General features: G+C 42.2%; 3 protein-coding genes and 1 long non-coding RNA gene across 29 annotated transcripts; 2 read left to right on the top strand and 2 right to left on the bottom strand.

Moving 5' to 3' along the window:
• Positions 1 to 20,965: 20,965 nt before the first annotated feature.
• Atl3 (atlastin GTPase 3) lies at positions 20,966 to 67,358 on the bottom strand. Of its 5 annotated transcripts, none has more exon segments than NR_199604.1 (14): positions 20,966 to 26,616; positions 27,358 to 27,789; positions 28,758 to 28,968; positions 29,092 to 29,163; positions 30,006 to 30,062; positions 30,599 to 30,726; positions 38,240 to 38,378; positions 39,668 to 39,760; positions 40,038 to 40,094; positions 41,664 to 41,714; positions 42,914 to 43,018; positions 49,128 to 49,271; positions 49,477 to 49,691; positions 67,062 to 67,358. NR_199604.1 is itself a non-coding variant. In NM_001044241.2 (13 exon segments), coding segments are annotated over 13 exon segments (1,611 nt in total). In that variant the 5' UTR covers positions 67,093 to 67,358; the 3' UTR covers positions 20,966 to 26,529.
• On the top strand, positions 67,279 to 73,115 carry LOC102551693 (uncharacterized). 17 transcript variants are annotated; one of them, XR_015652872.1, is made up of 5 exons: positions 67,279 to 67,464; positions 67,971 to 68,027; positions 68,136 to 68,360; positions 68,916 to 69,145; positions 69,226 to 73,115. It is a non-coding gene; the product is annotated as an uncharacterized LOC102551693 (long non-coding RNA). The 17 variants fall into 17 exon arrangements; XR_015652890.1 differs by having other exon boundaries at positions 68,839 to 69,145; XR_015652873.1 differs by having other exon boundaries at positions 67,279 to 67,563.
• Positions 73,116 to 79,126: 6,011 nt separating this feature from the next.
• Positions 79,127 to 135,645, top strand: Rtn3 (reticulon 3). 5 transcript variants are annotated; one of them, XM_087599664.1, is made up of 9 exons: positions 79,188 to 79,472; positions 93,001 to 93,057; positions 103,887 to 105,995; positions 126,412 to 126,619; positions 129,108 to 129,246; positions 129,545 to 129,614; positions 130,706 to 130,752; positions 131,969 to 132,027; positions 133,698 to 135,639. In XM_087599664.1, the coding sequence occupies exons 1-9, from the start codon at positions 79,328 to 79,330 to the stop codon at positions 133,741 to 133,743; spliced, it is 2,880 nt and encodes a 959-aa protein (XP_087455790.1). In that variant the 5' UTR covers positions 79,188 to 79,327; the 3' UTR covers positions 133,744 to 135,639. The 5 variants fall into 5 exon arrangements, with proteins under 5 accessions (NP_543185.2, NP_001009953.2, XP_087455790.1 ...); NM_080909.3 differs by lacking the exon at positions 93,001 to 93,057 and having other exon boundaries at positions 79,127 to 79,472; positions 133,698 to 135,645; XM_087599717.1 differs by lacking the exon at positions 103,887 to 105,995.
• On the bottom strand, positions 135,632 to 143,763 carry Zfta (zinc finger translocation associated). 2 transcript variants are annotated; one of them, NM_001401804.1, is made up of 5 exons: positions 143,462 to 143,763; positions 140,978 to 141,475; positions 139,890 to 140,279; positions 139,068 to 139,622; positions 135,632 to 138,884 (listed from the first exon to the last, which is right to left on the bottom strand). In NM_001401804.1, exons 1-5 carry the CDS (start codon positions 143,598 to 143,600, stop codon positions 138,430 to 138,432), a joined length of 2,037 nt encoding a protein of 678 aa, NP_001388733.1. In that variant the 5' UTR covers positions 143,601 to 143,763; the 3' UTR covers positions 135,632 to 138,429. The 2 variants fall into 2 exon arrangements, with proteins under 2 accessions (NP_001388733.1, NP_001388734.1); NM_001401805.1 differs by lacking the exons at positions 139,068 to 139,622; positions 139,890 to 140,279.
• Positions 143,764 to 144,179: the final 416 nt, after the last annotated feature.

Genomic DNA, 144,179 nt, shown 5'->3' with positions numbered 1-144,179 from the left:
TCTCTACTTTGACCTCTTTCCTCACCCACATGTTAAATACAAGCTGCGTGGTCTCAGCTCTGATATGATGTCACGTCACCTCTCACATGCTAGACAGCTGGAGCACTGATGGCAGATTTTGCTGTGAGCTTAACTATTGTCATGTAAGACCATTGGGGTCTGGGAACACAAGTGGATGTATCATGGTTTCTGCGGCTCCTGCCTGCCTGTCACCTCCTCAATTATGGTAAAAGCTATGGTTTAAAGGCCATTGGACTTCCAACATTTACAAGTTCATTAGAATAGAAGCTGCCAGAATGAGAACTCACGTAAGTACCTGTTATACCAGGATGCTTTCAGTGGAAAGCTCCTGCAGGGTTTGTTCTCACCTGTTCCTGTGGACCCCAAGCTGGATCACGCTGAATTGTTACCATCACTGCAGACCTGTCTGCCTTTGAGGAACTACCGTGCAGCCTAAGGGAAGGGTGGCTTGATTTCAAATAAACTTTTTAGAATTTTGTAAAAAAAAAAAAAAAAAAAAATCTGCAAAAACATTGAAATATTTCTGTATGGAAATTTGTAAAGATGGAACAAATTAATCACAAAATTATGTATATAAAAAATAAATAAATAAATAAATAAATAAATAAATAAATAAATAAATAAATAAATAAAAGAACCCAATAAAATAGCTAAACAAATATGCCAACACTTCATCGGTGTTAGTGAGATTTTTTGGCTTTTTTCCCATTATTTGTCACTTTTTTTTTTACATTCATTATCCCCCTCCTGGTCCACCCTCAAATTATTCCTCATCTCATTCCTCCTACCCCATCTCCAAAAGGATGTCTTCACCCCACCAGGCCTGCCTACTCCCTGAGGTCTCAAGTCTCTCAAGAGTTAGGCCATCTTCTCTCATTGAGGCCAGACCAGGCAGTCCTCTGCTGCATATGAGTAGGGAGCCTTAGACCAGCTCATGTATGCTGCCTGGTTGCTGGCTCAATGTCTGAGAGAACCCCAGGTTAGTTGAGACTGCTGGTCTTCCTATGGGATCACCCTCCTCCTCAACTTCTTCCAACCTTTCCCTAATTCAACCACAGGAGTCCCAGACTTCAGTCCATTGGCTGGGTGTAAGTAGCTGCATCTGTCTCAGTCAACTGCTTGTTTGGCCTCTTGGAGGGTAGCCATGCTAGCCTTCTGTCTGTAAGCACACCATAGCATCAGCAATAGTTGTCAGGCTTTGGAGCCTCCCCTTGAGATGGATTCCAAGTTGGGAGGGTCGCTGTACCTCCTTTCACTCAGTCTCTTCTCCATTTTTGTCCCTGCAGTACTTTTAACCATTTAATAATTCTGGGTCAGAGTTTTTAACTGTCAGATGGTGACACCATCCCTCCACTTGATGCCCTGTCTTTTTTCTGGTGGTGGACTCTACAAGTCCCCCTCCCATTGGGCATTTCATCTAAGGTCCCTCCCCTTAAATCCTAAAAGTGTCCCATCACCTCCCACCTCCAAGGTTGCCTGTTTCCATTCATTGTACTGGCTCTTGGGGCTCCAGTCCTGTCCTTCCCCCAAATACCTGATCATGTTCCCATTTTCTCCTGACCTGTCTCCCACCCTGGTCCCTCCCTGCCTCTACCCACCATGATTGCTTTCTTCTCCCTCCTTAGTGGGATTGAAGCGTCCTCACTTGGATGCTTTGGCTAGTTAACCTTGAGTTCTGTGGATTGCATCCTGGGTATTTTGTACTTTTTTGGCTAATACCCACTTATTAGTGAGTACATACCATGCATGTCCTTTTGAGTCCAAATTGCCTCACTCAGGATATTTTCTAGTTTCATCCATTTACCTGCAAAACTCATGATGTCCTCATTCTTAATAGCCGAATAGTATTCCACTGTATAAATGAACCATATTTTCTGTACCCATTCTTCTGTTGTGGAACATCTGGGTTGTTTCCAGCTTCTGGCTATCACAAATAAGGCCGCTATGAACAGAGTGGAGCATGTACACCTGTGGCATGGTGGGGCATCTTTTGAGTATATGCCCAAGAGTGGTATAGCTGGGTCTTCTGGTAGATTTATTTCCAGTTTTCTGAGGAACCTCCAGATTGATTTCCAGAGGGGTTGTACCAGTTTGCAATGCCACCAGGAGTGGAGGAGTGTTCCTCTTCACATTCTCACCAATATGTGTATTGACCTTAGCCAATCTGATTGGTGTAATGTGGAATCTCTCAGTAGTTTTGATTTACATTTCCCTGATCACTAAGGAGTTTGAACATTTCTTTAAGTGCTTCTCAGCTATACCTCTTTTGTGAACTGTTTGGATCTATATCCTATTTTTGATTGCGTTGTTTGGTTTTTTTGGAGGTTAGCTTCTTGAGTTCTTTTATGTTTTGGATATTAGCCCTCTATCAGATGTGGGGGTAGTGTAGTTTTTTTCCCAATCTGCAGGTGACTGATTTGTGCTATTGACCATGTCCTTTGCCTTACAGAAGCTTTTCAGTTTTATGAGGTCCCATTTATCAATTCTTCATATTAGAGCCTAAACCAGTAGAGTTCTGTTTAGGAAATCCCTCCACCCCATGTCAATAAATTCAAGGCTCTTTCCCACTTTCTCTTCTATTATATTCAGTGTATTTAGTTTTATGTTGATGTCTTTGATTCACTTGGACTTGAACTTTGTGCAAGGTGACAAATATGAATCTATTTTCATTTTTCTACACACTGCCAGTTAGACCAGCGCCATTTATTGAAGATGCTTTCTTTTTTCCATTGTACATTTTTGGATTCTTTATCAAAGACTAAGTGTCCACAAGTGTGTAGTTTTATTTTTGGATCTTCGATTATATTCCACTGATCAACCCGTCTGTCTCTATAACAATACCATACAGTTTTTATCACTATTGCTCTGTAGTATAGCTTGAGATCAGGAATGGTGATTCCCCCAGAAGTTATTGTAAATAATTGTTTTCACTATCCTGAATTTTTGTTTTTCCATATGAAATTGAGAAATGCTTTTTCTATATCTTTGAAGAATTATGTTGGAATTTTGATGGGAATTGCACTGAATCTGTAGTTTGCATTTGGCCATTTTTACTACATTAACCCTAGCACTACATGAGCATGGGAGATCTCTCCATTTGTTGGTCTTTGATTTCTTGCTTGAGAGATTTGAAGTTCTTGTCAAACAGATCTTTCACTGTTTGGTTAGAGTTACCCCAAAACATTTTATATTATTTGTGACTATTGTGAAGGGTGTTGTTTCCCTATTTTCTTTCTCAGCCCATTTATCATTTGTATTAAAAAAGCTACTGATTTGTTTGAGTTAATTTTATATCCAGCCACTTTGCTGAAGTTGTTTATCAGCTGGAGAGGTTCTCTGGTAGAATTTTTGGGATTGCTTATATAAACTATCATATAATCTGCAAATGGTGACACCTTGACTACTTCTTTGCCAATTTGATCTCCTTTTGTTGTCTTATTGCTCAAGCTAGAACTTCAAGTACTGTATTGAATAGATAAGGGAGAGAGACATTCTTGTCCCTGATTTTAGTGGGATTGCTTCAAGTATCTCTCCATTTAATTTGATATTGGCTCTTGGTTTGCTATATATTGCTTTTATTATGTTTAGGTATGACCCTTGAATTCCTGATCTCTCTAATACTTTTAACATGAAGGAGCATTGTATTTTGTCAAATGCTTTTTCAGTATCTAAAGATATGATCATGTTATTTTTTCCTTTGAGTTTATTACATTAATATATTTTTGAATATTGAACCAAACTTTTCATCCCTGGGATGAAGCCTGCTTGATCATGGTGAATGATGGTTTTGATATGTTCTGGATTCCGTTTGGTAGAATTTTATTGAACATTTGTATTGATATTCATAAACAAAATTAGTCTGAAGTTCTCTTTCTTTGTTGGGTCTTTGTGTGGTTTAGGTATCTGAGTGATTGTGGCTTCATAGAATGAACTAGGTAATGTTCCTTCTGTTTCTATTTTATGGAATAGTTTGAGGAGTGTTAGTATTAGCTCTTCCTTGAAAGTCTGGTAGAATTCTGCTTAAAGCCATCTGACCCTGGGCTTTTTTTGGTTGGAAGGTTTTTAATGACTTCTATTTCCTTAGGGGATATGAACCTGTTTAGTTTACCTGCTCTTGATTTAACTTTGGTACGTGGTATCTGTCTAGAAATCATCCATTTCATCTAGATTTTCGAGTTTAGGATAGGCTTTTATAGTAGGATCTGATGATTTTATTGATAATTTTTTTATTAACTTGAGTATTTCTTATTTACATTTCGATTGTTATTCCCTTTCCCGGTTTCCGGGCCAACATCCCCCTAACCCCTCCCACTCCCCTTCTATATGGGTGTTCCCCTCCCCATCCTCCCCCCATTACCGCCCTCCACCCAACAATCACGTTCACTGGGGGTTCAGTCTTCGCAGGACCAAGGGCTTCCCCTTACACTGGTCCTCTTACTAGGCTATTCATTGCTACCTATAGAGTCCAGGGTCAGTCCATGTAGAGTCTTTGGGTAGTGGCTTAGTCCCTGGAAGCTCTGGTTGCTTGGCATTGTTGTTCATATGGGGTCTCAAGCCCCTTCAAGCTCTTCCAGTCCTTTCTCTGATTCCTTCAACGGGAGTCCTGTTCTCAGTTCAGTGGTTTGCTGCTGGCATTCACCTATGTATTTGCTGTATTCTGGCTGTGTCTCTCATGAGAGATCTACATCCGGTTCCTGTCGGCCTGCACTTCTTTGCTTCATCCATCTTGTCTAATTGGGTGGATGTATATGTATGGGCCACGTGTGGGGCAGGCTCTGAATGGGTGTTCCTTCTGTGTCTGTTTTAATCTTTGCCTCCCTATTCCCTGCCAAGGGTATTCTTGTTCCCCTTTTAAAGAAGGAGTGAAGCATTCACATTTTGATCATCCTTCTTGAGTTTCATGTGTTCTAGGCATCTAGGGTAATTCAAGCATTTGGGCTAATAGCCACTTATCAATGAGTGCATACCATGTGTGTTTTTCTGTGATTGGGTTACCTCACTCAGGATGATATTTTTCAGTTCCCTCCATTTGCCTACGAATTTCATAAAGTCATTGTTTTTGATAGCTGAGTAATATTCCATTGTGTAGATGTACCATATTTTCTGTATCCATTCCTCTGCTGAAGAGCATCTGGGTTCTTTCCAGCTTCTGGCTATTATAAATAAGGCTGCAATGAACATAGTGGAGCACGTGTCTTTTTTATATGTTGGGGCATCTTTTGAGTATATGCCCAAGAGAGGTATAGCTGGGTCCTCAGGCAGTTCAATGTCCAATTTTCTGAGGAGCCTCCAGACTGATTTCCAGAATGGCTGTACCAGTCTGCAATCCCACCAACAATGGAGGAGTGTTCCTCTTTCTCCACATCCTCTCCAGCATCTGCTGTCACCTGAGTTTTTGATCTTAGCCATTCTCACTGGTGTGAGGTGAAATCTCAGGGTTGTTTTGATTTGCATTTCCCTTATGACTAAAGATGTTGAACATTTCTTTAGGTGTTTCTCAGCCATTCGGCATTCCTCAGCTGTGAATTCTTTGTTTAGCTCTGACCCCCATTTTTTAATAGGGTTATTTGTCTCCCTGCAGTCTAACTTCTTGAGTTCTTTGTATATTTTGGATATAAGCTGTCTCGCCCACCTCGGCCAGCAAGGAAGACGCAACACGGTCGGATTCTTCTCAACAGCCTTTATTGCAGGACCACTTCATTGTTGACATGGGGACCACGAGCAGCAAAGGCGCTCGCCTTATATACACAACAGGCTGTGGTCTTATGCTAAATATCTTCCAGGGCTTGGCAGAGCGCGAATCTCCCCACTATCACCCCAGGTACTTGTCCTCCAGAGATTGGCTCAGCATAAACCACTTCATTAGCATAGTACCGCCCGCGGCCAGACTGAGCCAGGTGCAAAACTCACGCATGTGGAGTACTCTTGTTCACCACAGGAGGGCGAGGGATCACCTCATTATCCTACGGCCGCCCTAGCAAGGGGACAAGTCTGCCCATGCAGGATAAGTTGTTTACATTCAGACAGAGCTGGATGTCAGCGCCATCTTTGCTTTACCGCGCCGCTCCCTACAATAAGCCCTCTATCTGTTGTAGGATTAGTAAAGATCTTTTCCCAATCTGTTGGTTGCCGTTTTGTCCTAACCACAGTGTCCTTTGCCTTACAGAAGCTTTGCAGTTTTATGAGATCCCATTTGTCAATTCTTGATCTTAGAGCATAAGCCATTGGTGTTTTGTTCAGGAATATTTCTCCAGTGTCCATGTGTTCAAGATGCTTCCCACTTTTTCTTCTATTAGTTTGAGGGTATCTGGTTTGATGTGGAGGTCCTTGATCCACTTGGACTTAAGCTTTGTACAGGGTGATAGCATGGATCGATCTGCATTCTTCTACATGTTGCCCTCCAGTTGAACCAGCACCATTTGCTGAAAATGCTATCTTTTTTCCATTGGATGGTTTTGGCTCCTTTGTCAAAAATCAAGTGACCATAGGTGTGTGGGTTCATTTCTGGGTCTTCAATTCTATTCCATTGGTCTATCTGTCTGTCTCTGTACCAATACCATGCAGTTTTTATCACTATTGCTCTGTAATACTGCTTGAGTTCAGGGATAGTGATTCCCCCTGAAGTCCTTTTATTGTTGAGGATAGCTTTAGCTATCCTGGGTTTTTTGTTATTCCAGATGAATTTGCAAATTGTTCTGTCTAACTCTCTGAAGAATTGGATTGGTATTTTGATGGGGATTGCATTGAATCTGTAGATCGCTTTTGGTAAAATGGCCATTTTTACTATATTAATCCTGCCAATCCATGAGCATGGGAGATCTTTCCATCTTCTGAGGTCTTCTTCAATTTCTTTCCTCAGTGTCTTGAAGTTCTTATTGTACAGATCTTTTACTTGCTTGGTTAAAGTCACACCGAGGTACTTTATATTATTTGGGTCTATTATGAAGGGTGTCGTTTCCCTAATTTCTTTCTCGGCTTGTTTCTCTTTTGTATAGAGGAAGGCAACTGATTTATTTGAGTTAATTTTATACCCAGCCACTTTGCTGAAGTTGTTTATCAGCTTTAGTAGTTCTCTGGTGGAACTTTTGGGATCACTTAAATATACTATCATGTCATCTGCAAATAGTGATATTTTGACCTCTTCTTTTCCGATCTGTATCCCTTTGATCTCCTTTTGTTGTCTGATTGCTCTGGCTAGAACTTCAAGAACTATATTGAATAAGTAGGGAGAGAGTGGGCAGCCTTGTCTAGTCCCTGATTTTAGTGGGATTGGTTCAAGTTTCTCTCCATTTAGTTTAATGTTAGCAACTGGTTTGCTGTATATGGCTTTTACTATGTTTAGGTATGGGCCTTGAATTCCTATTCTTTCCAGGACTTTTATCATGAAGGGGTGTTGAATTTTGTCAAATGCTTTCTCAGCATCTAATGAAATGATCATGTGGTTCTGTTCTTTCAGTTTGTTTATATAATGGATCACGTTGATGGTTTTCCGTATATTAAACCATCCCTGCATGCCTGGGATGAAGCCTACTTGATCATGGTGGATGATTGTTTTGATGTGCTCTTGAATTCGGTTTGCCAGAATTTTATTGAGTATTTTTGCGTCGATATTCATAAGGGAAATTGGTCTGAAGTTCTCTTTCTTTGTTGTGTCTTTGTGTGGTTTAGGTGTAAGAGTAATTGTGGCTTCGTAGAAGGAATTCGGTAGGGCTCCATCTGTTTCAATTTTGTGGAATAGTTTGGATAATATTGGTATGAGGTCTTCTATGAAGGTTTGATAGAATTCTGCACTAAACCCGTCTGGACCTGGACTCTTTTTGGTTGGGAGACCTTTAATGACTGCTTCTATTTCCTTAGGAGTTATGGGGTTGTTTAACTGGTTTATCTGTTCCTGATTTAACTTCGATACCTGGTATCTGTCTAGGAAATTGTCCATTTCCTGAAGATTTTCAAATTTTGTTGAATATAGGTTTTTATAGTAAGATCTGATGATTTTTTTAATTTCCTCTGAATCTGTAGTTATGTCTCCCTTTTCATTTCTGATTTTGTTAATTTGGACGCACTCTCTGTGTCCTCTCCTTAGTCTGCCTAAGGGTTTATCTATCTTGTTGATTTTCTCAAAGAACCAACTTTTGGTTCTGTTGATTCTTTCTATGGTCCTTTTTGTTTCTACTTGGTTGATTTCAGCTCTGAGTTTGATTATTTCCTGCCTTCTGCTCCTCCTGGGTGTATTTGCTTCTTTTTGTTCTAGAGCTTTTAGGTGTGCTGTCAAGCTGCTGACATATGCTCTTTCCTGTTTCTTTCTGCAGGCACTCAGCGCTATGAGTTTTCCTCTTAGCACAGCTTTCATTGTGTCCCATAAGTTTGGGTATGTTGTATCTTCATTTTCATTAAATTCTAAAAAGTTTTTAATTTCTTTCTTTATTTCTTCCTTGACCAGGTTATCATTGAGTAGAGCATTGTTCAATTTCCAAGTATATGTGGGCATTCTTCCTTGATTGGTATTGAAGACCAGTTGTAGGCCATGATGGTCCGATAGCACGCATGGGATTATTTCTATCTTTCTGTACCTGTTGAGGCCCGTTTTTTGACCAATTATATGGTCAATTTTGGAGAAAGTACCATGAGGAGCTGAGAAGAAGGTATATCCTTTTGCTTTAGGATAGAATGTTCTATAAATATCTGTTAAGTCCATTTGGCTCATGACTTCTCTTAGTCTGTCGACATCACTGTTTAATTTCTGTTTCCATGATCTGTCCATTGATGAGAGTGGGGTGTTGAAATCTCCCACTATTATTGTGTGAGGTGCAATGTGTGTTTTGAGCTTTAGTAAGGTTTCTTTTACATATGTAGGTGCCCTTGTATTTGGGGCATAGATATTTAGGATTGAGAGTTCATCTTGGTGGATTTTTCCTTTGATGAATATGAAGTGTCCTTCCTTATCTTTTTTGATGACTTTTAGTTGGAAATTGATTTTATTTGATATTAGAATGGCTACTCCAGCTTGCTTCTTCTGACCATTTGCTTGGAAAGTTGTTTTCCAGCCTTTCACTCTGAGGTAGTGTCTGTCTTTGTCTCTGAGGTGTGTTTCCTGTAGGCAGCAGAATGCAGGGTCCTCGTTGCATATCCAGTTTGTTAATCTATGTCTTTTTATTGGGGAGTTGAGGCCATTGATATTGAGAGATATTAAGGAATAGTGATTATTGTTTCCCTTTATATTCATATTTGGATGTGAGGTTATGTTTGTGTGCTTTCATTCTCTTTGTTTTGTTGCCAAGACGATTAGTTTCTTGCTTCTTCTAGGGTATAGCTTGCCTCCTTATGTTGGGCTTTACCATTTATTATCCTTTGTAGTGCTGGATTTGTAGAAAGATATTGTGTAAATTTGGTTTTGTCATGGAATATCTTGGTTTCTCCATCAATGTTAATTGAGAGTTTTGCTGGATACAGTAACCTGGGCTGGCATTTGTGTTCTCTTAGGGTCTGTATGACATCAGTCCAGGATCTTCTGGCCTTCATAGTTTCTGGCGAGAAGTCTGGTGTGATTCTGATAGGTCTCCCTTTATATGTTACTTGACCTTTTTCCCTTACTGCTTTTAATATTCTTTCTTTATTTTGTGCGTTTGGTGTTTTGACAATTATGTGATGGGAGGTGTTTCTTTTCTGGTCCAATCTATTTGGAGTTCTGTAGGCTTCTTGTATGCCTATGGGTATCTCTTTTTTTAGGTTAGGGAAGTTTTCTTCTATGATTTTGTTGAAGATACTTACTGGTCCTTTGAGCTGGGAGTCTTCACTCTCTTCTATACTTATTATCCTTAGGTTTGATCTTCTCATTGAGTCCTGGATTTCCTGTATGTTTTGGACCAGTAGCTTTTTCCGCTTTACATTATCTTTGACAGTTGAGTCAATGATTTCTATGGAATCTTCTGCTCCTGAGATTCTCTCTTCCATCTCTTGTATTCTGTTGGTGAAGTTTGTATCTACAGCTCCTTGTCTCTTCTTTTGGTTTTCTATATCCAGGGTTGTTTCCATGTGTTCTTTCTTGATTGCTTCTATTTCCATTTTTAATTCCTTCAACTGTTTGATTGTGTTTTCCTGGAATTCTTTCAGGGATTTTTGCGATTCCTCTCTGTAGGCTTCTACTTGTTTATTAATGTTTTCCTGTGTTTCCCTAAGTGTGTTCATGTCTTTCTTGAAGTCCTCCAGCATCATGATCAAATATGATTTTGAAACTAGATCTTACTTTTCTGGTGTGTTTGGATATTCCATGTTTGTTTTGGTGGGAGAATTGGGCTCCGATGATGCCATGTAGTCTTGGTTTCTGTTGCTTGGGTTCCTGCGCTTGCCTCTCACCATCAGATTATCTCTAGTGTTACTTTGTTCTATTTCTGACAGTGGCTAGACTATCCTATAAGCCTGTGTGTCAGGAGTGCTGTAGACCTGTTTTCCTCTCTTTCAGTCAGTTATGGGGACAGAGTGTTCTGCTTTCGGGCGTGTAGTTTTTCCTCTCTACAGGTCTTCAGCTGTTCCTGTGGGCCTGTGTCTTGAGTTCACCAGGCAGCTTTCTTGCAGCAGAAAATTTGGTCTTACCTGTGGTCCTGAGGCTCAAGTTCGCTCGTGGGGTGCTGCCCAGGGGCTCTCTGCAGCGGCAGCAACCAGGAAGACCTGTGCCGCCCCTTCCGGGAGCTTAGTGCACCAGGGTTCCAGATGGTCTTTGGCTTTTTCCTCTGGCATCCGAGATGTGTGTGCAGGGAGCAGTCTCTTCTGGTTTCCCAGGCTTGTCTGCCTCTCTGAAGGTTTAGCTCTCCCTCCCACAGGATTTGGGTGCAGAGAACTGTTTATCCGGTCTGTTTCTTTCAGGTTCCGGCGGTGTCTCAGGCAGGTGTCCTGCCGCTCCTGGGCCCTCCCCCACGGGAGCCCAGAGGCCTTATACAGTTTCCTCTTGGGCCAGGGATGTGGGCAGGGGTGAGCAGTGTTGGTGGTCTCTTCCGCTCTGCAGCCTCAGGAGTGCCCACCTGACCAGGCGGTTGGGTCTCTCTCTCACCGGGTCTGGGAGCAGAGAGCTGCTGCGGGCCGGGATCCGCGGGTGTGGGACTTCTGGTAAACACAGAACGTGCCCGGTCCTAGAGAAATTCTGCTTCCTTGTGTCCCAAGCTCACCAGGCAGCTTTCTTGCAGCAGAAAATTTGGTCTTACCTGTGGTCCCGAGGCTCAGGTTCGCTCCTGGGGTGCTGCCCAGGGGCTCTCTGCAGCGGCAGCCTCAGTTGAGAATTTTTGTTTAGATCTGTACCCCATTTTTTTTTAACTTGAGTATTTCTTATATACATTTCGAGTGTTATTCCCTTTCCCGGTTTCCGGGCAAACATCCCCCCCTCCCCTTTCTTATGGGTGTTCCCCTCCCCATCCTCCCCACATTGCCGCCCTCCCCCCAACAGTCTAGTTCACTGGGGGTTCAGTCTTAGCAGGACCCAGGGCTTCCCCTTCCACTGGTGCTCTTACTAGGATATTCATTGCTACCTATGAGGTCAGAGTCCAGGGTCAGTCCATGTATAGTCTTTAGGTAGTGGCTTAGTCCCTGGAAGCTCTGGTTGCTTGGCATTGTTGTACATATGGGGTCTCGAGCCCCTTCAAGCTCTTCCAGTTCTTTCTCTGATTCCTTCAACGGGGGTCCTATTCTCAATTCAGTGGTTTGCTGCTGACATTCGCTTCTGTGTTTGCTGTATTCTGGCTGTGTCTCTCAGGAGCGATCTACATCCGGCTCCTGTCGGTCTGCACTTCTTTGCTTCATCCATCTTGTCTAATTGGATGGCTGTATATGTATGGGCCACATGTGGGGCAGGCTCTGAATGGGTGTTCCTTCTGTGTCTGTTTTAATCTTTGCCTCTCTATTCCCTGCCAAGGGTATTCTTGTTCCCCTTTTAAAGAAGGAGTGAAGCATTCACATTTTGATCATCCGTCTTGAGTTTCATTTATTCTAGGCATCTAGGGTAATTCAAGCATTTGGGCTAATAGCCACTTATCAATGAGTGCATACCATGTGTGTTTTTCTGTGATTGGGTTACCTCACTCAGGATGATATTTTCCAGTTCCAACCATTTGCCTACGAATTTCATAAAGTCATTGTTTTTGATAGCTGAGTAATATTCCATTGTGTAGATGTACCACAGTTTTGTATCCATTCCTCTGTTGAAGGGCATCTGGGTTCTTTCCAGCTTCTGGCTATTATAAATAAGGCTGCGATGAACATAGTGGAGCACGTGTCTCTTTTATATGTTGGGGCATCTTTTGGGTATATGCCCAAGAGAGGTATAGCTGGGTCCTCAGGCAGTTCAATGTCCAATTTTCTGAGGAGCCTCCAGACTGATTTCCAGAATGGCTGCACCAGTCTGCAATCCCACCAACAATGGAGGAGTGTTCCTCTTTCTCCACATCCTCGCCAGCATCTGCTGTCACCTGAGTTTTCAATCTTAGCCAATCGCACTGGTGTGAGGTGAAATCTCAGGGTTGTTTTGATTTGCATTTCCCTTATGACTAAAGATGTTGAACATTTCTTTAGGTGTTTCTCAGCCATTCGGCATTCCTCAGCTGTGAATTCTTTGTTTAGCTCTGACCCCCATTTTTTAATAGGGTTATTTGTCTCCCTGCAGTCTAACTTCTTGAGTTCTTTGTATATTTTGGATATAAGGCCTCTATCTGTTGTAGGATTGGTAAAGATCTTTTCCCAATCTGTTGGTTGCCGTTTTGTCCTAACCACAGTGTCCTTTGCCTTACAGAAGCTTTGCAGTTTTATGAGATCCCATTTGTCGATTCTTGATCTTAGAGCATAAGCCATTGGTGTTTTGTTCAGGAAATTTTTTCCAGTGCCCATGTGTTCCAGATGCTTCCCTAGTTTTTCTTCTATTAGTTTGAGTGTATCTGGTTTGATGTGGAGGTCCTTGATCCACTTGGACTTAAGCTTTCTACACGGTGATAAGCATGGATCGATCTGCATTCTTCTACATGTTGCCCTCCAGTTGAACCAGCACCATTTGCTGAAAATGCTATCTTTTTTCCATTTGATGGTTTTGGCTCCTTTGTCAAAAATCAAGTGACCATAGGTGTGTGGGTTCATTTCTGGGTCTTCAATTCTGTTCCATTGGTCTATCTGTCTGTCTCTGTACCAATACCATGCAGTTTTTATCACTATTGCTCTGTAATACTGCTTGAGTTCAGGGATAGTGATTCCCCCTGAAGTCCTTTTATTGTTGAGGATAGCTTTAGCTATCCTGGGTTTTTTGTTATTCCAGATGAATTTGCAAATTGTTCTGTCTAACTCTTTGAAGAATTGGATTGGTATTTTGATGGGGATTGCATTGAATCTGTAGCTTGCTTTTGGTAAAATGGCCATTTTTACTATATTAATCCTGCCAATCCATGAGCATGGGAGATCTTTCCATCTTCTGAGGTCTTCTTCAATTTCTTTCCTCAGTGTCTTGAAGTTCTTATTGTACAGATCTTTTACTTGCTTGGTTAAAGTCACACCGAGGTACTTTATATTATTTGGGTCTATTATGAAGGGTGTCGTTTCCCTAATTTCTTTCTCGGCTTGTTTCTCTTTTGTATAGAGGAAGGCAACTGATTTATTTGAGTTAATTTTATACCCAGCCACTTTGCTGAAGTTGTTTATCAGCTTTAGTAGTTCTCTGGTGGAACTTTTGGGATCACTTAAATATACTATCATGTCATCTGCAAATAGTGATATTTTGACCTCTTCTTTTCCGATCTGTATCCCTTTGATCTCCTTTTGTTGTCTGATTGCTCTGGCTAGAACTTCAAGAACTATATTGAATAAGTAGGGAGAGAGTGGGCAGCCTTGTCTAGTCCCTGATTTTAGTGGGATTGGTTCAAGTTTCTCTCCATTTAGTTTAATGTTAGCAACTGGTTTGCTGTATATGGCTTTTACTATGTTTAGGTATGGGCCTTGAATTCCTATTCTTTCCAGGACTTTTATCATGAAGGGGTGTTGAATTTTGTCAAATGCTTTCTCAGCATCTAATGAAATGATCATGTGGTTCTGTTCTTTCAGTTTGTTTATATAATGGATCACGTTGATGGTTTTCCGTATATTAAACCATCCCTGCATGCCTGGGATGAAGCCTACTTGATCATGGTGGATGATTGTTTTGATGTGCTCTTGAATTCGGTTTGCCAGAATTTTATTGAGTATTTTTGCGTCGATATTCATAAGGGAAATTGGTCTGAAGTTCTCTTTCTTTGTTGTGTCTTTGTGTGGTTTAGGTGTAAGAGTAATTGTGGCTTCGTAGAAGGAATTCGGTAGGGCTCCATCTGTTTCAATTTTGTGGAATAGTTTGGATAATATTGGTATGAGGTCTTCTATGAAGGTTTGATAGAATTCTGCACTAAACCCGTCTGGACCTGGACTCTTTTTGGTTGGGAGACCTTTAATGACTGCTTCTATTTCCTTAGGAGTTATGGGGTTGTTTAACTGGTTTATCTGTTCCTGATTTAACTTCGATACCTGGTATCTGTCTAGGAAATTGTCCATTTCCTGAAGATTTTCAAATTTTGTTGAATATAGGTTTTTATAGTAAGATCTGATGATTTTTTTAATTTCCTCTGAATCTGTAGTTATGTCTCCCTTTTCATTTCTGATTTTGTTAATTTGGACGCACTCTCTGTGTCCTCTCGTTAGTCTGGCTAAGGGTTTATCTATCTTGTTGATTTTCTCAAAGAACCAACTTTTGGTTCTGTTGATTCTTTCTATGGTCCTTTTTGTTTCTACTTGGTTGATTTCAGCTCTGAGTTTGATTATTTCCTGCCTTCTGCTCCTCCTGGGTGTATTTGCTTCTTTTTGTTCTAGAGCTTTTAGGTGTGCTGTCAAGCTGCTGACATATGCTCTTTCCTGTTTTTTTTTTTTGTTTTGTTTTGTTTTTTGTTTTTTGTTTTTTTTTCTGCAGGCACTCAGAGCTATGAGTTTTCCTCTTAGCACAGCTTTCATTGTGTCCCATAAGTTTGGGTATGTTGTATCTTCATTTTCATTAAATTCTAAAAAGTTTTTAATTTCTTTCTTTATTTCTTCCTTGACCAGGTTATCATTGAGTAGAGCATTGTTCAATTTCCACATATATGTGGGCATTCTTCCCTTATTGTTATTGAAGACCAGTTTTAGGCCGTGGTGGTCCGATAGCACGCATGGGATTATTTCTATCTTTCTGTACCTGTTGAGGCCCGTTTTTTGACCAATTATATGGTCAATTTTGGAGAAAGTACCATGAGGAGCTGAGAAGAAGGTATATCCTTTTGCTTTAGGATAGAATGTTCTATAAATATCTGTTAAGTCCATTTGGCTCATGACTTCTCTTAGTCTGTCTACGTCTGTGTTTAATTTCTGTTTCCATGATCTGTCCATTGATGAGAGTGGGGTGTTGAAATCTCCTACTATTATTGTGTGAGGTGCAATGTGTGTTTTGAGCTTTAGTAAGGTTTCTTTTATGTATGTAGGTGCCCTTGTATTTGGGGCATAGATATTTAAGATTGAGAGTTCATCTTGGTGGATTTTTCCTTTGATGAATATGAAGTGTCCTTCCTTATCTTTTTTGATGACTTTTAGTTGGAAATTGATTTTATTTGATATTAGAATGGCTACTCCAGCTTGCTTCTTCTGACCATTTGCTTGGAAAGTTGTTTTCCATCCTTTCACTCTGAGGTAGTGTCTGTCTTTGTCTCTGAGGTATGTTTCCTGTAGGCAGCAGAATGCAGGGTCCTCATTGCGTATCCAGTTTGTTAATCTGTGGTTTTTTTTTTTTTTTTGGCTCTTTTTTTCGGATCTGGGGACCGAACCCAGGGCCTTGCGCTTCCTAGGCAAGCGCTGTACCACTGAGCTAAATCCCCAACCCAATCTATGTCTTTTTATTGGGGAGTTGAGTCCATTGATGTTGAGAGATATTAAGGAATAGTGACTATTGCTTCCTGTTATATTCATATTTGGATATGAGGTTATTTTTGTGTGCTTTTCTTCTCTTTGTTTTGTTGCCAAGACGATTAGTTTCTTGCTTCTTCTAGGGTATAGCTTGCCTCCTTATGTTGGGCTTTACCATTTATTATCCTTTGTAGTGCTGGATTTGTAGAAAGATATTGTGTAAATTTGGTTTTGTCATGGAATATCTTGGTTTCTCCATCTATGTTAGTTGAGAGTTTTGCAGGATACAGTAACCTGGGCTGGCATTTGTGTTCTCTTAGGGTCTGTATGACATCTGTCCAGGATCTTCTGGCCTTCATAGTTTCTGGCGAAAAGTCTGGTGTGATTCTGATAGGTCTGCCTTTATATGTTACTTGACCTTTTTCCCTTACTGCTTTTAATATTCTTTATTTTGTGTGTTTGGTGTTTTGACTATTATGTGACGGGAGGTGTTTCTTTTCTGGTCCAATCTATTTGGAGTTCTGTAGGCTTCTTGTATGCCTATGGGTATCTCTTTTTTTAGGTTAGGGAAGTTTTCTTCTATGATTTTGTTGAAGATATTTACTGGTCCTTTGAGCTGAGAGTCTTCACTCTCTTCTACACCTATTATCCTTAGGTTTGATCTTCTCATTGAGTCCTGGATTTCCTGTATGTTTTGGACCAGTAGCTTTTTCTGCTTTACATTATCTTTGACAGTTGAGTCGATGATTTCTATGGAATCTTCTGCTCCTGAGATTCTCTCTTCCATCTCTTGTATTCTGTTGGTGAAGTTTGTATCTACAGCTCCTTGTCTCTTCTTTTGGTTTTCTATATCCAGGGTTGTTTCCATGTGTTCTTTCTTGATTGCTTCTATTTCCATTTTTAATTCCTTCAACTGTTTGATTGTGTTTTCCTGGAATTCTTTCAGGGATTTTTGCGATTCCTCTCTGTAGGCTTCTACTTGTTTATTAATGTTTTCCTGTGTTTCTCTAAGGGAGTTCTACACGTCTTTCTTGAAGTCCTCCAGCATCATGATCAAATATGATTTTGAAACTAGATCTTGCTTTTCTGGTGTGTTTGGATATTCCGTGTTTGTTTTGGTGGGAGAATTGGGCTCCGATGATGCCATGTAGTCTTGGTTTCTGTTGCTTGGGTTCCTGCACTTGCCTCTCGCCATCAGACTATCTCTAGTGTTACTTTGTTCTGCTATTTCTGACAGTGGCTAGACTGTCTTATAAGCCTGTGTGTCAGGAGTGCTGTAGCCCTGTTTTCCTGTTTTCTTTCAGCCAGTTATGGGGACAGAGTGTTCTGCTTTCGGGCGTGTAGTTTTTCCTCTCTACAGGTCCTCAGCTGTTCCTGTGGACCTGTGTCCTGAGTTCACCCGGCAGGTCTCCTGCAGCAGAAAAGTTGGTCTTACCTGTGGTCCCAAGGCTCAAGTTTGCTCGTGGGCGCTGCCCACGAGCTCTCTGTGGTGGCAGCAACCAGGAAGATCTGCGCCGCCCTTTCTGGGAGCCTCCGTGCACCAGGGTTCCAGATGGCGTTTGGTGTTTTCCTCTGGCGTCAGAGATGTGTGCAGAGTGCAGTCTCCTTTGGTTTCCCAGGCATGTCTGCCTCTCTGAAGGTCCAGTTCTCCCTCCCACGGGACTTGGGTGCAGAGAACCGTCCATCTGGTAGGTCCCTTCAGGTTCCCGCAGTGTCTCAGACGCAAAGGTCCTGCTGCTCCTGGACCCTCCCCCATGGGAACCCAGAGGCCGTACACAGCCTCCTCTTGGCCCAGGGACATGGGCAGGGGCGGGCAGTGCCGGCGGTGTCCTCCGCTCCGCAGCCTCAGGAGCGCCCACCTGACCAGGTGGTGAGGTCTCTCCCCCACCGGGCCTGCGAGCAGAGAGCCGCTGCGGGCCGGGATCTGCGGGCCTGGGACCCCCGGCAAACACAGGAAGCGCCCGGTCCCAGAGGAGCCCCGAGTCCGTGTGTCCCGAGCCCACCAGGCAGGTCCCCTGAAGCAGAAAAATCGGTCCCACCCGTGGTCCCGAGGCCCAAGTTCGCCCTCGGGGCGGTGCCCACGAGCTCTCTGCTGCGGCAGCAACCAGGAAGCTTAGTGAGTTTTTTTAATCCTTCCCCGGGTCTATTTCCCCTATGTCCTTTCTTTTGTCTCTCTCTATAAAGGCAGCAGAGACTGTAGGGGAAAGTTTCTTTCCTTGTCTTTGGCTGAATCTCAGCTGTTTTAAGCTTTCTGAGCAATTCCTAAAAAAAAAAAAAAAAGTTGAGGCCATGGAAAGACTTACATGAGGGGTACTGGGAGGAGAGAAAGAGCTGATATTGGGTTGTAAAGTGAATATTTTCTTAAAAGTTGAGGCCCATTCACCCCTCCAAATTCATCTGATTTCTAGAGCTTTCTCCTTATGTCTGAGGCCAACTACACAACAGAGGTAATATTAGCAGTTTGCTGGTTTTCAAAGCCATTTAAGTCTATGGGAGTAAATACCCAATATGCCTCACAGAACCATGACACAAACCCAGCGGGCAATTGTTTAAGTCCTTGAGTAACCTAACTTGGATAAGCTACAAGGTTTTCTGGCTGCTGAATCCTCCCTGTGTTATTTGGAGAGAAAGTGCCCAATACCCTTTTACCCTGGGAAAGGTTGGTAAAGGCTTCCCTGAAGGAAAGGGAAAATTCTGCAATCTTCCAGTTATACAAGTCGCTGGTAAGGAAGGGAGCATAAAGCCTGAACATGGGAGGAGTTGGACCTTCATCATCCCCACACAAATATGTGCACCGGGGGTGACTGCCCCTTTCCACTGGGGCAACCAGCTGCTCGGAGTGGGTAGTGAACTATTTCCTCCTCCCTGTGTGCACTCGGCTTAGATGTCAAAGTTTCCCATAAACCCTGCAACAACGAGAGGCTAGGCTTCTCTCCACTGCCACACAGAGAATAGGACCAGGATCTGCAAGCAGGAGTCAATCAACTCAACAAGGCAGAAGGAAGAGCTCTGGAGTGAGAGATGGAGGAAGGTCAATTTCCTTGGGAGAGCTGAGAGATCCAAGCAGCTTTGGGTCTCTCTTGGGAACCTGACTGAGCCAAAAGGATAGGAGGCCAACAAAATGACATAGTTCTTAAGCCAAGGAGTAGGGTCTTGTACCAGAGAAAGTCATTGGTTATTACAGGGAAACTGGTAGTTCACTACTCGAGTGCTGCAAGAGCTGCTATAGTAACAGCAGCAGCCAGCAGTGGCCACAGTCTCCCACAGGATGGGGCGCTCAGTGCAGGTGGGTACACACTGCCCCCAACCATGTATCTGCTACCTTGAGGACAGCAGTAGCTGCGATCTCAGGATACTTCACTCCCAGTTCAATTTTCGATTTTATCTAACCATCAGAACAGACAAACACACAAGGAGACACAGAGTCACACCGAGACAAATAACAAACACAAAAAGGAGCACACAGATTTATAGGTGATGTCTCACATTTCACTTGGGTCCCAGACAGCATCTATGATGGCTTCTGATCTCCCCTCTTGTGTCCTAACCAAATGACATCTCCTACAAACCATACTTACCTCCCAAAGTGTTCAGACCAGATGGCGTACCTTTTTTCTTTTGGGTAGCAGTGTCAGGATGCCTCCAGAGCACTCAGAGTTCTCTGCAGCTGGTATATTCTTCACTGCTCTTGGAATCCTGATGCCCCAAAGTGCCAGGATTCAGTCTCTGGAGATCTTGCTGGGGGCCTCCAAAATGAATGAGAAGCCCACCAGAGAAGACCACTCATACAAAGTTTATAGCCAATTTGTTGGCTACTCATGGCAAGTCAGGAGGCAGAAGGGCCTTTTCCCTGCCATGCTCAGTCTCTTTGTAAGCAAGGCCTGCATGCCTGGAGACCTCTGGCCAGGAGGTTCCTAGATTACTCAGATGGCTGGGCCTAACCCCTTCAGGCCTTCGAGCTGCAGCACACCCACCCCCATAACTCCCAGGAGCCCCATCTAGTAGGCCTCAACCTAAGGAGCTCCACCAGCTAGGCCCTGTCCCTGAGGAGCTCCAAAGGCTACGGCTTGCCCCTAGAGTTCTCTAAAGGCCCTACATCCATTCCCAGTCCCTTGAGGTGTAAAGTGGCCAGGCCCCATCTCCTAGATGGCCCTAAAGGCAGTTCCCAGCCCCGAGGCTGAATGGCCAGGCCTAGGAAATAAAATATATGTTTGACCCAAGATCAGGTCACATAACTCCTCTACTCCCAGGCCACCCTGGAAAGCCTGCATCCCACCCATAAGAATCCCTAAATAAACCATGTATTCTGCTCAATTCTCTGCTGCCTCTCCAGAGCATAAGTAGCCACCCTCTTGCCCCCCACCCCTAATAAACCTCTGTGAGGTTTATTGTATTGTGACTTTGCTGTAATCCTTGGCTCCAAAATGTCAGGAAATCTTTCCCATCCAAGTTGTAACATTTATCCAGTCAAAAATCATTATTCCAGTTGGTAGGAACTACTCACATATTTGGGACCCAAGCATTTAGAGCAAGGGGTTTTTAAAGGTAAAACCCACATCTACTTCCCTCAGCAGTTACACAGGAATGTCTTGCACAAGCAGACAGTATAACAGAAGCCAAGATAAGCAGTTAGCTGGTGGACAGTACACAAATAGGCAGTTTAACAGAAGCTAAGTTAGAGTATCTTGACCTCAGGTTCCAAGAGTTGGATTATTTTCCACAGATTCTCCATCAAGATCAAAATCTAGCTAAACCTACAAACAGCCTCAGCAATAACATAAGATGGAGGACCTCTGCCCTGTCTCACCGTTATAACTACTCTTCTATTGTTTCCATCTCCAGCACTACATGAATTGGATGTGGCACAACTTGATCCTATAATCCCAGACAAGATAGGTAGAAGCGGAATCAAGTATTAATCAGATAAATAGTGTAAGGGCAAACTGAGCAACTGTTGACCTTCATCGACCTATGCAGATCTGCCCGAGACCTAGGATTTGAGGATGTTAAGGAGTAAGGACTACAATTTAATGTCGAAAATTTTACTTCAGTTTCAGTGCATTATATATACAAATGCAACAAAGAAAGCAATGAGCCAAAGAAAGTCGAGTCCAAAAAAATGTAAATAAATGCCAATAAACACATAATAAATATCAACAGAGCATCCCTTTCCCAGAACAGACCAACTTAAAAACCGTCTCTCAAGACAGAACAATTGTAACACAATTGCCTAGCGAGCTCTGTTGATTATTATATCTGGAAAAGCAGAAAGCAGCCATATCCAGATTCAGAGCACACTGAGGACAGCACTCATCATGTCCTTTCACCAAACTGGGTTCTACAGCTATCTTCCTACATCCAAAAAGTAACATGTCTTATAAGTCGATTGCAATTTTTGTCAGAGGCACAAAATCATGTTTGTAAACAATCAAGGGAACAAATGCACTTGTAGTAAATGGCTCTCTGCATTTTTTACTGGAGACTCTTTCACAGTTCCCCAAGGCATTGTTCACCATGTACCATAACCATGTTCTGACAAGGAAAGAGAAGAGAAAAGCAGGGGGGGGGGGGGGCACATGGTGTAGTGGCAAACTCCTCCAATCCCAGTGCTGCTCTAGGCAGAGGCTGGTGATTGCTGTGAGTTTAAAGCCAGCCTGAACTCTATCCTGAGGCCAGCCAATAGTGAGTGGCAAGGCTGCATAGTGAGACTTTTAAAAAACAAAACAACCACCACAAAGCTTTCTCAGGATTGGAGAAACTCAGTGCCACTTCCCCATTGCCTCCCCGGTCACCTGTGGAGAGGAAATATTTCAGCACACTCTCCCTATCCTCCCCACTGTGTGAGACTACAGTTGGAAGACACAACAGCCTTACTAGCTCACTGCTAACCAGGTTCAATGTCACTGTGGAGGGAAAAGTGAGCTGCCTTGCCATTGTCCCATCTCTGACCAGGTCACTAACTTCCCTGACCAAGCCGCACTCTGTTCTATAGGTCCTTCCACAAGAACAGTAACAACAAACACAAGTGGTGTGGTGGTGTGATCTTTAATCCATTAAATGTACAACCCAAAAGTGAAACATCATCGATTCCCATTGTGCTTTTAAAAAATTATAGTTTTAAAGCCATTCAAAGGCAAACGACCTATCAGAAAGTATAACAAGTCATTTTTAAGATAAAATTGAGAACAACTGTGTATATTCAACATTTAACTCTTGTAAGGCTTACATTCATAACAATTTTCATCACTTTTGAACTATAAGGTTTAGGCATCAATGTGACTGCCCCTTTGTCAGAACACTGCACTTCAGCTCTAGCTCATGAAATTCTTTCCCATAAGGCTTTCTGGTCCCTGCTGTGGGGTACATAGGTGACGACTTCATAGTTACGATCCCATCCTTTTTGTTCATTAGGTATTAACATGTTAGGGTTTTGTGTGTGTAAAAGATTTCAGGATTTGCAGAGACAAGTTGATCTCTGTGAGCTTAAGGCCAGCCTGGTCTATATAGTGAGTTCTAGAACAGACAGGTTCACACACTGAGACTCTTTCTCAAACAAAACAACAAAAGATGTAGGGATTCAAGTCACAGTACCCAGTTGGGCTTTTTCAGGGTGTGGGACAGGACACTATCAACATTTTTAAAAATCCCAATTACCTGTTAGTGTGTGAAGGCAGACATTAAGAGAAGGCACTATGACAGCTTTAAAAAGCTTGGACAAGCGTCTGAATCAGGATACCCTGATGGTTCTAAACACAGTAAAGTCTGGGGGAGCAGATCTGGCAGCAGAAGTGCACTTCCTGTCTAGGTACTCCCATTCTGTGGATCAGTTCATTCTTGACCATTCATCCCCACCCCCACCCACCCACCACCTATTGATGTTTATAAATGGTGATCCCAGGGCCACAGCAGAAAAGCACTTCAGCAATCCCTAGCTACAAGACAGAGTCTCATTTTCTTTTCATACACCCTAGATTAGTCTAAAGCATGAAAAGGTGGATGAGAACCAGTGTCCAAGTACAACTCCTGATGAAAACAACTGTAGCCACTATAACAGGCCACTCAGACAGGATTACTTTGCACTTTGCTAAATGAGGCTTCCTTATGGCCTCACTTCTGACCCCCTCCCCACAAAAAATCAAATCATACTCAATTACATTCCAAAAAACCTACACAAACAAAATAGGTCTTTTTGATACTTCTATGGTACTTTTGGGGGGAGGAAATTTCTTTCCTTGCTTGGGCTTATATTAACATACTGAATTTTTGTCTTATTCACATATCCCAGGTACCAACCACTATGTGTGAACTACTGAAGAAACTACAAGGAAAATAGTGCTTATCTGTCTTGATGAGAGAGGAAGTGAATCAAGAATAACCAATCAGAGGCTTGACGCAGGATACAGGAGTTATCAAACATAAAACCTCTGGCTGGGGCTGCACAGAAAGAGAGAAAGGAGTAGAGGGAGGGAAGAAGGACAGAAATAAGCCACATACATCTATGAGACATATTTTTGGTACTCTTCAAAAGGGATGCTCAAATTTTATCGCAAGTAAATGATGAGAGATTTCTCAGTGAAACAAAGTTTTGACTTTATCCATTTGATGACAAGAGGCAAACCTGGTGGACAGAACGAGCACACACACAGCCCTGAGGGAGTGCCTGGCACACACACAGCCTGGCACACACAGCCCTATGATTATGTCCCCTGTACCCCAAAGCAAGAAAAAAACATCCCCAGCAACAATTAGCTTTTCCTACAGTAAGTTATTCTTAATGTTCTGAAATCTCCATTATGATTATATAAATGTGCTCCACATGGTGACAGGAGTGCACAAAGTAACTTTGCCTGCACAGAACACCTACAGGGACACTGCCTGACTCCCTCACATCCCTGAGCCACAAGGAAAAGGCTGGAGTTGTTAACAGACTCTTTCAACCAGTTATGAATCTCCTCAGAACTATTTCGAGCCAGTAATAAAAAGGCATTTTGTGTTGAAAACTGTGATAGAAAAACAACAATTTAAAGTTAGAAAACAGGCCAAAGAGAACTCCTAATAACCCTCAAAGAAAACTTTATAAACATGTCCCAGGAGCAGAGTTAGTTAATTAATGGAATACTCACTTTAAACACACACACGCGCACGCGCGCAGGTGTAATACTGAAGCATTGACAAAGTTTCCCTGCATCATCTGCCTCACCATTAAGAGTAGAAGCAGAGGTGGGTGTGGGGACACACACCTACAAGCTCAGCACTTGGGGAATCGGAGGCAGCAGAACCTAAATGCAAAGCCAGTCTAAATGACAAAGTAAGCTGAAGGCCAACCTAGACTATATAACAAAACCCTGTCCCCAAAACCCTGTCTGACTTTATCTCAGTATCAGGAGTAACTCAATACAAGCTTTCAGATAGGAGACATCACCTGAAAACTCTGCACTACACCAGGAGAGAGCTTCCAGGCCCTTACAGTCAGCCATCAATCATGAGCAGTGAATAGTTTTAAAACAAGCTGCAATTGTTCCCAAATGTCAGAACAACAGGAAAAATTACCAACATTTGTAGGATAAGATGGTATGAAAATATTTAAAATGCTTAGTATTAATTCAGGATTCATTACACGTTTGACTGGAAAACTGTTACTAAACATAAAGCTGTGATAAAACTAAGTGCAAGACTTCCTTTTCTCCTACCTTCCATTCATACCCCACATACATAAAATTTACACTAGGTTTTTCCAAAACTCTGTATCTCCTTCCCAAAACAAAATTCGAATTATCTCAAAAATTGAGGGTTCTATACCTTCAGGTATGTTTTAAGAAGGTTTAAGTCCACAATAATTCACTATTACAGGTCGAAGAAAAAAGCAATAGACAAAACTTTATCACATAATCAAGGGAGATGTAAAAAAATAAATTTTAGAATCTGAGCAATTGTCCTTCCTAAGCCAATTATTTTAAAACTGCTAGTCTAACCAAAAGAAGAATCAAGAGGGAATGTTTGTTTTCTGTTTTTTGTTTTTTTGTTTTTTTTTTTAAGACAGTTTCTCTGTGTAGCCCTGGCCATCCTGGAATTTACTCTGTAGACCAAGCTGGCCTCAAACTCACAGAGATGATCTACCTGCCTCTGCCTCCCAAGTGCTGGGACTAAACATATGTGCTAACCCACCCAGCTAAAGAGGTATTTTAAATAGTTTGGCTAGACTAAATATACATACTTCTTCAGTGGAGGGGAAAAAAAGGAAAGTTTACTAAATAAAATTAACAGTCTAGCTTTGATATCATGAACATTAGATAGTATACAAAATAAAAAAGTTTGGGCCCAGGCACAATGGTACACAGAGGCACAAGTATCTCTATGAGTTCAAGGCTAGTCTGGTCTATGCCAGGGCAACACCATCACACACACACACACACACACACACACACACACACACACACACATAGCAGTTTGAGTAAAGACTTTAGATCAGATCATTTGGTATTAGCACTAGATAAAATGAAAGTGATCATTAATTAAAAGGAGTAATATTTGATAATGCCTTTTCTCTGTTGAAAATGACTATTTTTATGACTGACATAAATGTACAGTGAATCTCACCAAGACATAAATTCAAGATGACTTATCAGAGGTCACAAGGTTCATTCAAACTACAATTTTACCATGCAGTCTCTAGCTCATTCCTTTTATTATGAATCACTGCCTTTTTAAGGATAGTTGCCTCTTTTCTAGAAAGAAGCTATAGAAATAAAATAAAAATAAAAAAGCAAGTTCAACAAAACTGCCAGCTTTCTCGGTATAAACCTTACAATCTGAAACAGTATTAAGTGATTTAACTTCTTTCATGCTGCATAGCAAAGAGAATTCATACAAATAAGGCTTTGAAGCAAGGATGGGACCACAAGTCTGTACTGTATTCAACTACTTGAGAAGTTAGGGAGGGAGGAGGACGATGGAAAGCTCACAACCACCTGGGAGCAGAGTAATTTCAAGATCTGAGTCGCACAGGCAAGCGGCTGAGGGCAGCTGCAGGCTAGGCCATTGCTTAGCACACTCAGGCAATGGTTCAGTCACCAGTACTAGGGAAAAGGTTTACGTGTAATAAGTGTCACTTCAGTGGGCTTTCATTCTCAGCCTTTTTCAAGTTGTGTAAACTTTTTTAAAAGACAAATCTCCAAAGGTACAAAAGAACTAAAATCCAAAATCCAGAAGAGAACTTGATCCAACAAAACCACATTTCATGAGGTTGTCCTCCATTCCTCAGCCTCCATGGCTGCAGAGGGATGTACTGGTCTTAAAAGGCACTGTGTGGCACGTCAAAGACTTAAAAGCTGCGTTTGTTTTCCTTTTCGCCCCCACCCACCCCTTAAAGTGCAAAAAGCAGAGAATAGAGAAAAGAGTAGCCTTGAGCCTGTAACAGCAAGAAAAAGCACTGCTTCCAAGACAAGTGCAAGTGGAAACTATAGCCAAGGTCAGCTCATTTACTACAGTGCCCTGTCTCAGATCTGCCATTCCCCTGGAACTGAACCCGTGATGGCATTAGCAGAAATCCAGACGCTGACTGGGCTCTTGCTGGATCTTCCCATTAAGATGCTATTGAGATTTTTTATCAGCAGGTGGTCTCCCAGCGATGGCATCTCTTACGGCAGCCTGAGTAGAATTACCAATGTGAGAAGAAGCCTGCAAAAATCCATTTAGTCCATATATTAGTTAATGAATTAAAACAGGGCATGAAAAACCTAAGTCCTAGGAGATAACTTCCAAATATCTTTCCCCATCAGCAGCATGCTGAAAAGGCAGCGGAACTGAGACGACCATGGTGAAAGGAAACCATGATGCCAAGGCTGACTCCTAAGTGTCAGAAAAGCATCTGTTGTTCTGCTGTGGAGGTGAAGGCTTGCTCCCCTGGCTACATACCATTCACCTGACTAACCTATTTATGTCACAGAAAAAGAAACTAGTCCTAAAAACATACAAAATGACCAGTTGTAGTGGTACATACCTACAGACTCAGTCCCGGAGGCCAAGGTAGAAAGATTATGAATGTATTACACAGTAAGCCCTAGGCCAGCCTAGATTACAAAAAGACCCTGTCTCAAAAAATAAAATATGAAAACTGGAGCTCATCCACGTCTAGCAGATAGTATGTACTCATACCCACATCATCTGTAGCACTTAAAAGCTATTTGGAGACAGCAGAATCAGGAGTTCCAGAGTTCAAGTTCATCCTCTTCTACAAAAAGACCCCTTTTTGCATTAAGGGGCCATTTTCAGGCATTAAACAAAACATCAGGATTAAATATCAATATCCTAAAAATGAATAAAATGTAAGGCCCATCAGAAAATGGGCTTATCCCCTTTTTCATTATGAAATTCTTGTTACTACAGAAGCACAATCACCACAGACCCTCAGTCTCTTACCTGCTCTAACACATACGCTGCACCAGAGTCAATAGCTCCACCCAGCTCAAGATACTGCCCGGAGTATCTGATGTACCCCCAGGTAAGGAGTGCTATCAACAGCAGTCCAACCATACAGTTGAACAGCTGAGCCACAACCTCAAGCCCGATGAAGCCGGTTAAGCCCGAGGCTATGTACAACACAGCTATGCCTGTGAACAGAACTGCAGGGGTTCGGAAGGTGCTGAAGACGTTCTTGCTACCATTGTGTTTGCAGAAGTTCTCATACAGTTCTGTGATTTCCTCCTCTAGCTCCTGCTGGTAACGGAAGCTAAAATCCTTCCCACCCATCTTTTTGGTCTTCTTAAAGTGGTCCAGAGCAAGTTGTTTGAATTCTTGGTGCTTTTCTTCTAAAATGTCTGGAGACAAATAAGGTTTCTCTCCCCCACAAATCTAAAAATGACAAGAACACACGCTGAAAATTCTTGTACATGCCAAATAAAATAAGTAAAAAGACACAGTAAAGATTAGAATGCTCTTAAGAGTTTAGAAAAAAAGCTTAGAAATTAACTTCAGAAAATATTCAAGGGAGACTAAGGATATAACCTACATGTTAAAGTATTTGCCTTACATGCACAGAGGCCTCGGTTTAATCCTACTACCATATAAATCAGTATGGTGACACAGATCTGTAGTCCTGACCCTCCACAAGCAGTTACAGAAGGATCAGAAAAGTCAAGATCATCCTCAGCTACCTGAAGAGCTTGAGGCCACCTAAGCTACACGAGATTCTGCTTAAATGACAAGTCAGAAAAGCCAGAAAAGACAAACATCCAAGGTCAAAGCCAGACATTGTATAAAAATACAAAAATCAATTAGAAGCTTGGTTAGAAATGGTTAATAACCAGACCCTGGGAGGCTGGAGAGATGGCTTACTAGCTAAGAACACTTGTTGTTCTCACAGGACCAGAGTTCAGTTCCCCACACCCACATCATGAAGCTCAAAACCTCCTGTACTAAGGCTCCAAGAGGTCGATGTGTGACTCTGGTACATTCAGGCACCTACAGGTACAGAGATATACACAGAAACTCTTAAGAGATATGGCAGCACACATTTGTAATCTGGGACTCAGGAGACTGAGACAAAAAAAATTGCTATGAATTTGCAACCAACTTGGACTCCATCTTGAGAAAAATAAAAACAACTAGAAGATCCCAATTACATAGAAAGGCTCTGTTTCAAAAGAAAAGAAAAATTAAAATGTAATAATCCGAACATCCCAATTACTAGGGTGACCTGGAAGACAGCTTCTGTCTCATCATCTTAAGAGGCGACAGCTCAGAAGTTAATGGAGGGCTTCCAGCTTTTATAGACAAGCAGGCTGAATCTCTAACACACACGTTAGGCCATTCGCAATCACCTGGAGCTTTAGCTTCACAGGCTCCCATGCCTCTTCTGGCCTCCATGAACACCATGTCTATGTGGCATGCACACACAAGGACTCATGGGTGAAAACAAACTGTTAAAGCACATTCCTGTGGAGCAGCATTAGTGAGGTGCAGGCTGTGCAGTCAGACACCCTCCACTGGCACAAGGATCCTCAGGCCAGCCGGTTACATAGACCTCTGTCTCTAACAAACAAAAAGGCTACACTGAGGGGATCCAGGCTGGGCCTCTGGAGTCAGTAGCCGTGCAGTAGCCGTGCAGTAGCCGTGCGTAGGGAGTGCCGCCTCAGAACAGGGCTGCCCACGTACCTCCTCCATGCTGCTGTAGTAAATGTCTTTGGCAGAGGCTGCGGCTGCCAGGTTGTTGGCTTCAGCAGTGGCCTTTTAAGAAAGAAAGTGTGGAATACTTCTCGTAACATGTTCCCAGAAACAAGCAAAAATAGCTCTTCCTATTCCCATTTTTCCTTATAGGCCTGTTATTTTTTTATATTTCCATATAATTCAACTTATAAAATACATACTTTCACCAATTTTTGTGCCAAAACATCTATTCTGACACTTAAGAATCTTTACCATAAACCAAAGCTCTAAAGCTCAAGAGAATATAATCTCCTTAACTTTAAACCTGGCTGATGGCTGATGCTGCTCTGGGCTGGAGATGAAGCTCAGCGCACAGCGCTTACCTAGCAACAGGGGTGAGGCACCTGGGCTCCATCCCAGTGCCTCAAAGAAAAAAAAAAAGGAGGAAGGGGAGGAAGGTAGAAGGTAGAGAAGAAAGAGAAGATATAGAAGGCGGAGGAGGAGAGGAAGAGGAGGAGGGGGAGGACATTTTTCATTATACTACAAGTCACAAGGTCCAACAATTTTGTGAAAATATTTTGCTACTAAAAAAATCAGTATTTAGCAAGAAATATCCACATATTCAGCATATGAAAGTGAAAAGCTGTTTTAAACAAATGAGCGGAGAACCCTTTTCAACTCAATCAAACAAAGCAGAGCTTCCCACTGTGCCCTGAAGAGCAGCCCCGACTGCACTGACTGCTCTATAGAGAGCACAGACACAGCAGAGGTACATACACTTGCTGTAAAGAACACTCTTAATGCTCAAAGAAAGGCGATTAAACGAGAGTGGCCTTGCTCTCTTCTTCAGGACTCAATTGTATCTATTTGGGTCAATTCTATCAACTGAAAAATGTCACTTAGAATACCAAAAACTTCATTACCTGAAGCATGGATTTCGGGTGAGGCAGATCTTCTCCTTGGTAAATTTTAATATATGCCTTAAAATATAAAGATAGAAACTATCACAAAAATATGTAATTCTAAATATTTGCTCATATTTAAAATAGTGAGACCACACAAATGCATTTTCCTAAAATCCTAGATCAACAATCAAGAATTAGCAGAAGCACGACACACCTCTGAGTGCATGTTAGCATTTTGAGTTATCTATATTCTCAAGCACACATGCCTGCCAAAGTCAGGATTCCACTCAGTCCCCCATGCACAATGGTCTCACAACCTGTGGATAGAGATCATCCACCTGGAGACAGTTTTGTCCCATGTGTGCATCTCCTACTCACAGCAACCTCCTAACCAGCTTCTGTCCACATCATCTTCCTTGAAGACACAGGAATGACTAATCCAAGAGAGGGCAAAGAACATCATTTGGTTCTTATGCCCATACTGCCACCCAGTGGCCCACTTCTGTAAGGACACTAACATCGTAAAATACCTCTGACCATCTCCCCCAGAAAATTACTAATATTAAAATCAACTTTACACAAAGCAAATTAGAACTAAAATTCATATTTACCTTAAAATATTCCAAGAGTCCCCGGCAGGTGACTTTTGAACCATTGATCTCCTTCTCCATTAACTTAGATGGGTTTAGTACATATGGTATTAGAGTCTGTAGCTGCTCTTTGAATTCACTAGCAATATCTATACAGGGTCATAAAGAAAGACACAAGAAGCCAAAATGAGCACAAAAACCTCCTAGAGAAAGGGAGTTATGGCTATGCTTGCTATCTTCTGGCTGTGACCAGGCTGCTGATAGACTTCTGTCCTAATGCACTTACATTTGTAACCTTCCTTCTTGTCCAGTTCAGAGCAGAATATCCAGAATAGCCTCATCTTGGTTTCAATTCTGGGATATTTCATTTATTCTCTTGCTTTTTAAGAAATTACATGGTTTAGCTTGGTTTGGCTTTCGGGACAGAATCCTGACTACCTACCCAGGGCTGGTTTCAAATTTGCAATCCTCTTGCTTTTGCCTCCCAAGTCAGTATCGCTTTTTACAGAATTAAAAGAGTGTATTCAAAAACAAAATTACATCTTCGCTTGCCCCCTGTTTTTGCTGCACCCATACACTATCTCTTAAAATAAACAGGAAGTCACCATTTATTTGCCTTGTCTTTGCTAAGATTTTGTCTTAAAAGAGAAAGCTCTTGCCTGGCACTATGATTCACACCCACAATCCCAGCAGGGGGTCCTGACAAAGGATCAAGAAGCTCAAGGTCAGCCTGGACTACACAGTGAATTTGAGACTAACCTGGGATGCCCATTCATTCTATCTCTAAAAAAAATAAAACAAGATAATAAAACTTGAAGAAGTAGTAGCATTTGTACCTTCTGCTACTTGCTAAGTATCTTCTCAGTGGCTCCCAGGCCACCCTAAGATAAAAAGACCATTATGACAGGAAAGTGATGTACTCATTGCTGTTTGCATAAGGTTCTCAAAGCAAAATCAGGGGACTCATCGATAGAAACATTCTTTCTTCAAAGTATGAATAAACAAATCCAACTATGAAGATGCAGGAGAATTAAATTACCAGCAATAAGATTTATACAAATTTTCTAATGTCTTTATGAGTTTCCAACTGCCAAATGAAAATAAAATTTTGCCAATGTCAAGACAGAAAAGATCTTCAGCACTCCATAAATCTAATTATAATATAAAAATGAACCTATTAAATTTTAAGAAATAAAAAGGTAGGACACATTGTTAACCTCACACTTGAGTTTGGAGATGGCTCGGCAGTTAGGAGCACTGGCTGCTCTTCCCAGAGAGAGGTAGACTCCCAGAACCTACACGGTGACACATGACAGTCTGTAACTAGTGCTAGAGGCTCTGAGCCCTCTTCCGGCCTCAGCAGGCTATACCCATTCAGTGCATAGACGCATGTGCAGACAAACCCACACACATAAAATAAAAATAAACGCTAAAAAATTCTATCTTAAATCTTTCTATACTGGATCTTTTATACTGAAAGTATAAAGCGGTAGAAACTATACTGTTCTACAGTATGCTTATGTATATTAAACTATAGAACCCTACACAAAATAGAATTTCATTCAATACCTTTTAATCCTTTGGGAATTTTTTTAAAAATGTGTACATTTGTGCATGTGCACACATGTGCATGTGTATGTGTGCCACAGAGTGTGTGTGGAAGTGAGAGGACAGCTTGTGGTAGTCACTCTATTTCTACTATGTGAGTCTAAAGGAACTGAACCCTGGTCAATAGGCTTAGTGAGCCACTGGTTTTTTGAAACAGGGTTTCTCTGTGCAGCTCTGGCTGTCCTGGAACTTCTTTGTAGACCGGGATGCCCTCTAACTCACAGAGCTCTACCTGTCTCTGCCCCCTGAGTACTGGAAAGGTGTGAGCTGCTGCAGCCATACCACTTAGCTTCCAGCCTTCTTTTTAAGGATGAAAATATAGTATCTATTTTTTTAAAAAGATTTATTATGTATATAGTATTCTACCTGCATGTATGCCTGCAGGTCAGAGGAGGGCATCAAATCTCATCACAGATGGTTGTGAGCCACCATGTGGTTGCTGGGATTTGAACTCAGGACCTCTGGAAGAGCAGTCAGTGCTCTTAACCTCTGAGCCATCTCTCCAGCCCATATTATCTATTTTTAAACATTTTTATGGTTTCAACTTTCATGACACTGAAGTACTATTTAAAAAACACAGGGACCAAGTAGGATGCAGATGCTAAGATTTACAGATCTCAGACTACTCATGTCTCTACTAAGGCTATTCCAAAAATAACAGCTTTTAAATCATAAAAGAACTGTCTCCTGACAGTTGAGCCCAGTTTCTCAGGACATAAAAGAAGACTAAGCCCTGGCATTTGGTTAAAGGGAACACTTAAATAGCTGCTTTCCGCAATCCCCTACTCCTGTGAAGTTTTCTTTATGCTGATGGAACAGCATCCTGCTTCTGAGGAAACAGGTAAAAGTCTCAAAAAGCAGTTGATCGTCTATCTGCAAGAAATAGGAGCTCAGCTTCTGTCTGAGCAGAGACTGCACTGAAATCACCAAGTCTGGCAGGGGGAGCCGTTCCTTATCTGCTGAGCCAGCCCACAACAGTCCTACCTACAACTACACCCCCAATAAAGTCAATCACATGTGCTATGTGCCAGATATGGTGACACACACCTACAACACAAGGACTTGAGCGGCTGAGGCCAACCCAGGCTACCTAAAGAGTTAGAGGCCAGCTTGAACTCTGTGTATCAAGACCCTGTGTCTCCAAAATTTTTAAAAACCTGTGTGGCTCTCAAACTAGTCCTATCAAATATTTACATGTCTTCTATGTTTTTCAACATAGAATTTATTCTTCACTGAAACTCAATAAAGCCATGCCTGAAGGCACAAGCTGAAAATCCCAGAATTTGAGAGGCTGAGGCAGAAGGACTGAGTTCAAGGTCAGTATGGGCTGTTATAATGAGTTATAGGCCATTCTAGGACACAGCAAGACATGGGCTCCAAAAAGAAGCAGGTACAATATGCCTCAGTGGCTAAAAGAGGCTTGGCTATGCAGATCTACTGACCTGGACCCCACTAAAGTATAAAAGAGAATCACCTCCACAAACCTGTCCTCTGACCTTGACTAACAAGGAGCAGCAGTCCATAAACAATAATAAAATAAATAAAGCCTTCAACCTTAAAAGCTTCTCTAAAACTATAAAAATATCCATCTATAAATCTAAAAGTAGAGTCATGTATCACTTACCAACAGGGATAGTCTAAGAACTGTGTCATCAGGTAAGTTCCTCACTGTGCTACTGTGAGTACTTACACTGTGAGTGTGTAAGTACAATCTACACAGGGCGGACTATGACACATATGGGCTCTATTATCTCTGAGACCATTTGCGCAAAAGTCATCGTTGAGTGAAAAGTTATACAGTACCTAACTATACTATAGTTCCTTAGACATACATAAATTTTGAAATTGAGGTAAAAAGAAAAATTATACTTTTAAGTATTTTCATTTTTACAAGTACTTGGAAACTAGGCACAGTGATACTAATCTGTAATCCTGGCACTGGAATGAACAAAACAGGAGAAGAGCAGGTTCAAGGGTAGGCTGTAGTAGATAGCTAGTTTGAGGCTAGCAAAGAGCTACTATTCAAGCAAGACTGTATCTCAAACAATACATTATGACTTAAATTTTTGCATCAGATTCATTCATCAAATTATTTTCAAATTTATTTTTTATTCGACATTTAATAATTTACCCCTGACTTCTCTGTATATACATACACATACATCCAAATATCTACCTAATTCTTTTTTCTTTTTAAGATTTATTTATTTGGGGGCTGGAGAGATGGCTCGGAGGTTAAGAGCTGAGCCATCTCTCCAGCCCCTACCTAATTCTTTTTAGTAATTACTTTCTTTAATTTTTGAGACAAGGACTCCCTATATAGCCCAATCTAGCCTAAAGTTTGATACTCCTTCCTCTGCCTTCCTAGTGCTGGAACCACAGGTGTGCACTACCACACACACCTGGCTAAAGACTGAACTTTAATCCTCATAAGTACACATTTGGTTTGAAGTTATCCCTTATTATAATATATAATATTACATCATGTATATATAATTGTGTATTATATAAATAAATATATGTATAATAAAATAGGTATATAATACATAATATTAAATATACATATATACATATGTATAAATATACATATATAAATATACATATATAAAATACATAAAATATATAAAAACACAATTTTTACTCATTTATTTGGGCAGTTCCTTGGGATAAACTCTTAAAACAGAATACTAGATCCAAGAACAAAGCACTTAAAAATTAAATTTAGTCAGATAGTTGTGGCACACGCCTCTAATCCCAACATTCAGGAGGCAGAGGTATGTGGATCTCTGTGAGTTTGACACTGGCATGGTCTACAGAATGAGTTCTAGGACAGCCAGGGTTATCCAGGGAAATGCTGTCTTGAAAAACCAAAAGTCAAAGCCAAAACAAAACAATACAAAAAACAACAAACCGATAACATACTAATAATATATTTGTGTTTTTCTGATTGTTATAAAGGTTTACATATTTTCAATACATACACCTACAGGTCACAGTCACACAACCTTTAAAAACTACCTGCTTTCTACATAAAAATGCTAAAATGAACTGAGTTTCAAAATAGATGGCTTTGAAATATCAAAATGCCTTAAGACAGGAAAAAATTGACATTTTTCCTGTGCATACACCTGGTAACCTGAGTTCCCCATGAGACAAGGGCATGACATGAAAAGTCACTGACCTATCTGTCCCCCTCAGCTCACCTACTGGACACTATGAACGTGTCCACAATTCCAGCATTTAGAAAGTGAAAACAGGACAACTGTTCCAAATTCAAAGCCAGCCTGGTCTACATATCAACTCCCAGGTAAGCAAGGGCTAAACAGCAAGACCTTAACTCAAAACAAGCAAAAACTCAACAGTCTGGATTTGGTAAAAATACAACTGAAATGAAGTGTCATAACCCTGGAAGAACACTACCAGCCGGGCACAGCAATGAATACCTTAACCCTAGCAGTCAGGACGGAGAGGCAGGAAGAGAAGTTCAAAGTTACCCTTGGATATCAAGTGAGTTTGAGGCTAGCCTGAGCTATAGAGATCCTACCACTCCAAAAACAAAAAAAACAAAAAACAAAAAAAGGAAAAAAAATATATATCATATGATATATATATATATATATATCATATGATATATATATCATTACACACTACACACACACACACACACACACACACACACAATGCACACGCACACACACGGATGCGAACACATGAATGCACTTAACTTTAACTTTTTCTCCCTACTTAACTCTAAAAAATTCTCTCCCAGTTTTTTAGGTTACAGGTTCTAGCTCCATTGTTTACCTAAACAGATATCTCTACCAAAACCAGGCCTCACTCTTGACTCTCTCAATCACTGAGCAACAAGATCTCACAGTATCCCCTTTAGGAAAGCTGCCAATCACACAAGTGTCAAACAGATGGTAAAGGTTATGCCTTTCAAATTCAGTGCTTCAAAGACTTAGACCAGCTAGTCTGTAAATCGTTTTAAAAGATTTCTTAATGGGGTGGGGGCGGAGTAAGCGGCTCACTTAAGAGCACTGCTCTTCCAAAAAATCCCAGTTTGATTTCCAGCACCTACATGATGGCTCAAAACTATCTATAACTCTAATTCTAGAAGATCAGACACCCTCTTTCTGGCCTCTGCACATACATATGGTACATATAAGATGGCAAACCCCATACGCATTAAATAAAAAAATAAATCTTTGGGGGGAAAAAAAAAAGAGAAAATGGCTCCGCAGACAGGCATACCTGTCACTGCAGAGGACCCAGGTTGAGTTCCCAGCATCTACATGAGGCTCATGACAATAAATAACGCCAGTTCCAGGGCACCCAGCACACTTTTCTGAGCTCAGCATACACAGGACACACACGCGTGCTATATTACATACAAGCAGGCAAGACACTCACACACATAGAATAAACCTAAAGAACGGCTGAGGGCTGGAGAGATGGCTCAGCGGTTAAGAGCACCCGACTACTCTTCCAGAGGTCCTAAGTTCAATTCCCAGCAACCACATGGTGGCTCACAACCATCTGTAAAGAGATCCAATGCCCTCTTCTGGTGTGTCTGAAGACAGCTACAGTGTACTTACATATAATAAATGAATAAATCTTAAAAAAAAAAAGAACGGCTGAGTTTCCATTTCAGTTTATGTGTATGTATGTGGCAGCATGCACACAAGTGCATTATGTTCATGACAGTACCCAGGAAGGCCAGAAGAGGGCATCATATTCCCTGAAACTACAGTACAAATATTTGTGAACCATTTAATGTGGGTGCTGGGAATAGAACCCAAGAGCACTCTTAACTATTGAGTTATCTCTGTAGCCTCATGTCTGTACATATTGACTTAAACAAATATTATTTATTCTTCTTAGAGCAACTAAATCAAAAAGAATGAAAATTATATATTTCATATTTACTGAGGCTATTCTTAAAGGGCAAGTTGTCCTGGTAACTCAACATGAACATACTCTATAAAGACTTCCTCCAAACAACAATGAACTTCTATTTCCACGGTGCAGACTTTAAGGCACCAGTACCCAGTTGTGCACCTCTGCCCCACTGCTTTTAGCTAAGTACTTTGAGTGAGTTGCTTAACTTTCCTCATTTTTGCCAGCTTCCTGATATAGAGATAAATAAAATGATGTAACTTCATGGAATTACTGTGAGCTTAGTATTAAAGCATTTTGCACAACACTGGGAACCCAACTGGACTGCAATGCTGACAACAACTATTATCGGTGTTTTAGGGAAAATTAAGAGATTCAGATCAGCCTATCAACAAACTGTTTAACAAGTATAAACTGGGGCTGGAGAGATGGCTCAGCGGTTAAGAGCACCCGATTACTCTTCCAGAGGTCCTGAGTTCAATTCCCAGCAACCACATGGTGGCTCACAACCATCTGTAAAGAGATCCGAAGCCCTCTTCTAGTGTATCTGAAGACAGCTACAGTGTACTTATATATAATAAATGAATAAATCTTTAATAAAAAAAAAACAAGTATAAACTGTGGGACAGCCATCAGGTGACTCAGGGCCTCCAGGAATAAGGAACAAAAATAAGATAATGGTACCCAAGCATCCCAACTCTGATTCTCTAACCTACCATTGACGCAGAACTTCCTGACATTAGCCTATGACCCAGCATCTCGTTTTGGTAAAAACACAAAGGAGTCGAGCATAAATAGTGCTTGGTTGTGCATCATGGTACTTTTCCTGAGAAGATATTTTTACTCGAAAAATATTGGATGTCTTAGATTCCAGTCTTCCTTCATTTAGCATTTTGATCTCTTATAAAGCAGAAACTACATTCTTAGGAAGAGCCCTGAAGAACAGTACTTCATTTTCAGTTAGTGAACTGGCAAAGTACTTCTGATGGTCAGAGTAAGGCAGGAGGGAAATCTGAACTATACTAACACTGTTCTTTCTATGAGACCACATTTATTCTCATGGCATCCATTTGATTCATCATCACTGACTCTTACTGCTCATTATGGAATTCCAAAGATCAAATCACATGTACAACAGCAACGTCTGTAACACACCTTTCAATTTCCCATCAAAGTCAGGGCTTGTGGCCACCTGGAGCCCTGGATGTGGTAAGAGAAAACAGGTGACATCCGAGAAACATGAGTGAATATGATTTCGAACGTTCTGAATTTCTTCATGTTGATGTTCCTTCACCTGCCAAGGAAAATCAAATTTACAAGCCAAAGACAATTTGGTATTCTTCACTAGCATCAGGACAAAGGAAAGAAGACTTCCTGAGTGATAGATCACAGTGACCAATGGGAAGAGCCACAGCCCCAAGAAGTAGTAAGTGTACATGTGCATGAGGCTCTCATAGCTAACAGAGAGTAGAGACTAAAGACTTGGTTTTCAAAGGTATTGCACAACACAAGGTATTGCACAACACATAAGGAGAACAGAAAGCTTGTAGGCCAGAAGGATCCAATAAGTTAGCAGTGACTGACAAAGGTCTCCTGTGCTTTGGTTTTAGGAACAGGCTAGGCTTGTTTATATATATATGCCAAGGCAAATAATATTGAGTAAGGGGTTGAGGATTTAGCTCAGTGGTAGAGCGCTTGCCTAACAAGCGCAAGGCCCTGCGTTTGGTCCCCAGCTCCGAAAAAAAAGAAAAAATAATAATATTGAGTAAGAACAGAATTACAATCCTAAATATAGTCTAAAGGCACATATAGAACCTGATTCAAAATAACTGGAAATTACAATTACAAAGGCCTTTTGCTCAGAGTTTCTCTCCACAGTGTCTATATATTATATAGAAGAACCAGGGGGTTCTTCAATTTTACCATGAAAAAACTTATACTAGGGCCAGAAAGACTGCCATCTTTCTGCTAAGCAGGTAAAGGTACTTGCCCATCAAGTCTGCCAACCTGAGTGCAATCCCTGAGACCCACATGGAAAAGAATTGTTCCCTGACCATCACATGAGTACTGAAGCACTCTTCTCTCTTTCTCTATCACACACACAAATAAATACATGTAATTTTTAAAATTTTAAACAAAAAATTATCCTAGTTTATACTAATATTTATAAAATTTAAGAGTATCATTTTCTTTTTTTAAAAAAATTTATTGGGGCTGGGGATTTAGCTCAGTGGTAGAGCGCTTACCTAGGAAGCGCAAGGCCCTGGGTTTGGTCCCCAGCTCCGGAAAAAAAAAAAAAAAAGAACCAAAAAAAAAATTTATTTATTATATATAAGCACACTGTCACTGTCTTCAGACACACTAGAAGAGGGCATCAGATCTCATTACAGATGGTTGTGAGCCACCATGGGGTTGCTGGGATTTGAACTCAGAACCTTTGGAAGATCAGTCAGTGCTCTTAACCGCTGAGCCACCTCTCCGGCACCCCAGAGTATCGTTTTCAATGATATTTTTTAAAGACAATATTCAAAAGGAAATGGGAAAGTTACTAACTTTAGAAAACCATTCAGATTTCCTACTTACCTGTAAACGCTTATCCAAAAACGACATTCCTCCTTGCAGTCCATAGTTATATTCATAAGGAAAACTCCAGTCTCGAACCAAAAACATTAATGTCTGTTGTGACAGAGCAGAACAGAATTACAACACTGTATAAGTGCATATTCAAGATGAATTACAGTTATTACCACAATATTTTCTGCTAATTTTTTCAAAGGGGGCAGAGGCATGCTGAAAGGGACCAGCCTGAGCAATCTAGCAAGACTGTCTCAAAAAAAAGAAAATATCCCTATAGCTTACAGGTTATAATAAAAACAGGCAGCTCTGGGTTGTGAGCTGTAATTGCTAAACTGCAAACTAAACAAAGGTATGAATGACATTCACAGTGCTTTACCTGGAAAGGTTTCTGGAAAATTTCATCCATTGCCAGACGGCCATATTCTGTGAAGAGCTTTAAAAAAGAGAAGTTAATGACTTGTAGGACAACTTTATTTAAAATAATTTTAAGGTATTCTTTTGCAAAATATTTGGGATCTAGCAAGATGGTTAACAGCATGTTCTTCCAAAGGACCAGGGTTCAATTCCTAGCACCCACATGGAGGTTCACAAATTCCATCCAACACCAGGCATATTTATACATTCGGAAGAAATATTCATGCACAAAAAAATAAATCTAAAAAAAGTAAATATTCATTTGGCTGGGCCTAGTTACCTTTAATCGCCATGAGCATTTTTAGTCACTATGAGCACTCAGACCAGTATGCAGGGACATTTCCATTTGTGTTATCTCCCACAGCAAAAGTCCTGGCACTATGTAAGTAGCTACCCAATTCAAACGACTGAGCACCTTCACTAAGATTAGGACTCCCACACATACTGCCTGCTTCTTCATGAAGCCACACTAAGTGTAATAAAATAAAGTTTAATTATCAAATTCATAGGATAAGGGGGACATGAAATAATATGGCAGTACAAATAACTTGTCAAAAATACCACAGAAGAAAAGAAATAGATGGCAAGTGTCCAGTTCTGGCTTTTTCTGCCCTGTTAACAAATGGGAGGAAACAGAGATCCAAGAAGTAAAATATTCTCTCAACAGAATCCTTAAACAACTGAGAAATGAAAACCTGAGTTCCTCCAAAGAGGGGTGAGGAAGTGGGACTACCAATTGAAGCAATGTTTGGAAATCGCCCCAGGTCTCTCCCCTCTACCAAAGAAATGAATGCAAGAGTAGTGTGTGTGCAGTCTTAATCAAAACGAAAAGACCAAGCAAACCATTCAGTAGGTAAAAGCCCGAGAACCCAACCCAAATCCAATCCCCAAAACCTTGGCTGGCTCAGGACTCACAGAGACCCTGTCCACCTCCAGCTGTTTGCTTTTATTTCTTTTTTTATGTGTATATCTGTGCTGTGTTGCTGTTGTTTGTGTAATGTGTATGTCGTATGTACATGTAAATGCACATGTTGGTGTATATATACACATGTCTATGTGAGACCAGAGGTTATGTCAGGTTTCTTCTATACTTTTCTTTTTTTTTCTTCTATACTTTTCAACCTTTGTTTATGAGACAGTGTCTCACTAAACCTAAGCTAACCAGTTTCCTAGACTACTAGCCATTAAGCTCCAGATAACCTATTTCTACCTCTCCATCATTGGGGTTAGCAGACTACCACACTGAAACTCACTAGGTAGACCAGCCTGGCCTCAAACGTACAAAGATCCATCTGCCTCTACCTCTTGAGTGCTGTGATAAAAGGCACGCACCACTACACCTGGTTGTTCACTTTACATGAGCTCTGGGGACTCAAACTCAGGTCTCCATGCTTGCCTACCAGGCACTTCAATGACCAAGCCTCTCTTCCTAGCCCCACCCAGCCACAGCCTTTTCATCCTATCCCTCCTATTCTCTGTCTTCTTCCTGTACTCAGACACACCCCCTTCGTGTCTAGATTCCACATAGGCTAGAAAATACATGATATTTTATCATTTACTCACTATTCCCAGTACCATTTCATGTTACCTGTAGCTGCTGAAGATCATCTTCCTGAATATTCTGGGACAAATTGTAAATCTAGAAAACAAAATCAAGATTGTTAACACTCAGGCTTGCTTCAAACAAGTTCCAAATAAGCTTAGAACACTGGATGACACTTTGTACAATGAAAATTTATATTTTAGCAATATATATGTATGCAATATATATCCTCCGTGAAGGCATATATATATATGCCTCATACACATATATATATACACATACATACACACATATATACATAAACATATGTATATAAATATACATACATACTTATACAATACAGAGCAAGCAGTATTATCTGTCTTTTAGAAAAAAATAAAATATAAGGCTAAAATTACAAAATTCCTTATTTATAATTTAAAATAGTTTTTAAGAGGTTTGAGATTTTCTGACATATTATGTATATAATTATATAAGTAGAAAAAATAATTATTTTTGTGCTTCTAAGAGCTTAAGTTATGCATATAGTTTGTACTGGTTAAATTTTATTGACAACTTGACACAACCCTGAAGTCACTTGGGAAATCAGAAACCTCAACTGAATAATTCAATTAGATTGTCCTATGCCTGAAACTAAAAGACATTTTTTCTTTCAAGATTATTTAATTTATTTATGTGTAAGGGTAGGTACTTGGGCACAGGTATGTGTACCACATGCAGGCTTCCTGCCATGGATCCCCTAGAACTGTAGTTACAGACAGATGTGAGCTGTCATGCAGGTGCTGGGAATTAACAATTCCAGGTCCTCTAGAGGAGCAGACAGTGCTCTTAACCACTGAGCCAAGAAGAGAGTTTCTTGATTGGTGACTAATATGGAAGGCTCTAGACCACTGTAAGTGGCACTATTCCTAGGCAGGTAGGCCTGAAATAAATAACTATACACAAATTATATATAATATATAAACTACGTATGTATAGTTCTTTGTACTGTCATATTATTTCATATCCTCCTTGTCCTGTGAGTTTGATATTAAGTTTTATTTTATTATACTTAGTGTGGCTTCACGAAGAAGTAGGCAAGTGTATATAAGAGTCCTAATCCTACAACCACAAAAATTGCAGTAACAGAAAATAACTGACAGGCTACAGAGCTCACTGTAAAATAATTGCCTTGCATTTTCAAAATCCTAGGCTGAATCCCCAGAAGGGTGAGAGAGAGGAATTGGGGAAGAGAGAAAAAAAGGGAAGGGAGGAAGGGGGAAATAGACAAAGGAAAGTAACAGAGGGGATCTTACCTGAACAGAACTAGTCATAGTGCTTAGAGCAAAAATGGTAGCACAATCTTTCACAGTTGACTGGCTGTCAAAGGCCCCCTGGGTATCCATCAGAACAACTGCAACCTTAAAAAAAGAGATAGAGAAATAAAGAAAGAAAATCAAATGTTAAAATGAAGAGGAGAAGGCAAAGAGTAAATTAAAAGTACACTGTAACCATTTGGGCTTTTCTATGTCACCCCCGTTCCCATATAATGCCACAGAGGCCTGTTTATGAATTAATGCCTAGGCCTTAAACTAGGCTTGTTCCCCAACTAGCTCATAACTCAATTAACCCATTTACACTATTTTATGTCTGCCATGTGGCTGGTTATCTCTCCTCAGGTTCATACGTCTGACTTCCTTCAAGTCTGGGTAGTAAATCTCCTGCACAACTCCTTCCCAAAATTCTTCTACATCAGATGTCCCACCTCCTATTCTATCTTGCCTTTCTATAGGCTATTCATCTCTTTACTGACAGGTGATACCTACATACAATGCACAAGAGTTTATTCCTACAGTACACAGTAATCCTGTAATCCCAGCACTTGAGAAGCTGAGGCAAGAGGACAGTCGTATGTTCAAGATCAGCCTGGCATACATAAGGAATAGTCTAGCATAGGCTATAGAATGAGACCTTGACTCAAAAAAATCAAAAAGAAAAATTGAAAGTAACATTTACATGAGCTGCTCAACGCTGCTTATAGGTTCTATCAGGAAAGCAATTAGGTGCTGCTTTGGTAAGAGTACTTCACTAGGGAGTATCTGCTCTGACCTAGTGAGATGTTACAGCACATGAGCACATGCAACAATATGAAGAAGGATGAAATTATCCCACCAGAGGGAAACATCAATGTTACAGCCAGCCACTTATCTCACTATCCACCAGGCATTTCATTTTTAATATTTTAATTACATTCTGAAATATTTATTTATTGAGAATATAAACTGGAATAGTCACTATGGAGAGCAGTGGCTTAAAAATTAATAAAAATAGAATTCCCGTATGATCCCACTATTCCACCATATGCATAGCAAAGGACTCCATATGCTACTACAGGGATGTATGTTCCTCTGTGTTCACTGCTTCTCTATTTACAATAAGAATGAACTCACCCTAGGTTTATTAAATGTGGTAAATGTAAACAAAAAAAATTTCATTCAGCCATGAAGAAAAATAAAATTCCCAAGAAAGTGGATGGGAATGAAAAGTAGTTTATTAACCAGGGTGACCCAAACTCAGAGACACAAACATCCATGTTTTCTAATTTTTCATATATGCATCATTTATGCGGGTGAAATGTAGAGGCCAAAACCTAGAAAGGGGCCCACAAGAGAGGGAAAGGGAAGCTTTTTCTTTCTTCTATTTTTCATTAATTTATTTATTCACTTTATATCCTGATCTCAGCCCTCTCCTGTCCTCTCCGTCCTTCCCCCAGGTAGCCCTTCCCCCTATCACCCATCCCTGGGAAGCTCTAAGAGAGGTGGGAGTAGTAGAACGCATGTGATCTTAAAGTGGAAGGGGGAATACTGGGAACTGAAAATACTTAAATGGGAATGGGGACAAAACGGAGGAGGTGAGGGAAAGGGTCAACTAAAACTAAGTACGTATGAAAAATCACAAGGAAACCTGCTACTTTGTAGGCTAATTTACAAAGATAAGTCAGGAACTTCAGTGGTTAAGAGCACTTGCTATTCCTCCAGAGGACCTAGGTTCAATTCCCAGAACCCACAAGGCAGCTTATATGTAACTGCAGCTCCAGAGGATCCAATGCCCTCTTCTGACCTGCACAGATATCAGTTATATTTACAGATACCATATCTGGTACAGACATATACGTAGGCAAAACTCCAATACACATAGAATAAAAATTTTTTTAAACTTTGGATTTGATTTGAATAGACATTACTCCAAAGAAGTCTAAATGGCTCTTAAGTACCTGGAAAAAAATGTTCAATACAATACTATTAGTCACTAGTAAAATACAAATTAAAATCAAAACCACAATGACTTACCACTTCCTACCTACTAAACTGGCCATTAAATACACACACACACACACACACACACACACACACACACACACACACACACACACAAAATGGAGTTGGAGAGGAGATGGCTCAGTCAGTAAAAGGCTTACCTCACAGCATGAAGACTTGAGTTTGGATCCCCATAACCCATGTGAAAATCCTAGACTTCATGGTGTACATGTGTAATACCAACTCTGGAAAGGCAGAGGCAGGAGAACCTGTGCAGCTCACTGGCCAACATCCTAGCCTAATTGGAAAATTCCAGGCCAATGAGACACTGTCTCAAGAGAGATAAAAACCATTCCTAAGGATGACACCAAAGGATAAGACTCTCCTCTGACCTCAAGCTTCTACACAAACACATATGCACCAACACAAAAATATACACAGACACACACACTCATTCCCTCCACCCCAAGATGTCTCAAAACAGGGAATGGGGGCCATTGAGAGGTGTATACAAGCCATCAAATAAGTTAATACACATAGAAAGAACAAATAAGTATATTGGACTCTGGAGGCTAAGGTATCACATTGAAGACCAGCTTTGATTTAAAAATATAACCTTACTCAAAAGAAAAAGGAAATAAAGTAAAAGAAACAATAGTATCAAGAGCTAGAAACTAGAACCTCTTGCATCACCAGCTTCAAACAGTTTCTGAGACTGTGATATTTGGAATTGGGACTTCTCAGAGGGAATGAAAATGTTGTTGGGTTGTTGTTGGGTCGTTAAGAAGTTAAGCCCAAAGAAGAAACAAGAAGAAATTAGATAGCCTTATAGTGAAGATCAAACTTGTCCCAAGGAACTCAACACCCATAATGAGCAGGAAGTGGTATAGTGATGTCTCCCATTTCAGAACCCAGACTTTATTCAGGGATCTCTTTCCTTTCCTCTCTGCCCCTTTTTCTCTCTTATTTAGGGTTAAGAGGTTGAAAGGGTGGAAGAGTGAAGGGTAGAAGAAAGAAGAAAGTAGAGAAATAACTATACACTCATATACACAAAATAATTTAAAAAAAGACATCCAAAAATTATTAAAAAACAGTACCTGCCATAAACATCTATGTACACGTTTTTCTAGGGTTGAAGCGCTCTTGTATATGTTTACTTTTCATGTCTGTGACAGATACCTGAGATACACAACTTAAGGGAGGAAAATTTTATTTCAGTCACAGCTGCAGAAATTTTCATCTTTAGCTGTTTACTGCTGAGGGCTGGAGGCCAACCTGTACATGACAGAAATGATGATAATGCAGGGCTGACTGTCATGGTGGGAAGCTCAGGGTGGAGCAAATTAGCTCACTTTGCAGTTGACTGGAAGCTGGAGACAGACAGGAGGGGCTAAGGCAAGCCTTTGTCTCAGAGTCAAGTCAGTATGAACTCCCCAGTGGGTCACCATTGATGGGATGAACAACCTCACAGTAAGTCTTCAACAAAAGAACTTCTTGGGGAAAATGTTAAATGTGTTTCTGTATCACACGGCAATGCTGACTAATTTAATTTTTTTAAACTTACTTCTTTTTGTGTGTATGGGTGTTCAGCCTGCAAGTTATTTCTGTGTATCATGTGCATGCAGTCCTACAGAGGCCAGAGCAAGGCATCAGACCCCCTGAACTGGGTCTATGGATGGCTGTTAGCCCAATATATGGATGCAGGGAATCAACTCTTTTTACTACTGAGCCATCTCAGCAGCCCCTGTGACTATCTTTAGAGAAAAAAAAAAAAAAAGCCCAAGATGCCTAATACCTTCTAAAGATAGCTCTTCCAACCTGTATGCTAGAACATGAGGCAAATCAGAGCCAAAGTAGTCCCATATCCACACACCTGGGCTCAAAGGAAAGCACATTCCCATAATATTTCTGTTTTTCAAAGAACCGAAACTCCAAAATTATCACTACATGAGTATTTTGTGTGTACGAGTGTTTTAGAGGACCCAAGTCCCAAAAGAGCAACAACAAACGCTCTTGAGACACTGACCTAATTCTCCAGATCTGAGTTTTTGTTTATTTTGAGGGAAGAGGTTAGTTTAGACAGGATCTCAAGCTAATCTGAAACTCATGTCTCAGCTTCTCAAGTACTAAGATCACAGGCATGTACAGGCAGCATTATTTATAACACAAAAAAGATATAAGCAGTCCAAATATTCACAACAGATGTATTTTTTAGAAAGTATAGTATTCTTATACAATGGAATATTGTTGTCATGGAAGGGCGTAAAGAAATAATGAATGCTTTAAGAGAATTAGGCTGGGGGTTGGGGATTTAGCTCAGTGGTAGAGCACTTGCCTAGCAAGCACAAGGCCCTGGGTTCGGTCCCCAGCTCCGAAAAAAAGAAAAAGAAAAAAAAGAGAGAGAATTAGGCTGAATAAAGGAGGCCAGACCCAAAAAATACATATCATTTCACTTACATAATATAAACAGCCGGCTCCATGGGGAGATGTAATTGAGAGGCAGGACATTTGCCTACCATACACATAACACTAGGTTCACTCCCCAATACAAAAAAAGACAAGAAGGCAGAGAAAGGGAGACGATGACCGGAAGGAAGGGAGAGAAAGGAAGGTGAAGTGCAAGCACACCTAGTTCTCCAACCAGGCTGCACCTCCTGCCAGCTCAGTCAATAGTGAATCAGTAGAGACTGGAGCTGGAAGAAGACGGAAATGGGAAGGGACTGCTAACACTAAAGGCCTCTTCTGAGGAAATGAAATGTTTTAGTCAGGTGGTGATGATACCTGTTCAGCTTTATGTTTAGACTAAAAACACTTCATCGGCATGATACCCAATTAAACAAAAGCTCACAATCACATGTGTCTACTAACTAGAAAAATGAGACTAAAGAGGAAACAACAGGACTTACTGGAAGTCCTCTGAAGAGCAGAAGCTATGTGTGTACTCAAAACTGATGGAAATGGTCTCATGTCACAGACAAACGCAGTAAACTTCCAAACCACTTTTTTGTTGTCATCTTTGAAACAGGGTCCCACACTTTATAGGGCATGCTGGCCTCAAATGTGTGCCAATCTTCCTGCCCCAGCCTCTTGAATGTGGGAATTACAGGCAGAAGTCACCATGCCAAGTGCTTTTATGTACACTTTGAGAAGCCCAGGCCGGCCTCCAAGTTGTGACCTAAGACGTATGAATAGCACATACAGCTCTAACAGTTGCTTTCTTTCATTTGACAACACTTTTGTTTAACATCAGAGTGGTTCTTTCATAAACGGAATTCAAGGATGGAAGGAAGGTTTGAGTGAGTAGTCAGTTTTACAAAGCAAACATTTCTATTACAAAATGTATACTGATACCTCCCAGCATCAAGTTTTCTACTTAGTAAAGGATTTAAATGAGTACACTGCAGGATTTACTATCAAATAACTCAACAGGAAAAAAGCAATTACGTTAGGAGCTAGGAGTTATCATGACTTAGAAGGATCCAATTTATTATTTGATTGGAGTAACACTGCATATGTTAAAGTTCTCGTCTAGAATCAAGCAACGTAGTATGCACCCATGTGTGGGGAATAAGGAAACCTTGTGAAGGAAAAAGTGGGACAGAGAGCTAGGCACCATAGGCTATAAGAGTCCTGATCTGTTTCACGTGGCATAGATCTAAGATTGCTCTCAGAACACCAGTGAAACAGCAAAGAACTGAGGCCAGAGCATAGCTGCTTCCCCTGTCTTCATGGAAGTCCTAACAGGTGTGGATACTCCCCCCCACTCCTTCAGAGTACCCTCATCAAGCAAGGCTTTCACTAGAAGACAGTGATGATGTGGTGAGACACGATTGGCTCACACACTGTATATAAGCTAATGTACTGGGTAATACACTCAGATCTGCACCCTGATGCTGCTCTCCAGAGTCGGAATTCCCAGGATTCGTCACGTGACTCCATCTCCTCTCCCCACACTTATGATCTCAGAACACAGGCAGCTGAAGGAGGGTTCTCAGAATTCAAGGTCAGCCTGGGGGTACCTACTAAGTTCCAGACCAGCCTGGCAAACTTACTTAAAAAAAAAAACAAAACAAAAACAAAAAACCACACCTATCTCAAGAAAACAAAATAAATACAAGTTTTCATTTGGTTATTCTGTTATAATGTCTACTCTCTCTCTTTCTTTCTCTCTCTCTCTCTTTCTTTCTTTCTTTCTTTCTTTCAACATCCTTACCTCTTTCCCACATGGCTTCTTCACAGTGAAAACTTCACTCCAAATCTGAATCCCAGTAGTTTCTGGGTCAGAGCCTCCGCGCCATGAAAATCCTGTCAGTGGTTCTTCTGGGTCACCCAACCAATTTGAATGACCATGTTCCTTCTATAGGAAAAATAAGATGTTCTGTTACATCCTTGGTTTCATTTTCAGAAGTACTGGGGATAAACTACAGGGCCTCACACATGCCAGGCAAACACTTGACCACTATACTACATACCCCAACCCTCACCAAATCTTATGCAATTTTAGACATCAAGGATAGCTCATGAGCTTATTTTTCTCACTTTCTACTTTGAAATTAACTTACCTGAGAATATAAGTATCGCAGCATAAAGTCCAGAATGAAGGATTTGCCCTTTCGAAAAGCACCAGCCACTGATACTACCACTACATCAAGATCTCGGATATGGTCTTGGAGGAGGACGCTGGCCAAGGCTCTCTCTTCTAGCTCAAAGGAGTGCTGCTCTTTATGAACCAAAACGACCTGCACTGGACCAGGTTTTCCATTCTCCATGGCATCACCTATGCTCATTTATAGACCAGAAAAAAATTTAAAAATTAAGAAAAAAATTAAGTTACACACACACCTGAAAGAGAAAAGCTTTCCAAAGACATATATGGAATAACTGTAAAAGAAGGAGTACCACTAGAACTTCATCAACACAAAAAATATTTGTCAATTAAAAAAATCCCAGAGGCCTACAAAATGGCTCACTGGGTAAAGGTTACCTGCTGCCTGAGTTTAATCTCTAGGACCCCCATTCTGAAAGGAGAGAACCAATGCCGGAAGTGTTCTCTGATCACCACACACAGAATGTATAAGCTGATGTGCTAGGACATCAACACACACACACACACACACACACACACACACACACACACACACACACAAATAGATACAATTGTTTTTAAAAAATGAAAAGGTCTAGGCTGGAGAAATGGCTCAGTGGTTAAAAGCACTGACTGCTCTTCCAGAGGTCCTGAGTTCAATTCCCAGCAACCACATGGTGGCTCACAACCATCTGTAATGGGATCTGATGCCCTCTTCTGGTGTCTGAAGACAGCGACAGTGTACCCACATACATGAAATAAATACATACTTTAAAAAAAAAAAAAGAGGCTGGTTCTCTTAAAAAAAAAAAAATTTAAAGGTCCCAGTAAGAGCAGAAAGCAGAAAGTGCAGAGACTTAGAACTGGTCAGGGTGCTGGTTGGGGGCTGAGAATAAAGAGCTGTTCAATGTTCAGTTTCCCCTGCCAAGACTCACAGATCATCATGGAAGACAAGGTTAAAAAGAAGGTTAAGGGGTTGGGGATTTGGCTCAGTGGCAGAGCGCTTGCCTAGGAAGTGCAAGGCCCTGGGTTCGGTCCCCAGCTCCGAAAAAAAAAAAAAAAAAAGAACCAAAAAAAAAGAAAAAAAAAAAAGAAGGTTAAGAGTTGGACGAAGGGCAAAAGCACATGGAACTGTCTCCTCAGAGCATGGTATCCCTGCTGCACTCCTGAGCTTATAGCAGTTACAATCACCAGCACAACAACTAGACAAGATTGGGTTTGTCAATACCCTGTCATAGGAGAAAAAGCCCATGAAGGGATACACCCATTGAAGACCAGCAAACAGATAATGGTAGCTAAGGGGCTCATGGAGACAAACCTCTCTGAGTTATATCTATAGCCAAGTAATGCTTACTGGGAGACAGAGAGATATTTTCTTCAGTGATAAGGAGTCTCATACTCCTATAAACATGCTTTACCCAGGACTATGTAAATAACCCTAATAAAACTCAGTGGATCAAAAAATAATAATAAAAGCAGTAAAGTAGAAGAGGAACTAAGTGGGAAGAAAAAAGTAATCAATGGGAGAAGGAGGGGAACAGGAGAGGGTAATAGAAGTACATTATGCATGGGGCTAGTGAGATGGATCAGCAGGTAAAAGCATTTGTCCTGCAAGCCTGAATGAAGACCAGAATTCAGTCTCCAGAACTCACATAAAGAAGCCAGATGCAGTAGAATTAATTCTAGGGAGTTCAAGGCCAGCTAGCAGCAGAAACAATACCTGGCCAAACAGGAAAATGGGAAATTGTTGAGGTTTGGTCTTTTGCTATGTATTGTAATACTAAATATTGGCACCCAAGGCCTGGATGCCCGCCCTACCCAGGATGCCTTAGACCCAAGTGATGCTATAGAATCTTGCCCCCCAAGTTATCCCTGATCAGTGAATAAAGATGCCTACAGCCTATGGCTGTGCAGAATTGAGATAGGCAGGAGTTGGGGGGGGGGGGGCAGTCCCAGGCTTGGGATCTGAGGAGAACCATGAGCAGAGGGAGGAGGAGAGAAAGAAGATGCTAAATTAACTGAGTCATAAAAGCATGGCCATGAAGGCTGGCCAACTGAAGTTTAGAGCAGCCCAGATGGAACATGGTAAATTTTAATTTGCAGATATTAGTGGGGAAATAGATTCTAATAGCTTAGAGGGTAGATATTTGCCCAGCTATAATGCTGATTAAGGCTTATTATAACAATAAAAGTAGTTGCCCTTTATCCAGGAACTGAATGATCAAAGGCAGGGTAGAAGCCCCCTCCATTGAGATTAAATAATTTCTATAACAAGAACTCATTCTCTAACAGAGAGGACAGACTTTGAAAATTGTCCTATGGTTTCCACATGTAATATATTAACACATATTCATTAGACATAATAATTGGTTTCCTGATGGCATTTTCATACATATATAATGTATTTATAAAGAAAAATTTGAGACAGTCTCACTATGTAATCCTAGAACTCAACTATACAATCCTTAAATTCAGGGATCTGTCTGCTTTTGCCTCCTGACTTCTGGGATTAAAGGTGTATGCTACCACAAATTTACTTTTTAAAAATTATTTGTTATTATTGTATGTGCATGTATGTGGAGGTTGGAGACAATTTTTGGATGAGTCAAAAATACCACTTAAAAGAAATATAATGAGCTCTAAGACAGCCTGGAACACAAAATGAGACTGTCTTAAAACAAACAAACAAACAAGCAAACACACAACAGGGGCTGGAGACATGGCTCAGCTATTAAAGCCCTTGTTGCTCTTTTAGAGGGGTCCTAGCACCCACAGGGCATCTCACAACAATCTGTAACTCCAGTCCAGGGGACCCAACACTCTGTTCTGTGACCTCTGAGTGGCAGACGTGCCTGTAGAGAACACACAAACACGCAAACAAAACACTCATACACATACGATAATTTTTTTTTAAAAAAATAAAGCTAAAAAAAAAAACAGGCTGAGGAGATGGCTTAGAAGTTAAAAATGCTTAAGAACTCAGACCCCCAGAACCCACGATGGTTATGGCAGCCTGCTTGTAATTCTAACCTCACAAGGTTGGCTCCCCAGAGCAAGCTGGCTAACTAAACTGGCTATATCTGTGAGCTCTGGGTTTGAGTAAAAGACCCTGGGTCAACAAAGGTAGAATAAATCAACAAAAGGCCCTGATGTCAATCTTGGGCCTCCAAGTATACCTACACATGTGTGCACACATGCGTACACACACATACAGGAAAGGGAATTTTAAAAAAAGAATCTGGAGTCTATTATGTACCTGAAGTTGGCCTAAAACTCAAGATTCTCCTGCCTCTGCCTCCCAAGTGCTGTGATTACAAGCATGTGCCACTATCTATCTATCTATCTTAGATTAACTGTTGCCACAGCAGCAAATAAACCCAAGACCCAAAGTTCTTCAGTCTCTCATACAAAAGAACTGAGAAAACCTGGGCTGGGATGTAGCTCAGTAGTACAGTCATTGCCCAGTGCATGCATGCAAGTCCCTGGGTTCCATTCCTATAACTTAAAAAAAAAAAAAAAGAAAAATCTGGGAAGTTTATCCTTTTTCATGATTTACTTATTTATGTATATGAGTACACTGTTGCTGTCTTCAGAGACAACAGAGGAGGGCATCAGATCCCATTACAGATGGTTGTGAGCCACCATGTGGTTGCTGGGAATTGAACTCAGGACTTCTGGAAGAACAGTCAATGCTTTTAACCACTGAGCCATCTCTCCAGCTCCCCAGTTTATTCCTTAAGGAAAACCCAGTGTTATGTAATGTACAGAACTCAAAGAAGTTTACAAAACAAAATTCAACTGTGGCTGAGAAGAAATTCTTGTGTCTGTAGAGACTGCTGACTGATTAGAACTGTAGTAATGTGGAGAGGTTGGCTCATCACCTTATCTGGACTAGCTTTAGCTCCCAGATTCCTTGTGTGATGATTTGCATAGGTATAACCCTCATAAATTCATGTGTGGCCTTAGTGGAGAAAGTGGATCACTGTGGGGTGGTTTGGTGGTCTCTTATGCTCAAGCTACACCCAGTGTGGTGGTATAGTGCTGCCTGTGTGAATCAAGATGTAGAACTCTCAGCTGCTCCAGCACCCTATGTGCCTGCACACTGCCATGCTTCCCGCCATGGTAATGGACTAAACCTCTGAAATGGTAAGCCAGCCCCTATTAAATGTTTTCCTTTATAAGAGTTACTGTGCTGATAGTATCTCTTCATAGCAACGGAAACCCTAAGATACCTTGTATTAGCATTCTAAGCTTTGCCCCACAGTTACCTGGTACAGTCAGGTATGCCTGACATTATAAAAGGGGCTGCTTGCTACCCCCACCCATACCTCTTGTTCTCTTGCTCCTCTCTTGCTCTTGCCTTCCTGCCCCACTCTCTCTCCCTTCCCTTCCCCCCTCTCTCCAAGTGCTCATGGCAGGCCTCTACTTCTCTACTCTTTCTCTCTGCCTTTCCCTGCCTCTACTACCCTCTTAACTCCCCTTCCCATGCCCTGAATAAACTCTATTCTATACTATACCATCTGTGGCTGTTCCCTCGGGGAAGGGATGCCTCAGCAAGGGCCCTCAGTGGCACCCCTTCCCCTACACCTATACCTACACCAAACATATCCCCTTCTCTCTTTATCTTTTTATAAACACATCACCTTGACCATCTCTCTGTTAACTAATATCCAGTTACTAACAGATAAAAAGTCTTTTGGAATCTATTAACTTAGTAGACCACTAGCTTTCACCAACCTAAAAGCTAAAGAATGTTGTCATCAGCCAGCATTTGAGGCCTCAAAAAAGCTTCCCCTATCTTCTTGTACTATTTCTCTGCTATACCCACCAATGTATTTTAAACTTGCCTTGATTTTTTACATTATGTAAAACTACAAAACTTCATTCCTAAGATTTAGCGTAGTCTAAATTTATATTCCCAGATCATGGACATTCAAATATGGCTCCAGAACAAACTATCTCTTATTCCCTTTTAAGTTGAAAGCTCAGTTTTTGTATTGACACACCAGTACTCTCTGATTTCTCCTTGTTATGTAGCAGGGTTGGGTTTTTTGTGTGTATGTGTGTGTTTCTCTTGGGGAGGAGGCAGTCACACAAAGTAATGGGTTTCATTATGGCATTCGTATACATATGCAACCAAACAACTGCCACCTTGAGATGTTCAGCTGTTGGCCTCTTAGAAAATGATTATCCCAGGTAGGCTTGTTGACTGTTTACACTGCTTTGTGGCAGTTTGAGGACCCTACCCTTAGTATCCAGCCACTACCTACCACTACTGCTGGCTAGTTTTGTGACACACACTAGACAGTCATCAGAGAGGAAGGCACTTGAATTGAGAAAATGTCTCCCTAAGATCAGGCTGTAGACATCCTTTAGGGCATTTTCTTAATTAGTGAGTCAAGGGTGAATTATGGGTAGAGATACCACTAGTTGGTAGTCCTGAGTTCTGTAAGAAACCAGGCTGAGCAAGGTTCTATAAGAAAGCGTGGGGAATAAGCCAACAAGCAGTACTCCTCCTGCATCAGCTCTGCCTCCAACTGCCTGGCTTGAGTTCCTGTCCTGACTTCCTTTGCTGCTGAACTGTAACACGGAGGCTTAAGCTAACTAAACCCTTTCCTCCCATGTTGCTTTGGTCATAGTGTTATATCACAGCAATAGTAACCCTGAGACAACCTACTGTATGCAACAATACCTTATTTGCACTGACATTCTAGGTAAAGGCTTTCCATGTGACCCATTGAGAGAAGCAGCCCTCACACCCCTGTAAGAAATCCTTCACCTGTGCCCTGCAGGGAAGCTCAATAAACTTACCCAGTGTACTCTGACAGAATTACACCTTGGTTTATGGTTGGGCCCTTAGGAGAAGTAAACAGAGTTATGGGATGGAATTTTAACAACAATGCATCATTACTGTCTAATTCATCCCCCTCCTCTATGTAAGGTTTTAGCAGGATTTATAACTGCCCAAAAGAAATACATTTCCAGACCAACTTTGTGATCATATGACACATGAAAATTTTGACCAGTGGAGTAACTGGAAAAAAAAATACAAGCAATTTCCAGATTTTCCCCTTTTCAACAGGATAGATGCAGAGATGGAAGTGAGTCAGTGAGGACCAGGCACAGGAGGGCAACACCCTAGAACACCAGCACAAGACAATCAGGGCATAAGTGCCCCACCAATTCACTTTTATGGGAAAGAAAGGTTTGTATTTTGTTTAACTCAGTAACATAGCAACTTTCAAATACAACCAAATCAAGTAACCAATACAAGAGTCTCTCAGGATTTTTATTACTAAGTTTATACACTAGACCATTCAATTCCAGCTATTTTTCTATTTCAGCATAAATGAATGAGAATGACACACAGCAAACATGGGTGATATGCAGTATTACACAGTCAAAGGCTAGGATCCTAAAGATGCTGGTGGCACTATCAGCCAAAAGGCATGAAAGATAAGACTGTACAGATTATAGGCAAGACAGAATGATCCAAAGACAAAAAGATATGCAATATACACAATGAACTGCATGGCAAGAAAAGTGGACACTGCTGAGGACATAGAGAATGAAAAGGAAGTTGTTGCTCATGTATACCTCTCTTGGTTCCTGCAATACATTAGACAAGAGTAAAGAAAAACAGGCTATATTAGTGTGAGAGCTGGGGTGACCCTACGTGTCCCTTCATTGGAAATATAAGCAGTCATTAACATCCTCTAGGCTAAAAAGGACCATGTTCACAGTGTCTCTTTGATTTGGGTCACAAAAACAGAAAAAAGAAAAAAAAACATTTTGAAATGTACACATCACCAGCAAATCAATTTATATACATTGAGCACCCTACTTTTTACCATACCATCACCATCTTGCTTCCTAAAGACAACAGGGTTTTAATAACTGATTTCCAAAAAAAACTTCATTTTAATTCCTCCCACTGTAGATAAAGGGCCTTTGCTGATTTATCTTGAATTCTACAATCATTAAGATTCCTTAATTAGAACAACTGGAACGGGGGCTATCCCAAAAACTGTTGCCTGTGTGTGGGATATGTTCTACTAGCTAAACTGTTTTGTCTGGCCTAAGTGGGAAAGGAAGTACCTAGCCTCGAAGAGACTTAAAGTACCAGGGTGAGGGGAATGCCTAAGGGGGGGCCCCTACCCAATCAGAGGAGTAGGGGGAAGGTGGATGGGGGAAAGAATGTGGGAAGGGGTGTCTGGGAGGGAAGCAGTGAGCAGAATGTGAAGTGAATAATTAAAAAAGTAAAATATAATATAATTTAGAAAAAGATTCCGTAAAATAAAATATGAAAACTTAAAGAGTCCTGTTCTTACCAGCATTCCCTTTCCCTTCTCAATCTAGCACAGTCACTATCTCTGTTGCTCCTTTAACTACATCACTACCTCATCCCTTGAGGCTTAACTCTTAGACTTCTTTACATATTAAGTATATTATAGCCAGGCAATGGTGGTGCATGCTTTTAATCCCAGCACTAAGGAGGCAAAGGCATTCAGATCTCTGAGTTCAAGGCCAGCCTGGACTACAGAACAAGTTCCAGGACAGCTAGAACTGTCCTGAGAAACCCTGTCTCAAAAAAACTAAAATATAAATACCATGAAGACGCCACATTAAAAGCTATCAAAATTATAAGGTATAGGGATACAGTTCAGTGGCAGAGGCCTGCCTATGTATAAAGCCCTGTGTTCTACCCCTGGCTATACAAAAATACAAAATAAAACAATTTATGGACTGAAAGCTCAAAGCTAAGTTTCCATCCTGTAAGTACTTTCACTATTCCCCATCCTATCCTAACTGTTCTTGTCCTACTTATAAAATGCATTCTCACTGGTACTTCTACGGGGAGAAAGCCAGGGCTCAAGTCTTAACTCCACAATTTCAAGTAGATGACCTATGCAACTACTTATTCCCAAGGTCTGAAATGCTTCTTGCTCTTGACCTAGACTTCAATATTCAACTACCCTTGTCTGGATCACCCACCCTACCCTCTGAGTACTTAGTTTTAATTTTCATCCTATTGTGTGTCTCTATGTGACTGTGTGTATGCTTGCACTGGTGTATAGTTACATATACAGACAGCAGAGGAAAACTTACAGGAATTGGTGCACTCTTTCTACCATGTAGGTCCTAAGGGTTGAACACAGGATGACAGGCTTAGCAGTAAGTACTGGAAGCTATCTGACCTGCCCTCTAAAATAGTATAATAAAATGAATTAAGAAAATAGGCTCTAGAATCAGAACAAAGCCTGAATTTTGGCTTTCTCTACTCCAAAACATAAGTTCCATAAGGGCAGGAATTTTTTGTCTTTTGTTCAATGTTATGACCTCCCCAGAACAATGCCCAACAATGCCCACAAACAACAGACAACAAAAATTGTGACATAACCAAAGCCTATGACTTTGTCTCAGTGTAACTCTAGGAAACATAACCACTTCAGCCTCCATTTATAAATCTAATACCCAGCTGCAAGAAGGAGGAAGAGTAAGAACAAGTTGATTCAAACCCAAACTATGCTACATTATCTGCTCAAGTCTAGAATGGCCTATATACTGAGAAGCTGTCTCAAAAACAAAACAAATCTAAAGGCTAAAGAATAGCATCTGACATATTAGGTGTTCAATAAACAGTTTCCCTACCCATATTCCTGTTTCCACTGAGATCTATACATACTATTACTCCATTCATTACAATATTATCAGACCATAATAATCAGGTAGGAATGGTCGCACATGCCTGCAATCCCTCATGCAAAAGAGAATCAAGCACTTTAGGCCAGCTTCAGAAACACAGGGAGACAAAAGATACTCCGGACTATATGAGACTCTATCCCCCTCCCAAACAAACAACCCTCACAAAAAAATTTAGCAATCAGACTAGGAGTTATAACCTGCTAATCCTAGAACTAGTGAGGATTGAAAGTTTGAGGCAAACCTAGGCTACACAGAGACCCTGTCTCTCCCTCCTCTCTTGCAGGGGGTTGGGGGGAGGGCAACATAAAACCTCTATTCAGGATAAATCTTAGCATGCCCTTTGGCATCTCCCTGAAGTTCTTTTCTTTCCTCACCCTCGGTGGCTGATTTACACCAATGCTCCTCTTGAATCTCCTACAGTTCCTACTGTTCCTGAGCTTTTTAGGAGAAACAGAGGGTCTCAAGATCAAAATGTAGCCAAGGCTGACCTTGAACTCCCAATCTCTACTACTACTTCCCAAGTGCTAGGGTTACAGACCTGGCCACTCTGGCCAGCTTCAATAAGCTCTCTATTTTATAATATTAAGCCTATGCTCATTTTTTACCATTTTTCTTTCTTTTTCTACCCTGTATTTTAATACTTTAACTCCCCACCTCTCTAACCTCAGAAATGACATGTTCAAAGGCCTAACTAAGTACAGTCACTAAATGTTCCACTCATACTAGCAGGAGGGTTATGTGCAAACACACTGACCTGAAGAGTCAGGAGACAAGTCTTTATTCCAGTTCTACCACTCAGCCTGTGTGATCTGACTGGTTCACCTCCAGTCTCCTTTCAAAATGCCCCAGTGGTGACATTTTTACAAGTCTACACTTAGTATTTCAAAATGGTTCCTCTCAATTACTCCATCTCTCCCAAGTCCTCTGCATTCTCCCAGCCTTATCTCCCTATAGGCAATATATTACCAAGTCTTGTCATCATTTCTCACTTCCATAACTGAAGTGTCTGCCTTAGCAAAGGTTATTTGGGGGTATTTTTATTTGAGCTTTTTGTTTTTAGACAAGGTCTTGCCCAGGATCACCTCAAACTCTCAATCTTCTTGCGTCAGCCTCCAGAGTCGCTGGCATTACAGTGCTGGGATTAAAGGCAAAAGTCATCACTGTAATGAGGCAGTGTGCGGGGAAGAAAACCCTCCATGACAATACTAGAGTTCTGGCCCTGGTTCTGCACTGAATAAACCACTGAATAAATCAACATTTCCATTTGTGCTACAAAGCCAGGCAGAAACTATCTGTTTAGCTCTAAAATCTAACTGCTACATTTTTCTGTCATGTTTTTGGTTTGGGGTTGTTTTCAGGGACAGGGTCCCACATTGTAGGTCAGGCTAGCCTAGAACTCAGGGCAATCCTCCTTACTTGGCCTCCCAGATATCTGCTGGGATTACAGGCATGAGCCACCACATCTGGCTTATCTCTCAAAATTCTTGATTCATTTAATCTCAAGAATAATAGTCTCCTTTCCCTTTAAAGAAGCAGTTATTTTCCAAAGTACCCACCTGCACACTGAGACAGGAGGGAGATAGATGCTACAATAGATTATAAGCACTTACACAAATGTGAGCAACAGATGTGAGACATGAAAATATGCAAAACTCTGGCCTATCAAGAGTAACATCCATATCCATGTACATAAACTTAAGCCTTTGCTTCAAGAAAATAGAAATGCAGTTATCTGTATTGTCTGATTACTTACTGCTGAAAATTGCTCTTGATAACTCTGTCAACATCTTAGCATGTTGAAAATCATTAGTAATGAAAAAGTAATCTTCAAAAGTAGTCTAACAGCTTATGAGGACATTACAACCTTTTGCCTGATTACTTATGAACTGCTGACTTACCTTTACTTTTGGCACAATGTATCTAATCCACATTAACCAAGAGGTTTAATAGACCAATTCAAACAATCTCCCTAATAAACTACATTCCATATAGTTTCCACACTAAAATGACAATCACTGGCACTGAATAAAAAATGAAGTTAAAAGACTAACAGGTAAATTAGAAAATTGTTAGATGGATATTACAGCACTGATTCCTACATTACAGGCCTTAAAAACAAAGCCAGAAATTATGCTTCTCAACTTCAATCCCAGCAGTTGGAAAGCAGAAGGGTGGGATTTCTGTGGCCAGCCTGTTCTACACAGCAAGTTCCACATAGTAAAATCCTGTCTTAAAATAGGATAGAGGGAGCTGGGAAGCCTAGGAATGTAGCTCAACATTGTAGCACATGCTTAGGATAAACTAGGTCCTGGATTTAATACCTAAACCAACAAAAACCATCTGGCACAGGATCCTAATAGAGGACAACTTTGACCCCAGGTGAAGCTCTGTGAGTTCAAGGCCAGAGGTACACAACAGAGAAACCTTGTCTCCCTTGCCAAAGAGGAAAGAAAAAAAAGTTTGGCATAGGTTAAAAAGCACAGCATAGGTTGGCTAGTAATCATGGTTAGCCTTTTCAATCTTATAAAAGAATACATAAAACCTATTCTATTTCAAGTTCAACCATAAGAACATTATTAGGAGGACTAAGGGTATGGTTCAGTGGTAGGGTAGTTGTCTAACATGCACAGGGCTCTGGATCTGATCCCAAACACCACAAATACACAAACAGAAACACACAAAAAACTAGTAAGGTTTTTGGTTTATGTGTCTGAGATAGAATATCATGTAGCCTAGGGAGTCCCTGAACTTGCTAGAATAACCGAAGAATTTCTGATCCCCCACAATTCACTTCCTGAATACTGGGATCATTGGCCCGGTTTCATGGGGGTTCTGGAATACAAATCATGTCTCAGGGCATGCTGCACAAGTATTCTACCAACTGTGGTACATGCCCAGTCCCATAATGAGTAAGTTTATGTGATTCTCGGTATTTAAGAATACCATCTGAAGAGTGAGGTATTCAATGAAAATGGCTAACTGAAAGCAGTCACCACTGCTACTTCAAAAAATTAATTTAATGGATTAATTACAGTGTAGGATAAGTTTGGCGGCTTTGGCAATACTGACAACTAGTGGCCAGAAAACCCTTTGTGGAGAAAGGGATTCTACAGACTACTTGAGATTTGGCAGCATCCCTAGTCTGAACCCACTACATAATGGTGGTATCAGTAGTACCCATAGGTTGACATCCAAAACTACCTACAGACATTTTTAAAAGATACATAGTCACAAAAATCATCTTCTATTAAGTACCACCGAGGAGCTGGAAAGATAACTCAGTCGTTAAGACAGCTGTTGCTCTTGTAGGACTTGCAATTTGGCTCCCAGCACCTACAGAGCATCTCACAACTATCCATAACTCCATTTCCAGGGTATAAAATGCCTTCTTCTGATCTCTGCAGGCACCAGGCATGCACATGGTGCACATACATACATGCAGGCAAAACATACACAGAAAATGTCTCTTAAAAAAAAACCAAACAAGTAAAACAACTTAAATAAAAAGAACTACTATGCTAGAAACGTCGTCAGTACTCATTCTCTCTGCCCAGGAGTCTTAAAAGCACAGCAACCAAAGTTACAAAAACATTTTGCTCAGTAGACTATATGACTCATGGTGGAGTCATGACCTGAGTTTTCCAGTCCCCTTCTGAAATAACATATTCTCTAAAGGGCAAGAGCAACACACCCAAAAAGAGGCATACCATTTCCATGGCCTGCCTTTGCTGGCAGTCCTTACAGCTCCTGATTCACACAGCCAGAGAAAACATTGCAGACAAGGGAAGTAAGCTAAGAAGCCCTCCCCTGACTCCACAACTACAGGGTGTTGTTCTTTCCAGTTTCTATGTTGTACTTTACCTTAAGGCAGTAAATGTGCCAGTAGATACACAGAAAACCTTGTTCCCAGGAAGCTACTCAAACTCAACCAACCAGAACACTGGGAAAAATGTATATTCTAATTAAAGCATTTAGGAGGAAAGTTTTTTCCAACTCATTTACTATAGACAATCTTAGTGCTTTAGCACAAGATGCTAAACAAAACTGTTTTATCTGCTGACAGAAACATCTAATGTGTTGTGGGTTTTTAACAACAAAGTATGACTAGTATTTAGGATTCAGAAACTTGGCAGTCGAAGGCTTAGCAAGTAAAGGTTCTACCTTGAAAGTGTGCTGACCTGAATTCCATCGCTGGAACCCAGATGCAGAAATGAATATACTAAGTTGTTTTCCAACCTCCATATACAGGCCATGGAATAATCACCCACACACATCCATCATGAACACACACACACACACACACACACACCACACTAATGATGATAATAATTTTTAACTAAATAAAATTCAGAAACTACAAAGACAGGGCTGAATCTAAAATTTAAATCAAAAGTTAATTGAGATGGTATATACCAGCAGTCACTGAACTGGGGATCACTTAAATCCAGAGTTCAAAGACAGCCTAGGCAACACAGAAACTCCTTCATCTTGAAACAAAAATAAAAATTATTCAGCCTTTTATCAGCCAGAGGAAAAAAAAATCTGAAGATTTGGGGGGTGGGGGGTGTTCAATGCAGGGTTTTTTTTGTGTAATCCTGGTTGTCTTGGAACTTGCCCTGTAGACCACGCCTGCCTGTGCCTCCCAAGTGCTGGGATTAAATGTGTGTGCCATCACAACCTGGCTATGACTTTTTTTTTCATGTATACATGTGTGTACTCTCCTGAATTTATGAGCAGCACATGCATTTGGGAGCCCAAGGAGGCCAGAGAGTAACAACTAATCCACTGTAGCAGAAGGTACAGACTAGGCTGTGGTGCTGGGAACCAAATGTATCCTCTACAAGAGCAGTAAACCTGCTAACCCACTGAGCCATCATCTCTCCAGTCCTGGGGAAGGGCTGAACAAATTTCTTTTTGTTTTTGCTGTTGTTGTGTTTGTTTTTTTCAAGACAGGGTTTTTCTGTGTGGTGCTGGAACTGGCTCTGTAGACAGTGCTGGCCTTGAACTCAGACATTTGCCTGCTTCTGCCTATAGTGACTGTACTTGCCTCCGACAGGAAATCTAACTAATCTAGAAGTTTTAATTAATCAAATTACAGTTAAATAAACCTTTCTTGGTTTCTTCTTGTTTCCTAGTCAGGATTGGTTTCTTTGCTGTTGTTTGCGTTTACTTTTTGTTTTTTGAGACTGGGTCTCATTCTAGAGCTCAGGCTGTCCTGAAACTCACTATGTAGTCTAGCATGGCATCAAATGCACGGCAATTTGTCTCACCTTCCAAATATTGAGATTACAAATGTGAGCCACCACATCGAGCTTAAAAAAGGCTTTTTTAGAGAAAAGGTGCTTAAAAACAAGAATATCTTAATTGGCAATATTTACTCAGCTTAGATTTACCATTTCAAGGTAACCATGCTCTTACTCTATTCCTTTACTTACTATGTATGAATAAAGCCATAAGTAAAGTCTATCACTTTATTTATAACATACTTTTAGCTGTGAGATATCTAGCATGTTCTAGCAAAAGAAATTCAAATAACATTTTTTAATTTGTAAGAAGCAACAAAATTTCAACAAATACTAATAGCTAACAAATGCTTATTTTTTATTTTCTATCAAATAAATTATTGAAATGTATACAACTACCATTGGAGAAATTTGATTATAAATATGCAAAATGAGGATTTTCCTTTTCACTGTTTCCTGGACCCTGAATAAATAAAATCAGGATCTATAAGTTGTGCTTAGAATAGTGGGGATCCGAAAACTGGGGAGAGGGAGTCAGATCTCCGTGTGTTCAAGATCAGCCTCATCTACAAAAGTTTCAGGCCAACCATGGCTATGCAGGGTTTTTTTTTTTTCTTTTTTGTTGAGATCCAGTTTTTGGGTTTTTTTTTTTAGTTTTTTCCAGACAAGGTCTCTCACTGTGTAGCTCTAGCTGTCCTACTCATCATGTAGTCCTGGCTGACCTTGAACTCTCAGAGATCTGCTGGCCTCTGCCTCCCAAGTGCTGGGATTAAAGACCTGCATCAATGCACTCAAGACCCAACAAGTTTAACCCAAGCATATGCAGGCTTTAAGCTCCTAGAGAACATAACCACAGCTCTAAAACAACCCAGGTCTTAAACTATATTCCATTTTTTTCTGAGACGGGAATCTTCTACGGCCTAGGAGGACCTCACTATTTCCCCTAAGCATTAAATATGCTCCTAGAATCTGACAGACAACCAGGAAAATGTTTTAAAATTCGAATATTAAAATGTCATTGTTTTACTTTAACACTTCTCAACACAAAACACATAAGGAACTTTTAACGGCATCTGGTGCAATGAGTACAAGTCTGCAATCACATCACTTCAAAGGCAGAAACAGATCAGAAGTTTAAGGTCCTCCTCAACTAGAGGCCAGCCTAGGCCGTAAAAGATTCCTTGTCTCAGAAAAAGAAAACCAAAGATTAACAGACATGCTGGTCATTACAGATAAAATTTTAAGTTACACTTGTTTATTTATCTAATGTGTGTTCACATGTACAGTGCGAATGTGCAAGTCAAGAGAAGAACTCGTAAGAATCAGTTCTCTCCCTGTATGATGTGGGTTCCAGGGAGCAAACCTTGGCTAAGCTTAGATGGTAAAAAGTGCCTTTATCTGCCGAGCCATCGGGCTGGCCTACTATGGGTAAATTCTATTATCAATTTCCAAACAGGTTCACATCCATTTAAGCTGCTCCCAGGACAGGCAGGGGCGGACTTCACATTTCTCTTTTACGTGAGTCTCTACTATTCACTTTAGGATTTTTTCGTGGTTTCTCAGAACAAATCCTCCTGCTTCAGCCTCCAGAGTGCTAAGTCACAGCTCTATGCCACCAAACCCCACTCCATTATTTTGTTTTAATTAGTGACTATAACTTTTATTTATAAACCAATTTCTTTTCTTCCTATTTTTTGGGGGTGGAAATTTGAGAAAGAGTCTGAACTTCAAATTCACTATGTAGCCAAACACAATCCTGACTGTCTCTGCCCCTCAAGGGCTATGATGATTAAAGACATGGCCATTCAAAAAACATTTGTTTTAAAACACTATATCGAGGAGCCCTAGTAACTAGGGTTAGGATTAAGCTCTGCAAAAGCAAAAAACTGAGTTCAATCCCTACCACCACATAACAAACTGGTCTTATTTACTAAACACTAAGAAAATTATTATGGTATACAATCACACCTCCCTCCTCTTTGTCTTTTGTTTTGTTGTTTGTGGGTTTGGTTTGGGGGGTTTGTTTTTGTTATTTGGTTTGGTTCGTTTTGTTCCCCTGTACCCCAGACATGGTTTTTCTGTGTAGCTCTGGCTGTCCTAGAACTTTCTCTCTGTTGACCAGGCTGGCTTTGAACTCAAGAGATCCTCCTGACTCTTCCTCCCAAATGCTGGGATTAAAGGCATGCACCCCCCCCCCCAACTGTTTTTCTTATGGTTAAGACTATTGCAAGATACAGTACACCATTGCAAATAAAATAGTATGTTGGTATTGGCCTAATTGATATGCTTCATTATGTGAAAAAAAATTTTTTTCAACCATTCCTTTCCTCATTCACGTTAAAACTGCACAGGAATTTCTAGAATACAAGCTGGTTTCCGCAGGAAGCAAAACAGCCCTCATTTGACGTTCCAACTTGTACGGAGCTACGTGACAAGTTACAAGTCCGTAACTTGTACATAGATTTTACTTAACTCCACTTCTCCAAAACAAAACTGAGACCCATGCTGTTTTAGTCTGCTAGGTTTTTTTCTTCACCTTTCACAAAACATTCCACTTCATACTCAAATTTGAAGACTGGGGTTTGGTAAAAAAAAAAAAAAATTCTTCAAACACTACTGTTGACTCTTTTTTCCTTTAGATTTCGCAAGTGAAACTTGGCAATCATTTCAGGGCCATACCCATTAAAAAGCACAGTGCCAGGTAAAATGACAGGCAAAATCGCATCTGTGAATTTATGGTGGGACTATTTGGCTTTAATTTAGTACTTTTACTACCTCATTTTATGTCTCGGGGAAAGTAAACTTAATTAAAAAAAAAAAAACTTGCAAAACAAAACCAAATTTAGGCCAAGTTCTTTTATCTCCTAACATAAGATAAGCGCGGGTGGAAAACGAACTTTATTAAGACTTGCCTTTATTAAGTCTTTATTAAGACTCAAGGTCTTTCCGATTAAAATAAAACGAGGCTGCACCGCAGCATCCAGCGCTTTAAAGCCTTCCCGCAAATCCCGGCCCGTTAAGACCGTCAGTCTCACTTCCCGACCCGGAGCGCGCCACCGCCCGGCACGCCCTGCCCAGCACAGGGCGGAGCTCGACGGGCCAGACCACCAGGCCGCGCAGGCTCCGGGCTGAGACTGAGAACGTTCCCTGCTCCAGGAGCCCCGGCCCTGAATTCGGAGGCGAGACACCGGGCGGTGCAGACCCCTGCCGCCACACCAAAAATGATGGCGACGGGGGCGGCTTGTCACCTCAGAGCCAAAGCACTGAAAGGCGGCGTGGGTGACCACGGAGCGGGTCCGGGAAAATTTGGACGCCTCACCTGCTCCTCTCGATGCCACCGCTGCAGTTCGCTGAGGGGACAACATGGAGCCTCCTCCTTCAGCAGAAGTAGCAGAGGCACAGAAGACAGGAGCGGGCTGAGGCGGCCCTGGAGGAGGGAAACAGGCGGGGCCTGGACTTCGGGAGAAACGGAGAAGGAGGAGCGCGTAGAGAGAGCCTACAGCTTATGAGACAGCCCTGCCGACGGCGCAGGGCGTGACGAGGGCGGGAAAGCGCACGCGGCCGAGTCCCGCCACCATTCTGTGCGCGTGCGCCAGAGCGTTGCCGCGGGTACCTGTGACTGCGTACTGGAATCTCGGGTCCATCGGGAATTGTAGTTCGGCCTTCTCTGGGCCGGGCCCCGCTGTCCTGAGTCTTCGCCCTCATCCGGGGCGTAGAGGAAATGGGGGGAAGGGACTGGGCGAGCGGGTCTTCCTACCGCTAAACTACAACTCCCATTAGGCCTTGCAAAGGGAGAAAACGAGGAGGGCTCTCGGCAGACCCTGCCCAGCGCCTAAAACGTAGACCAGGGCCGGGTTTCGGCCACCCGGTTCCCGCCGGGAGCCCCAACCCGGCCCGTGTGGTGGGCTCTGGTGTTCCTCGCTGGCCAGGACTACAGGTGGTGGTCTGAAAGAATGACGTGATGACGTGATGACGTGAACGCTTTGATGACTTTGACTTCACAAGGACAGACCATGGTGACTTCATTATCATCATCATCCCTAATCTCTGAACTGACCAAGTCTTACTAAAAGCTAAAGAAAGACCTTACTAAATCGGACTCCGGTGGCACGCTGGTAATCTCAGTACTTGAGACCAAGGGAGGAGATCAGGTGTTCGATACCTTCCTGAACTACATAGCGAGTCTCTTTCTCAAAAGGGGGGAGGGAGGGTTGTTGTTGGGTTTTTTTGTTTTGTTTTCTTTTAGTGAGACCTCTGCTAGAGTTTCTCTATTCTAAGCCATGACCCACCTTTTGTGAGCTTTAAGCTCATAGGACCTTATTTCAAAATTACTTTTCAAAAGGAAGTTTGTTGGGAAATGCTTTTATTCATACTTGACATATTGTGACAATACAATTTGCCGTGACTGAATAGTTTTCTCACAAATCCTACAGATGGAGGTAGGTAGCATCGCCCCCGTGACCACCATTTGCCCTCTCCATTATTTCATTCATTCAGCAAGTGTTCACTTTCTTCCCTCTAGACCCTGCCAAGCCTTTCAGCTATCTACTTCCTGAGCAATGAAGCCTGAGGTAATGAGGTAAAGATTATTCTTAGCCTACCTAAAGAAATCCTGTTTACACTTCTTTAGCCCCTTTTTGTGCCCCCTCATCCCCAAACTCTAAACACTTCGGAAACTCTCTTCCAGCTTTTAGATTTAAACCAGATTAGATCTAAGACGAACGTGACCGTTGCTGTCTTGAATCAGCCACAGGAGAGGTTCATGGAACTAGGCCTATTAATATCCCCTCATGAGGAAAAGGTCCATATTCAGGAGCAAGTTGACCAGGACTCTTCCATTATTGAAGCTTCCCATAAGTGACCCAAGGACTCCTCAGTGGTGTGGGTTCTTTGTGAATCATCCCTGCTACAGGTGAGACTTTTAATTTGGTATAGTTGCCCATTAAACTGCCCAAGGGACTTCCTGGTGATGTAACTGCCTTGAGTCACCCATGTACCTATAAGTGGCCTCAATAAATTCAATGGTTCACCAAGCTGAACTTGAATAGGATTCTTTTTGGTCTGTCAGTGCCCTTCCCCCAAGAATGACTAGGCCTTTCTCTCTCCCAAGAAAAAGTAACACAGCATAGGCCAACCTGGTCTATCAAGAAACTAGAAGTAAACATCAGGGGAAGAGATTAAGAAGGCATGACCTAAAGGGCATAACCCAAATCCATTGTTACTTGCTCAAATAGGAGAGCCAAAGGTCAATGACTTTGTCACAATTGCAAATGTTGTGTAAGAATTTAAAATCACCCACACATCCTAGCATTCTCCAGTCTCCTTTCCTAAAATATATTTTCCTTTTTAAATTTTTATTTTTTATTCTTCTACATTACATCCAACTGCAGTTTCTCCACCCTCCCCTCCCCCACCTCTCCCTCCCCTTCTTTCTCCTCCATAAGCAACCCCCTTCACCTCCCCTCAGAAAAGAACAGGCTTCCCAAGGACATCAATTCAAATGGCATAAGACCAGGCACATACCATCACATCAAGGCTGGATCAAGGCAACCCAGTAGGAGGAAAGGGTTCCCACAAACAGGCAGAAGAGTCAATGACAGCCCCAGCTGCCACAGGACATCAAGCTATTCAGCCAGAACATATATGTACAGGACCTGGGTCACATCCTGACAGGCTCTCTGATCTCTTCCAGCCCCAGTAAGTCTTAGTTGATTCTGTGTTCTTTGGTGTCCCTGACTGCTCTGATTCCTCTGATCCCTCCTCCCCCTCCTCCACAGGACCCCCAGAGCTCCACTTACAACCGGTTTGGCTGTAGGACTCTGCATCTGTTCCCCATCAGTTACTGGATGAAGTCTCTCTGGTGTCTCTGATGATTTTTTTAGGTTCTGGTCCAGAACACTGTGCAGGCAGAACAAACTATAAGTGGAAGATTTTGTGGCTGGGTTGGTGTCCCCGTCACTCGACTTGAGGCCTTGACTAATTACAGAAGATGGCCAATTCAACTTCTGTGTCCCCCATTACTAGGAGTCTTTGCTAACATTACTCTCATAAGTTACATGGGGGTTTCCATTGCACTGGGCTTCTTCCTCACCCCCAAAATGTCCCCAATTTGGGGGCATTTTAAATTCCATTTAGGGAATTAAACCCTAAGATGTGTGGGTAGTTTTAAATTTTTAGTCATTTCTCTTCCCTACCACCTGTTCCCAACCCCGTCTATCCTCTGTATTTTTCTTTTTAATTGGGGGCTGGGGGGTAGAGGTGGGTGGGTGTGTGTGTGTGTGTGTGTGTGTGTGTGTGTGTGTGTGTGCGCGCGCACACACCGCACAGTACAGACGTAGAAGTCAGAGGGCAACTTTTCAGTTGATTCTCCTACCTTTCTAAGATTTACTTTAAACTGTTATAAATCCGTGAGTATATGCACATGAGGGCGAGTTCCCCATGGAGGCCAGAGGCATGGGATCTCTTGGAGCTGGAGCTTTATGTATTCGTGAGCCCCCCCACGTGGATGCTGGGAACTGAACTTGGGACCTCTGCAAGAGCAGCAAGCTCTCTTAACTGCTAAGCCACTTTCCTAGCCCCTCCACCTTGTTTTTAAGGCAGGATCTCTTTTTTTTTTTTTAATTTATTTAATACGTAATAATAATTCTTTGGTTTCCAGGTAAACATCCCCCTCCCCCCTCCCCTTCCTTATGGGTGTTCCCCTCCCAACCATCCCCCCATTGCCGCCCTCCCCCCAACAGTCTAGTTCACTGGGGGTTCAGTCTTAGCAGGACCCAGGGCTTCCCCTTCCACTGGTAAGGCAGGATCTTTTGTGTCTGGCACTCAGTGTGTACAAAAGCTTCCAGAAGACTGCCCTATCTCTACCTCCCATCTTGCTGCAGGAATGCTGAGAAAGCCCCCACTATATCTATATATTGCATATATATTTTTGGTAGTATATATAATAGATTTTTTTAAAATGTGAGTTGGGTTGTCAGGCACACAGAGCAAGTGCTTTTAGCTTCAGAGCCATCTTGCTGGCTCCTACACTTTTTCTCCCAGTATATTCTTACCATCAGATTTGCGTTTTACATTTCTTTCTTTTTTTACTTTTTTTTAAAAAATCATTTATTTGTTTATTTATTGGTTTTTTTGAAACAAGGTTTCTCTGTGTATCCTCAGCTATCCTGATGGGAAAACACCATCAAACATGCTTTTCCTTGGCAAAAGTTGTTTTGTAAGCTGTGATTGTATCTAGGATTGTTTTGTAAGCCAATCCTAAAATCTACCAATAATTTGTACCATGTTGTTTCAAAAGTCAAAATCTTCTTCCAAGTGTGAGAAAGGCCAATATACTTGTATTGGCCTCAGTACTGTCCTATTTGCACAGATCCAATACTAACACTTAGTGTTCACTTCCTGTCAGGATATATTTCAGTGCATTTTTATTGGAAGCTCTTAAAATCAAACAGGGTATTGTGTTCTGTAGCAAAAACTATGTATGTAATATTAGAAGAAACAGAAAGTTCTCGAGCAGTTAGTGTAACATACACCTCCCTCATTCATTAATACAACCTTTGTAGTTTCTACTTACTGCCTGTTTCAGGCACTGATGCTAAGGTTATTGTATTCAAAACAAAGTTCTCCATTTGGAATTCACATCATAATGGGAAGAAAAAATGAAATGTTGCTGACCTAGTGGCACCCACCTATCATTCCGGCACTCGCTTGGGAGGCAGAAGCAGTCAGATCCCTGTGAGTTCAAGGCCAGCCTTGTCTTCACATTAAGTTCCAGGACAGCCAGAACTACATAGAGAGACCTTGTCTGAAAGAGAAATAAAAAACAGTCAAAGTTCAAAATATCGATTCTCATTATAGCCTGCCTTCAGTCTTCTCACTTAGGACTGAGGCACATGAGTGTGTGTGTGTGTGTGTGTGTGTGTGTGTGTGTGTGTGTGTAACAAGGTGATAGGTTACATGTAGACACTTTGGAGTATTTAAGGCCATTGGATCTGCAGCCTGATTGACTGGCATTACATTTTGGCACTAATGTTCACTAAGCTGCACAAACTCAGGTAAGTTAAGCAATCTCTCTGAATCTGTTTCATCAGTTACAAACTAATTCTCTTGCCGACAGAGTTTTGGACTAAATGTGCTTGCCCCTGATGACTGCTTTATGGTTAGCCTGGAACTAGTGATTATATTCATTCTGGAGAAGCAAAGCAAAGTCATAAATACTCAAGGTACTATGTTATGAAGCATAAAAATAGCCAAATTGTTCAAAATGACATCCACTCTGACTCAGATTCCAAAGCTTTCCCAAAACAGGATAATGGTTATGTTTTGGGCACCATGAGAGGCAGTAATGCTGCATTGGACACATTCCTGTGTTCCATAGACTCAGGCCTGTGAGGTAGACCTAAGTATCATTCTCTGTTGATGAGACATGTGACAGCACTTGGCCTCTCAGCACCTTCTTATAGGACTAATGGCTAAGCAACTTCAAAATAATAAACTACTACCTGCCTTGAAATCATCTTTTAAGAAACCCACCTAGATTTGACAGAACTCAGTGGTAAAACACTTGCCTACCCTTGCTCAAAGCCCTAGTTTGGATCTCATTTTGGAACACAAAAATAAATACTTATTCTGGGATCGAGATAGATAGCTTAGTGGTAGAACACTTGCCTAACATTCAGCAGACCCTGGGTTTAATTCCCAAGCACCACAAATGGGCAGTGACAGAGAGCAGGGGGGTGGCTCAGCTGGCAAAAGCACTTGCTTCAAAAGACTAATGACTTGAGTTCAAATGAAACCCAGGGACCCACACAAAAAGTTGCATGGAGTAGCTCAGACCTTGTAATCCCAGCACTCCTATAGAATAATGGGAGACAGAGAGAGGAGAACACACAGCAGCCGACTGGGAGTAGCTAGCAAAGGGTCAGGAACATTAAGCATGATCACACCTCAAAACAAAATGGAAAGTAAGAACAGACACCCAGAAACTATCTATCTACATAGGATAGCCATGGCCTTCATGTGCCCACACTGTTATATATACATACCATAAACACATATAAAATACATAATAAAAATTAAAAAATAATTTTAAAAAGAACAAAAGATAGCACACAGAAGGAAGGCATAGACATTATGGAAGGTTATAGTCAGCCTGACTGACTTAGCAAGTTTCAGGCCAATCAGAGCTGAGCTGTCTAAATAACAATAATGACATGAACAATAAATGTTGAGCAGTAGAATCCAGCATGGTAATGTAGTCAGAGTTTAAGGTTGTATTGCTCCATTATTAGTAGTTCAGCAAACAGTATAGCCATCAAACATTTCAAAAAGAATCTAGAGAGTATTCTAAATGAGTGCATTGTGCACAGCAGTGCATATAGCACAATATCCATTGTGTTAAAAAGGTGTGGGCCATGTGTGGTGGTGCATGCCTTTAATTTCAGCGAGGAAGCTGAGGGAGTATATCTGTGAATTGGAGATGGCTCAGTGGTTAAGAGCACTTACAGCTCTTCTAGAGGTCCCCAGCTTGGTTCCCAGCATTGCTCATGTGACTCCAGCCCTACCAGCAACAATGCCTCTGGCCTCTGAGGGCCCCCCGTACTCATATGCCAATGCCCCTCCCCCCCAATGTATATATGCTTTAATAAAAATGCTTTTGTAAACTAGGCATAGTGGTACACACTTTAATTCCACCACTTGGGAGACAAAGGCAGGTGGATCTCTGAGTTCGAGGCAAGCCTGGTCTTACATACTGAATTCCAGGATAGCCAAAGACCTGTCCTGAGAAAGCAAACAAAAAGAAAAGAGAAAATGCTTGTTTAAAGGTAGATGCACATAAAGATTGTTAGACTAGAAGATTTTAACCATGGTTACCTGTCTGTGTGTAGCAATGTGGAGGCGGAGGTTAGTGATGAATGAAACTTTACAATAGTCATATACCACATAGTAATATTTTGGTCAACAACAGCAGAAAACCTCTTATTATTGAGTGATGTGGGCATTCTGGTACAAACCCTCTCACTCACATGGTTATGCTAATGCTGGAGGCCTGTCAGTCACGTGAAAAGATTGTACATCCGAGTATGTATAGCTAATGATGCCTGGCCCTAGCAAGCAGCATGCTGCTGACCCATGTACTTACTGTGTTTTAACATTATTTCAGTTTTATTGAAACTCTATAAAATGAAAGCCGTCCACATGTGACACAGGAAGCGGCTTTGCATATCTTGTGTTCACTGAATCATTTGATTGCATCAGAAACCACATGGACTATTCCATGGAGATTCTTGAAAATGCACTCTCTAATGTTCCCACAAGAATGAAATTTCCTAATGCCATTCTCACAGCACATTCCCATTATCAAACAACTCACGAGAGTCTCTATTTTTCAGTTCTGGGGATAAACTCCAGAACTCAGCTATGTTCATAGTTGGTTTTTTGATTTGGTTTGGTTTTTGTTGTTGTTGTTGTTGTTGTTGTTGTTGTTGTTGTTTTATGTTTTGTTTTGGTTTTTTAGAACAAGTAGGATTTGGAGAGAGGGTTTTTCTGGGTAGCCTTGGCTGTCCTGGAATTCACTATATAGACCAGATATTGGTCTTCTGAGTGCTGGGATTAAAGGTATACAATACCACCCTGATCCATGGTTTTTAATATACATGTGCATATATATGTATATATTAATGACAGGTAGATATTTATAACTTAGCCTGATATCACAGACCTGTAATTCCTGATTTTCAAGAGGCTGAGGCAGGAGGATAGAGAATTTGAGGCCAGCTTGAGCGACATAGTTAAGACTCTGTCTCAACACACATAGAGACATAAAAATTGAAATTAATAAGGACTGTGGAGGTGTATGACTTTTATCCCAGCACTTGGAGGCAGAGGCAGGCAGATATCCAAGTTTGAGGTCAGCCTGGTCTACAGAGTGAGTTACAGAACAGCCAGGCCTACACAAAGAAACCCTGTCTCAAAAGAACGAACACCAAAAACAAGCCAAACCAAACCAAACCAAAATAGGGCTGTGGAAATGGCTTAGTGGTAAAGCACCTGTCTAACACGTAAGGGGCCCTGGGTTCAATTCCTAGTACCAAAAGAAACAAAACATGTGGGATGTGGAGAAGGAGAAACTTATATGCACACGGTATAGGTGCAGCTTAGGACAGGAAAATGGAAAAATAACATGAAGTAACTTCAGAATTCTCCAAGCAGGGCCGTCACATGACCCCGCCACCCCATACAGGGCATACACCTGATGAAAAGAAAACTGTTACATCTTAGATGCCCTTACTGTCTTTCGTTCTCTTTGAGACAGGGTCTCAGAATATTGTTCAGGCTGCCCTCAAATTCTCCATTCTCCTGTCTCAGCCTCTTGAGGGCACGAGTATGTCGTGACTTCTGGCTTTCCATGTCTCCTTCAGCATCCTGCATAGTAGCTAGGATACAAACAGCTCTGTGTCTGTTGATGAGTGACTAGATAAAGAAATGGGATATATATGCACAATAGACTTCTGGAATAAAAGAATGAAATCTTGTCATTTGCAGCCACAACTGGCAGTTATTATGTTGAGTAAAATCAGTCACAGAAAAGACAAATACCCCACAGTCACCTTTTATAAATTGTTATTCAGCTATAGGGATGGCTCATGGTTAAGAGCATATTCTGTTCTTACAGAGGACCTACATTTAATTCTCAGCACACAGGGCAGCTCAAAACTACCTGCTACTCCATTTTCAGAGGATTCTATGCTCTCTGGCCTCTAAAGGCTGCTGTGGGCACGTGATATTATGTATGAACTCACAGAAGGGCATACATACACATGAAAATAAACTTATTTTTTTAGTCTCTGACCTGGGCAAGATGGTGTGGGCCTGTAATTCTTCTACTTGGGAGTTGGAGTGAGGCAGGATGGGGCACCAAAGGCCAGCCTGAGCCCCATAGCAAAGCTGAGACATGGCTCAGTGATAGAGCATTTGCCCAGCAGACACGAAGTCTGGGTTCAGTGCCCACTATAGCAATAATAAGAATGTTCAGAGGTGCGGGTGTGATAGCATTTGCCTTTAATCCCAGAAAAGAGAAAGCAAAGGCAGGTGGAGCTCTAAATTCAAAGCTAGCCAGGGCCATACAGTGAGACATTTCTTCTGAGGCATTCCCCACCCAAAAACTTTTTACTGAACTCTTGTTAGTCCTAAAATAAGGCCTCAAGCCCCCTTCCCCTCCTCCTACTTCAACTGCCAAGATGCTGGGATTACAGGCACGTGTGCCACATCTGCTATCTTAGGATATCCAGCACAACTGACCCCTTGTCAACTTGACACACACATCACTGGAGTGTCAACCTCTCCTTTCTTCCCCAAGGTCACACATTAATATAGACAACACAGTATGAAACATTTTACAAACTTAAAGTCCCACAGCCTTTCAAATTCACACTTTAAAAAATTTCAGTCTTTAAAAAAAAAATACCTGGTGGGCTGGAGAGTTGGCTCAGAGGTTAAGAGCTCTGACTGCTCTTCCAGAGGTCCTGAGTTCAAGGTCCCAGCAACCACATGATGGCTCACAACCATCTGTAATGGGATCTGTGTGTGTAATTGTATACAAAAAATAAATAAATCTTTAAAAAAAAATACCTGGTGGGCTGGAGAGTTGGCTCAGAGGTTAAGAGCTCTGACTGCTCTTCCAGAGGTCCTGAGTTCAATTCCCAGCAACCACATGGTGGCTCACAACCATCTGTAATGAGATCCGATGCCCTCTTCTGGTGTGTCTGAAGACAGCGACAGTGTACTTACATATAATAAATCTTTTAAAATATAATACCCAGTCTCTTTTAAAATCCAAATTCTCTGTAAAACTCTAAAATTTCTTTTTTAAAAAAAGTTTAAATTCCAACTGTGGGCTCCTGTAACTTCAAAAATAAGCACTTTCGTACTTCCAGAGGGAAGAACTAAGTATAGCACACTCTGAACAAAGCAAAGCAAACTCCCACTGTGACTAACTCAACAGCCAATGTCTAGGACCCACTCACTATCCTCTGGGCCCCTCCAAAGGGCTTGGGTCACTTCTCCAGCTCCACCGTCTCCCAGGCTCCTGCAGGCTCCACTCCACACCTGCTGTTTCTTGGTGGCCATCCCATGGTACTGGCATCTCCAAAATGTACTTCTACCAATAACTTCTCTTGGGCACTCTTCAGGGACTCCAGCCCTGCCACATAGTACCAAGCCTCAGCTGCTCTCCATGACCCCTTCAAAAACCAGTGCCACCTAGGTGACTCTTATCCTACCAAGTTCAGCTGACAATGAAGTATAACTTTGGCCATTTCTGGAATATAGCTTCTCTGTGCTGACCCCGAGAAAACACTTCCAAAAGATTTCACCTCAGTGATTTGGTCTTGTCTCCCCCCACCCTCTTTTGGTTTTTCAAGACAGGGTTTCTTTGTGTAGACTTGGTTTCATTCTGTGGACAGGGCTGACCTCGAACTCAGAGATACACCTGTTTTGACCTCTGGAGTGCTGGAATTAAAGGCCTGTGCCACCATGTCTTAACCTGGTCTTTTCTTCTCCCCCCCCCCCCCCGGAGCTGGGGACCAAACCCAGGGCCTTGCGCTTCCTAGGTAAGCGCTCTACCACTGAGCTAAATCCCCAGCCCCAACCTGGTCTTTTCTTAATCACATCTGATTCTTTTGATCCACTGTCCCAGCAAAGCAAAGGTTTTACTTCGGTGATTCTGGTGTCTGGTTAATCACAGCCAATTCTTCAGCCCCAACTGACCAGACACCACAGATTCTTTACACAAAAAGCCTGGTAGTCTTTGCTTCCCTCTGAAACTTAACAAGCCAGGCCTCTGTCATCTGCACTGCTCTCAACATTTTTACCTTCCAAGCTCCTACGTAATATCCCACTGAGCTCTCCACAATCAATGGCTTTTCTAGCTCAAAGTTCCAAAGTCCTTCAACAATCCCCAAAACATTATCCACACCCCACTACACTGGTACAACTTCGTTTATTAGGGTTCCTATTGCTGCATCAAAACATTATGATAAAAAAAAAACCAAGTTGGGAAGGAAAAGATTTATCCTACTTACACACTTCTGAAAGAAGTCAGAACTGGAACTCAAACGGGACAGCACCTTGGAGGCAGGAGCTGATGGAGAGGGCTGCTTACTGGCTTGCTCTCTTACTTGTTCATGAGAGAACCCAGGATCTTTAGCCCAGGGATGCCCCACCCATAATGGGCTGGGGCCTCTCCCATTGATCACTAATTAAGAAAATGTCCTATAGGCTTGCTTACAGCCTAATCTTATGGAGTCATTTTCTTAAGGTTCCCTCCTCTCAGATGACTTTAGCTTGTGTCAGGGAAACATAGAACTATCCAGCATGCCTGTTTATAACAAAGACTTTAAGAAAAAATACCTAAGCATTCACCAAAATAAGCAATTGGATTCCTGATCGCACTGCCATCTTTCTCTGGCACTCAACGGCATCGGGGACAGTTTGCTGCACTGTCAACGGATGCCTGCCACTGAATGACAGATATTTTCCAGAGTCGTTTTGGGGAATATTCTGGGCTGTTTTCAAAACATTGCAATAACCAGAAGGCAATCTGAGCTTTATTTGACCTTAAAACACTGTCTAGGACAGACAAGGTCCACAGCTTGTTCCCATCTGCAGCAGCCAGCTTGCCGAGGCCCCTCCATGAGTTAGCATCTTTACAGAATTTGCTGAATCTGCTGTTTCACTTGGGGTCATCGATTGCTGCTTAGCAACATCAAATCCCACAGCTTTGATGATCATTATTGTGTACTTTTAAATTGTTTTGAGCAGATATAGGGAGGCTTTGAATTTATTTTCCAGAAGAAAATAGATGAACAAAATTTGGCATAAATTGATGTCCAGTTTCAAATGTCTTTTTTTAGGGACTCATCCTAGGACATGTATAAAATTCAGCATTATTAGTATCTGTGCCTCATTTTTAATACCTCATTTGATGCCCACTCCACTCCGCCAGACATCAGTCACAACCAAGATGTTATCTCCTGGTTTTCCTTTCCTCAGCAGCTTTTTCCCCCCAAAGTATGTCTTTTGTAGCTCAGATCCTATTCAGAGAAAAGGCAACCTGAAGCCTTCTTTGGGAAGAAAAACAAGATAAAAATATGAAGCTAATTCTGTGACTGCATTGCAATGTGATTGGAATGAGTAATAGTTTCTCATTCTGTTTAGCATCTTTCTCCACCTATCAAACATAGGACTGTGCCATGTCTGCCTCGGTGAGGCGATATTACGACACAACCAGATAATTAGAAAAGAACATTACAGAGGGGTCTCTAGACATTATTCAAGGCTTTCACTTTCTTTGAAGTCGCAGGCTAGTATACATCAGACAAAGACATCAATTAGAATTTATAAGAAGTTATTTGCATTTTATAAAGGCACAAAGAAACAAGTTGGGGGTAGGGAGACTGGGCACGGTTAATCTGTAGCAAGGGCTGCAGTGGCGTGCGGGTTCTAGCGCTTAGCCACGCCCCTTACGTCAGTTTTTTTTTCCTCCACCCCCCACCCCTAGAGGCCTGCCCCACCCGCGGGCCCTGTCACACTGCGTCCTTTCCTGCGGGAGCGCAGAGGGACAGTTCTTGCGCCTGCGCATTGCGTCGCTGCGCGCCTCCCAGGCCGCCGCCCGCGCGTCCTTAGGCTCTTTATGCGCATGCGCGCCCGTACTCTTCTCCCTGCGGAGCACGGCTGAGTCAGTCAGTCTGTCGGAGTCAGTCTTCCGAACAGGCTACGCCGGCTACTTCGGAGAACTAGCTGCTGGATTATTCTGTGTCCCCTCCCACTCTCCCGCCCCAAGTCTCTCTTCACCCTTCTCCCGCCCTTGCTCGTGCAGCCATGGCGGAGTCATCGGCGGCCACTCAGTCTCCGTCAGTCTCCTCGTCGTCCTCCGGGGCCGAGCCGTCAACGCTTGGCGGCGGCGGCGGGAGCCCTGGAGCCTGCCCCGCCCTGGGGGCGAAGAGCTGCGGCTCCTCCTGTGCGGGTGAGGCGCGCGGGGGGCTCAGACCCTGGGGAGCGCGAGCGACTAGGTCTCTAGGAAGGGGCGAGTGACCTACCGCGGCCGCGGGCGGCTTCAGCCTCTTGGCGGGCATTTGAGGAACAGGCAAAGGGGGAGGGGAGCGAAGGACCGAGCCGCGGTGAGGAAATAACGGGGTGTGAAGAAAACAGGTTGGGGGCGGGGTGGTGAACTAGAGTGGGCGTTGACACTGACCCCCTGTAAGAGAGGACACCGCAGTGGGGTGAAAACGGGGAAAGGCTAGGTGCACGGAATGGATCGAGTTCGGAGGCCCGAGAGCCTTAGGGTGGGACGGGGGTGGGGGCGACTTAGAGAAGGATTAGCGAGCTTCAGAGGATTGTGACAGGTGGGTCGCTGGAGAAATGAAGTCGTTAGGATTTTGAGAGGGGTGGTGGTGAAAGGTGGTGTTGCAGGTTTGCAAACTGGTTGACACAATCTTAAATGGGTGATAGCCTTCCAAAAAAAAATTTTTTTTTTGTTCGCCAGAAGGATCAGGAAGTTCTATTACTGTTTTTGGCTAAATTGAATACCAGGGGTTTTTTTGTTTGTTTGTTTTGTTTTTGTTTTTTTTTTTTTCTGAAACTCTGAGGTAGATATATGCGTGATGAGAATAGCATGGGAAGATTTGGGAGGGAGCTGCTGATAGTCCAAGATGGATCCTTGGCTGCATCTGCAGCACAGCCGGCTCTTCACCGGTGCATCGTGGGGGTGGGGACACGCGATCAGTTGCTATAATAAATACAGTCATGCCAAGCCATCACCATCACCATGTTTTGATTTCTTGTTTTCGATGGCATATTCTTAATAGCAGTATAACAAAGGGGAACGTTTGCTGCAAGGAAAAGGAAATTCAGACAAAGCCTGGGCTGGTTAACCCCCTTCTCCCTGTGTGTGAAAGGACTAGGAGGGACGCTGCCGGCCTCCTTTAGTTTCTTTTGTATACATGTCTGCCTGCTGGTGGGAGCTGACTGGCAAGCTCCCCTCAGATCAGAGAGATCTGCACTGCAGATGCCTCCTTGAGGAAAAATATGCACCGCTGGCAGGTGGTGGTTCTAAAAGAAACTGAGTCTTTGGTTAAAAAAAAAAAAATTCGGTTTGTCAAAGGAAGGATTTTGAGAGGTTTAGAAAATGCTTTGTTGACTCCAGCGCACATATGAATTGTGAACATAATATCCCTGATCTTAGCATCAAATATATTCTCTTATGTTTCCTAATACTGACCTTCCACTTGTCTGAGAGCTTTGGTGCCCTGCAGAATTCTCCGGTGTGGTTATGGCCATTTGGATAAATGGTATGGGGGGAAGCTTTCTGCAGATAAAAAAGGAATGAGGCAGCGTATTTGGAACCCTGGTTCTGTTTAAACCACTAGCATTTCTCTTCCAAATTTTTGTGTTCTGGGCTAACTTCCAGATGAACAATGGCTTTTCTATAACTTAGCGACTTGATCCCCTGGCTTTAATCACTGCTTACTGTTTGATTAGCCTAATCCTAATTTCCAAATTTCTGATAAAAATCTAGGTTTCAGAAGTTGGCCTTTTGTGCTGAAGAGCAAATGTTAAATATTGAGTGTTAAATGTTAAATATCTAGCTAGCACTAGGGAATTAAAAATTTTAGTTCTAATTGTGATCAAATGGTGGAAAAAAAATTAATACGAAGTAGCCCAGGTTGGCCTTGAATGCAAGATGACTCTGCCTCAGCCTCCATGGGAACTACAGGTGCATGCCACCACACCTATCAAGAATCAACATTTTTACCCTTTTAATGCACTGTCATAAGGGATTGGCTCCCTTGGTACACCAGAGGAATGCAAGTATATACTGCCACCCTGTGAATTTTATATTAGCTGTACTGATATACTAACATGCAGTATTTTTGTTTAGCTTGTGTTTCTGATATCATTCACTCATGTCACATGCCACATTGTCATAGTTTTACTATTGCCATTTCCCTGTGTTTTATAAATACAGAGTCTCCTTCTGGAACTCATTAACATATCCCAGCAGGCTTTGAACTTTCTTCTGTCTCATCATCTCAAATCCTGGGATAATAGGTGTGAGACACTATGCCAAGCTACCTTGCTTGTTTTGTTGTTGTTTTTTAACATACCTCTTTGTTTGTTTTGATTTTTTGGCTTTGTTTTTTGAGACAAAACCAAAACAAACAAAAAGGTAGCCCATTGTAGCAGTGGCTGTCCTAAAACTGGCTCTGTGGACCTGGTTGGCCTGGAACTCAGAGATCCATATGCCTTCTGAGTGCTGGGATTAAAGATGTGCTGCCGCCACCACCACCACCACCGCCGCCGCTGATTTTTAAAATACCCCTTTATGGTAGTGAGAAAGATGCTAAAATGAGGCATTTTGACAACACTGAAATTTATATCTTGAAATAGTATTCTGAGTAGATACAATTGCTTTGCACTTCCCTAACAGTATAAATCGCCTAGTATGACCCATTTTTCTTAATTTTTGTCTAGAATTGTTTCTGTGACATCAACTGTAGACATTTTGTCACTATTGACTCTTAGTGAGGGTTTTGTTTTTGTTTTCCTTGTCTTGTAGTGCTATATAGATGGAACCTAGGGCCGTGCTGCTGCTAGGTAAACCTCTGAGACACATCCCTAGCCCACTATTGGCACTTAAAGCAAGAGTCTATCTGTAACTACAGAAGTACTCAATACGTTTCTGTTGAATGAGTCATCAGGTTTACAAGCTGGAAAGGAATACCTGAAATACACACACAACGAGTGTCCTATCATAAACTACTGCCCATTGTTAATTAACTGATATCAAAGAGCAGTAGTTCAGTAGCGCCAGTGGAGTCTTGTTGGTCAAGTGACTACTTGAATATAAAAGTCTATCGTATGGGGCTAACAAGATGGCCCAGTGCATAGGACTTGCAGGTGACTTAACAACCTGAGTTAGAGCCCATGGGCCCACGTGATTTGTGGGGAAACTGACTCCCATGTTGCTCTGACTGCCATGATATACATGTTAGTGTGTGTGTGTGTGTATATGTATATACAGTATGTCTGTGTACCATGTGTGTGTCTAGTGTCCTTACAGGTCACACTTCAGGTTGCTGATGGTCAGGGACTGGATTCATAGACATTTATAGACCATGTAGGTACCAGGACTAGAACCCAGTCCTCTGGAAAAACATCCTGTGCTCTTAATTGATGACCTATCCCTCCAGCACTATGTTTGAATTTTAAATATGGTTTTCATATTTATAACATTGAAATTTCACAATTTGCTAAAGGCTAACTACTTTTATGAAAACCATAATGTCAAAATAAAGCTACATTTCACTTCATGAAACTTGCTCAAACAATGGCATGGGTAATTGAAAAATATTTTGCTGTAACTATTTCTTTTGTTTCTCTCCAAACTTAGTTCTGTGTTCTATTCATGGTATCATTCCATGCTTTGTTCTAACAGCCAGTCAAACATTAACTATGTAATTTAGATTTACAGTATTAACCCTTAAATTACAAGGATCCTAACCACTTGTTTATATTAATGTCAATATCATATTCATTCCTGATTATTCATGGTAGCATCATATTTACCAACAAACAATATGAGTGCCAAAAATGACCTGACTTCAATTCTGGTTTATCCCTTTTTAATTAATTTATTAAATTGTACTTATTTAAGACAGGGGTCTTCACTGTATAGCCTTGGCTGGCCTGTAACTCACTGTGTAGATTAGACCAGTCTTGAACTTGCAGACTGCCTCTGCCTGCCTCTGCCTGCCTCCCCTCTGGAGTGCTAGGATTAAAGGCATGTGCCTTTTGGGTTTCTCTCTTTTCAATGGTTCTTTTATGTGCATTGGGGTTTTGCCTTTGTGTATGTCTGTAGAGGCTGTTTGATCCCCTGACACTGGAATTACAGATGGTTACGAGCTGCCATGTTGGTTCTGAGAATTGAACCTAGGCCTGCTGGAAGAGCCACCAGTGCTCTTAACCACTGAGCCATCTCTCCAGCCCTTGGGTTTATCTCTTTAATAATTGCTGTTCTTGTACAAATCCTGGGCTTTAGTTTCCACTTCATAAAAATGATAATAGTTGGTATGAGGATTAAGCACACAGAAAGCACATACTTTGCCTATAGTATGTTAGCAAATAGTGATTAATGTGGAGGGATAAATACACATCAGCTGTGTGAATAGATGCTTTTGCTTTGTGTCCTTGAAAGCAAACTACTTCAAACTACTTCAAAAAAAAAAAAATCTGTTAACAGTACCTAATACTTGATGCATCTGACAGTTAACAAATTATCTGCACATAGAATAGTAATTGAATTACAAGTGAAAAATCCTAATCTTCCTTAACAATAAAAGAAAATTATTGTTTTTGCCACTAGTACTGAAGTGTGAGTGCAGGGCCTGGCCTATACTACACATGCAGTCCACCGGTGAGCTATGTGTTCATAGCCACTTTTGTAAATACATATTTAAAAAATTGTAATTATGTGTATGTGTGTAGCTATGTGTATATACAAGTGCAGGTTCCTACAGAAGCCAGAGGTGTCAGATTCCCCCTGGAACTAGAATTACAGGTGGTCGTGAGCCATCCAGTGTGAATTTTGGGAATTGTACTCTAGTCCTCTGCAAAAGCTGTGTCCTCTTACTGCTGAGCCATCTCTCCAGACCTCTATCCATTTAAAAAAAAAAAAAAGTTTTAATAACTCTAGGCTTGGTGGTGCTCATTGTTAACCCCAGCACTTAGAAGATAGAGATGGACAGTTCTCTGAGTTCAAAGTTAACTTGATCTACATATCAGGTTCCATAAAACTATGTTGAGAAACTATATCAAAAACTAAAAAAGCAAGGAGGGGGACTTGGCATAGCATTAGTATGTTTAAGTATTTTTTGTACCATTCTGGCCATAGTAAATACAGTTATGATACATTATAAAATGCTTGGCACAGCAGATGGTTTAAGAGATAGCAAGAATAGTCGTATCAGAATAGTCTAGAAATACCTGATTTGATTTGGGTTTTTTTGTTTTTCAAGACAGGGTTTTCTATGTAGCCCTGACTGTTCTGGGACTTGCTCCTTAGACTAGTCTGGCCCTAGAACTTAGATTTATCTGTCTCTGCTGCCCAAGTACTGGAATTAAAGACATGAGCCGCCCTGCCCAGCGACTTGATTTTATTTATGGATGCACCTGAACTTTAACTTGGAGTCACCGTGATTATTTACATAGTTTAGGGTGAGAATTTTAGTGGTTTTATTTTGTTGCTGTTCATTTATTCTTTGCTTTTGTGTTGAAACCCTTTTTGCCTTTTAGTATTTTAGAAATGGTCTGAAAATAGTGGCAAGAACAGTGTTGTTTTATTAAATTCATCTGTGAGGAAATTGTTCCTCACAATACACCAGTCACCTGTTCTACTCAGGTGAATGTTGCAAGCGCTTGTAAGGTGAAGTTTGGTGATGAATGAATTAGTGACGTGTCACTAAAGGAAAGAGGAAATTAAGTTTATCGGTTTTGTTTGAGCCAAGCATTATTTCTCCTGAAAGACACTTCTCTTTAAGGTAGTGATAGTCCTAGAATTGAGCATTGCTTAGTTCTTGGCAGACAAATAAGTTTTGTGTCCGTGACTGTGTGTGCAGTGATCCTGTGTACCAGTGCGTTTCGTCTTCAACTTTTAGGGTGAAGGATGAATTTAACCTCCTAAACTTTACACACCTTTGAAAAACAAAAAGGATAGAGTGTTTGTCTGGCATGTGCTAATCCCCTTAAAAACAAACAAACAAAAAACACCTTTCTGGATAGCAGAGGTGAGCATATCTTTAATCCTAGTACTTGGGAGGCAAAGGTGAGGACAAGGCCAGCCAGGGCTATCTATATATTAAGACCTTGTTTCAAGAAAAGAAAAAAATGTTGCCTTACTTTTATTCTATAACAATTATTGAGTATAAATCTACAGTTGTTTCAATTATGGCTTATTGTAGATGTTTTGAAAGACATGAACATGCTAACTGTGCTTAAGTTATAACACTATTGCTTCTGGTTGCATCATGGAAGTCTTTTTACTGTGTATCTGTGATTTACGGAAGCCATATGGCTGTCCTACTGCAGCTCCAGAGAGAACCTCTGCTGCTGCTGCTGCTGTGGCCATCATCTCACTGTGTACTCCTGGGTGTACTCTATATAGACCAGGCTGGCCTTGAACTCATAGATACCACCTGCCTTTGCCTCCCAAGTACCACCCCAACATAATTGCTATGTAAGATTTTTCACTCAGGGAAGGTTAATCATTAGCAGGTGGGCCACCTTAATGGTATTTTTGGTTGTTGTTGGTTTTTGTTTTTTTAATTTCAAAGAATATTCTTACCTCTTTTCTGAAATCAACTGACTTGCTACTTCCTGTAAAAACATCTTCATAACATAACCAGTGGAGATACATGTGGGCTCTTGCCATTGTCACTGGCAGTTTGCCCTTCAGGATACATGGAAGGGTATTCTGGAAAACTTTTTTTTAGATTTTTTGTTTATTTGTATGAGTATACTGTAACTATATTCAGACACACCAGAAGATAGCATTACATCCCATTACAGATGGTTGCGAGCCACCATGTGGTCGCTGGTAACAGCTTCTAGTGCTCTTAACTGCTGAGCCATCTCTCCAGGCCTCTGGAAAACTTCTTAAGCAAAATTAATACATAACCTCTTTGTTCTGTTACGGCAGAGTGTTTCAACAATGAGAATTGATTTGGTTCACATTTAAGGTAGAAAACTTGATAATGGTGGTCTTTACCCAACTGGAAATTGAATCTAGAACTCAGTGAGTACTAAGCAGAGATGCTGCCACTGAGCTACAGCTCCCTCTCTTTGTACATCTTATTTTTAGTCAAGGTCTCACCAAGTTTCCTAGGCTGTTCTTGAACTCACTTGTGGCAGAGGCTGTTCTCAGACCTTCACTCCTCAAGCAGCTAAGATTACAGGTATGTGCCAACCAGGGTTGGCTAGTAATTCTGATACATTAACATTTACCTACTGGTTTAAGTCATGCCCACATATAATAAATCAACAGCAGACTATATTAAGGCTCTTTGTAAGGGACTTTAGGAGACAGAAAGACAGAAACAACATAGACTGTTCCTTTAGGGGCTATTTTCAATAGAAGAAAGACTTGTATTGTTTATTGGTGAGTTAGGTAACAAGGTAGCAATACAACAGCCTAGGTGGAGACTCAGGCTCAGAGAAATTAAACCATGCCACAAATTTAGCAACAGTCAAGATGGTAGATTGGCTGGAATTAAGGAATGTAAGGCCCAGATCTCTTTCACATAAGCATATATACTGCCTCTATGGTTAGGATTTTGAAGAAGCTTGTGCTAAAAATAGTCCAGTCACACAAACAAACAAGTACAATAGTCAGTGTTAGCTATAGATAAATAAAAAGGTTAGCCTGCTAGTTTAGGGCTGGCAAAATGGATCACTAAAGGTGCTTGCCACAAATCTGATGATTTGAGTTCATACCTGGGACCCACATAAAAGAAGGAAGGAACTGACTTAGGTCCTGGTACACACAAACCCCCACACCCATGTTGAGTGCCAATATGTTGTAGAAATTACCAGATCCCAACCTGGGGTTTCTACCCCGACTTACATCCCAGATAAAAGTGACACACAACCTTTGTATTTTTTTTTTTGTTGTTGTTCTTTTTTTCGGAGCTGGGGACCGAACCCAGGGCCTTGTGCTTCTTAGGCAAGCGCTCTACCACTGAACTAAATCCCCAACCCCCCTTTGTATTTACAATAAGCCTTAGGGTAGATTATCAGAATCTACTTTCCTATTGATAACCCCAAATTATTACTTACTACTTACTATTACTTCATCTGGGCTGCTCTTAACTCCAGTTGGCCAGCCCTCAGGGCCACATTCTCTCTGACTTCTAACTATTGGCAGCTCCTTCTTCCTCCTCCTGCACCGTCCTTTTTTTCCCTCCTCTGAACCCAAGCCCAGGAAACCTAAACCCTACCTATGTCTCTTCTGCCCAGCTATTGGCTGTTATCATCTTCATTTACCAATCAGAAATAACTTGGGGTCATGGTCTACATGTGGACTCTTATCTCTGGGACAGCCAGGTCCTGGGGGCCTGCACTTAGCATTACAATAAATAATGAAAGACCAAACCTCAACAATAAGAGACAGATGGATGGATGCACGCATGCATGGACGGGTGGATGCATGGATGGATGGATGCACACATTTATTTACGTGTATGTATATGCACACACATACATACATATTGACAGAGTTTGTTTTGTTTGCTTGGGTTTTTGTTTGTTTGTTTGTTTGTTTTCCAAAAACTCTTTGAAGACTAGGCTGGCCTCAAATTTATAGAGTTCCACCTTTCTCTGCCTCCTGAATATTGAAATTAAAGGAATGCCCACCACACCTGACAAGTAACACAGTGTTTAAGGAAAACCTGGACTGATGAGATGACCTAACACAGTGGTTTGGTTCTCAACCTTCCTAATGGTATGACCCTTTAAAACAGTTCCTCAAGTTGTGGTGACCCCCAACTATAAAATTATTTTCACTACTACTTCATAACTGTAATTCTGCTACTGTTACGAATTGTGATGTATATACCTGTGTTTTCGGGTGGTCTTAGATGACCCTTATGAAAGAGTCATTGTAACTCCAGAGTGTTCTTGACCCACAGGTTGAGAGCCATTGGTTTAGCAGGTAAAGGTACTTAATACCAAACCCAGTGTCCTAGTTGGGTCCCCAGAACCCATGTGGTGGAAACAACTGACTCTTGCAAGTTGTCTAACCCTTACATGTTCTCTATTTGGATGGGGAGCAAAACTGTCCTGGAGAAACTTAGCAAACAGCCTAAGTTAAGTTAGGCATTCATCACTACTGCAAAACTTACTAGTAACTATTCCTTCAAAGGTTATGATGACCCTTCATCTCTGTGTTCTTCTTGCTCTAAACCCATCATTTCAGTCTAACCAGAAGAAAAACTGTAAGACATTCTGTAAAAATATATCAATTGGTATTCCTCAAAACTGTCAAGATCACCTTGACTCCTAATCCATGGCAGCTTCTCCTCCTCCTGCACCTTTCCTTTTTTCCCCCATGGTCTTCTGAACCCAAGCCTGGGAAACTTATAGTAATCAATGTTAGCTATAAAGCTAAATAAATAAAAAAAACCAACTTGCTAGTTTAGCTGGGGAGATGACTCAGTTGGGTACAAACACAGGGACTACAGTTCAGATCCCTTAGCATTCAAGTAAAAGCTGGGTTTGATGCACATTTCTGTAACCCCAGCATTTGAGGGAAGCAACTTTGTAGACAAGCAGCTCCTGGGGTTCATTGACTGGCCAGCCTAACCAAAGTAGCAAGCTCCAGGTTCCATGAGAATGAAAAATTGTGGAGAACAGAGAAAGATACCTTATGTCTGCTTCTGCCCCCGCACAGTCTTGCCTCGAACTTGCATACTTACACATATCAACACGGTACATACACACACAATTATTCAAAATCATAAAGCTGGAAAAATCTGAGAAGCTGTCATCTTCTACAAGTTAAAGGTGTGATAATGCCAATATGTGCTGATATCCTGCATGTCTTCGTAGCTGGTGAAAAGGGTCTGGGGCTGTGGCTCAGTTGGTAAAATTCTTGACTAGGATGCACAAAACTCTGTTCAGTAACCAGCACCACATAAGCCAGTGGTCATGGCACATACCTGTAATCCCAGCTCTTGAGAGGCTGAGGCAGGAAGATTACCAGTTTGAATCTAACCTTAACATACTGATTTCCAAACTACAAGTCCCAGGCTAACCTGAGATACACTGTAAGATCTTGTTCTAAACCTTGAAAGAGACAGAATATAAATGAATAAGGAACGAATGCTATATAAGCTATCCCTTGGATTCATTAATGGCATTGAGTCCTTCAGGTTTTTTCTTTTCCTTCTTTTCTTCCTTTCCTTTTCCTTTTTCTCCTTCTCTTTCTAAACAAGGTCACATTGTGTCATCCTGGTTGACCTCAAACTTAACAGTGATCCTGTTTCTGCTCTCCAAGTGCCAGCATTACAGGTGTGCATCAGTACCACGTCCTCCCTTATCTTAACTATTATTTCTCTACTTTCTAGCATCCAATCAGAAGATGTCCAGGTTGTCTCCATTCTGTCTTGCTTAAGTCGTGATTGTTTTGCTTTGTTTGGTACTGGAATTACAGGTGTGTACTATCATGTCTGATTTTACGCAGATTTCCAATTTAGTAGAAATCTGAGTTCTTTTTAAAACATGTGAAAATTGAGTATTGTGCACATGGTTGGCATCCCAACACTCTCAGAAGATGCATGGTGAAACCCCGTCTCCAAACACCACACCCTCTCCCCCCAAAAAACCCATATGTGAGAGTGATTCCTCTATGTACAAGATATATCATTTAGTATTTAAAGGCATTTGGAATCTGCTCAGTTCCTTCCTCCAGAATGCTTTCCCCACTCCCTGCCCTGGCCCTGGTTCACCTAAGACCGTAAAGTCTCTTCTGAACTGATCTTTATTTAACCTAGTGGCTGTCCTTGCTGCATTCCAACAACTTACACTACTTATGTTTGATATCTCTTACTGTATTAGACTAGCTAGTGTATTTAGCTTTGGCTATTACAGAAAGTTATTTCATTAGTATTAGAAGATTAAGATTGCCATTCTCAGTTCACTTACCTGCAGGGTAGATTTGAATAGGAATATAATATAGTTTTGTAAGTTGGAAACCTCTTGCAATATTGTTACAAACTGCTGGTTATCTCTGTTCTCTATCAGAACAGATGCTATGCATACAAATTGGCAGGGCGGAATTTTCCACTGGGTGGGGGTTATAATAGAAATGAACAGGCGGACAACTGCCAGATTCATAGGTCGGTCGGTCGGTCGGTTGGTCGGTCTCTCTCTCTCTCTTTCTCTACCCCTTCTCCCCTCTCTCTCCCCCCTCCCTCCTCTCTCTCTCCCCCTCTTGTATTGGTCTTACTTAAAGCTTAAAGGAGATTTCCCCCCACAGCCAGGTTATAACATTTATTTTATTTTTGGTTTTGCGTATTCTTTGAGAAGCCAAGACTGTCCTTAAGCTCACAATCTCCTACCTCTGCCTTCTGAATTCTGAAATTATAGGTGTGTTCCAACACACCTGGCTATTTGTTTAGGCTTAAACTGATCAGTTGAAAGATTTAATGTTAATTGCATATTGAAATGGACCCACTTGGAAACATTGAACAAGAGATAGTAAACATTTTCCTCTAAAAAGAGGGGAGAGCCTTGAGATAGTACGTTGTGCACTTGCAGAGTCGGTTCCCAGCACCCACACTCGGTGGCTCACAAATGCTAGGGAATCTAATGCCCTCTTTTAGACTCTGCAGGCACCTGAACTCGTGTACATGCCCTTATATAAATATACATGATTTAAAATAATAATAATTAAGTTATTTAAAAAGAGAGATGGTTCTTATGTCTAAGAATGTATGTGATGATTCATCTTAAAGCAACTTGAAAGTGAATTTCAAACTTCTGGTCTTGAATTAATGAGTAACTATCTGATCCCCACCAAATTCTGGCTTAATTTTAATGTGCTCTGTGTTTGTTACAAAATAATTTTCCTAAATTTATACTTACAGATACTATGGCTTAGTTACTTAAAGCAGTCTTCTGTTTTTAAGTATAACTTTAATATTTGTGAAAACACTTTTATAATTGAAAGAAAAATTCATGTATAATGTTCTGTATATTTAGTACATTTGCAGGGAGTGTTTCGTGTGTGTCTATGTGGGTGCACGCATGTCACAGTGCATATGGAGATCAGAGGACAACAGTTATCTAGTGTAATGTGAGTTCTGAGATCAAATTTGGATTGTTAAGCACCTTTACTGCTAAACCATTTTTCTATCTCAGAAGACGTATGTTTGTTTGTTTGTTTGTTTGTTTTAGAGACAGTTTCTCTGTGTATCCTTGACTGTCCTGGAACTTTGTTTGTAGATCAGACTGACCTCAAACTCAGAGACCGACTGCCTCTGCCTTCACTGTGCTGAGATTAAAGGTGTGTGCCACTACCACCCAATGACATTTTTTTCTAATATATTTTATTTTTTGCTGAAAAGATTATGTTTTCTTAGGTACAAAAAGCAAAATCTTCCTTCTATCCCAGACAGCAACTTTTCTGCTCCTCTTTTTCTTTTTTGGAAATGGGATCTCATTATGTAACTCCACTGGCCTGGAACTCTATATAGATTAGGCTAGCCTGAACTCACAAAGATCTGCCTGCCTTTATCTCTGCTTCTTGAACATTGGGATTCAAATGTGTGTGCCACAATTCATGGTTCTGTGTGTGTGTGTGTGTGTGTGTGTGTGTGTGTGTGTGTGTGTGAGAGAGAGAGAGAGAGAGACAGAGAGACAGAGAGACAGAGAGACAGAGACAGTGGTGCCAGAATCTTATGTATCCCAGGCTGTAGTCAACTGATCCTCCTCCATTTAGTTCCCAAGTGCTTGGGTTACAGACCTTCATACAGGTTTCACCTCAGACTTTTAGTCCCTTCTGTTAATCCGATTTGTTGCACTAAACATGTGGAGCACAGTGAATGTACTTTTATATTTAATATGCAGGCTATATCAGTATACATAGCTTCACCTGTTTTTTGGGCAGGAGGAAATGGGGCAAAGTTGTGTTACTTGTCCTGGTCTCTGAACTTAGATGACCTTAGGATCCTGTGCTGCTGGGCTGTAGGCAGGCATCACTACATAAAGCTTGTACTTTATTCTTTTCCAGAGCACCAAGTTAATTGTTTAGATGTTGTTTTTAACTAGTCATTTATGGTAGACATTTACGTGATTTCTAGTACTTAAAACCAGTGCCTTACACATGTCCTTGTACACAGTTGTACTTTGTAGGATGGATTCCTGGAAGCATTAACTATTTAGTTAAAGATTATGTTTACGGAGCAGATAAAAAAGATGTTACATTTTTTTATATGTTGACAGATTGGAGGAGTGTTTTTCAAAGCTGAAAGATTTCTCATTTAGCCCTATTTGACCAGTGAATTATGATTTTTTTTAAAGTATTGCAGGTAGGGTTTTGCCAATTAAATATTTTTAAAGTGCTAATAATCTTAATGACTTAATGCTTCTAGATGTAATAGGAAATTATTTAAAGCAAGCTGGCAACTAGTGCTTAAAAACCACTTTGCCAGAGGGCAGCAAAGGAGTATCTGTTCTTGATGTTGTGAAATGGTAGGGCTTCCTCTTTCTTCCTGAAGGTGATAATGCTTGTCTAAAGAGATTGACTTGGTGAACTGGTAGAAGTGCGTCCTGGGAGTGAAATGAGGTGTCACTGGCAGGTGAGTGAAAACAGCCTGAGTCTTCCCTTGGCTAGTAAGCCCAGCAAAAATGATGATGTTTGACCCTCCAGAAAAAGAAAAGTTACAACGAAGATTCCTGTGTGGGGTTGTCAAATTTTCATTCTGTATATTTTCTTTCAGATTCCTTTGTTTCTTCCTCTTCCTCTCAGCCTGTATCTATATTTTCGACCTCACAAGGCAAGTTCATAATTTTTTTTCACATTAATAAAAAGAAAAATGTTAAGAAAGAGGCTGTAACTGAGGATGAGGTGGAAATCTTTTATTGCCCCCACATTTCTTAAAATGAAAACGAATTACTAACCCATCATTTCTCTACTTTAGAGTTGCCAGTAGGTCCCTGTGAAGCTTAATATACTTGAATGAAGCTGAGTGAACCATTTATACCAAAGTTTTAAATGTAGCTTTGACTATTACTTAAAAATTAAAAACGTGGCCAGTGAGATGCCTCCACAGGCTAAGGCACCTGCCACCCTAGCCTGGTAAGGCGAATCCATTTTCAGAGCCACGTGGTAGAAGAGAATCAACTCGGAGGGTTGTCTTCTGATCTCCATCCACAACTTCTCTCTCACACAGACACGGCTTAAAGTGTCTCGGATGATAGTACAGCAATTAAGAGCTCTTGTTACTTTTCTGGAGGCCCCAAGTTTAATTACCAGCACTGCTGTTGGGTAACTTACTGTATTGCAGTGCCCCCTTTAGGCCTCTACAGGCACTGAACTCTATTATGCACATACTCACCCCCACACACACACACATGCAATTAAAAATAATTAAATAATTAAAAGCAAAATAATCTTAAAAATATTACAGTTTTCGTGTAAGATTTGAGACTTTTCAATCCTAACATGCATTTAACCTATTAATTTGAATTTATTTGGAAGCAGAATGAAAGAATGCTTCCAATGAAAATAACAATATGCTTCCTACAAAATAACAACCTAGCTAAAAAGTTTAAATGTAAATCTGTCTGAAATTTATCCCAACAGCTAAGCTGTTTTCAGATGCTTAGAAATATTGAACAAGTCAGTTGACTTATAGCAGTTAAGGCTCCTTATCCTAGAGAGTAAGCAGTGACTTTAAAAAAAACTCCAAGTGTGGTATTCACACCTATGATCCTAGCACTCTGAAAGAAGAAGCAGGAGGCTCACCTGTGAATTCCAAGCCAGCCGGGATTACACAGCAAGAAACACCCACCTAGGTACAAAACAACAACAACAACCCAAAAAAAAAACAAACAAAAAAAAAAAACCCATCAACCAATGGGAAAGATCTCTTAAGTTAGTATGGCAGCTCCTGCCAAAAATGTGTAAGCATGATGTATACTTTGTTGATTATATGTGCTAGTAAAATGCACTCCATTTGTACTGTGTACTAAACCCAAATAAAAGTCAATGGTAAACTTACTTTTTAAAGAAAAAATGATTACACTGTTATAGCTTAATAATAAAACACTTGCCTTCCATGCACAAATCCTTGGGTTTAGCCCCAGCATCACCTAAGCGTAGAGGCATGGGGGAGAGGAGGGCGTCCTGTGTAATTAAAGTCACTAGATAGCTCTCAAAAGTTCTATGAAAAATAGTCATCATCCTAGCTGGGATTTTCTGCAGCTTGGATGCTGGCTCATAAGGAAGACTTTGACCTTGTAATGATAAAAGCACAATGCTGGGGGTGTAGTTCAAACTAGAGCGCTTGCCAGGTATGCATGCGGCCCTGAGTAGGATCGTCTGAAGAGAGGTGCTCAGTGGTTAAGAGTACTGTCTGCTCTTGCAGAGGAACAGGGTGCAGTCTCAGCACCAATGACAGCTTATAACTATAAATCCAGTTTGAGGGGGATCCAGTGACAATTTCTGTCCCCTTAGGCCTGAAATGCACTTATACATGTAAAGCACTCATGCCCATAAACTAAATAGAAATCTTCCTAAAATTTTAAAAAGAAAGGATGAGAACCTTATGAAATAAATGGTTTCATGCAAACTGATAACTTAGCATCCCTAACTCCCTTATAATATCCTTAATTACATGATTTTAAGATAATAAAATATCAGAATCATAATTCTGCTATCTTATGAGCCAGGTGTCTTATGTGTTTACTTTCAAAGTTTTGTGAACTCACAAGTAATTCACATATATAAAAGTAGTTATATTGTTCTGATATTTTAAATCTAACCAGATAGCTATTTTTAAGCTATTTTCCCCTCATTAGTTGATAATTTAAACAAATAAATACTGAATTTATTTTATTCTGGAAGAAAAATACCATATTATAAGTAAAACAAATAACTTTTTTCTTCAGTAGTAAAAACTTCAGATTTTGAAAAAACACATTTGAGTCACTTTTCACACAGAAAAGGAATAGTTGATGTCCTGGATAGTAATATAACTCAAGTCAGTTGCTAATAAAGGGTTAGGAACACAGTGTCATACTGAAATAGCTCTCTCTTAGCCCTTACTTGCAAACAGTACACATATACCTCAGTAGAACATAGATAAGTAGCTTCAGTGTTACACTACATTCTAGTCTTCAGAAGAGCATGTTGATCATTCTTCCTTTTTGCTTACCAAAACATTTTATTTTGACTCATGCAGCTTCAGAGCAGTCTTATGTAAAGGCAGTTAATAGTGCTGTATCCCTGACAGTGTTCCAGCCCAGACTCAGTCTCAGTCTCTGTGTCTCTCTCTTTCTCTCTCTCTCTCTCTCTCTCTCTCTCTCTCTCTCTCTCTCTCTCTCTTTCTCTCAGAATTATTTATTTATTTTATGTATATGAGTGCATTATGGCTATCTTCAGTCACACCAGATGAGGACATCAGATCTCATTATAGATGGTTGTGAGCCACCATGTGGTTGCTGGAAATTAAACTCAGGACCTCTGGAAAAGCAGCCAGTGTTCTTAACTGCTGAGCCATCTCTCCAGCCCCAGCCTCTTTTGTAGCATTTCCCTTGCAAACAACAAAAAAACAGGATTTAAAAGTCAGTTTAGGGGAGCTCTGCTAGTCTGGAAGTCAGCTTAGATTAGTGTCACTAATCAGTATGATTAGCTATACTTTGGGGTAGCCAATACTAGAAGTTTCTAGTCTGCCTTTAAAATAAGTATATTTGGTTATGTTCGGTTAACAATTAAAACCCTGGGATTAGAAGTAGTCAGAGCTCACAGAAGCCTTTCTAAATGTTGCCACTAGCAGGGACCTTGATTCCCTATTACTAACTCAACTAATCCCTTATCCCTTACCTGAAGGAAGTCTTGGGGCAAACATGCTACTTTTTTATCTATCCAAACTATATCACACAATACATAGCAGTCATTAAGTAGAACATTTTTAGATTTAAAATTATTTGTGGACTGGATTATAACTCAGTGGTCGAGGTTTTACCTTGCCATGCAGAAGGACCAGATTCAGTCCTCAGTACAACAAAAATACTGAAATATAGATTATTTACCATTATCAGGTTTCAGGGAGATGCATGTGTCAAAAAAAAAAGAAGAAAGAAAGAAAGATGTCATTAATTTGGATTGAGTAAAAGTCATGTTTTCCAAATAAATTATATTTATTAACTTATTTCTATGAAAGATATATAAGTTAGGAAGTCAACCTTTTTTTTTTTTTTTTTTTCCGGAGCTGGGGACCGAACCCAGGGCCTTGCGGTTGCTAGGCAAGCGCTCTACCACTGAGCCAAATCCCCAACCCTGGAAGTCAACCTTTTTAATAAATATATTTATAGTTAATGTGCCAATGGAATCCTTAATTGACTTGTGCTTGGAAGTAGGCCCTCACAGTCTTCTGCCTCTGGGCTCCTTTTCCCATCAAGTAGAGCTAAATGTTAGGCCCTTCCTAAGTGTTTCAGAATTGAGTGGCTTTTGATGGTGTCTTCCAGTATAAGACACATAAAGACATTGGCAAGACATACTGCATATAGGTATTTCTAGGGACCTTACCATGCTGGTTTAGCAAATCTTTAGCTCTCACAGCCAGTGGTGAAGGAAAGGCACTAGCTCAGTGGAGCAGCGTGGCTTTAGAGTGGTGAGGTACCTGGCTCAGAGTCACACAGACCAAAGACTCCAGAGAGCCCGCTTCTGTCTAACTGCTGCACCTGCGATATAGATGATCAAATAAGCAGCTGCTTTTAAAATTTAGAAACTTTTAAAGGATGTAATGTTCAAGTTGATATTAAACCCATGAGAGCAAAGAAGTATAGAACTTTGACCATATTCCTATTTTATTAGTGATTATACTGTGCTATAATAAGAAGCCTTCCATTATACACAAAATCACATAGAAATTTGGTTTCAGCTTTAAAGAGAGTGGAGTCTGGAAAATATTTTCTTTAGAAAAGGCTTTGGTTTTTTGTTCGTTTGTTTGTTTGTTTTTGGGTTTTTTGGGGGGGGGCTTTTAAGTAGGTGGAAACACAGACTCCATCTGCCATTGAGGATGCAGATTAGAAGTGGAGTTGATCAGGGCATTCATGCGCAGTCTGACTGATGCAGTGGGTGTCTGGAATAGGAAGTTGCAACACTGAACTTTGGGGCAAAGCATTGAGAAAAACATTTTACCAGTTACAGCCTTTTTCTTAAAAAAATTTTTTTAAAGCAAAACATTTTTCTTTGTACAAAAGAGACTTTTTGTTTAGGACCTTGCTTGGCTACAAAGTTGTCTGCTGGCTAACTTCCTATTTGGATGCTGTGGCTGAAAGCTGCTGGTACTGTTGTGCACGGTAATGTGTCTTGCCTTCTTGTTCTGTGAACATAAGAAAATTCAAGTGTGGGACAACCTACACCTGAATATTCCAAGCTCCTCTTGTGTTGATATATATACTGCTTATGTGAAAGAGTGGCTTAGTGGCTTCCACAGGCTGGCACCCCTTTGCTAATGTGTGTAGTCGTCCATGTTGAGAATGTCCCTTTAAAACAACAGAATTCCTAAGTAAAAGGAAAATTAACTAAGTGGTGATCATCTTAGTCTAAGCTATTCATTCTTTGTAGGAAGAGCTCTTTAACAGTCGAGCTCATGTGCTTCTTGGATCTAGATCCCACATTTTCAGTGATTATGGTAGGGAATACTTAACATAAATAGTAAACGTTCACTCTTTCTGAGAAAGAGTAGGCTGAGCTATAAGGAATTTTACAATTCAAATATATTCATTTGATGTATATGTTGAATTCACTTGAAGTTTTTTAATTGTGTCACATTTTAAACCTCATCTTATAAAATATTCTAATTCTTGAAAACCCTTCTCAGTCAATTCCTATGCCAGATTTCTAGTCAAGTGGTGTTTTGCCTTATTTCACTCAAATTTAGTGTTACTGAATTTTTAAAATAGGCTCAAAATTGACCCGGTTTGGCTATTATTAATTTGTTTATTTTTATTATGTAATTGGTGCTTTATCTGCATGTATATCTAGATTAGGATGTTGGGTCCCCGGAACAGGAGTTACAGACAGTTGTGAGCTGCCATGTGGGTGCTGAATTGAACCCCAGTCCTCTAGAAGAGCTGCCAGTGCTCTCAACCATTGAGCCATCTCTCCAGCTCATAGTCTAGTTAGTTTTGTGTGTGATTATGGGAGTGGGACCCAGAGCCCCTCCAGCCCTGCTCCTCATTGTGCTCCTGAACATGTGACAGACAGTGAAGAGAGTGGCCACCACCTGTGACTTCCAGAACTAGAGCTCTGAAAGGTAGCTCTGATCATTCTGCATTCTAAAATTTATCAGATGGTCTGAACTAAATGTGTCAGGGAAACTAGAGGGCAGACCCTTGAGCTCTATCCTCAGAGATTCTATGTTAATGAATGAAAGATATACAGCTCCATAAATACAAGATGGTACACACTTTAGTGCCAGAGCTTAACAGGGGGATAAATGGGTGGAGGGTATTGCAGAGACAGGTGGATATTTGTTAGTTCAAGACCAGCCTCATCTACGTCATGAGTTTCAAGCCAGCAAGGTCTATGTAGCGTGAGAGACTCTGTCTCAAAAGAGGTTTAAAACAGTGTTTAAGCTCCTAAAACTGAGCAGTGCTGGCATATACCTTTAATCCCAGCCTACAGAGTGAGTTCCAGGGCTACCTAGAAAACCTTAAAGTGAATGTACAATTGAATCTCAGGGTTGGAAAAAACTTCATTTAGAAACTAGTTGCAATGATTTTAAAATTTATTTTATTTTATTTAAAACAGTCTCACTTTGTTACCCCACCTTGCTTGGAATTCACAAGAGATCAGGCTGGCCTTGAATTCAGAGATCTACCTACCTTTGTTTATCTAGTGCCACCATGCTCAATTCTTCCTATTTCAATGTGTGTGGATGTTTGCTTGTGTGTATGCCTAATGCTCACAGAAGACAGAAAAGAACATTAGATCAATCTCCTGAAATTGGGGTTTAAATGGCTACCATGTGGGAACTAGGAACTGAACCCAGATCCTCTGCCAACAAATTGCTCTTGGCCACAGAGCCATCTTTCCAGCCCCCTTTTAAAAGTTTTTGGTGGTGGTGGTGGTGGTGGTGGTGGTGGTGGTGGTGGTGGTGGTGGTGGTGGTAATGTTTTGTGGTTTTGAGACAAGGTATCATATAACACAAACTGGCCTCAAACTCCTAATCTTACTGCTCCCGAGTGCTTGCTTACTGATATTACATCTCCCAAGTGTGGGGTCATAGATGTGTGCACCATACCTACTCATGAGAGATTTTTTTTCATGGAGACTTAAGTGTATATGAAATATTGCAAGGTCTATGTTTGTTTGTGTTTATTTTGGGTTTTGAAACAGGGTAACTGTAGCCCTGGCTGTCCTGGAACTCTCAGAGATCTTCCTGCCTCTGCCTCCTGGGTGCTGTGGTCAAATGCATGAGACACCGTGGGCTGGGTGTTTGAAAAAAGAAAGCTAGTAGATATTTTCTTATTGATAAAATAACCCAAACCTAAACAGCAAGTCGTGTAGTGTATAGTATTTTAATAAGTAACAACTTTCAGCTTCTCTGGAATTTTCTACTGTGTTATAAAGTGCTGATTTGTAAAACACTAATGGCTATTAAATGCCATGCTGTCTACTAATTGGAGAGTTCTTGTTTAGAGCTGTTGTAAAAGGCTTATTATTTCTGCTTAATATTTTTACATTATAAACCTTTTACTTCCAGCCTAATTTTTTCCATTGTGTTAGTACATATCAGCTCTGCCGAAGTTTGCTAGGGTTAGGGTTAGCCAGAGTTTCTTTTCATTTCCCAAAATTCTAATGGAGATAATTAAAATTAAAACACAGATGAAAATGTTACCTTCTTTGGCTACATGAGGGAAAGTCTGACAGTAATGAAAGCTAATAACATCCTATATCTCACGCTTACCAAAGAACGAACAAGGCAATGTTCTGTTTACCCTCAAAACTTCACAATACACTGTCCACCACAAGTAGTTATGAAATCATTATGAGAGAGAGAGAGAGAGAGAGAGAGAGAGAGAGAGAGAGAGAGTGTGTGTGTGTGTGTGTGTGTGTGTGTGTGTGTGTGGGCATGCACGCACATATGAGTATCAGGCTTTTGGTTTTTCAAGACAGGGTTTCTCTATGTAACTGACTGTCCTGGAACTCTGTAGACCAGGCTGGTTTTGAACTCATAGAGATCTGCCTCCCAAGTGCTGGGACTAAAGGCATGTCACTACCATGCCTGGCATATAAGAGGCTTTAATAAGGAGCTGGGGCTATAGTTCAGTTGATTGAGTTTTTTTGGGGGGGGGGTTCTTTTTTTCGGAGCTGGGGACCGAACCCAGGGCCTTGCGCTTCCTAGGCAAGTGCTCTACCACTGAGCTAAATCCCCAACCCCAGTTGATTGAGTTCTTACATGGCATATATGAAGCCCTTGGGGAGGTAGAGGCAAGAGAATCGGGAGTTCAGGAATATTCTGATCTACATAGTAAGTTTGAGGCCAGCCTAGAACACAGAATACTTTGCATCAAATATATATATATATATATTTGCAGGCTGTTAAGTAGTCATGGTACTCATAAGAAAACCCCTAACATTCTGACAGCAAGACTTCTAGCCTAACCTCATAGTTTTGCCTTAGATTGTTCTATACCCAGTTCAGAACTATTGGAGTGCTCATAGTTCAGGGGAAACAGGAGAGAAACAGGGCAGAGGAAACTGGCAAGTTTACAGCCTAGCAAAGCACACAGTGTTCTCACTGTTACTCTAATAATTACATATGTTGTAATCATTTCTTTCTATTGGTTTCTTTTTCTTTTTACAGAATAAAATCAATAATACCATTATTTTATTTGTTTATTGATTTTTGTATATTTTGGTCTTTTTTTCTGTTTCATTTACTATATTAAATTTAGTTTCTGAAATGGTGTCTGGCATGTGGTAGACCTAATTAATTTACTTTGCTGACACTCTCAACCTCAAGTCCTCTGAATTGTCTGAAGTTCCATGTCTATAAAATGGTAGGCTATGTTCTCTTTGTGAGGTCAGTTTTGCTTGCCTCAGAGTTCCATTCCTGTTGGGAAAGTTTCAGCATTTTAACCCAAGTATTGGGATTCATTTACGTCTCCTTTTTTCTTTTAAATATAATTTTTATTTTTTTATCTTATGTGCATTAGTGATTTGATTGCAAACAGTTTTTTTTTAAGATTTATTTATTTATTTTATGTATGAGTACACTGTCATTGTCTTCAGATACACCAGAAGAGGGCATCTGATCCCATTACAGATGGTTGTGTGGTTGCTGGGAATTGAACCTCAGGACCTCTGGAAAAGCAGCCAGTGCTCTTAACGGCTGAGCCATCTCTCCAGCCTGATTGCAGACAGTCTTGAGCTACCATGTGGGTGCTGGGAACTGAACATGGGTCCTCTAGAAGAACAGACAGTGATCTTAACCACTGAACCATCTTTCCAGTCCTCCTTACACCTTTTTCATGCTGAGGATCTCGGATATGTAATGATTGGTATACACACAGTTTATAACATCTATAGCGTCATTTTTTTTTCTGTCAGTTTTATAACCAGACTTACTTCTATGCCTACCCCACCTCCATTTATGAAAGGGGTTCCCTCTGCCTAGGTTACAGCTTTACTGTTCTAAAGCTCAGATCCTATGACATAAAATTTTAGTGATGTGCCAGAATAAAACAACTTCTGTTTTTGTTTTTGGAGCCAGGGTCTTTTTCTACATAGCCCTGGCTGTCCTGGAACTCACCATGTAAACAAGGCTAGCCTCTGACTGACCCAGATCCTCTTGCCTCTGGTGCCCCCAACTCCACCCAATGTGCTAATGGCATTCACCACCACTCCTGTCTAATGAGGCAACAGCTCTTTATATGGCATTTGGAAACATCCCATAATATATGATTTTTGTTTATTGTACTAAAACATTTAATCTTATTTTAATGTTTAGCAATTTTCATGATGTCATAAATTTCCTTCTATCTGCTTTATCTAGAAAAGAGTCTAGACTATGTGTAGAGACAATCACAAAGGAATTTTTCTTCCATGTCTTCCCAATTACTCATTCATGCTCAAAACATTGCTGTCCTGAGCCTACATAAGCCTCACCTGATCCAAGTTGTGCCTTTGATTCATTTATTTAGAAATATTTTAGGGTCTGCTTTGTTCCAGCTCCAGCAGTGTGTGAAAAAGACAGTACCTTCTCTCATGTGTGGGAAAGACAGTGCTGTCTCTTGGGATGGTTATTTTCATCCTCCCTTAGATTATAAAGATAATATAGTAGGTAAATGGTTGCTGTGAAATTACTAACTTGTAAGACTTAGTATATCACTCCTGTTTTTAAAAGAACTCTAATGGTTTTTTTTTTTTTTTTTTTTTTTTTCTTTTTTTCGGAGCTGGTGACCAAACCCAGGGCCTTGCGGTTGCTAAGCAAGCACTCTACCACTGAGTTAAATCCTCAACCCCAGAACTCTAATGTTTTAACCCAAAGAAACCAACTCATACCATTCAGTATTTTTTAAAAGGAAGAAAGATTTATTTTAGATTATAAGTTCAGAATATTCACTACGTTGGTAAGCAAAGAAGGGTGTTGTTGCTCAACTGGCCACCTCATTTCTTGTTTATTTTGTCTGAACCCCTAGACTAGGCATAGGGTGATGCCATCCACATTCAGTTTACTTCTTTGAAGCATCATCATAGACAGTTATTGAAGTGACAGTGGAGAAGAACTACCACAAGTCCACCCTTGTCAATTTACACCCAGATGTTTCACTATAACACTGTACACCTGGCCAATTGCAAGGTTGTGTCCGTTTCCATGATGCCCATAGCCTTAACAGGTCTGACATTGTTCAGAAGTCAAGTCCTGAGCCACCTCGGAAGCTCAAGGAGACTCTTACTGTGATGCACTGTGTGATTGGGTTAAAATGGCCAGTAGCCAGGAGATTCGATAGCAGGCTGAGCTTTTCAATACTCCAGAACATCAGGCAATTTGCATCTCTTTGTTGAATCAAAAAAACATCTGCTGCCTTTCTAAATCAAGAACAACTTGAGTCAAGCTGCTTACTTTTCTTTCTCAGGTTATGAGGACTATGACAAGGGATCTATAGAGCCAGTATGTTCTGAATTGTTCAGCTTACAAAGGAAGGCATAGCAGCATGTCATAAGCATAAGCAAGCTGTTTTGTATAGATTACATTGCTCCTATTGAATAAGAACCCCCTCAAAAGAAAAGAAAAACTCCCCAAATCTCTCAGTATCATCACCCCTTTATTATGCAGGGAGGGAAAAGTAAACCAATTAAAAAATATTTGTCCTGAATATGTTTTGTCATTCACAATTTATAGCATGATACTGGCTTTTGTTTTATTGTTGGCAGTTTTATGCATGTTTTGTAAGACAACCATTGATCTTTGCTCTGTTATATACTTGTGTGTTTATGCATCTGTTTATATACATGCTGTTATGTGTGCGCGCGCGTGTGTTCATATGATTTTTAAAAATAAAAAGCATGCTGCTTGGCCTGACTAGCTAATGTGTGTACTTGCACCTGGTAAATGATCTTTTTCCTTTCAAATTCTGACCATAGTGGGATTGAGCTCTCTTTGCTCTGATGAGCCACCATCAAAAATTATGACTTCCTCCTTTCTTTCATCTTCTGAAATATATAACCCTGACCCTACAACACCACTTGGAAGTGAAACATTAGGCAGCCATCTTGTAGCTAAAGACGGAAAAGATCCCTTGGTTCTTCTAGATAAGAAAACTCTGGACTCACCTCAGGGGACCAACAAGGACAGAGTAGACACTCCGGTTTCTCTTGCAGCTGACATTCCTTGCAGCCACCCTTCTATTCCAGACAGTTTCCCAGAACAACCTACTTTTCTTTCAAAGGAAACTGATCCAACAGAAGAGTGGGTAGTTAAAAACCAAGAACCCAAGAACCCAAGTGAAGTTCCAAGTGGAGAGGACAGAAGTGCACTGGATCTTGGGCAGCGTAAGGCAGAACACATTTGTACACATTCCTTGTCTCCATCTGAACCTGCAGTAGCCAGTGTAGAAAAAGATTCTCCTGAGTCACCATTTGAAGTAATTATTGACAAAGCAACATTTGACAGAGAATTTAAAGATTTGTATAAGGAAAGCACAGATGATTTGGGTGGCTGGGCAGCTCACGGTGACAGAGAATCCCCAGCAGATTTATTGGAAATGAATGACAAAGTGTTTCCACTGAGAAATAAAGAGGCAGGGCGTTACCCATCCTCTGCACTGCTCGGTAGACAATTCTCACACACTACAGCAGCACTGGAAGAAGTGTCTAGATGTGTGAATGATATGCATAACTTTACTAATGAAATACTGACTTGGGACTTAGATCCCCAAGCAAAACAACAGGCGGACAAATCACCTTGCACCACAGAAAGTACAGGACTAGACAGGAGTGAACATCGCTCAGAAATTCCAGTTATAAATCTTAAAACAAGCCCTCAACAGAAAATGCCTGTATGTTCTTTTAATGGGAGCACTCCCATTACTAGATCCACAGGTGACTGGACAGAAACATTTACAGAAGGAAAACCTGTAAAAGGCTACCTCAGCTCCACAAAAGAAGCTGGTGGCAAAGGTGTACCAGACAGTTCTCAGCCTATCTCAGGCTCTGGAGCAGCCACAGTGGAAGTGACTTTACCTGACCTGAGGGGTACCTGGCCTAACTCTGTGCTAGGGGAAGTCACAGAGGTTGATAGTTCTGGGGAATCTGATGACACAGTAATAGAGGACACCACAGAAAATCCCTCAGTTAAGAACAACAAAGTTTTGCCAGAAAAATCTGACTCCCTTCCAAGTGCTGCTGTAAAAACAAGTGAAAGGGAAAACAAAGAGACTACCAGTCATGAAACTGTGAGGAGTGAAATGTATGAAAACTCTGAGCAGCAGCAGGCCCATGCAGAAACTCCTACTCAGAGGAGTCTGGAAGGTCAGATGTCTCCACAAGTACCTAATATGCTGAATGAAGTCATACCTGAAAATCTTGCTATGACTGACACAACCAGAGTTTGCTCAGCAGCACCTCCAAGTGTTCTTAGTGAGACTGGATTCTCACTAACTGTGCCAGCTTCTGCCAAGTCAGAATCTTTGCTTGGAAAAAATGTTGAAGATACAGATGGTTCCTCTCCAGAGGACTTGATGGCTGCCCTCACAGGAACTGAGGAGAAGGGGACAGTGGATAAAGAGAAAGGTGATGTTTTGGAAGCAGTGTTAGAGAAGATAGCAAACGTTAAAAACACTTTGCCTGTGGAACTCTTGCATGAAAATAAGCTAAGTAGTTCTGAAACCAAAAATACTAAAAGCAAATACAGTGAACACAGCAGAGAAACAAATGGAGGTGCCCCCAAGGTGTCTTCCGACTTAGAGCAGGAGCAGCTCACCATTAGAGCCATTAAAGAATTAGGGGCTAAGCAGGTGCAGGCTGAAAGAATGTCTCCTGGAGGAAAACTCAAGCGAACCTTTGATCCACAGTCTGGGCCACAGAATTCATCTGACATCCTAGAACACACAGATATCACAACTGGATCTGATCTTGGGATTCCCAAAAAGCCTACTATCATCAAAGACACTAGAATAGATTCTATTTCCAGCCTTACCAAGACTGAAACAGTTAACAAGCATGTTCTAGCAAGACTTCTCAGTGATTTCCCAGGTAACCATTTACAACAGAAATTCTGCATGTGGCTAATACTGCTGTGATTATAAAGTTTCTGTTCTATTTTGAAGTCCTTTCTTTATAAGTAGTCTGAGTATGGCTATTGCCTTTTAAGAATATCACCACATGCTTATTTACCATTTTTGTGATTTTGCTGCTGTTTGTTTTGAGATAAGTTTGCCTCAAGCTGGCCTGGAACTCTCTATCTTGCCCAGGCTATTGTTGAGCTCATAGTACTCCTGCTTCAGCCTCTGAAGTGCTGAGATTACAGGCCCAGTCTGTATTCTTACTTATTTTCAAAGTTCAGTTTTTTAAATAGGGGACTTGTAAATTTTAATTAGTTATCAAAGATAAAAGAATTCCTGCCGGGAAACTCAGTAAATGTAACTTTTAATTAATTTGCTGTATTCCACAGAGGGTTTATGCTTTGAAAGTAGGTGATCATTATGACAGTGCTCTTTTGGAGTAATACTTCAGAGAGACTCATTCATTCTCATACTTCAGACCTACTGAACAGTCTGCGGACAACAGGACATTCAACAGTACCAGAATCTTTTTTATTTGGAATGGTCTCTTTCCTAGCAGATAGCTTGCAGTAAAATGGTTTTGAATGCTGTTTATCTTGCAGAGTATATTAGTTACTTTTTATTGCTGTGAGAGACATCATGACCAAGGCAACTTATAAAAGAAAGCATTCAAAAAGGGCTTGCTTAGCATGGTGGTCATGGTACATGCCTTTAATTCCAGCACTCGGAAGGCAGAGGCAGGTGGATCTCTGAGCCTGGTCTACACAGGCAGTTCTAGAACAGCTAGGGCTACACAAAGAAACCCTGCCTGAAAAAACAGGTTGGGGCGGGGGGCTTGCTTATAGTTTCAGAGACTATGACTACATGACAATTGTGGTGAGGACCATGGCAGGCAGGCATAGCTCTAGAGCACTAACTGCAAGATTAAGTTTGATGCATAATTAGGAAATAGCCAACTGCCATGGGCTTCTGAAACTTGAAAGTCCACCCCCAGTGACACTTCTCCCCTAATAGTACCTATTAGTCCTTACCAAAACAGTTCCACCAACTTGGGACCAAGCATTCAAATATATGAACCTGGGCTGGAGTGATGGCTCAGCCGTTAAAGGGTAGGCTCACAACCAAATATATGAACCTATACAAGGCATTCTATTCAAACCACCACAGTTTAAGGAGTAAGAAAAGATATTTAAAGCTCTACACACAGCCAGCATTGAAGCGTAGATTACTACTCCAATGTACATCAGTACCTTTTGAATTCCTGGGTTGCAGTACATTGCAACAATTTTGAGTGATGAAGCCTATAGAAATTGAGTCATAAAGCCTCCTGTCTAATTCTGGTATTTTCAGACTTCAGTGTGACCTTAGACAACAAGCCTAACTGGTTCACCATCTTCCTTTGGTAATGGGATGATGGTAGTTATTTTACCATGTTTTATTGTGCTGTTATAAGTAAAGAACTTTGTAAGTAGTAATTATTAGGAATTCCCAGCTGATCTATTTCAAGAGCTATGGAAGTTAAGGATATTTCTCACTGACCAAATGATGTCATTGGTAGATATTTTAGATGGTAGTTAAGGCAGACTGACGTATGGGTAGAAGCTTCCAGCTTACATCTGTCAGTAACGCCAGTTGCAGGGTAACCAGTGTCCTTTCCTGGCTTCCTCAGACACTGCATACACAGAGTATACTTACATATATGCAGGTGAAATACTCACATACATAAAATTAATATTAAAAGTATTTTTTAAAAAGGTTATTCTTGGGGTTGGGGATTTGGCTCAGTGGTAGAGCACTTGCCTAGCAAGCGCAAGGCCCTGGGTTCGGTCCCCAGCTCTGAAAAAAAAAAAAAAAAAAGGTTACTCTTTACAAATTTCAAGATTAAAAAAACCTTAGCAGTTATTTTATGTCCAAATCTTTAAAAATGTAAAAACATTTCAGTAAAATGCATCAACTTGTTTTCACACAGTGTGTACACATGACGAGTACATACACGTAAGTAGAAATCTTTAGGGCTGGAGAGATGGCTCAGCGGTTAAGAGCACTGACTGCTCTTCCAGAGGTCCTGAGTACAATTCCCAGCAACCACATGGTGGCTCACAACCATCTGTAATGGGATCTGATGCCCTCTTCTGCTATATATATATATGTATATATATATGTATATATATATACATTTATTTATTTATTTTGAATAAATCCTTTTTTAAAAGAAATATTTAGATTAAAAATTTTTAAATAAAAATAAAATCACAGGACTGGAGAGGTGGTTCAGTACTTAAAAGCACTTGACTACTCTTCCAGAGGTCCTGAGTTCAATTCACAGCAACCACATAGTGGCTCACAATCATCTGTAATGAAATCTGATGCCTTCTGTGTGAATAAAGACAGAGCACTCATATACGTAAAGTACATGAGTAAATAAATCTTTAAAAAAATAATAAAGTCACATTTTTTATTATAACCAGGTGGGGTTCTATTGGACCCATTCTTTCTGTACATGACTATACTTAAAAATAGTTTAAAAGAAAAGGGCCTGAAGACTGTATAGAACATAGAGAAGCAAGCAGTTTTTTAAAGAGTTAACACTTATAAGAAGGCATTGAATACATTTGAACAATTAAATTCAATCTATTTTTCATGCTTTTAATCAGAAGAACAAGCTGAAGCTGAGACCTGACAGGTTGAGAAGACTAAGAGAATTTTTGTTGTTTGTTTGTTTGTTGTTTTGAGACCAGGTTATCTATGTAGCCGCCCAAGTGCTGGGGTTAAAGTGTGTGCTACCACCACCCAGCCAAAGAGGAAAATTTAAGTCATTCTCAATGGATAGACATTAAAAGGGAAGAAGTATCCTGAAAAGGAGAGATCCAGAAGACAAAAGCCTAAAATTCTATAAAATAATCTCTGTTTACACTTTGTCTGATCTCTGACCTAATGTGGACATGAGAGACTCCAGGCAGTCCAGCTAAAGATGAAAGAACTGAGCCTTGATCTGCGCCAGTGATAAAAGTTTGCAAACTGGGTTTAACAAAATGGCGTGCTTAAAACACCCCAATCCATACTCTCCAGGCTCAGTGGCTGTAGGCACTGGCTTACAGCCTTACTGCAGAGGCTCAGGTTCAGTTTCAGCCTCCTTAGGATAGGCGTCTACACTCACTCAGTACACATACAGACCGGCAGACACTCACATATACATATGAAATAAATAAAGTCATTTATTTGCATGTGTGAGAGTGTTGACTGGATCTGTCTATATAGCCCTGGCTGTTCTGAAGCTCTCAGACTCAGAAATCCATCTGCCTCTGCCTCCTGAGTGCTGGGATTAAATGAATATCCAGCTAAATAATTTTTAATGCATACTCTACAGAGAACTGTAACATTAAATACATTAATCTGTAAAACATGTTAGTTGGTTTTTAGAATAGAACCCAAAACTAACTTTTTTAAAACCAGAAAAATACAGTTCAGTTTGGAAAAGGAGGATCTCTATAAACTAAATTCATATATTAGAATTAATTCAAGACCAGCCTAGTCTATATATGAGTTCCAGGACAGCCAGTTACATAGTGAGACCCTGGAAAAGAGTTTGGGGGAGAGAAAAGTTGTTATAGTCACTCAACAAAGTGAAGGAAAAATGTATTGAATGAAAATAAAGGGAATCTCAGCCTAAAAATAGAAACAGAAATTCCCTAGGGAAAACCCTAGAACCATATGATTTCTGAATTCGAAACTCACTAAGTGACCGTAATAGCAAAATGGAAAGAAGGAATCTGTGAATTTGATGACTAGGGAATTTACACAACCTGAAGAACAAGGGAGAAAGAAAAATTACCTTCAAAACTTAAGGAACCTTTGGAATAATCAAAAGATTGTGTAATCAAAGTCCCACAGTAGACTAAAGCTTTTTGAAGATAAAATGATCACAGGTTTCCTAGTCTAGGAAATACACACACTGGCTGGCTAAAGCTCATTTGTCACCTACTAGGATAAGCCCAAAAACAACCTGGGAACTGTGTCAGAGGTCTTGAGACCACTCCCAGGCTGAGTGATTGGTTAGGACTCAGTGGGTTCAGAAACTGATAACACTGCTGTTAAAAGTTGATTGCAGGGGTTGGGGTAACTCAGTGGTAGATCGCTTGCCTAGGAAGCGCAAGGCCCTGGGTTTGGTCCCCAGCTCCGGAAAAAAAAAAGAACCAAAAAAAAAAAAAAAAAAAAAAGGTTGATTGTAGCAAAGGGTCACACAGAGGAAGATACCAGGCAAGTTTTCAGCTATCAACACATTCAGTGCAGGGAAGTATCAAATTCTTCCACAACGATGATGACAAAGCATGTAGAGTTGTCATCCAAAACTTCTTGTTAACTACTACATGACTACTCAGACTCTAGCATCACCAAGCCAAAATAGGCATTTGCCATAAATTATGTTACTGGGCTATACTTAATCTAATCATTATGAAATAGCATAGCCCTGAGGTCTCAGTCACGTAAAATGTTAAAAAAAAAAAAAATCAAATAACCCAAGGGAGATATTTTATCCTTCTGTCTTGCCTTCACCTCCAAAGTGCTGGGATGTGCCACAGTGTCCAGCTTTAACCCAGATTTCTATATTAAATAATAGACTAAAACCAAGGGTTGGAAAATTGGCTTAGCAATTAAGAGCCCTAGTTGTTCTTTGAGAGGATGTTCTCTCCAGGCCTCTGTGGGCATTGCATGTACAAATGCTTACACATAGGCAAATACTCATATACATGGACTAAAAACTATCTTTAATGCGTAATAAAGATGTGTCTTAGATGTAATAGATGACTGGAACTACAAAACGAATTTATCCAGATTAAAGAAAAATAACATCAAGCCCATCAAGCACTAAAGGCAATAGGATCAAGAATTTAAGGTAAAGACTCTCAGGCTGACAAGATAGCTAAGAGGGTAAAGGCACTTGTTACCGACCGAGCCTGACACCTTGCGTTCAGTTAGTTCCCCCAGCATCTCTATGATAGGAGAGAACCAATTTCCACAACCTGTCAGCTGAGTCCCAGTCTGGGCTATATTAACAAAACAGTGGACTTGAAGAGATGGCTCATAAACCAAGAACACTTGCTGCTCCTACAAAAGATCTGAGTTTGATTCCCAGTATCCATGTCAGGCAGATCGTAACAGCCTGTAAATCCAACTCCATGGGGATCCTACTCTGGCCTCCACAGGTAACTTGTACCCACATGGAGCACAACACACATAGAAAATGTACTTAAAAACAGCTTTTTAAAGTGTGAAAGGAATCCATCCTACATAATTTACAAAAACAATCACTAGCACCGATTAATGAATGTAACAAAATTTAAGAAGGCATATTGGCTAATGTTCAAAACGTAAGTAATAGAAAATAGAAGACACAAGGCCCTGGGTTTGATCCCCAGAACTACAGTAAAATAAAGGACTCAAGGACTGGAGAGGTGAGTCAGCAATCACCTATGATTGCAGCTCGGGAGGTCCAGTGCTCTTTCCTACCTCCCATGGGGAAATACACACACATACTTTGAAAAATAAAATGCCTAAAACTCAATTTATTGTTGTACACTAGTAGCAAATAATTTTAGAAACTATGAAGTGGGGTAGGGAGTTGCAAGTCAGGTGAGGTAGTACATGCATGAAGTCCCAACACTTGGGAAGCTAAAAGAGGAAGATCTAGAGAGTAGCCTGAGCTATAGAGAACCTGCAGCCCTGTCTCCTGCCCTCTGCCTTCCCCATGCCCTAGTCCGTAATACATTTCTATTTAAAAATCACAATTAACAAAAAAGAAAAATTGGGGCACTGGAGAGTATGCCAGCTATGTGGCTTAGAGTACTTGTTGCAGAAAATGAAGGTTTGATTCCCAGCATCCACTTTTTTTTTTAAATTAACAAACATGTATAAGATACGTTAGAAGGTACAGATCACTGCAGAGGAAAATGAAGGAAGAGCTAGGAGGAACAAGACGTTCCATCTGGATTTGGAAGACTGGCAGTTATCACCATGTCAGTGCTGTCCAGAATGTGCTTCAATACCGTGAAGTCAAAGAACTAGGATGTTTTTCTGCCACAGAAAATTGAGAGTCCAAATGGAATTCTTCTGTGGAAATACAAAGAACCTAGCAAACCCGAAGCAGACTTGGAAAAGAAGATAGTTAAGGGACTTGGAATATTCACTTCAAGATACTATAAAACCCTAGTAGTGAAGACAGTGCTGATGTCCAAAGTCAAGTAGAGCATCGGCAGTATACCACTAGTTCAGTGACTTAAATAATGTCTATTATCCTCTAGACCAGAGATCCATATGAGGGTCTGCTGATCTTCTAGGCAAGTCCTTCTAGACTGAATGAAGCAAAGTCTGATTCTAAAATTGGCATGTGTGTGGTCCAGAGCTTGGTATCAGCTTCTTGGGTTGCTCACAGAATTTAAATCATGGAGGTTGTGGGATTAGATCCCCACTTTTGGTGGTGGGGTGTGGTAAGACATGGTTGTAGATGGGCTAGGGAGGTAGCGTAGTGGTATTCTTGCAGAGACCCAAGTCCAGTCCCAGCACCTACATTGGATGACTCACAACCACCTGGAACTCTAGCTTCACCAGCCACTTGGACTCATGTGCATATACCACACACAGATACAAATGCACATAATTAAATTTTTAAAAATATTTTCTAAAAAGGATTTAGGACTAGGCATGGTGGCACATGCCTTTAATTCCAGCACCTAGAAGGCACAGATCCACAGAGGAAAGTGGATCTCTGAGTTTGGGGCTAGCCTGGTCTACATAGTGAGTTCCTGTCTCAAAAACAAACTGAAAGCCTTTATGTGTGTATCTTTTTATGGTTTGTATACATGAGTACAGGTACTTCATGTAAGGCCGAGAGGGAATCAGAACCCCTGGAGTTGCAGGCTTGTGAGCCACTGGATGTTGTAGATGTTGGGTCCAGTTATTCCACCCATCCTCATGTTCCCAGAAATAAAATTCAGACTCAATTTATTTACAGATACCTTGGCCTTATAGCTAGGCTCTTCTCTGATTAGAATCTTAACTTAGATAACCCAATTATTTTAGCCTACATTCTACCACGAGGCTGGTTACCTGTGCTCAGGTGCCACGTGACCATCTCCTCACATCTTCACAAGTGGATCTCCCTGCTTTATCCCAGAATCCTTATCTTCTCTATAGGATGTAGGTGCTGGGAACTGATCTAGTCCTCTGAAGATCAGTACTCCAAATGGCTAAGCCATCTCTCTCACCCTAGATCACAACTCTTACTAGCAGTCAACTATGAAATGGAGAGTGGTCATGTTTAGCTTCTAGAGCTGTCCTCGGGTTCTAGCCTCTAGTACTCTCAAGTGGTAGCTTACTGCACTGACTAGCCTCTCCTCATCACAGGTTCTACTCATAATTGAGAACAGGTGAGTCATTCTAATACAGGACACATAAACCAGGTGGCAAGTCTTTGGATGTTGCCCACCAGTTCTAACATCACATGGTATACAAAGTTAATTGAAAATTAGTAAACATAAAAACTTTTTTTTTCTTTTTTCTTTTTTTCGGAGCTGGGGACTGAACCCAGGGCCTTGCGCTTGCTAGGCAAGCGCTCTACCACTGAGCTAAATCCCCAACCCCGACATAAAAACTTTTTTAAAAATCATACAAAGCCAGGGTGGTGGGTAAGGTTAGATAAGAAGACTTGGGTTCAACCCAGACTGAGCAATGAAGCTGTCGCAATGAAAGAAAGAGTATCTGCATGGTATGGGGCTGGGGGAAGGGTTCTTAGGTCATTGGATGCACTAATCTCAAAATAATTTAATTAGACTTTATCAAAACTAATTTTTAATTTTTGCATAATGAAAGGCATCACCAGTAAGCTACTGCCTTAAGAAAGTTCTTGTCAACGTGTATCTATTGGACTATCAGAAATTGGACCAAACACTTCCCTGCCGGTAGTTTTTGGCTGTCCCACTTTGTGCTCCCAGCTGGTCGAAGGCGCACGCCCACCCAGGAGTTATCTAGGAACCGCAGATGAAAGACATACACACATTAGCTCATTTTTAAACTGCCTTATTGGGTGTGTGGCTGGGCTCTTCAAAGCCTTCCACAGGTATCATGCCCTTACCTTCACTCCTAGTCCAATACCTCTAAATCTGCCCTCAACTTAGTTGCCCACCTTCGCCTTCTGTGAAGCCCATTGGTCCTGTTGCCCAAGACACTTTCAGGCTGCCCTTCCGTGGGCCTATTTCCTTTTCCACCTACATTTTGGAAGATCTCCCCCTACAGCTCTGAGTCTGTTTCACCTCTCTCCCCCAACTATCTTGAGTTTCCTCCTCCTCTCTCCTTGCCTTTGGGAACCTGGAAACTCCGCCTCGCACTCAGCCATTGGCCACTGACATCTAGTGATAGATAAAAATCCAGTTGTGGGCAAGGAGCTTCAGCCATTGGCCACTGACATCTAGTGATAGATCAAAATCCAGTTGTGGGCAAGGAGCTTCAGTATCAGTAAACACATTACTAATTAAATCAAAGCATCAGAACCACCCCTCTACACTTCCCCAAAGAACTTTATACAAATGTCTGTAATACAGTGTAAATCTGTCCATTACTGAATCTCACACAGTTTAAATAGTTACCACTGTCCATGCATTCTAATGGCTCAAGCTAAGTAATGTTCCCAGTGAAGGTGGGTGACAGAGAGAGTCTCATGTACTGTGAGCAGATTGTTGAAAAACAATACCTATTTATTTGTCCTATGACCTAACAACTCCACTCCAGTATAGAAAGGTAAAAACTCCTTCACCTGTGTGGGGGGGGGGGGGTTTAGTAGTAGTAGTAGTAGTAGTAGTAGTAGTAGTAGTAGTAGTAGTTGTTGTTGTTGTTGTTGTTGTTTTACTAGGGAATAAACATTCCTTTGCATAGCTGTTTGTGTATAGATCACAGGACAACTTGTAGGAGTCAGTTTTCTCCTTGTACCTTGTGGATCCCAGGGATCAAGTGATCTTGTCTGCTGAGCCGTCTTCAGCTGCACATAGCTGGGTTGGTTTGTTGTGTTTTGTTGCTTGCATCAATATAAATCTCAGAAACTATGCCCAGTGGAAAAGCAGCATAAAATAATTCTTACTGTGTCAGTTACGTCTGTATAACTATAGAGCATCTATATAATTGGAGATCAAAAGAACTGGGAGAGACAGCAGGTCTCTAGGTTTTTTGGGGTTTTTTGGTGGTGGTTGTTGTTGTTGTCGAGTTGTTGACTTTGGGTTAGTCAGCTTTCTACTACTGTAACAGAGGCCTGAAATAACTTGGAAAAGGATTGTGGGGCTCACAGTTGGCTTTGTTGTTCTTCAGCCTTTGGCGTCACCTATTGTAGGGCAAATCTGCTGAAGCAAAACTGTCAGCCTATGGCAAAACATAAAAGAAGAAACTGTCTCACAGTCCCCTCAATACCCCATGACCTAAGACCTACACTAGACAGCCACCTCCTTCCCAAAACTGCCTCTCTGCAGATCAGTCTTTAACTGAATGGGCCTTTGGGAGTGGCTGTGGGGGATCAAGATACAAACTCTATAATGGGAAAGGTGCACTAGGGAACCTTCAGGAGTGTAGCCTTTTCTACACTTTGAAATTGAACAGATATACATACTGTACATGTACCCAGTGACTATACAATGTAGTTTACTATAAATTTTTTATCTAAGGAAAAAATGAAAAGAATACTCAATTTTGGTCCTGGTTCTCAGGCTGAAGTAGCTGTTCTAATAACTATTGTTTATTTTGACATGCTTGTTTTAAAACGGGAGTAAACAGGATACAGTGCAACATCAATGGATAACAGTAATGGTTGTCCCCATCAGTGTGCATGTACGTTTGGGGGAGTAGTTTAAAGGAGGGAGGGTTTCTTTTTGTAGCCTCTACTGTCCTGGAACTCACTCTTTAGAGGGACTGGCCTCAAACTCAGAGAACTCTGCCTCCAGAGTACTGGGATTATGTGCCACCTGACCCAGCTAATGTGCATGTAACTAAAGGCTACTAAACTACTCTTAAAAAATAGCCATGTTGTCTTATGATATATGTATTTGAGCACATTGTTTTAGATTTGTTATTTTGTGTGTATGAGTGTTTGCCTGCACATATGTGTGTGTACCATGTGCATGCCCAGTGTACCTTGATGTTTAGAATTGGGCATTGGGGAACTAGAGTTAACAGACAGTTGTGAGCTGCCATATGGATTCTGGGAATTGATTCTCAGTCCTCAGCAAAAACAAGTGCTCTTAACAGCTGAGCCAACTCCAGCCTATTAGCACCTTTTTTTTTTTTTTTTTATGTAGAAGCTGGGCATGATGGCATTTAGCATTTAGGAGGTTGAGGCAGGAGTAATACGGTGGGGTGGAGGCAAGCCTTTGAGACAAAGTAAACCTCTGTCTCAAAAACAAACAAACAAAATAGTGTAGGTGTGTAGCTCAGTGGTAAGAATACTCGCTCCTAAGGCCCTCAGTTTCCATCCCCAGCATTGCCTGAGACTGGGAGTAAAATCTCGATGCTGATTCTGTGGTTGGTTAGTCTGAAATGATTGTCAGCTGTGCAGTGCTTGGAGTAAAAACAGAGGGCAATCATCTGCTCATTACCCAGATGCCCACTGTCTTAGTTGAAGTTACTATTTCTGTGATGAAACACCATGACCAGAGCAATTTGAGGGTTTATTTGGCGTACACTTCCACAACACTGTTCATCTGGGAAGTCAGAAGAGGAAGTCAAGGCAGGAACCTGGAGCAGTTGCAGAGGCCATGGAGGAATGCTGCTTACAGCTTACTCCTTCTCAGCCCGCCCTCTTTGAGAACACTGGCCCGATGACTAGGTCCTCCTCAATCAGTCACTAATAGGAACGCTCTCTAGGGCTTGTGGCCACAGCCCTGTCTTGAGGAAGCGTTTTCTCAGTTGACTCCCTCCTCTCTGACCCTGGCTGGTGTCAACCTGACCTAAAACTAGCCAGTACACCCACTATTTCCATAGGAGAGTTACTTGCTAGAAAAATTAAGGCCACAAAGGCCATGGGTATGTGTATTACCTAACCTTTGCTTTCAATTTTTGTCTCACATACAGACTCTGTCACATTTCTAATAAAGTCTAAAACCATGTTATTTACCTGAGTCGATTAGCAGAGAAAGACAGAAACTGACTACCATTTAAATTTGAGGCTGGCTGAGGTGTCCCACACTGGCAGAAGATGAAGAGAGTAAAAGCAGGAGGATGCACATTCTAGGCAGTTCAGTTGCTAGAGTACTAGCCTAGCATATAGGAACCTCGGGGTTTGAACCCTGGCACTGCTTAAGCAGGGCATGGTGTCTTATGTTGTAATCTCAGCACTTGGGAACTGGAGGCTGGAGGATCAGAAATTCAAAGTTCTTCTGTTAGAGTCTGAGGCAAGCTTTGGCTTTATGGGAGCCTTTCTTTAAAATGTCTGCTTAGATTCGTTAGCAGTTAACTAGTGTTTGAGGTAGCATGCCCAGTGGCTCTGTATTCTCTCTTCTTTGTTGAGACAGATTCTCACACTGTAGCCAGACTGACCTTAAATTCCTGCTCATCCTGCCTCAGCCTCCCAAGGGATTGCAGGTTTACAGGGACAGGATTTCAGGTGCACTCTACCACACCCATCTTCTATACTGTTTCTTAATTAGCAAATTCAGTAGTCTGACATGTGTGAAAACACACCCAGACTTAGTAGGGGAAGAAAAGAAAAAACAAGCCTTTGTGTCTTTACCCATTTAATATCTAGCTGCATCCTTAAATAAAGGAGGCCAAAGAGTTTCAAAACCACCCTGCTGCACAGCTTGGGGAGGGCTAGTCTCACACGCCTGTTGCATGTGCTTTACAATGGAAATGGAGGGGAAAGACAATGGGAGGTTTTAATGATTGAAAATGATTCATCTTCTAAGAGTCTAGGGGGTGTTGGTTTGAAAGAAGTCCCTACAAATCCCTTTGATCTGCTGCCAGCCTCTTCTGTGGGCAAAGCATGTATGCATGTTGGACAGGGAGAGCTTCTTTCCCCATCAGTGATCTGTGCCACCTGGAGGACTATCTGCTGAGTTAATGGTGAAATCTGCAGTAGAGAAGACAAGCCATTTCAGCATCCACAAATTTAGGTCTGAATTTACAGATATCTAATATCGTTTGTAATTTAAAAAGTGGTTTGATTTAATGGAAACAGTGCAGTTTTTAAAAATGATGAAAATTTAATCCAATGGGGAAATGCTTTCATCATTATCTTTTAGTAAAATATTTTTTTGAAACTGAACCATTCCTTTCACCTTTTCTTCAATTTAGCAGTGCTAGGGATGGAGCTTGGGGCCTTAACAAGCTTAGCAAGGAAGTCTTTACCCATTTACCAAAAAGCCCATTTTGCAAGTCTTTGCCCATTACTACAGAGCAAATCTTGGTTAGTAAATCCAGAGTTAATTTTTTAAGAAAGGAACTTAAAATTGGAAGAAGCAGGGAAGACGCTTTCCCTGTCAGTGAGCATTCCTCTTTATTAGCAGGTCTCCCTCTTGTGGCCAAAAGCCTGTCTTTAGCCAATCAGGTAGCCGAAGACTGTGATCCTAGCACTCAGGAAGCTGAGAAAGATCATTAGTTGGTGGCTAGCCTGTGCTACAAATGGAAAACCCTGCTCTAAACAAATCAACCATCCAATCTGACTTTCCGCCCACCTAAATTCTATTAAATGTATTGAATATTAGCAGTTTAAAACAAAACAAAGAAAATAAAACCTTGTATAGATCTTGAATTGCTCTTTAAAAATAAAATTAAAGTTGAAGGTTTGTCAATGTTGTAAAAATCCTTCCTTTTTCAGAATAATCATTTTCTACCTTTAAGAATGCTTGGGAGAAGCTCCACATGGTGGGGAGGCAGAGGCAGGCAGATCTCTGAGTACCAGAACAGCCAGGGCTTCAGAAAGAACCCTGCTTGGGAGACTAGGATAAATTCTCTTGACCCTTGGGAGTTTATGAGCTTAAAATCAAATCGAACTCTTTGCCTAAATTTGGCAAAAATACATCAATAAGGAAATCAGCCAAGGGTCACAGCTGCTCCTGACTGAATTTGCGAACTGGCAGCTTCTTCTTTTGAGAATGCCATTAGGCTCCCTCTGTTGGTATATTATGGGTACTGCAACCGGAGTCCTTAAATCTCGCTAGCAAGAAGTAGAAAACCTTTGTTTTCAATAGTAATAAAAATAAAGTGGAGGCTGCGGACCAGGCCTGAGCTCCTGGCCTAGAGCCACCGCGCTGTGCTCCTGCTGCTCACGCGGCTCCTTTAGGCCACTGTAATAACGGCCACCTTGGCGGAGCTCTCTAGAGCTGACAGATGCAGCTGCTGGTGCCTGGGCAGCATACGATGGGTAACTGTTGCTGGACGCAGTGCTTCAGTCTGCTCCACAAAGAAGGGGGCCTGATGCAGACAGGAGGAAGCAGTGCAGGATCCAAGTGTTTTAGAGCGTGCCCGCGAGGTGAGCACTTAAACAGAGTTTGTGCACCTGCCCATAAGAAATTACCTGAGAGTGAGCCACACACACAAAGCAGCCATAGGCCACCTACTGGGGAATTAGTTATCTTGTAGGAGAGGCATTATGAATCGATTACTGCAAAATAGAACATGGCCATAAGATTCAGAGTTAACTTTGTAAGACAGGAAGTTAAAATTGGAAGAAACCATGATGTCCTTCCTACTAGCAGGGAGACTCAAAGTTATTGACCAAAAGACGAGTTTGGATCTTGAGAAATAGGAAGTGGCAGTATGGATCTTGCCAGATACACAAAAAGTACCAAAAGCAGCTATGATTTAACGACCAAAACTAAATCAGCTTCTAATATGATAGCCCAAACTTAGATGGGACCAGAAAATAGGATCCTTCTCATGAGCCTACCAGAACAGGAAGACATTCCCTAGACAGCACTCATAGCACTGACCCAGGGAGGCTCTGATGATCCATCCCTGTGGGCAAGAGGGATAAGGACTTTGTAGGGCTGAGATGGATGACGGTGGTGACGGAGTCTTGCAGGCTTGTGAGTCCTATCTTAGAACTGCCAGGTTCTAGTATCAGTCTAAAACAGATCAGGAGATTGGACAGAATGAAACTTTCTGACCCTGCTTAGCAGTTCTGACCTAGTGTTAAAAATGGACTAGAATGCATTAGTGATAAATGCAGAACCCTTTTTTTTTTCTTTTCTTTTTTTTTTTTTTTTTTCGGAGCTGGGGACCGAACCCAGGGCCTTGCGCTGGCTAGGCAAGCGCTCTACCGCTGAGCTAAATCCCCAACCCCAATGCAGAACCCTTTAAAGGGTAGCAGGGACGACTTCGTAAATGTTTGGTTTACAAGAAGGGAATGAGGATGATGAAAGACAGCTGATGGCTTCGATTTCCCCACCTGCCCTCTGCTTTTCAAGACCAATTGAAGGACTCTAACATGTTCTTCTTTAAATTTATTTTAACCTTTTATAGTATTCTTACCCTTGTGGGTTTTTGCATTTTAAATATTGGCTAATTTTAATTTGACTGCCTGACTAAACCTGTTTTATTATATAACTGAAAAAACTGAAATTTTTTTTTTTTTTTTGAGCTGGGGACCGAACCCAGGGCCTTGCGCTTGCTAGGCAAGCGCTCTACTACTGAGCCAAATCCCCAACCCCTGAAAATCTTTTAAAAAGTGTTTTTGCTAATTCTCAGCAGCTATAAAGAGGGCTGAGTGAGGATCGTCAGGTATGTTTGAGATAGTTATTCCCACTTTCCAGCTTCATTAATTTTGATGACTTCTTTGAATTCTGTTGTCTGATACTAAGAACTTGAGAAAACCCTAAGAAATCTAAGAGAGGGAGAGTAAGAAGAAACGGTCTTTCCACATCTATCACAAATGCATATCCTAATGTGATGTTGACACATTCTGATCAGAGATACTATTAAAAAAACAGGCTACTGATATGTTATAGCAATATTAAAAATAATGTATAGTTATATATTTAGATATTTTACTTTTATATGCCACTATATTGACTTTATATTGGTTTCTTGAGGGTGTTCCTATTTTAAAATTCTGTATTTCCAATAAATGATCTCTGAAAGATTTTACACAGAATATGTAAATGTTCTTACATATGGATGTTTAAAGAAAACATAAATAGTAGTAATACAGGTATTTAAAAGTAAATAAAATCTTTTTTGGTATGAAAGATTCCATTGGTTCTATTGCTCTTTGATTTAATGGCCTGTAACTAGTATATCAGTATATATAGTTTGTGGCAAGCAGCTTTTCCCCAAGTTTATGAAGCAACATACAAGGCCGAGGAATACCGTTGAGGTGGCTCAGTAAAGACACCTGCTGCCAAGCCTGACCCGAGTTCGTGGCCAGAACCAATATGGTTTAAGGAGAACACTGTTATGGTGTCAGACTGGAGATCCAAACACTCAACAGAGATCTCAGTGAGCAAGGCAAGAATTTTCAATAATGGCCAGGCCACCTGCTCTCCTTGGGATCAGAAATGAGCAAGTGACCCTCAGCTACAGTGGGGACTCTTCTATAGGTATTTCATGACTTTTGCAAGCAAGCAAAGCTTAATGGAAGGGGAACTTCGAAACGTTCTGGACTAGCATATAGCATAAATACATTGTTATATTCATTATGGTCTGCCAGTTTCAGAAAGCCTTGTTTGTCAAGTCAGGTTGACCTGGTTCTCAGGAGTAATTTGTGGTCTGCTGGTTTGAAAAACAGTCTGCACAATAGGAACATAAATCTCATTTTATCTGAGAAATATAAATACCAAGACTTTGGATACAAGTCGGAAAGCTGAACAGTAGGGAGAATAGAGGCCCTGTTGTTATTTAACCCATATTGAAATCAGCAGTAAAAGCAGAAATGGAGGAACCAGCTTCTAATAAGCACAAACCCTTGAAAGTGCTTGGTAGCACACACACAGGCACACTCACAAATGCACACCCATACATGCAGCACACACATTAAATAAATAACTGTTAAATAAAAAAATAAGGAATATAAAAAGCTCCCTCATTGCTCTCGATTTGGCTGAGGATTGAGCATGGGTTTCTGTAAGCACACTTACCTGGGCTTTCCTTAGTATGGTTTTCTTTTTTGTCTTGAGACAACAACAGGGCAATGCCCTGAAAAGAGAAGTCGGATAGAAAGAGGAACTTGAGGCTCCTGCTGTACTGAAGTAGTATGCACAGTACTTAATTACAGTGAGATCTAGGTTTGTCATTGTTTCCATCTCAGATGAGTGTGACACTTTAGCATGTGAATGTACATTGTCATGCTGTTGTTAATATCAATATAACTGAAGCTGCAGCTTCATTGTTGGGAATCACTTAAAGATGTTGTTGTCTGGCTCTGTTTCCTGTGCTAATGCTTTTTTAAAGTTGTATATTAAACATGAGCTAAATGTTTTGTTTTGGCACAATCTACCATAGTAGTTTGTCTTAGCCTTTTATTTTTATTTGTATCTGTAGAGGCCAGAAAAAGGCATATCCTCTGGAGCTGGACATACAGGCAGTCGTGAACTGTCTGATCCAGATCAAACTCTGGTCCCTCAGAAGAACAGCAATCACTCTTAACCACTGAGCCACCTCCCCAGCCCCACTGGCTTTTTGTTTATAATGAATTTTCAGAAGGAATGGAAACTGCTCAAGATTTTAAATAAGCCCATTTTTGCATGTAAACATTTTTTAAAGCTTAAATTAAAAAATTTTAAGTATGACCACTTTATTAGGATTCTCTAGAAAAACAACCTATAGAATGGAAACATATATATGTATATATAGATATGTGTGGGACTTATTAGGATGGTTTATCAGCTGTAGTCCATCTAGTCTAACAGCTATTTACCAACAGAAAGGTCAAGAATCCAGTAGTTGTTCAGACCATGAGTCTGGATATCTTAACTGGTCTTCAGTATTTATCAGAATTTCAGAGAAGTAGGCTCTAACCTCAGTAAAGGAATAGACTTGCCAGTGAGACCAAGCAGGCAAAGAACAAAAGCTTCCTTCTTCTGTGCCCTTTATATAGACTGCCAGCAGAAGGTGTGACCCAGAGTAAAGGTGGACCTTCCCATCTCAAAAGATCTGGAACTCAGGAGGCAGAAGCATGTAGATCTCTGGGAATTCTAGGACAGCCAGAGCTACACAGAGAAACCCTGTTTAGAAAAACAAGACAAAACAAACAAAAAATCTATAATAAACGTCAAATGAAAAAAATCCTTCAAGGTATACCCAGCCACTTGTGTTTTAGTTAATTCCAGATGTAGTCAAGTTGAGAACCAAGAGTAGCCATCACAACCACATTATGGAAGACTTTGGAAGTAGGGAAGGATAGCTTATAATTCACCAACAACATAAATATTCTTAGTAAGTACAGAGGCTTTGCATTGGAAGCCTAGAAAAACAACTAATGAGATTAGAGAGATGGCTCAATGGTTAAGAGTACTGGCATACTCTTCCAAAGGTCAGAAGTTCAATTCCCAACACCCCCATGGCCACTAAAAACCATACAGTTCCATGAGATCCAATGTCCTCTTCTGGACTCCATGGAAACTGCATACATAGAATAATATATAGCACACAGATTTCACATGAAATAAAAACAATAAAATCTTTAAATGGAATTCTTTTCGTTTGGTTTGGTTTTCAAGACAAGGTTTCTGTGACGCCCTGGAACTCACTCTGTAGACCAGGCTGGCCATGAACTCAAGAGATCTGCCAGCCTCTGTCTCCCAAGTGCTGGGATTAATGATGTATGCCACCACGCCTGGCTCTAAATATAATTTTTTAAAAGAAATTTAGTTAAAAGCTCCTTTCTATCCCCCAATCTTAATTATATATCCTATTAGCAACAATGAAAAAAGACGAATCTTTATTACAAGCTGTAACAAGCCTTTGTCATGAGTGTTCCATTGTAGCCGCGTGCTGAGACTGGCAGTGAGTGGGCAATGACAGCCAGCATTAGGCTCTGCCTGCCTGCTCAGCAGAGCCTGGTGCTTCCACACTCACCCAGGCAGTCCTGCAATCCCTGCAAGGTCCTTACTACATCCCATAGTGAGAATCCAGCTCTGTATCCTGTCCCAGTCACCCCACTGCCAGTGGCCTAGGTTGTAAACCCAAACTTCAGAATCTGTACATTATCAGCTGAAAGATTGGGCAAATGGTGAATTCTGTTGTGACATTTTACACATGTATGTAATATAGTTTGATCAGATTCATACTCTATTAGCCCTTCTTGTTTCCCTTCCATTCATTGAAAGAGATATCCCAAGTAACACAAGTTTTGTGATCACATCTCTTCAAGAAGCTGTGTTAGCAGGGTGGTCAGAAGCCCAAGACCAACCTCAAAATTAAAAAGTGAAAAAAGTGGAAAGGTGAACATAGCTCTTCCTGGCACCACATATCCCAGGCAATTTGGCATGCACATCTAATCACAGCTGGCTCAGAAAGTGGAGATAGCCTTGAACTGCTGGCCCTCCTGCCTCCAACCCTCAGGGTCTGGGATTGCAGCTGTATACCACCACACCTAGCCAATTTGCTGTTTTAAAAGCAGTAATGGCAGTGCCCCCCACCCCCCAAAAAAAAGAATTATGGAGACAAAACTCTGCCTTCTTACTAGTTTGAACACCCATTCTAATGGCTTCACATTAAACTTCAATAGCCGCCCTGTTTATCACATTTTTCTCCTCTAACTCTACCAGAGAATCAGAAAGGTAAAAGTTTCCAAATGTTTTGCCACACCACCCCCCCTCTTTTTTTTTTTAGGTGTTTTGTAACTGAATATGCTTGGCAAATCTCTATATGTTGAGGAGCAGTATCAGGAAATGAAGGGAAGTTGTTCTCACACTGGCTCTGGGTTATGAGGTTGGCCTGTCACAGATTTGAAGAGCCTGTTATAAACAAGGTGGTGGTACGAGCTCCTAGAAGAGACAAAGCTGTAAGGTCATACAAAGTGGTGGAATACAGAGTGTGGGCAGGAAATAGGGCAGGCCAAGGCCTGAGTGAAGCAAGGACAAGCTGTGAGGTTGGAGGTATAGGACAGTTGCTCTTTATCTGCCATTCCCTAATACCCTTTTTCTGGCCTAGGGCCTTTCTGTACAGTTAGGCAGTTCATGTTCTGCAGTGCTCTAGGGGCACTAGTCACATGTGATTGAATAACAACTTTCCAGCAGGTGGCGGTAAAGTCCGTGAGGATACATGGCGTTTTTCAACTTGTGCAAGTATAGAAATCTATTTCCTTTCTTTGTAAAAACTTTTAGATTTATTAATTTTATTTATATAAGTGTTTAGCTATCTGTATGTATGTATGTATAAACCATGTGTGTGCCTGGTGCCCCTGGAGGCCAAAAGAGGTCTGTTACTCCCCTGGAACTGGAGTCACAGACAGTTGTGAGCCAATCTGTGGATGCTGGGAACTAAAATCAGCTGGAACTGCTGAGCCATCTCTCCAGCCCCCTATTGTTTACACTGGTAGTTTTTAATAATATAGATTGGCTTTCTGTAGGATATTTCTCCAGTTGAATTTGTCAAGTTATTTTCTCTTTCTAAAAAGGTACATATTTAGGGCTAGAATTCCATAGAAGCAGTATTGTCATATCCAGGGACATGTATCATCAGTTTGTTTGATTAGTTGGTGACATGAAACCTCTCTGCGTTCTATATTGAAACTACACTTATAGGCACATGAACTCTGGCATAGTATGTGCCTGAACTCTGACTGTAGGAATTACCCTGCTTAGTGCCAGCCCTCTTGCGTAAGTCTCCTGCTGTTCAGTTTTCCTGTATAGTCTCAGTTCAGTCCTGTGCACCTGAATGGTACCCAGTTTTCTCCCTGATTTGCAAAACCTCTACCTGAAACTCAGTTTCCCATCAGGAATCTTGAAACCTCTCCTTCCTATTAAGTCACATAAGTTTGTTGCATGTAGGTAATAATGTAGTCTGCCTGCGTTGGACCTGAAACAGCTTTAGGGGGACGGTGCCATTTTCTTCACTTTACAATGGAGAATGACTTAGAAAGGTGAAAAGTAGCACAGGTAGAAATGACCAAGACTCAGAGTTTCATCTTTCCAACTCTAGAGGCCTTGTCCATTTTTATAAGGCCAGACTGGGCAATTGAGCAAGACCCTGTCTTAAGAAAAAAATCAGTAGATATGTGTCACAGGCCTACAATCCCAATTCATAGGAGATCAGGAGTAGAGTGCAAGGTTGGGCTATAAAAAATAACCCATAATAACAAAACCAAAAAGAAAGAGGTGCCAGGATACTAGGGAGATAGATGGCCCAGTCAGTAAAACATAGCACAAGCAGGGTGGTCCTGGGTTCTCTAACTTCTGTTCCCTCTCTCTTGGCAGTGCATGATCTGATTTTCTGGCGAGATGTGAAGAAGACTGGGTTTGTCTTTGGCACCACGCTGATCATGCTGCTCTCTCTGGCAGCTTTCAGTGTTATCAGTGTGGTCTCTTACCTCATCCTGGCTCTACTCTCTGTCACCATCAGCTTCAGAGTCTACAAGTCTGTCATCCAAGCTGTGCAGAAGTCAGAAGAAGGACATCCATTCAAGTAAGTTTGCTGAGATTACACATGTCTGAAGTTCTAGCCTATCCCTTATAGCTGATTGATGGCAGAAGCATTCACTAAATACCTTGCAGTCACCCTGAGAAGTAATCAGGTTAGTATCTGAGAACTTGTTACTCACTACAGGCTCAGACTTAAGACTAAAGAGAGCTCTAAATCCAGAATAGGCACAGACTAGCTTGCCCAAGGCAGCCCTCAGTCAGCCACTATGTCCATGTTTCAGCCCTATGTAGTAACAGCTAGAAACCAGGAGTTTATTCTGTTTGTTCCAGGTTTTATTTCTGATTTTCTTTTGCTCTAGTGTAGTTTTCCTGGGACAGGGGAGCAGTTATTTTTAACCTTTAAATATTATTTATGTATATGGCTGTTTTGCCTGTATGTGTGTCTGTACAAGATATGTGTGGTGCTATTGCAGGCCAAGAGTGCATCTGATCCCTGGAGTACAGGTTATGAGCTTCCCTGTGGTTGCTGGGAGTTGAACTCTGATCTTATGGAAGAGAAACCGGTGATCTTAACTACTGAGCCAGTCCTAATCTGGAGGCAAATTTTAATGCCTTTCTGGTTGAACTCTGACTTTAACAAATGCTTCCTCATGTTTGTGCTGTTGAAATTTTTTGCCCATAAAAAATTGTATTTGAGCTTTAGCTTTTAAAACTCCTTTGTCTCAGAGAAAGAGCTGCTGTGACCTCTCTAGAGTAGCCACTAGCTCCCTGCTAGGGCTTGTACTTTCTGTTGATAGAAATAGAAGGGATAACTTAAGTCAGATGTGCCCTTAGAATTATATTGTAAATTAATCTTAATGAGCCAGTAGTGTTGACTGAGTGAATACATTTTACAAGCTCAGATATCTTAATAATGGTCCCTCTCTGTATCATTTCTGTGAATTTATAAAAAAAAATTTTTGTTAAATCATATTAGTCCCAACATCTGGGGAGTGTTTTTGTTTGTTTTGTTGGGACAAGGTCTCAGTGTATCTCCCTAGCTGGCCTAGAGCTCACTGTGTTGATAAGGCTGGCTTACCTGCCACTGCTTCCATAGCTGAAAACATCTCATATTTAAAACCTTTATATTTGAAGATACTTTCTTAGTAAACAGGAGGACGAACATATGCCTGTTACTCTTCTGCTCTTCAAGAGTTTGAGCTCCTCAAGATGTCTTCAAACTTGATAAGCAGTAGACGCTCAGTAGCTACTGTGTGAATGAACAGGTTATGAGCACAGGGTTCCCCCTCAGAACAAGATGGCCAGACATGGTAACACATGCCAAAATTGCAGCATTTGGGAGAGCAAGGCAAGCAGAGCTCTAAGTTCAGGCCAGCCTTATCTATACAGTAAGTTCTAGGGCTGTGCACTTGAGACCCTCTGTCTGCCTGTGCCCTCCCTTTTAAAAAAAAAAAAAAGAAAAAAACTCAGCCTCTGTAAACACAGTGCGTTGTGTAGTTTGCAGCCCTAACAGATTCATGATCTCTGACCTCTGTCTTTCCTTTGCTTTTCTAAACTATCCAGCTTGGGGATTGGGCCCAGGACCTTTACACAGACAAGTGCTCCACTATTTAACTATAGTCCCAGCCCTTCTTTTTTTCTTTCAGTTTTTGGTTTTGATAGTGGTTGTTTGACACAAGGTCTCTCTACATAGCTTTGGGTGTTCTAAGACAGGGTCTTAGCCAGCAAGATGCTCAGCAGGTATTTACTATAAATTTGACAATCTGAGTTCAGTCTGCAGGACCCACATGGTGGAAGGAGAGAACCAATTGCCATAAACTGCCCTCGGACCTCTACATGTGCACTGTGGTGTAGAACACTGTTTTAGACAATGTCCTATTGCTGAGAAGAGACAGCATGACCACAGCAACTTTTTTTTTTTTTTTTTTTGGTTCTTTTTTTTCGGAGCTGGGGACCGAACCCAGGGCCTTGCGATAAAGGAAAACATTTAACTGGAGCTGAGAGTTCTATACCTGGATCAGCAGGCAACAGGAAAAGACCATATGAACCACTGAGCTAGGCTTGAGCTCCAGAAACCTCAAAGCACACCCCTAGTTAGATAAGTAGGTAAACAGACAGACCAACAGGCAGACAGACAGGCAGACAATGCATACCAGAGAAATGACACCCACAGTTGTCCTCTGACCTACATATATATGCACACAAACACATACAGATGAATTTTTAGTTTTTACTTATTTGTCTTACAATGTTGGGGATTGAACCAGGATCTCATAATGCTAGGCAAGTGCTCTGCTCTCTGATCTACATTCCCACAGAATGTATTTTGATATATCCACACTAGATAGTTCTTCATTGTACATGAAAGCCTTATAGTTCATAGATAACTGGCATATTAGCTTTTATCCAGTAAAGGACAGCTGTGTCCCCTTCAGATTTCTAGAATGCTGATTTCACACTAAACTACCACTGTGCTGTTGAAGAATTTCCCCGTGTGTGTCACATGTTTGATTGTTTTTCTTCCTTGGAAGGGCCTACCTGGATGTGGACATTACACTGTCCTCAGAAGCTTTCCACAGCTACATGAATGCTGCAATGGTGCATGTCAACAAGGCCCTCAAACTCATTATTCGTCTCTTTCTGGTAGAAGACTTGGTTGACTCCTTGAAGGTTAGTTGCTGGGCTTTAATTTAGAGCTAAAATAGGGCATACAGGGTTTTTTCAGAAAAGAGAAAGCCTGTAGAAAAGAAGATAGGGATCAACAGAGAAAGCCACCACCCTCTGGAGAGCAGCATTAGACCAGCCCTGTTCAGTTAGTACCCTGTAATTAGCAGTCTCCTTTGGACCCCAAGACAGTTAGTACACATGGCGGATCTGTGTCATAAAACACTGTATTGATGCAAACCTAGTTAGCTTGAAGCCAGGGGCATCTTTATTCTTATTTAACCCTCTGCATTGGCCTTCACAGCTGGCTGTCTTCATGTGGCTGATGACCTACGTCGGTGCTGTTTTTAACGGAATTACCCTTCTGATTCTCGGTAAGGTGACAAGGAAAAGTGTGTCTGTGCTTTTTTTTTCTTTTCTTTTTTTTTTTTTTTTTTTTTTTTTTGGTTCTTTTTTTCAGAGCTGGGGACCAAACCCAGGGCCTTGCGCTTCCTAGGCAAGCGTTCTACCACTGAGCTAAATCCCCAGCCCGTCTGTGCTTATTTCTTAAAAGACTTGGAAGACTCAGTGTAAATGCTGAGCCAGATGGTGCAGGCCTATAATCAAAGCTGTTCAAGAAACTGAGGCAGAAGGATCAAACCTTCAAGGCCAGCCTGAGTAACTTAATAAGATTCTGTCTCAAAGGAAAAATAAAAAAACAAAAAGGGGGCTGGAAAGATGGCTCAGTGGTTAAGAGCACTGACTGCTCTTCCAGAGGTCCTGAGTTCAATTCCCAGCAATCTCATGGTGGCTCACAACCATCTGTAATGAGATCCGATGCCCTCTTCTGGTGTGTCTGAAGACAGCTACAGTGTACTCATATATAATAAATAATTCTAAAAAATAAACAAAAAACAAAAAGGCCAGGGCATCCAGGCGTGATGATGGTGCACAGCTATAATCCCAGCACAGGTGGGCAGGAACAGAAGTTCAGGGATCCAGCAGCGAATTAAGTTGCAAAGTGAGTTCTGGGCCCACTGAGGACAACCACCCAAACGCAGCCCAGGAGTACAGGACTTGTCTAAAGAGCATGTACACAGCATGTATCACTTACCCTGTATGGCCAGCCTGTGGTGTCTGGAGAGTTTGCTAGATATTAGACTAACCTGGGCTTGCCGCCGAGAGTTTATTAAATGGTTTCACAAAGGATTTCAAAGAAACTGTGAATAATGAGCACTGTTTAAATTTGGTTTAAATATGGGGACCTTGCTTTTAAAAACCACTTATGTAGTTTAGAAGTTGACACCTGTCATACAAAGAAAATAGCCTGTTAGAGGTTTTCAACCCCTTATCTGCTGTGCCCTAGTTACCTCAATTTCAAGAGCTCTTATTTTTCTCTTTTTGATTGTTTCTCTATACTTAAACAAATGGCTATGCTGCTTGAGTCTCACACTTGCACTTGCCGTGTTTTTATTCTGTCTTACAGCCGAGCTGCTGGTTTTCAGCGTCCCAATTGTCTATGAGAAGTATAAGGTAGGCATTTGTCTGGAACAGATATGCTAAGTAATGTGTGATTGACGTAAGAGAGACTGGAGGCCTAGGCAGATGTTCTGTGTCGTAGGGATGAATTATCCACTCCAAAAAAGGAAGGTAGAAAAGATGCTGTGTATTAAAACTGAGCTCCTAAAACTGAACTGCACTTTGAAGGAAGTGTTAGTGTGAACAGGTGTTTCCATTGTGGCTCGAGCAGATTACATCTGACGACCTTTTGAGAGAGCCAGGGAGGTAGCTCAGTTGGTAAAATGCTTGTCACATAAGCATGAGAACCTGAGACCTTATCTCAGGCACCCACATAAAATACCCACCATTTAACTGCAAGTCCCAGTCCTGGGGAGTCTCTAGGGCTTGTTAGCAGCTGTTCTACCAAATCTGTGAGCTATAGGTTCAGTGAAGGACTGAACTGTCTCAGGAAATAAAGTCGATGGCTGGAGATGTAGGTCAGTTAGTAAAGTACTTGCCTAATATGTATAAGTCCCTGGGTTTTGAGCCCTAGCACTACATAAATTGTATATAGTGGTGTGCATCTGTAGTGTTGGAGGTGAGTCAGGAAGATCAGAAGTTCGTGGTTCATTCTTATCTACATAGTAAATTGGAAGCCACCTGAGACATTATCTTTAAATTTAATTAAATTAATCAGTTAAATAATAATAAGGTAGAGAGCAATTGAGAGAAACCTTATATCAAAATTTTGCCTCCAAAGACACATCACACTCATACACACATGTACTATAAAATGCACATATATATCATATATATCAACAAAAATATCTTTGGCTTTCTATTATTAAATGAATTAATAATGCCCAGGAGTTAAAACACATCACAACTACAGAATACAGATTAAATGCTGTAGTTTCTGATGCTAAGAATGTACTTCAGTGTTGCTACAGAAAACACCACATAAGCTTTACTTGTACAGATGACGTGTAATTTTTATTTTGTAGTGTTGTTGAAATCTGAAGACGGAGATTTGTAACTTCTGAAACACTGGGCGTCATTTTTATTTTCTGGAATAGTGAAGAGTGGGATTTTTAATAGTTGCACTAAAACAGAATAGTGCCTTTTCAGAGAAGAGATTAATATCAAAATATATAATATATTATATATATATATATATAATTTGAAATTAAAAATTCTTAGCCCCTTTATTGCCCAACTGAGCCTTCTTTCCTTCCTTTCTTCCTTAAAGACACAGATTGACCACTATGTTGGGATTGCCCGGGATCAGACCAAGTCAATTGTTGAAAAGTAAGTGTCCTTAGGGGCTGTGCTCACTATTTCCCATGTGGACCCCTTTCCCCACATCATTTAGTCTCTTATATAAACTGCTACTGTCAAACGTAACTAATTTTCACCCTGAATAAAACCTTAGCTTTTTGTACTTATGTTAAGAAGGAACTTTAGTTTCTTGGGCTGTTCATTTGGTTTAGAGACAGGGACTTGCTATGTAGCCCAGGCTGGCCTCAAACTTAATATCCTACCCTCCTGCTCTCAAGATTGAAATGATCAATGAAACATTTGACTGTCAAATATTTTAGATATTTAACCCTGTTTTTCTCATATGCACCCAAGTCAAGGCAGTCTTCCTGTCTCTTTCGGTAAATGATATAAGCCTAGACTCTGGCACCGTGGTAAGCACCTGTAATCCCAGCACCAGAGAGAGAGGCAGAAGTAGGTGGGGAAAAGGTCTTGCCTGTTTCCAACATAGCCAGGGCTATGTAGTGAGAACCTGTCTCAAAAGAAACAAACAAAAGTCCCTGTTTTCATTTTTTTTTTTTTTTGGTTCTTTTTTTTCGGAGCTGGGGACCGAACCCAGGGCCTTGCGCTTCCTAGGCAAGCGCTCTACCACTGAGCTAAATCCCCAACCCCCCCTGTTTTCATTTTTAAAGTGCTATAAGATATCATGAAATTTTTTTAATGACCTTTTCATATGTTTTTAAGGTTTATTTATGTTATTTAATGTATATCAGATCTCATTACAGATGGCTGTGAGCCACCATGTGGTAGCTGGGAATTGAACTCAAGACCTCTGGATGAGCAGTCAGTGCTCTTAACCACTGAGCCATCTCCCCACTCAAGATACCATGAATTCTTTATCTAATACTGCAAATCAAGGAACTCTTTTATTTTGAATGTTCACAGCAAGATGAAGCCAGCACTGAATTAGCATGTCCTCCTCTTTTCTGTTTTCTTCAGCTGTTCTTTAAGAAGTAAAGTGCTACACTATCAGGAGGGAACTGAATGGGTCAGGAGTGGAGTTTAGTGGTAAAACATTTGCTTAGCATACATGGCCCCAGATTTCCATCCACAGAGAGAAAAGAAGAAACTAAACGTGAACCAGGCAGATGGGTGCCGATGCAGAATCCTCCCTGACTTGTTTCTTTATTGTACACTTATGCTAACTCCAGCTTGAAGGCACACTAGATAGATACCTGGTGCTGCTCACCAGGCCTGCTTTGTTGTTGAAAGTGTTAGCTGATGTTTATAGTCCTCTGTGAGATGCTGCAGCTATGGAGAGCAGCTTTGACATCACTGAAGGTTCAAATGACCACTTCACCAGAGTAAAGGACAACTCTGATGTCCTCTTGCCAGACCTTGTAGAGAACCATGAAGCAACTAGCCATGTCCTTTTCCCACATCTCGTCTTGCCAACTTGTCATTCCTTTTCTTGCACTTCACAGTGCTAAAGAAGTGGGCTCTCACGCTGCCATACCAAGACCCCAATACTTTTGGATTCTTCCTAGCTCCCAGGGAAGGGGCAGGGATCCCTGTAGTGAAACAGGATCAGGCTCTGCAGTAAGGGCAGTGTGGCGGGACCCTCCCTCAGGCTTGTTCCCAACAGCTGAGCCCTACCTGACTTCAGAACAAATGTATATTTAAAACAAATATTTTCAGTTTTCTTTTTCTTTCCTCAATAGGATCCAAGCAAAGCTTCCTGGAATCGCCAAAAAAAAGGCAGAATAAACACATGGAAGCCAGAAGTGCAACAGTTACTAAAACGCCATTTAATAGTTATAACATCGTCACTTGTACTATGAAGGAACTTGCTCAGTGTCAGCTAGAGTTTGGTTCCAAGTTGTTTGTTCTTTTTAATTTGGTGTTCTCTCCCATCCTCTCCCTTTACCCTCAGTACCAAGCACAAGATGTGTTAGACTGAAAAAAAGAACTGATCTCTTAGAACCCTAAAGAATAAGGATTGAATCAGATTGATAGAATTAATCAGACCATAGTGGTTGTGGGGCTTTACGTGTACTCTAAAGGAAAAGAAAAACGTGTCTAGGTCCTCTCTCCAGTTTCAAGGACTGTTACAGCTCCCATTTATAATTGTGCCCTTATTTTTAAGTCAGGAAATAATGATTAACTTATGAGTAAATAGTCTGGGGCAAGAGTGGGATTTCTTCAGTCCCACCCTCCTGCCTTACACATAAGCAGCTACTCTTCCTGCTCCTCTTCGTCCTTAATGAAAGAACTTACAGGCGAGAGGTGATTCCCTATTCCCAGAATGCCACCTGAGAAGTGCCAGGGGTAAGGGGACAGTGGGGGGAGCAGTCAGAGGGAGGGCAGCAGCAGCCACCCTCTGCTGCTCTTCCTAGGGAAGGAAGGGCTCTGCCAGCTGGGAGGGCAGTGCCCAAGCCATTGGTCTGGGATACCAGTGTGAGTGTTGGTTTGAGAAATCATTCCAGAATGTGCTTTTCCCTCTTTTCCCTGCCCACCTTACCTCAAGTTTAATAAATATGGTTGTACTTTTCTTATTATGAAGTAAATGTCTGTAACTGCTGTACACTGCTATAAACTTGTTAAAGAAAAATAATCTGCATGTGGGCTCTCCGCCTTGAGTTATTGTAATCCTATCTCAGTCTGTGGGTAATGAGGTACAAGGACATGAAAAGCCTTCCTTCTCTGTCTTCCCTGCTGCTTCCACCTGTGCTGTGCAGTGCTTTAGCCTGAGGACCACTGAGCCCCACTGCCTGCCAGTCATGTGTCTGTTGTAGTCCAGAGGCCGTGGCTGATAGAGGAGGTACATTTCTAGAAGCATGGCATGCAGCTGCTTGGAGTCAGTGCAATCTGAAAGGATCTCCATTCTCAAACATAGTGATGAAATAGTTCCTACCATGATCCACAGTGCTCTCTGGAGAGGGCTTTCCAGAAGTTTTAGGTTGTGGGTGGCCAAGCAAGCCCAGGTGATACTGCTAAGACAACTGAGCTTACAGTGGCATCCGTGGGGTGTCCAGGGGTCTTAGTTTCTATCCGAGACCTTGCATCTCCCCTTCAGCATGGAAACCCAGTCAGCTTGAAAACTGGCATCCAAGATTCCTTCAGTTCTCAGCTCTGCCCTATTGTAAGGAAGTAGGAGCTGGGGACTTCAAGGTGTTCAATGGTCCCAAAGTTCTGACTGTAAAATTAGGAATGGGTCCTCTTCCCAATCCTTTTGGGAAATGACTTACAGATTTCCATAGATAGAATGCCTTACTCCATTTTCTTAAGTTTCTTTGCCCCTGTACATTTTGAATCCTTGGTTTCCACTGTAGACAACACTCCATCACCATCCTCTGCCCTCCCAGAAAGTAAATACACCGATGGTCTTTGGGGTCTCCCAACCAGGGACCCCATTCTGCACTGGAAGCCTCCACACCTTGCTCTTTTCTCTGTTGCTGCTGTGTTAAAGTAATGGGAAAGATTTCTGTGTCACATGAGTTTTTTTTTTTTTTTAAAGAAAAGTGTAGAGATGAGAAACTACTAATGATATTGTGTGCGTGTCTGTGCGTGCAACATAAAATACGGTAGTACCGAGGAGCTCTCTGGTCCCTGTAAAACTGCAAATCGATGTATTAATTATAAATAAAAAACACAGTGACTGTCTCATCAGTCTGCAACTTTATTCTCTGTACAGTTTGGGTGAAGTGAGAGCAAAGGCTCACTCACTCCCACCCTCATTCCAGGAACGTTGTAAGGAACTCCCAAGATTGCAAGGATTCCCATGGCACTGAGCACACACTGCATGGCTTGGTTTCTAAAACGGAGAGGCCCTGTAAAGGACAACCTCAGAAGTGACGGGGTGAGAGGCTCTGGTTCCCACTCTCACCTGCCTGGGAAGCTGCCTGTAAACCATGGGCAACCAAAGCTGAAACTGAGCTGGTCATAGCTGTCTAATCTGACACCAGAACTCCTCTGACTTGCTCTACCCCCAAACTAAGTTGGCTGTGACTCATAGGGCTGGACTTCTAGATTTTATTCAACATACCTCATGGGGGGCGGGGGGCTTTATGACTGATGCAAACAACTTCACAAATACACATACAAATGTTTGAATAGTGTCACTAAGTAACATGGCATATAAATATGTATCCAGAGTAACATTTACATATGGGCCATAATAGCAAGCATATCATTAACAAAACAATGAAGGAACTTCACCTGTTCGTGTCAGAATTGGAGGGAGGAGAGCCACCAGCCCCTTGAGGCCATAGGTGGTCATGGCAGAGTCACTGCAGAGGTACTTGACAACTACCTGGGGAGCTTCGACAGTATGGGAAGGACCTATCAGAATGTAGTAATCAGGTGGGCCCAAGAATGTGTCTCTATCAAGTGTCTCAGATGCCTGGAAACTGCCAAAATCTTCTGCCCCAGCTAACTGGAACTTCTGCAGTGAGCTCTAGCAACGACAGCAGCTCCAATTTATGTAGAGGTGGGAGAGAATAATCATTCTCAGCTTAAGAACATGCACGATGGAAAGCAAAAGGGTAAGTGCACAGCCTGGCACAATCCATACATAACCTCCGTTCTTAAGATTGTAATACTGTCTCCAAAACCCTGCTGGCTGAAACTGTAATTTCACTGAGCCAGCAGCCGTTCCAGAATACCTGATGGTCGATGGCCTCAAAACAAGCACAGATAAGCAACCTAATTCTGCTGGGGAAACCTCAGCGGCAGGGAAGGTGGGCCCCACCTGGAGTTCTGACGGGCAAGCCTGCACTGCTGGAAGCCACCTGCGTCCTCATTCCCAGGAAGTACAGAACTTTGCTGTCCTCAGGAGTCACAAGTGCTGTGGGCCTACAGTGCCCAACGCACACTTTTGACAGGACTAATAGGTAAAGAAATCTTGGTAACTTGCCAGATTAGAAGCAGTGCAATATAGTGTAAAGCTCACTGAGCTGGGAGATTTGAAAGGGATCAGTTTGTGAGCTCCAGGATCCCTTCCCACTGACAATTTTGAATTATAAAAAAATGCTATAAAATCCGTGGTATAAAATCCATCTCTCGATCTAGGGAACTGGGCCTGAGGCACTTGAACCTTGAGCTCTTGCTCTGGAGGGTGAGAAGGGATTTCTTTTCTTGTTTTCTCACCACAAAGGCTGCACTGGTTCCAGAACCCAGGTCCCACGCCCTGACCACCACACCCGATTTTAAAAGGAGGGCACAGTGCCTGCAGTGACTTCCCTTTGTAAAGAGCAGACACTGGACCTGGAGACAAAAGGCCAGGGGAACATGGAGCTATCTAGTATACTCCCAATCCCCTCACCACACTCCCATCTCAGTTCTTCCTCCACCACCTCACAGCTTATCTCTGATACACGCATAATAAATAAGACATTTGCACATAAGGGTGATTGGGCCAGTTCCCCTACCCCCTTCATATAAAAAGCATTAAATACAGTTTCAAAATAAAATACAAAGAGCAAAAAAGGGCCTGATCTTCGGACCACCTGTTCTCCACGGGAGAATGAAATCTACATATCCCTCTCGGACCTGCCTGGGAGATTGAGGGGCCCTTTTGGCACCACGGGGCCTGGCGCTGTTTCAGGTAAGAGCACGGGAGGAAGAGGCCCGTGCCCTAGGAGCTGAGAACCGGTAGTGTGTCCACCCAGGACAATTCACGTTCAGAGGGGGCAGCAATAGAAACCAACCGCCCCAGTGCCCTGGAGTGGAACAGTACTGGCACTGGACCAAGAATACTCCCGCTGCTTTCACCGAGTAACAGAAGCCCTCTGAGCAGGAGGGCCTAAAGAAAAAGTGCTAATCCCTTTATGCCCCTGGTCCTGCAGGCGTGGCAGTGGCCCAGGATGGGTGCGCTGTCCCCTGGGCCAGCCAGGGAAGCTGGCGCAGCAGACTGGGCCCCACCATTCCGCCCGCGCCCCGCGCCCCGCCCCCTGCTGAGCCTCAGTCCCACCGCCTGGGCCTCTAAGAGGCCAAGAATACCTATTGGACCCCACAGCCTGGAAGGCGAGAGCCTCGCCCGCTGGCGTGAGGCCGCATAGAACTGGGTCACTGGCCAGGTCGCGCGGCCAGCGCGTCCTTCCTGGTTTCCCTGCGGCCCGCCTTCTACCCTAATACTGACTGACTGCGCCCCCATCCGGGTCTGGCAGCACTGCGCCCTCGGGGACAGCCGAGAGCGCTCGCTGCGAACACTGGGGAGGCGCTTTGGCTTTTCGGGAAGCGCGGAGCATCGCACAAAGAGCGCCGGGATCCCCGGGCCACTGCGCACTGGAGGCCAAGTACTAGGGGGCACAGCAGTGTCACCGAAGGACTGCTGCGGCGCCATCGCATACCCACCCCCGGCCCCGGCCTAGCCCGGCCAGCGGGGAGGTAAGGGTCCCAGAACCTGACATCAGGGTCTCTCAGCCCAAAGGCCAGGCCAGCGCAGGGTGACTACTACGCGCGACACACCGCGCCAGGCTTGAGATCCGCGCCGCTATCTCGTGGCGCCGGGGCGGGTGGCCCGAAGCCCTCGTGGCCGTAACAACGAAGCGCTGCCTCCTCGTAAGCCTCCAAAATGGTCTGGCGCTCCTCCGGGGTGAAGTCCATGGAGAAGGGATGCACCTGCAGAATGTGTCGCTTGATGGTGCTCACCTTGAGCGTGGCCAGCGCGCCCCCACACACCATGCACACCAGCCCGCGCCGGCTGCCGTCGTAGTCCATCAAGTACTCGCCCCGCCAGCGCGGCTGGTAGTTGCGTCGCTGCTCCCGGCTTCGCGGCGGCGGCGGAGGTGGCGGTGGCGGCAGTGGCGGCGGCGGAAAGGGCAGCCCCCGGGGCTCCTGGCTGTCATCTTCGTCCTCTTCCTCGGCGGGTCGCTCCGACGGAGCTCCAGGGGACAGCGGCGCGTCGCCTAGAGAAGAACAAAGGGCTGCCTTGGAGCGAGTGGCAAGAATCAAGCCCAGTCCCTGTCCCTGTTCTCCATTGCTCCTCCTGACCCATCCTCCCAGCTCTCTACAGCCTTCCATTCTCGCCACCCTTCCCTCCGAGCCCTGCCCTCTCCCTTGCCAGTTGCTCTGGCCTTCCACAGGCTCACCCCACCACTCCTCCTCTGGCTCCGCCTCCTCTGCCCCTCCCCCCTCCTCAGAGGCTGAGGCTGTGCTGGGGGCGACAGGGCCGCTGGGTGACTCCGGCCTGGGAAGCCCCAGGCCCAGCAGGTGTGCGGCCTTTTCGCTCCACTCCTGGGCGATGAGGGCTTTGACTGGCCCGCTGAGGCTGTTGGACCCCGGGTGGCGCTGGCGGATGTGTCGCTTGATGGTGCTCATCTTGAGCGAGGCCAGCGCGCCCCCGCACACCATGCACACCAGGCCGCGCCGGCAGCCGTCCAGCTCCATGAGGTACTCCAGCCGCCAGCGCTCCTGGTAGTGGCGGCGATGGTCTCGGCCCCTCCGAGGCCGGCCCGGGATGCCCGCCCTCTCGCCCTCGCCCTCGCCCTCCTCGGCCTCCTCCTCCGCCGGCCCGGGCCTCTCAGGCACCCAGCCAGCCTCTTCCTTTACGTCTGGGGGGCTGAGATCCTGAGAGGAGGGGGCTCCAGCAGCGGGGGCGGAGTCCCGGCTCTTTCTGGTCAGGTCCTGGGGGACGAGGTCATCGTCTGTTGGGGAAGGGGTGAAGGAGAAGGGCTCAGCCTTCTGGCTGGGTTGGCCTTACCCACACAAGAGGGTTCCATCCTTGCTCCTCACCCCAGCCCCAAGCTAGCCGGCACTAGCCAGAGAGAGATGGGTGAGTTGAATGTCTGTGTGTAAAGGGAAAATAGGCCTGCAGCCCTCAACCAAAAATCCCTGCCCCCCCAATTTTCTTTTCAGCTCCCATGCTGCCGCCCTAATATTGAAGGGATCTCAGCCCTGGGACAGCCTCGCACCTGGTGAGGGCGGGGTGAGCTCGGACAGAGCTTCAGGCTGGTCACCCCAGGCCTGCAGCAGGGCACTGCGCTGGGGGCCACTGAGCCCTAGGGAGCTGGGGTGCACCTCCAGCACGTGAGCACGGATGTCGTCCAAGTGCAGGCTGGGCAGTGCCCGGCCGCAGGCCATGCACACCAGCCGATTCCCCCGTGGGTCGTAGTCCATGAGACACTCAGCCCGGAACCAGTTCTGCAGTGACTCCTTCAGCCTCCGTTCCAGGCGCCGGGCCCCCAGCCCCCTGCTGCCCCCAGCCCTTCGGGAGGCTGCGAGGCGTCGGCGCCGAGGTGCTACTGGGCCCCCTCGAACCCCTCGCCGCTGGCGCCGGCAGCCCCCACCAGCTGGGGCTTTGCCTGAAAGGGTTGGAGGGAAGCAACTGAGTCTCTGGCCCTCTGGGGAGTCCCCCACCACAGCCAGGTAGGTGCTCCACACACAGCCTCTTTCTCACTCAACTCTGACTCGGGTCCCATGGCTGACCTTTGCCTGTCTTTTCTTCTCCTCTTACATCTTCTTCTGTTCTGTTTTAATTAGACAGAAACTCACACAGCCTAGGCAGGGTTCAAAGGCCCTATGTTGCCAATGCTTATCTAACTAACGATGCTCCTGCCTCCAGTTTCCTGGTTCTAGGATGACAAGCATATACCATCACATCCACTCCCTTTATCTGAACCCCTCTCCCTAACCCTCCTGTTCACTCACTCTAGTCCCACCCAGCCTCATTAAACCCAGATTTCAGCCCCTTCCCTGGGCTTCACTGCTCCAACACCACACCACACCCCACTTCCCTCACCAACTCACAGCCCTTCCCTCAACCTGACCCTCCCACCCCTATAACTACTCTTGCTCCTTCAACTACAGTGTCTAGGCCTCAGTGATGCTAGAAACTACCCCCACCCCACTATCCCTCCCTACTCTCAACAGGAAGGGCAGTAAATAGACTCCACCCAAAGAAGCAAAGACTTGCTTAAAAAAAAAAAAAAAAGGCAGAAAAGCTGCCCCCTCCCAGAGCCCCATTACACACAAGCCCCTGCCTCTCCATATTCTGTATTACCTGAGCCCTTGGGTGGGCAAGCTTGAAGGTTGGCCCCCTCCTCCTCCTCTTCATCTTCTTCCTCTTCCTCCTCCTCAGCCCCCCGGGCCCCCAGGCTCTCAGCCTCACCACGGGCCCCCAGCCCCAGGTGGGCGTCCCAACTGTTGCTGATGACTTCCTTCTCCCTGGGGCTCCAATGGAGGGAGTAGGGGTGTTTCTGGCGGATGTGCCTCTTGATGGTGCTGAGCTTGAGGGTGGCCAGGGAGCTGCCACACACCATACACACCATGCCGTGCCGGGAGGGGATGAAGTCCATCAGGTACTCCAGCCGCCAGTGGTCGTGGTAATAGCGCCGGTGATCCCTGCCAGGGATTCGACTCTTTCCAGGTCGTGAGGCGCGAGCCTCACAATGATCTGAGTATTTCCTGCCTGAAGATGCTGGTCCCCTGGCCCTGGAGGAGGGTAGGGGGGTACTCCCCCAGGACCCCAAGGCACCCCCTTCCAGCTGAAGAGCTTGTCCTGAAGAAGGGAAAAGGGAGACAGGTTCTCAATCTCCGATTTCCACAGAAAGACCTAAGGCTCTGATTTGGAAGCATGAGAAGGGGCGGGAGAGTTCAGGACTAGAGAGGGATGGCAAGAGCAATGAAAGGGGAAGTGGGTAGAAGGTCAGAACACCCATACAGAGAGCAGGGACCCGGCGAGGGAGAACAAAGGGATGTGGGTACTAGGCTAGCTTGCTGAAGTCTTTAAAACCAAGGTGAAGGCCAGGGAGGATGCCAACTACAGAGAAATAAGGAGGGATAAAGCCAGAAGCTCAGCAGGCCAGGCAGTTCCAGCCGGCAGTCGGGAGAGTGGAACAATAGGGGGTGTTTGTCTGCACCCACATCTGTGTACAACACCCACCCACCTGAGGCCCCTCTCTCCCTCTTCCCAAATCTGCCATCCTGTAAGTAGCAGTTTAGGGATGGGGTGTCAACTGTCAGGTCTTCCACTGGAGGGACACCTAAGACACATCTGTCAACACCTCCAGGGAAAGGAGCTGTTCAGACCAGGACTTCCCCAGAGCCACTGAGTGACTCCTGGCTGGTCATCACACCCAATAAGTCTTTCTCAGCATTAATCTCATTTGTGCTTGCAGGGATGTGGTTACTGACCAGCCATCATCCCAAAGGTGTGTGCACTCCTGGGGCCTCACCAACCCACTAGTGTTCCTTCACTTTGTTAAAGACACCCAGAGCCCTCGCTGCAGTGCTGGCTAGCCACTTTTTACTTAGAAAAATGGTCTCCTGGCCACAAACTAAGCAGATTTTGGTCCTTCTCTCAGTACAGAATCCCAAGGGTCAGACAAACAGCTCTCACCCCTGTATGGAGTTGTCTGGTGGTGGTGGTAGTGGTGGGTTTTGGTTTTTGGTTTGTTTGTTTGTTTGTTTGTTTGTTTGTTTTGCTTCCATTACTTTTTTTTAAGCAGAGGTATAGAAAGAACATTAGATTCAAGATTTGGCTTCACTGATGCCTTGCTCAGTGACCTTTGGTAGGTCAGTCCGCTCTCTGGGCCTATGGGCCTTTGTCTGCAAACACACTGAACATCTAGCATCCTACTGCAACCTTCCAGTGCAGGGGCTTGTAAGTCTAAGACAGACTAGCCCTTTAAGAGCAGAAAGGGGAAAAAAAGAAAGAAAGAAAGAAAAGGAGGAGCTGATATTTAAAAATAAGGGGGGGTAGGGGGCTTATAGGGAAGGGAGCTCAGAGAGTAGAGAACAGCCTCCCTGGTCAGGACAGAACCTCCACTGATCTAAAGGGAATGAACCTTTCAGTAGGGAGACAAAAAAGCAGTTGGTTTTAAGGGCCAACTAGGACCGGCGGGTCTTGGTACAGCTGACAAACTGGGGCCAAAATAAATTCTGAAACGCGACAACGCACAGGCAGGAGGGGGCATCCACCTTCGTGTGCGAACCCATCCCTTACTTAAGACCTTCCCGATGTGGGGGATAACAGACGGGGGGGGGGGCAGGACGCAGGCTGCGCTTTGTTTCTCGTAGCGTAACCGTAAAGGGAAGAGTTCCCGTCTCCAGCAAGGCCACGCAGAAAGGGACGGCATACCCGAGAACAGCGGAATTCAGAGCTATGCTACTCTGGGGAAAGCCTCAAAGAGGGACAGAGGGACTAGGCAGCCTTTAAAAGAAAAACCACTTGGGAATGTGAAAGAGAAAGGGCGGAAGCCGCAAGTTCCAATGCCTCGACTCCCACGTCGCTGGTCCCCCAAAAACGGGCGCCGCGGGGCCCTTTAAGGAGTAGGGATCCGCCCCAGCCCGGCGGGCAGACCCCGCCACGGGCGGGGAGCGCCCCATGGGCCTTGTAGCTGCTCTCTGCGCCCACCAGGTGGCGCCCCGAGCCGCCCTGCGCTCGTCCCCCGCTTTGTTCGGCGGCCGAGAGGGGCCCGGAGCCGCAGCCCTCCCCTCCCCCACGCCGGGGCCCCCACCCCGGGCCGTCGGCCCCAGATCTTACCGCCGTCGTCCTCCTCGGGCTCTGTGCCACTACTCGCCGCCGTGGGCGGCAGCCGTCGGCCCCGTGCCGAGGCCACTGCGGGCCCGGGGCCGCCCCTGCCGCCGCCGCTCCGGCTCCGGTGGTCCCCGCCGGGCTCCATGCGCTGTGCTGCGGAGCGGGGGCCCCGGGACGGCGGGGCGCGGGGCCGCGGAGCCAGCGGCGGCGCACGCGGGGCGCTCGGTGCGCGGGGCCCCCGGGCGCGGGGCGCATTCACCGGCAGCCGGCCGCACGGACGGCTAGCTGCTCGCTAGGCAGCGCGGGCTGGACCGGGGTGGGGATTCCTGTCTGGGGCCCCTGGGGCTCCTTTAAGGGCTCCTGGGTAAATTTAAAGGGGCCGCGCGCAATTTCCTCCTGCCAGCTCGCGGGGGGCTGGTGCGGGGAAGGCGGGAGGTAGCAAGTCCGCAGCGGGCGGTTGATACGGACGCGGGGAGCACGGACCTCAGCGCCCTCGCCAGCCCGCCCTGCCGCGTCTACAGCTGCAGCTCCGGCTCGTAAAGAGTCGCCGAGGTGACTAGGGCGCCCGCGTCCGGTCCTCTGCGACGCGCTTCAGCCACCGCCCCCTCGGGGCATCTCGGAGAGCAGCTCTCCGCAGCCCGCTATCAGGGGACCGCCTGGTGCGGCGGTACAGCTCCCTTCTCCGGGGTGCCTCGTCCTCCCGCACGAGCTGGGCGCGGGCCCC

The sequence above is a fragment of the Rattus norvegicus genome, chromosome 1, assembly GCF_021556685.1.
Source record: "Rattus norvegicus strain SHRSP/BbbUtx chromosome 1, alternate assembly SHRSP_T2T, whole genome shotgun sequence".
NCBI classification, from domain to species: domain Eukaryota; kingdom Metazoa; phylum Chordata; class Mammalia; order Rodentia; family Muridae; genus Rattus; species Rattus norvegicus.
Note: the sequence above shows the minus strand (reverse complement) of the source record. Positions and strands in the feature narration are given on the sequence as shown.

Excerpts from the sequence above, each read along its gene's own strand:
- Rtn3 (XM_087599664.1), top strand. The coding sequence starts at position 79,328 with ATGGCGGAGTCATCGGCGGCCACTCAGTCTCCGTCAGTCTCCTCGTCG. Across the intron at positions 79,473-93,000 it reads CTGCGGCTCCTCCTGTGCGG|ATTCCTTTGTTTCTTCCTCT; the intron begins GTGAGGCGCGCG and ends ATTTTCTTTCAG. Across the intron at positions 130,753-131,968 it reads TTGTCTATGAGAAGTATAAG|ACACAGATTGACCACTATGT; the intron begins GTAGGCATTTGT and ends TCTTCCTTAAAG.
- Zfta (NM_001401804.1), bottom strand. The coding sequence starts at position 143,600 with ATGGAGCCCGGCGGGGACCACCGGAGCCGGAGCGGCGGCGGCAGGGGC. Across the intron at positions 139,623-139,889 it reads GCTCACCCCGCCCTCACCAG|ACGATGACCTCGTCCCCCAG; the intron begins GTGCGAGGCTGT and ends CTTCCCCAACAG. Across the intron at positions 138,885-139,067 it reads GCCAGAGGAGGAGTGGTGGG|GCGACGCGCCGCTGTCCCCT; the intron begins GTGAGCCTGTGG and ends GTTCTTCTCTAG.